Source organism: Humulus lupulus, chromosome 3 (assembly GCF_963169125.1).
Source record: "Humulus lupulus chromosome 3, drHumLupu1.1, whole genome shotgun sequence".
Classification (NCBI taxonomy): Eukaryota; Viridiplantae; Streptophyta; class Magnoliopsida; order Rosales; family Cannabaceae; genus Humulus; species Humulus lupulus.
The window spans coordinates 254,617,503-254,761,681 of record NC_084795.1 but is presented as its reverse complement, the minus strand read 5'-3'; the positions used below and the strand labels follow the sequence as shown (position 1 = coordinate 254,761,681).

The 144,179-nt window shown below is 39.7% G+C and overlaps 1 protein-coding gene across 1 annotated transcript; it reads left to right on the top strand.

Annotated features, from left to right (window-relative positions):
- The first annotated feature begins 115,200 nt into the window (after positions 1–115,200).
- LOC133823680 (uncharacterized) lies at positions 115,201–116,556 on the top strand. Its single transcript, XM_062256529.1, has one exon. It carries the CDS (start codon positions 115,644–115,646, stop codon positions 116,313–116,315), a length of 672 nt encoding a protein of 223 aa, XP_062112513.1. The 5' UTR covers positions 115,201–115,643; the 3' UTR covers positions 116,316–116,556.
- Positions 116,557–144,179: the final 27,623 nt, after the last annotated feature.

Genomic DNA, 144,179 nt, shown 5'->3' with positions numbered 1-144,179 from the left:
TGATCTCAGTTTGAACAAGAGTGATTATTTCTTAGTGAAGTGTACTTGGGGGTTTAGGCCGACCACCCTAGGGGTTGACGTCATGCCGACCACCCCTAAGGGTCCTTGTGCATGCTGGGGTCGACCACCCTAGGGGTTGGGGTCAGGCCGACCACCCTTAGGGCTCCTGGTGCATGCTGGGGCTAACCACCCCCGGGGTAGGGGTCAGGCCGACTACTCCTAGGCCCTTGGGCCTGCTTAGGCCGACCACCACTAGGGGTAGGGGTCAATCCGACAACCCCTAGGTCCTGGACCTGTCTTTTTTTCCTGTCGGACTTTTCTCAATACTTTATCATTTTTCCTTGATTTGTGATGTCATGTGTCACATTCTTATTCATCACGTCATCCTCGTATTTTTGAGTGATAACATTTGCCCCCCCCCCCCCCCCCCCCAAGTTTATTGTAATGTATTCAACATTACGGTAAACTTGATCTAGGCTCAAGAAACATACCGTAGCAGTACTTAGATAGTCAAGTCCCTCGAGACATTGCATAGAACTTTTGTTTTTACTATCGATACTTTGCTCGGTACGAATTTTTTAGGGACAATTAGTAATTCCTAAAAATAATTAGGTTTTTCAAGGAAAATTAATCTCCTAAAAATCTAATATATTTTTCAAGGAAAATTGAAATCCTAAAAATATAACATATTTTTCAAGGAGTTTTAAAGTCCTAAAAATATAATATATTTTTCAAGAATATTAATTCCTAAAAATAAAAAATATTTTTCAAGGAATTTTTATTCCTAAAAATATAAGATAGTTTTTTTAAGGAATTTTATTTCCTAAAGATATAAATATTTTTCAAGGAATTAAATTTTAACCATATCAGATACTTTTCAATGAAGTTTGAATTCCTAAAAATATCTTGTCTGCCTGAGAGGTTATAAGTAGATCCTCTCTTCTCATTCCTGCTCCATGTGCCACTTTCAAACAGGATCCAAGTCTGATTTTTCTAGTTCCTCATCAAACTCAGATCTTTGGTAAGTACTCTCTTCTAATCTTCACATCATTTAATTTAAATGTGCTTAGATTCATAAGAAACACTTTGCATTTTTTAGGAATTTTTGTCTGAATCTTCTTGTTTTGTTGTGTCTTGATCCAAAATAATTGACTTACTCGAATTAAGATTTCTTTATAAACCCCAGACTAGACAATTTCCAGGGATGAAAGACCCTAGGCCGACCACTCAATAGTCTTGGTGATTTCTGGGACTCCATACATAGTGCCTGCGATTTCCAGGGATAGGCCCAGGTTTGGGTCGAGCATCTCCTTGGCACCCAATCATGGGCCGAGTACCTCCTACTTCTCCTTGTTCGATTTTTAGGTATAGGAACTTGGTTGGGCCGACCACCCTAGAGCTTGGTGGGCTGAGCACTTCCTTTCCCTCCCTTAGGCAATTTCCAGGCCTAGAATTAGGGCTAGGCCGACCACCTTAGGGGTTCATGGGCCGAGTACCTCTTTTCCTTCCCTTAGGAAATTTCCAGGCCTAGAATTAGGGCTAAGCCGACCACCATAGGGGTTCATGGGACGAGTACCTCTTTTCCTCCCCTTAGGCAATTTCCATGTCTAGAATTAGGGCTAGGCCGACCACCTTAGGGGTTCATGGGCCGAGTACCTCTTTTCCTTCCCTTAGGAAATTTCTAGAGCCGGCCACCTTATGGTTCATGGGCCGAGTACCTCTTACCTTAGGCGATTTTCAGGGACTTAGGGTGGTCGGCCCAAGGATGAGCCAACCACCTGAGATCAAAAAATAATTTTTTCACCTCAGCTGATTTCCTTGGGGGTCTTCCTTATACTGTAAAAATAATTTTTTCTGGAGACTTGAACAGTCCTCTGGCCCTTTTCTGAAGCTTACTTCCTTGGGGTGGTCGACCTATGCTTAGGCTCACTAGGCCAACCCCCTATATAGAATCTTACTCCTGATTTCTTCATTTTTACTCTTTAGTTCATGAACATGCCCCCAACTGTTGGCATCATTGTGCTCATTTGCTAACTTTAATCTTTAATTTTCTTCTATTGTAGATGTTCAGATCCTCGTCATCAGATAAGTCAGTAAGTGAGCGTACTCCCCAGGAGTTCTTGGAAAGGTTGAAAAGGATTCTCCCTCGTTCCGCTTTATTCTTATTCAGTGAGGAAGATTTCTTAAAGAGGTACTGTACCATGGCGAGAGTGAAACAGACAACTTGGCAACCCTCTGAAGATGATCCTTAGATTGCAGGGAATATCACTCAGGGCTCCTTGTCGGGCTCTTCTCAGATTACTTCTCAGCACAGTACGCCCCCGTAGCTCCCAAGGCACCCAAGGCACACCTCAGCAGCCTCATTCTTCTCATCGGGATAGGTCAGGTCAGCGAGAACCATTGCAATGCCCTTCTCAATACTTTGTCGTTTTTCCCTGATTTGTGATGTCACGTGTCACATTCTCATTCGCCACATCATCCTCATATTTTTGAGGGATAACATGGAGCATAGCCAACAAAAATGCACACTTTTAACCTTGATTCAAGTTTCCCTGATTTAGGTCTAAGAACATGAGCAGGATAGCCCCAAATGCAGAAATGGTGCAAACTAGGTTTGTTTCCATTCCATAGTTCCAATGGAATTTTGCTAATGATCTTAGATGGGACTACATTCAAAATGTACGTCGCCTTTTGAAGTGCATATCCACTGAATGAGAGAGGAAGCGAAGAGTATCTTAACATAGACCTGACCATGTCCAACTAGGTCCTGTTTCTTCTTTCAGAAACACCATTTTTATGTGGTGTTCCTGGTGCTGTGATTTGGGATAGAATACCATGCTCCAACAAGAAATCTTTGAATTCTAAATCCAAATATTCTCCACCTCAATCAGATCGAAGTGCCTTTAGAGTCTTACCTAACTGCTTCTCAGCCTCAGCTTTGAATTCTTACTTAGCAAAGGTTTCAGATTTCCTAAGCATTAAGTAAGTATGACCATGTCTTGAGTAATCATCAATAAAAGTGATGAAAAAATCATACCCACCTCTTGCTTGCACAATGATTGGACCACAGACATCATTGTGTACAAGCTCCAAAGGTTCTTTGGCTCTATTGCCTTTCGCTAAGAAACGACATTTGGTCATTTTTTCTTCTAGCCAAGATTCACAACCTGGAAGAGTCCCAACTTTTAGTTCTCTCAAAGGTCCATCTTTTGTTAACCGGTTTATCCTATCTAGACCTATACGATCAAGTCTAAGATGCCAAAGATATGTGTCATCCTCATTTAAAGGATTTTGTCTTTTGTTACCTTGCAGGTTTGCTACTTTAATTAAATCTGAATTATTTAGTATTCGTTCATTTGGTTTGAGAATATACAGTTCATTATTACGTTCCGCTTGACATATTTTGAAACCATTCTTTGAAATAACAATCGCATTATTACTAAAAGAAATATAAAAAAAATTGTTCATGCAACATAGATAAAGAAACTAAGTTTCTAGAAAATACAAGAATAAAATAAACATTGTTCAAAACTAAATAATTGTTCCCAAAAATTAAACGGACTATTCCCTTTGCTCTTTCCGAGACGAGCGCTCCATTTCCAACTCACATGGTCACCTCGCTATCTACCAGCTCCCTTGATGACTCAATTATCTGCATGGAAGAACAAACATGGTTAGTGGCTTCTGAATCTAAAACCTAGGATGACATATCGTCTTCCACTACACATGCTTCAAGTACAAGAAAATCATATTTACCTTTATTTTTTAGCTCAGAGAGATACTTCTCACAGTTTCTTTTCCATTGACCTTCAACTCCACAGTCGGAACATTTTCCTTTTGGTTCTTTCTTCTTAGAGTTACTGTCATTCTTGTTCTCCCTGACTTTTGGTTCCTTCTTGCCTTTCTTGGACTTCTTGCCCTTTCCTTTGCTTTATCATTGTTCTTCTTTCTCTTCTTGGATTTCTCCTTAGAGTTAAAGGTTTCTCCTCTACCACATTTGCTTCAGTCTCTTTTGTAATGGATTTGTTAGGAGACTCAAACGTCTGCAATTCATTCAACAGCTGGGTCATGTTGAATTCCAACTTATTCATGATATAGTTGAATTCCAGTATGATGGTTACTTGTGTACGCTCATCAATGATATCCCCATGTATTTATGCTTCATGCATCGCGTTAATCATGTTCACGTACAACAACACCTTTCATCATCTTAGTAGTCATGTAGGTTCTTGTAGCCTCATGTATACTTTGATCAGATTGTTGCCCAAACATGGCTTGTAGAGAATCCATTATCTCAAACGCAGTTTCCATGGGTTCATGTTTTTTTCTCATAACATCATTCATGCTCACAAGCATGTAACACTTTGCCTTATTATTGGATTGAATCAAGGCATCATACTTGTCCCGAACATTTTTTGGGGCAGTGGCATCGGGCTCTTTAGGACATTCCTCAGTCAGGACAAATTTTTGGTTCTCACAGATTTACATAAGATGTAGATTTGATTTCCATCTTATAAAATTATCACCATTAAGTTTTTCAAGTGATAGTAAAGCGAATATTGGATTGCCACCGTTAGACATTACTGAAATAAATAAAATACTATAATATTATCATTTGAAAAAATATCAATGTTTTGGAATGTAAACATGATGTATGAATGCAACAATTAAAACACATAAATTAACATTTACTTTTCCACGATAAAACTACCCTACAAATAAAGTGTCGCCTTAGCATCAGTCAAGTTAAATTTAGATAGCTTATAAGACAATCTTATCTTAATAATTTCAAACTTAAAATAACTCTTTATTTCTCTTTTAAATATAAAGTACTGCTAGTTTGGTCAAGATGTAATTATCCACCACAAAAGCTTCATTACATCTTTGTAAGTGTAACCCATTATTTAAGAATTCATGACTTAACATAGAGAGTGTCGCCTTAGGGTCGGTCAAGCCTAAAATACATCACTTCTTCCAATCTTCGTAAGAAGTCAACCATGGTATTAATCTGTCTAGAAACCTTCCTTAGGGGGGCAAAAACAAAGCCGCCTCGAGGCCCTATTCATATCTCACAGTGTTGTACTAATAATGGAGACCATATGTCACATTAGATGTTCACCTTCTCCCACTTACTATTTTAGATTAAATGTGTTTTATTAAACTAATAAATTAATTCTAAATTAATTACTAGTTTATTAATAACCCTATGAACGTAATTAATTACAAAATTCATAATTATAAATGAGTCTGTTTCTATAATTAATGTGATCTAAATAATTACCCATTACATTCATCTAACTTTACTAAAACGCTTTTTACATAAAGTTGGTTATCTTAAATGCCTATAAAATCTATTGCCTTTATTATGGTGTGAGTTGCCAAGTTTTAACTAATTTAATACTTAGTAGTTTACATGCAATTGGTTTCTCCAAAACAATTCATATAAACAAATAGGACAATCCTAGATGCTCATGTTTCTAAATAATGCATTATTAATGAGAAACTGTGCGGGGTTTCATGAATGAAATGTAATTGACTAATGCATGATCATGTTATCAATCAAATATCAATGAACATTTTTTTTAAATAAATACAATAAATAAATAAACAATAAATGATGAACCGAGTACTAATGGGTATTTCTAAGATTTACAACCCGTTGAAAAAATTAGAAATAAAATTGCAATCTAAGCCTATGTAGCTTTCAAGACTCTCCAAGAATGTTCCTCCTCTCCTTTAGGCTTTCAAGACTCTAATTAATTTATTTAATTAAAACTAACTTTTAATTAAATAACTATTTTTGTCATCTTTTTAATTTAGTTGAATTTAAATAATTAAGAAATCAACTTCAAATAAATATTTATACTTAACATATTAAAATATCTCAATCAACTAAAATATTTTTTATTTTCTAATAAAATAAAACCAGATAATTAAACTTTTAATTCAAATAATTTAAAATTAATTAAATAAAAGATATTTGCAAAAAAAATAGGAATTAGGGTTTTTGGGCACCAAGATGGTGCCGTAGGGCCGGCAACACAAGGTGCCAAGCTCGGGATGGGCGGCTAGGCATGTAGGCGCATCAGGCATGACACACAGGGGCACGGGCAGGGTGCCAGGCAGAGGTGCGTAGGTGCACGCGCAGGCAGGCAGTAGGGGCTCGGCTCAGGTGCGCAGGGGTGGGCGCAGGCAAGCGCGGGGGCCAAGTGGGAGTTCGTAGGGGCGTGCACAGGCAGGCGTGGTTGTGTACAGGTGGCCGAGAGGGCTTGGGCTGCTGCCATGGTTGTTGGCTCGGGTCCTTCTCAACTTGTGTACATATTTTTACAATACATATTTCATAAATAGAAATTTACAAAAAAGCCTATGCCCTTTATGGCTTACACAAGATCTAGAAAAACAATAAAATTCCAAACCCAATAGCACCATATAATTAACGATCCATCATTCAACCATACTTTAAAAAAATATCCATCCATTCATTATACATATAACAAATGCAAGAAACCCACACGATATTTAATATATATATATATGTATAGACATCTCTGGTACCAATTGTTGGTATTAAATTATCAAGTCTAAGGTGCGCAACGGAATATATGGACCTATTTTAATAAATATTAATACCAGCCAAGAACATACACATATATAAATATCAAATCACATACAAATAGATCAGGGATTACCCCTTGTAGCCTATCAAGTGTCCTTGAGTCTTTTTGTATAAATTAACGATCTTCCTATCTAGTCTTCTTAGATCTCACACCCTGATCTTCCAGACCAATCCTCAAACACACAAGGACATGCATAACGCCCTACTACCCAGGGACCGTTACGTTGTGCATTTTAAACAGTGCTAAACTTGCTAACCGAGTCATTTGTCCATAATCGTGTAACTAAGTGTGATTAACGGTTTAGGGTTAAAAAATTTGGTCAAAGATACAACATTTCACTAAAACATTTATTGTATACATTGGGATCCCACAATATATTTTAAAGGTTAATTACAATAAAATATTTACAACCAGCCGACCTAAGCGGAAAAATAGGTTTTAACCCTAGTTCCTCTTTAAACCCTCAGCCGTGGTTGTCAAGCAACCACATATGTACACATTGTCACCTAAGCTCTCCAACTCAAGGATGGTCCAGCTTTCTTTTGCCTTTACCTGCACCACATAGCACCCGTGAGCCGAAGCTCAGCAAGAAAACTCAATATGCTCATGAACAGGTAATAACATGTCACTGAATCATAATAGGCATGCCTAGCAATAATAGCCTTATTCATGCATGCAGACAAGTCCAAATAAATGATTATGGGCCTTGCCCCCTGTGTAGATGACTTTCAAGTCAATCTGGGAATAAATGGCTAATGTGTCCATCTTTGAATAGGTGAGTAATGAGTCACACACTTGGGATATGCACCCTAATCAGATAAGTGACTAATTAGTCATGTACTTGGGCTCCGTACCCTAATCAGATAAGTGACAAATGAGTCATGCACTTGAATCAGATAAGTGACTAATGAGTCACGAACTTGATAGGTGACTAATGAGTCTTACACTTGGGGTCTGCTCCCAAATCAGATAAGTGACAAATGAGTCATGAACTTGGGCTTCGTACCCTAAGCCATGTGACATTACAGTCACCTAAGCCTTTTTGGCCCTGGCTGTATGCAACTAGCCTTTAGACTAGACAAGCGCTTTTATTTTCATCGAACTTGAGGTCGATCAAGAATTTAATGCTCATGATGATTCATTTAATGTTCATGTTGATTAGATCTAATCATTTCGGCTCTGCGTTCAATACGCTTATGCCGTTCTTGACTAAAAGGTAAATTCCATACGACTCGTGTCGTTTCTGACTAATGAGTCAGTACCACTCACAAATAAGCAATGCACCTAGGCATATATCATATGTCAAATATCCAAATATAAGACATTTAACATGCTTACTCAACATTCTCTAGCATAATTATGATCATGCACATTTACAGAGAATCAAGCTCTGATCAATCTCATATTCAACATTCATGCCATGCCCTGATCACATGTATCTTATGCATAACATACTGGGTGCATTTTTCTTACCTTTGGTCCAAGCACAGGTTACCAATCCTCAAGCACGATCCTATTCCGAGCCCTAACACTAACCTAGTCACAACCATAAAATAATAACCTCATAAGATTCCATCCTTAAAACACAATCTCTGGAACCATTCTCGTGCTCTCGGGACTTCCAATCCACCCAATGGGGTGGTGGAACCATCCCCCGAGCCCCCAAAGTCCTCCCAAGCCCTAAAAATGGGTCTTGTTGAAACAAGCCTAGCGCTGGGGCGCTCATGGGTAGCGCTGGGGCGCTGCCCCAAGTCAAAGAGCACCCGAGCTCTCCCCTGCCTGGCGTTGGGGAGCCAATTTGACAGACCAGAAATTTCTGGTTTTCTCCCCTGCATTTTCCCCTAAATTCCAAACTTCAAAACCAACCTAAACATCATCCAAACTTATAATTTATCCCCAAAACCTCATCAATACCTCAACCTCATCGAAACCCAAGTCCAAACACAATCAAAACACCATTAAAACTCAAAATCACCACTTGAGTTTTGAGACTCAAGAACAACCCAAGAATGCCACTAGAAAACTCAGAAAACCATGAATCAAAGTGGGGTTAAAGCTTACCTCAGTGATATATAACTTCCTCCTACTAAATTCCAAGCTTGAACCTTCAATTCCTTAGCTTCAACTCTCCCAAAAATCCAAGCATTTAATCAAAGTCTTCAAGAGATAGAGAGAGAGTATAAACCAAGAGAGAGAGAAAAGAATACTCTGTTTTACCCTGTTATTCCACAGCCTTCCCTTGGCTGAAGCATATCCCATGGTCAAAAGACCAAAATTCCCCTAGGGCCTTAACACTCTCCCAAAACCCTCCAAGGGTAGTTTTGTCATATTCCACTTACCCGTTATTCATAATTAACGTCTCACAATTCATGTTAATTTTAATATCCTCAAATAATTCCCAAATAATTTTCCCCATTACCGATCCCGGTAATGTACTAAATTACCAAATAACCCCTAGGCTCGCCCTGAGCCTGGTATTTGACCCCGTTATGACTAAACTGCTACTTTACTCACCAGGATCGTTTCATGCTGAATATCTCAAATATATCCACATAATGATGTGGTCTCACACATATATCACATATATGCCACATGTACCCAAAACAGATCAAATTATGAAAATTACCCAATTAAAAAGAAATGGGTCGCATGCATATTTAATACACATAAACATGCATATCAAGTCTTATTATGATATAACTCACATAAGCACACAATGATACACATAAATATCACATAATCATATAATTCCAAATTTCTCCATCCGGGCCCCGTAATCAAGGCCCTAAGCCTTATTAGGAAACTTGGGACGTTACAACGTGTGTGGGCACGTAGGATTCAAAAGGTTGATTTATGTGACTCTCTAGATGTACTCAACACATGAGATCTAGAGAGTTTTGACAATGAGATGGTTTAGAATAATTTTAGGTTTTTGGGAAAACTATCGTTTTTAGAGAGAGAGAGACTATATTTGTATTTCTAAAAAATAATAATGAAGTCTTTTTCTGAAAGTCACCTACTATCAGACTTATAATTATATTTAATCTAATTAAACAATCTTTATTTAATTAAAATACAATTCAAATTAAAACTGATCAAATAATTTTGTTTAATTAGTTATTTAAATTATATTTCAAAATAATAATTAAATAACTGATTAAACAAAATTATTTGAAACTCAAAATTCAAATCCCAATGATTAAATCCCTGGTATAGGCGGTATAGGTGCCACACACTGTACAATACAATGTGTGTTGCCCAAGCCTGTATCAGGTTTCCCTAATTTTCTCATTTGTTTGTTTAATCAATCTTTAAGACAATATATTCATCCCAACATAAATATCAGTTAATTCAAATTTGACTTTATCTTAAAATACTATTTTTAAATTAAATAAAAAAAATCATATTATAAATAAGATAATTATTATTCTCTCTCTTTATATTAATCCAAACAAGATTAATATTAATTTTAACCTATGGTTTTTTTAAATAAAAATTATATAGTTAAATAATTAATTAATTCACAATTAATAATTTACCCATAATTATCACATAATTATTTTCATGCCCTGGAGAATTAATTCCTTTGCAATTTAGTCATTTCTCTTTACAAATCTTTCTTTTGACATTCTTACCCTTGATAGTGTAGGACAGAGGTGATCTGGGGACCATGGACCTATAAAACGAAGCTCCAATAAACCAGATTATTAATTAAACTCTTTAATATAATAATCTTATTTATTAATTTTATGATTACTCCACTATAAATATGAAATTTCCCTATAAGTATTTATAGGATTATATTTACAGAGTTTTCTCTAGTAGTCCATTGGTATAATCAATATATGTAGTTATGTCCTCCATTATTGGTTCGTTAATTAGGGTTGGTCAAAATTACCGTTTTACCCTTATAATTACCTCTTGATCCTTAAGTACCATTAATTCACTAGCGAATAATCTAATTATTAATTTGAGCTCAATAACTATTCAGTTCCAGAATCAACCTTTAAGGGAACCAATACTTGATTCGTTAGGAAAGCATGGATTCCATTATTGTAATTCATGTTCCTAGCCATCCCTGATATTGAATCTCCAAAACAAAAGTCTTTAGCCTCATTATTCTAAGAGACCTTAACGAGTGAATCAAAAGATCCAATAAACATAAACAGGAGTTTATGAATACTCAGGATTTAGAAAGATAATTAATTCTCACCGGTCCTGTCATATATAATCTTTATTATATACAACACCTTTACTAAGATGTCTATCCACATCAGTAATCTGAATCTAGGTTACTTGCATCTCGTGTGCTTAGTAAACCGTGTTAGTAACCATTCATTATAGATTCCTTACTTTAATATGTTACTGACTATTTTATTCATTATATATGATATTAATTCTCTCATACTAATACAAGATCATACTCATAAATGAATATGGAGTTTTCTTGATATTAATATATAATTAATTCAAACAACAATTATAAGATTAAAATACAATAAAATTGTACTTTTATTTAAAACTAATTAAAATGTGTTATCCCAAAAATCAGACATGGATGACATGGCAGACATTAAATACACGTGGCTGACATCTGGCAAAATTCATGCTCGACTATCGACCAGGAATACATCTATTAACGCGACTATCAATCACTACATACGACCAGTCTGGTCGTATACATGCTATACACGGAGGAAATCTTAGGCAGTTATGATTGAATCCGAAGTTATCTCCCATGATTTCCTGAGTATCCGATTATTTAGGAAAGAATATCTGTAACAAATTAATGTAATTCTTCCCTGAGCTTATAAATAGAAGAAGAGAGCTCAAGGGAAGGGGACTTTTCTTTTGGCTAGCGAATTATTTGAGATAAGGGAGATTACACTAGAATAATTGTATTTTCTTCTTCAAAGGTTAGTGAAACTCATTGAACCCTAGTTCTTTGATCACCCCTTTGAACCTCATATCAATAACAATTCAAGTGGATGTAGGTCATTCCCGTAGTTTGGGGCCGAACCTCTATAAATTATTGTGTTCTTATTATTTTCGTCATCACATTCATTTCAATATTTTTGTCCACATCAAGCGTATTTGACTCCGTGTCAGTTGACCAAAATCAGGGTCAACAAAATGTATTCACATGCTTTTAGGGTATTAATCCTAACAAAAACATGCCATGTAATGTCCTAGGAACCTTATTTTTCAATTCCGTAGGGTTACCCATCGAAAACCCTTAAATACAACCCAAAAATGTGGTTTTTCGCTTGGGCCGGTCGACCGCCTGGCCAAAATGCCCAGGCCTTCCTTAACCACAAGCCGGTCGACCGAATTCCCAAGGTCGTTCAACCGACGCAAGTCAGAGACTAAATCCCTGCATTAATCTGCATTTTTCCCAACTCCAAAATGCACCCTAATTCGATTCAATCAGTTTCAAGTGTGAAATCCAGCTACAAAATAGTTTAATACCTTAGTCCAATCAATCCCCAAATTCAACCCAAAATCAAAATTACTTAGGGTTCCAAAGCCCCAATTTTACCAAATTCGAGAAATCAATCAAATCTCTCATTTTTAATTCAAGTTTAAGGCTTAAAATCATTACTTAACACATATCTAATGCAATGCCCTGAAATCCCTAATGCGGGTTAATGGATGGATTAGTAGGCCGGGAGGGCCATAATTGTTTTATTATGCCATTAAATGATTATATGCATGTTTATGTGAATTATAATATAATATGATGTTAAATGCATGCATGTGGGTCCACATTTGATTATAAGGGCATTTTGGTAATTTGGCTCGTTGAGGGCATATTTGTATATTTTGGTGTATGCTTGTGATTAATTGTTGAGGCCACATTATAATGTGGATTTGTTCGAGCTATTCGGCATGAGATGATCTTTGAATACAAACTATCGGTTTGGTCATAATAGGTTTAAGCTCGGGGCTCGGGGTGAGTCTCAGGGTGTTTTGGTGAATAGAGCGTTGCCGAGAATTAAAGGGTAACGAGATATGAATTTTTGGTATTTGAGGATATTGAGAATAACAGGAATTGGAGACGTTAAGTATGACTAGCGGGTTTAGAGGATAAATGTCATTTTTGCCCTTACTAGCCTTTAGAGGGTTTTATTTAACCTAGGGGTAATATGGTCATTTGGCAAGGGTATATGGGATTCTAGTAGTAGGCTGTAGAAAGAACTGAAGCAAAAACAGAGCAAATTCCCTTCCTCACGTGTGTCATCTTCCTCTTGTTTCCTTTGGAGTTTTTTTATCCCAATTTGAAGAACTAAGCTAAGGAATCAAAGTTTGGAGCTTAGGACTTTAGTTCAACCATTGAAGAGGGCTTAAATCCAGCTTGAGGTAAGAATTTATCCATGAAACCTTAGTTATACTCTATTTTTCTTATGGTTTTCAGTTGTGAAATTTAAGGTGTTAAGTTGAGAATTAATGGAAGTTTTTGGAGGAAATTTACTTGGGTTTTGATGCTTGTATGGTGGGTAAGTTGTGGAAGAAATTGGGGGCTTTGCTTGGTGATTTTGGGGGAGTTTTAATGAGGTTTTAGATTGGGTTTGAAGGGAGGAAAACATGGATTTTGGCTGAGTTCCAGGTGGGGCCACAGCTCTGTTCTAGAGCACCACGACCCAAGTTTGAGAAATGGGAGGAAGAGGCTGAAGGGCCGAAGGGCCACGGCATGGCCAGGGAGGGCCGCGGCCTGTGCTGGGAGCTTAAGGGATGCTGCCTCTGGTTGAGGGACGGACCATGGCATGGCTAGGGAGGGCCAAGACCCTTAGTGGTATTTTGGCCAGAAATAGGTTTTTGGCTTGGGGATTCAAGCGATAGGCCTCGGGATCGATCCTATTACCCAGTTTAGTAGGATTTGATGTCTCGAAGGCTAGGTTTTGGTTTGGGAACCTTTGTTATTCATTTTATTGATGGAATCTCATATTTGGTTATGACCAAGTGACCACTAAGGAACTTAAAGGTTGATCGTTCTCAAGGGTCGTTCTTATACTAATTCTCGCTCGAACCAGAGGTAAGAAAACTGCACCCTGTGTATATGACATGCGTGGTTGTTATTGAGGCATGCTGGTTATTAAATGTGGGCATTGGTTGCATATTAAATGCTTAGAAAATCTTGCTTGCTTGTGTATGGCATTGACCATTCAGAATCGGCACTAGTCGCGTATTACTGACCTAAGAGTCAGGAACGGCATAAGTATCAAGAACGCAGAGCTGATAAAAGATTAGATCTAATCGATATCAGCATTGAATGACTCTAGGAGCATTAATGCTGGACCGACCCTAAGGTCGATGAAAATTATAAGCGCTTGACTAGTATAAGACTAGTTACTCAAAGCCAGGGCCAAAGGCCTAGGTGACTGTTTGTACATGGCTAGGGAGCGGAATCCCATGGTTGTGACTCTATGGTCATGTGGTAGGTTATGTTGGTGACTAGTTCATCAAACACCTATCTTGATAAGCGTGAAAGGATCACTTATTTGTAAAGCCCAGGTGACCCTATCGTCACATGGCTAATGGGAACCGAACCCACCTTAGTGACTGTTACAACTGTCACTCCTTTATTTTGGACTGAAAGTCTTGAATGATTATTATGGTCATTGTTGATATTAAATTCATGCGGTATTGAGTTTTCTTGCTGGGCTTTGGCTCATGGGTGCTATGTGGTGCATGTAAAGGGAAAGAAAAGCTCACCCAGCCTTGAGTGGAGAGCTTAGGTGGTGATGTGTACATATGCGGCCGCTTGACCACCACGGCCAAAGAGTTCTCAGAGGAACTAAGGGGTTTACCTTATTTTTGCTGCTTAGGTCGGCGGGTTGTAAATTTAAACTGTAATGACCAGTTTGAGTTGTAAATAACTTGTAAACATTTTTATGGTCCCATGAACAATTTTATGTTTTAAATTAAATATACCCTTTCCCTTTTGATTGGTTTTCCACCTTAACCTATTAATAACACCTAGAAGAACGTTTTTAACCAAAGAACTCGGTTGGCGTGTTAAATTCATGGTTCAACGTTCACTGTAACGGTCTTGGGGTAACCAGGGCGTTACATCTAACCCCTATATGCCCACACAAATCAACTAGAACCATCAATTACGAAAATTCAACTCAAAACTTCAAAACTCCTCAAGAGCAATGAAAGAGGCAATAAATAAGAGAAAGAGCAGAGTTCTTCCCTCTTGAATTCAAAATTCCTAGGGATTAAGGTTGGTTGGGTGCTACTATTACTTTTCTTGAGGCTCAATTCTTCAAGAAATCCTCAAATCCAAGCTTAATTCAAGCAAAAACCTTGGTGTTTAAGAAAGTTTTCCCAAGAAGAATATGTAGAATAACTTAGAATGTACAACAATCTTCAACGCTTAGTGATCTCTAATTTCATGGTCAAAAGACCGAAATACCCCTCCCATCAATACCATTCTTAATAAGCCTCAAAGGCATTTTAGTCTTTTTGCTTAAAACTCTACTTACACCACTAATCACCAAATTATCAACTAATCCATCAAACACCACTATTTCACCAATTTATTTCACCCCTAATAAATCTTGAATTCTTAAAATTCTCAAAATACCCCTTGGCTCGACCCGAGCCGGACATTTATCCATGTTGTGAATTTTCCACTAAAATGCTCGTAAGGATCCACTTGTGCCGAATATCTCAAATATACCCACATAATAATGTGGTCACAAACATATAGCACACAAATCACAAATATACATTTATCAAGGCGATAGTCTTGTTCCTCAAGACTTTACCCTTTCTATCCAGAATCTGTACTAGGCTCTCCTAATAGGACAAATCTTGATCCATCTCCAAATTCTCATAACTTAGCACGTGTGTTGTATCTGACACACCTATGAAGCATCGATACATGAAATATGTCATGAACTTCTAACAGAGCTAGAGCCATAGCTAGTCTATAAGCTACCTACCCAATCCATTCCAGGATCTCCAGGTCCAACAAACCTTGGGCTCAACTTTCCTTTCTTTTCCAACCTTTTCACCCATCTTAGCGGTGAAACTCTAAGAAAGACATAGTCCCTCACATGGAACTCTACGTTATTGCGCTTAGGAACCGAGTAACTTTTCTGTCTACATTGTGATGCGAGCATTCGAGCTCTAATCTTTTCAATAGCCTTACTAGTCTTCTAAACTGTCTCAGGGCCCACATATTTTCTCCCACCCATTGCATCCCAATGTATGGGTGATCTAAACTTCCTACCGTATAAAATCTCATATAGAGCCCCTTCGATAGTCGACTCGTAATTATTATTGTAGCAAAAATCAATCAAGGGAAGATACCTGCTCCAGGGTCCCCCAAAATCAATTACACATGCTCGTAGCATGTCCTCTAATATTTGAATCATATTCTCAGACTGTCCATCTGTCTGAGGATGATAAGCTGTACTAAACTTCAGATGTGTACCATAGCGTTTTGTAGGCTTCCCTAGAATTTGGAAGTAAAAGTGGGGTCCCAATCTGATACTATAGACTTCGGAGCCCCATGGAGATGTACAATCTCCCTTACATACAACTCATCATACTGATCTAATGTATAATTTGTCCTCACATGCAGAATGTAACATCCCACAAATTCTACCCTGAGAATTTTAAGGAAAACATAATACATAATTAAAAAGAGATATAATTGGAAAATTATGAAAAATTAAATCAATAATGATTTAATTATATATTGGGATAATAAACAGATATTTATGTCCCAAATTATGTTTTATTCTTTGGAATGGCTATTAAATGATATTAAATTTAGAAATTGAAAATAATTTGAATTTAAATAGTTTTCTCTTTTAATTTGAATTATTATTATTTATTGGGAAATATATTATAAGAAATCTTTAAATTGATAAATGGGATTAATCAATGTTTGAAGATTTATATTTTAAATTATGAGATTTAAAATAAAAGAAATTTTGATTACTCAATTATTATGGTATTTATGGAAATAATGTGAGATGTTTTTATTTCAATAAAAAGAGAATTTTAATAACTAATTGTGATAAACTGGTGTAAAATATCATCTAATTATATTTTGGGATTAAAAAATATTCAAAATAAATAATAGTCCAATTTTAAAGTGTTTATATTAGCAATTAATAGTTAAATTAATAAAATAATTAATTGATAAAATAGATAATAATTAAATAAATAAGTTATATATTAAATCCAGATTTTAAATAAAAAGAAAAACCTTAATTTTTAACATAATAGCTCTCTTTCTCTCTCTTTTCTCAGATTCCCTCTCTCTCCCCCATTTCCATCTTTTTCTCTCACGCTTGAAGTTCCGACGTCAGTATTGGCATTTTCTTCGATCCTACCACCTCGAGCCTCCATTGGCCAAGCGAACACCACCATCATGTTCCTTACATCGTAGGCTTCAAAACCCACTAAAGGATCAGACTCAATGGTCATCGGAGTTTAAAGTCGACGTTCGCCAGAATCCATGGTGATTTCCAAACTTTCAAGCTTAGATCCGAGCTTTTCCGAGCCATTCCAAGCAAAACCACCACCACCATGACATTTCCCATGGCTTGGGCTTCAAAACCAAGTAATTATTTTCCTGAACCACCACTGTTGAGGGGTGGCATTGCCATCGTTACCGGAGCTCCGCTGTGAGTCACAGTCGGCGACCACCTCAGGGGCTTCAAAGCCTCTTTTCGAGCTCCACAGAGCAACGCTCAACTCATGTCGAGTCCTGAACGTGTTGGTATAATTTCTAACCCCGATTTTAATTGTTTTTGGTTATAGAAATTAATTGCGATTTAGGAAATTAAATGCAATCATGTATGTTGATAATATGTTATGACTTAATTAGCCTACTGTGATGTTATTGAACTGCTCTGGGACTTTTATATACCTTGTTTGCAGGTTTTTAAAATTTGGGGATGTCTGATTTGCATTCGTTATGCTACCCGTTTTTCTAGAAATTTATGGACTCATGTCGAGTTAATTTTTTATAAAAATCGTTATGAGAGGGTAAATTGTGATTTTTGAAATCCCTGACGGAAATTTAAAGCTAAGACATAATCTTTACAAAAAGGAAATTTGTTAATTGAGAGTTATAAATTGGTAGGCGGTTAATTCTTAAAAGCTAATGGTTTAAAGACTCGAGCACTTTGATAGAAATAATTTAGAACCCGAGAGGCAAATTTTAAAGGCTAATTACATTTTTGAACATAGATTAGCATCTAGATAGGTTTTTTTGTGTAAAAGGATTTTGAAAAGGAAATTCGTTATTTTGAGTATAATTATTGTTATCAATAATTGCTTATGTTTAATTAATGTATTATTATGAATCGGCCAATGTGACGTTCATAATGAAATTGTAATTGTTATATAAAGGAAAATGATTAACTCACAATTTTTGGTGGATTGGAAAGAAAGAAACAAATGGACTTTAAATTGTTTAATTCTAGTATTTTCAAACATAAGGTTTTGGACTATTTTAATGACAATAATTTCTAAAGAGGTAACCAATGAACAATATTATTATCACAACTTAATTGACTACTCAAATTTTTATAATTAAGGTAAGAGTTTCTAAATGAAGGAATAATCTATTTTGATTCATTATGAATTTTTGAAGAATAAATTATTGGTTTCCAAACAAATCAATTCAAGGCTTAGAATTTTAAGATTTAAGCTATCTATTCTAACCACTTGAATTAAGTTAACAGGTTATGGACATAGAGAAATTATCCATAACTAAGGACTCTGTTTTAAATCAGCTATACTGATAAGTACTGAATTTGTCTATTTTTAATTCATTAGTCTTCTATAATTATGCACTTGATTATTTATTTATATATATTGAATTAGTTTATTTTGTATTCTTAGGATTTTCAAGACATTTGAATGAAATTGAATAAATTTTGGATGTTTTACAAGTAATGGTTAAGCTCGGAATTACAAGTTTGAAAATTCACACTTGATTTTTATAATTTTCCAATACTCTTTTGGAAATATTTTAGGAATATAAGTTTTAGATATTTTTCTTAGATTTCCATAGCTTTTTTAATCGTCCAATTCTGAGCTATATCGAGGAAGTTATGCTTAAAATCCTTTCAGTCGCTGCAGCAGAAGAAAAATCGAAAAACGGGAAAAATTTCTATAGTTGCGGCCAGCCTTATTTCAGGCCGTGGCCTGGGGTATAGAACGTAGTGGCCGCGGCCAGCAATGTCCCAAGCAGTGGCTGGAGCCCAATTTTCTGGAAAATACATTTTCTAGTGGTCGCGCCCGGCGATTGATTTTTCCTTAAATTTCAATTTTTAAATGTAATTTTTGGTGGGCTATGAAAGGGATTAGGGTTAACTTTGAATTGTGAATTTTAGAGGTTAGAGCAGCAGATTAGGAGAAAAGACATCAACATAAACATTCTTCAATCTAGTTTTTCTTTCTTCTCAACACTCTTTTATTTTCATTGAATATTTATTTTTATGAATATGAATATGAATATGAATATTAATATGAATATGGAGTAGTTTCCTTTATAGTTGAGGGTTATTTCAAAACCCTAGACATGAGATCTTGAATGCATTGAAGAATTTTTTTTCCTTCTATTCCCTTATGTTAAATCTTCTATTTTTCTATTTGAAAGTTATGAATCTTGTAAAATATTGTTTAGATGGCCACTAATTAAGGTTTTGCATTGTTCTACTATCATCTTAGGATTTCTATTCACCTAATAGTTTAGGATTCTAAGTAGAGTGATAAATTGCAAATAGAGTATTGTGACGGGTATTTTAATTGGGTTGAAGAATAGAACCAAGGTTAAATGAATTGCATGCTTAACGAATTTGTTGCCTAGATTAACTTGTTTCCATTGAATGTAATGATTTTCCTGGGTAAAATAGATCACATGCTTAATGGGTTTATCGCTTGGTAAAAAGGATTGATTCAGAGCGCTTAGCTTTAATTGATTATATTAAGAAAACTGGGATAATTGGCTGCTTAAGTGTTATCTGCGGGGTAATAGTTTAATTATGAGTAGGGAATATTATTAACCATTGTTGATAGATTGATTGTAGAAGGTGGAGAATAATTCTTAACTATTTCTTTAAAATCGTATTATCTATTGTTCTTGTTTATTACTTTATTTGTGTTATTAAATCTTGAAACAAAATCCCCTATTTAATTCTTGTTTTTATTTTGAATGATAAATTGAATAATAGTCATTGTGGGTTCGACCCTTACTAGCACTTTACTAATAATTTAGTGAGTAATAAGGAATAAAAATATTTAAATTTGATACGACATACAACACCCATCAAATTTTTGGCGTCGTTGCCAGGGACTATTTTATTTAATTTGTTATTCATTTTTTTTCCTTTTTACTAACTTGGTTTATTAGTTGTGGTTGATGTTTTCAGGGCTTGCGTAGAACATGATTTGAGACATGGCAATATACTATCAACATTGTTATGATCCTCAAATGAATAGATATGACCCATATTCTAACAATTACAATTCACAATGGGAGGAATATTCTAATACTCTCTATGGTGGAAATCAATAAGTTGAGCCAAATTACTACTCTCAATCATAATATAATGAGTTCATGCTACAATATTCAGACCCATCAATTGGAGATTTCGTCAATGCACTGAATGTCAGCAATCTCCAACTTCAACAGATGTCAAAGTAGGCTTATGGGCATTTTCCTCAACAACCTTATACAGGAATGTCACAAGATCAGGAACCATGAATTTCAGATATGCTAAAAACCTTGGTGGCTTCAACAATGCAGACCCAAGTAATTCTTCAGAGTACAGAAGTGTCCCTCAAGAATTTGGAGAGTACTATGGGACAAATTGTTACATCATTGAATAATCTTGAGGTTGAGATTATTGGAGAATTACCCACAGAATTAGAGAGTAATCCAATAGAGAATGATGGTACCCTAACTCTTCAAAGTAGTACACAACTTGACATGTCACCTCATCTAGACATAACATTTGATCTAATACCAACACAAGAAGTCAACCATTAAGCCCCAGAAGCATCTTCTCCATCGGAGATCAAAACTTTCGCGTCAGTTGGTCCATCATCACAGAACATGCTACACAAACCAACTGTTATATCGTATGTCCCTATTCCTCATTTTCGAGCAGATTGGCAAAATTTAAGAATGAGGAGGTAAATAATGTGATCCTTAATATCAATATTTCACTCCTTACAACCATTAAGCAAGTACCACCATATGCTATGCTTCCTAAACTATTGTCCACAAATAAAAGAAAACGGAAGGGTGATAAAAAGATAAGTGTGGGGGAGAATATTTTTTCTATTCTCCAAAGGAAGTTTATAAATCCATACATGTTTACCGAGTTTTTCGGAAACGAATACAAACAGAATAATAAAAAGATAAGAACTGTAAAAGTGCTGAAATGTAACTAAACAAACAGTGTTTTTACGTGGTTCAGGCGTTAACGAGCCCTAGTTCACGAGTCGATGTTATTATACTTGGAAAGGATTACAGTAAGATGGCTGATGTACAAGAACTTCACACACTCACAATGTTTCTCTCGGGTTCTCTTGAAGAAGAAGAAGCTAGAGAGATTTTAGCAGAGTTCTTGCTATGTGATTTGTTGGCCGTCCCTCTTCTTGTAAAAGGAAAAGGTCTTTATAGCTAGGGTTTCGGATTAGGGTTTTTCTCTACGTACCTGAGTCTTAATTACACCAGCCATAAATAGGGGATACAATTACTGTAGTAGCATGGCTACAAGGCTCTATGTGGGTATATTTACGTGAAAGTATGGGGAACACACAAAGTCAGCCGTCTTTTCCAAGTTGTCAGCGGAACAGTAGGCAAAAAGGTACCCTTAGGCGTGCTGGGATGTGTGCGGCTTTGACCTGACGGGCGTGTCAGGCGGGATCCTGTGTCAGGTGGATATCATTCCAAATACGCCTCCTCCATGACTCGACCGCTTGGTTTTGTTCCGTGCGAGGCACGGAACTGTTTCCGCGGAGACCACTCGAAGAGCTTCTCCTGGAAGGGGCTTCCCCAAAGGATACCCCTTCGGGAGTCCGGGAGAGTTGACGAGTTTTCCGTGTCGTGTTTGCTTGGAAGAGTAATCCGGACACTAAACGGGAGAGGCGAAGCCTTTCTGTCCATCCGCGAGCTCTGGTCACCTACCGTGAAGACATCGATAATAGCCCTTCGCCGAGGACATCAATCTAAACGCCATCCGGAAATCTGGATAACATTTACCCCCCAAGGTCACAGAGCCTTGAGAGATCCGGGAGCTTGTACAGTCCTCCGGGTATTTCGGTCTCTTAGATTAGGCGAGGGGCCACCTTCTGTGTTCCCGGAAGGGTTCCTTTTTCCCGCCTGAGTGTTAGTATGAAAAAGAAAGGGAATTTCTTCTGGTTGAACTCAAGTACTCAAGTGCGGCAAGGACCACGTGTCATCCTGGGAATGGTTCTGCGACCAAGACGTGTGCGTGAGGCGACTGGTTGAGTATGCGTGTGTCAGTCATCTGAGTAATGATTTGACGGTTTTTAATGGTACTCCGGGCCCGAGGTGGTGTAATGATGGGAAATAAATACTTTATTCCCATCCGAGGAGTCATAAATAGGATCGTCGCTTCATCTCCAGCCGTTGGATCTGATGCACACGGAATGGGAAGATCGGGACCGTCCATTTGAGGAATTCGAAACGACTTCTTTCCTGCTATAAAAACGAGGGAACGAACCTTTCTTCCTCTTTACGCTTTCAAATTCTCTACCTTTCGGATTTTCAGATTTCCAAACCTTCAAACTCTCAGGCTTCCAAGCTTCCGTTCCTTCGAACTTGTCACTTCTCTTGGTAAGGGATCTAGAAACTTTTCTTTTGATTTGCCAATGGGTTTATTCGCCGAAGTTCATGGTTTGAATCGCCGTTCTTCTTTGCAGCTTTTACTTCTCGCGATCGTGCTGTGCAGTGATCCGGTTACTCCTTCAACCTCCGACTACCCGAATACCAGTAAGTATTTCTACTTTGCTCTTTCCTCCCAAACCTTAGGTTGTTGGTAGTTGTTAGAGTTGAGGTTTCTGCCATTATCGCCTATGTGCATGCGTGAATAGGGCTTTGGTAGGCATGTGATTGATGTGAGTCGATAAGTAACCTTTTTTGCATGCTTTGACGATTTGCGTTTGGAAAGTCGTTCTTTGTTTTACTGTTTTAGGGCATAAGCATGAACGCCTTTAGGGTGTCTTTCTCTGGAAAAACACTTCTTTTGGTGGGCTTAGGCTTGGAGTCTGAGTCTGGTTCCTTGCTGCCCTTCGGGTGGCATGGTGCCAATCCCTCGGTAAGCTCGGTGGGAGCCTCTCCAAGCAGTTTTCGGGGAGGGTCTCCCCGACGCCTTTGATACCACTAGGGTATGACAAGGGTGCTGACTGCTTAGAGTGTTTTCTTCTTTCTTTCTTTTGTCCAGTGACGAACATCTCAAAGGAACAACTCCTTGCTGTGGGGGAGGCTGATTCTGCCCAGGAGAAGGGTTCCCCTGTCGCTGGTGCAAAGGGGAAAGGAAAGGCGAAAGTGGTCGCGGCTAGCCCACCGACTTCCAATAGTTCCATCTGGGAGATGGACCAAAAGCCGAACCTTTTCAGGAATTATGGCATGCTGGAGCTGTATTCCTCCGAGGCAGGCCTGAAGAACATCCCAGGTCTGATGTGGCACCGTCTGTCGGTGCTGGGCGAGTCGGCTAGCCAGAGTCACGAGGGCTTTGGTGCCTGGAGCTGGGCACACATAGTGTGTGGGGCGCACTTGCCCCTAAGGAGTTATTTTGCCAATTTCTGTGTGAAGGCGGGGATTGCCCCCTTCCAGTTGATTCCTCCCAGCTACAAGCTCCTAGCGGGGTGGTTCATCTTTTGCAAGTCCCGGAAACTGGAAGCTCCTACCCCGGAGGAGGTGTTGTACTTCTACGGGTTGAAGTCTCAGCCTATGAGGGGTCATTCAGACAAGGTGGGGTTTTACAGGCTGGAAAGGCACCCGGACGTGATGTGCCCCACCTGTCATACCGCGAGGGTTCCAGACCTCCGGGAGTACTGGTTCCTGACGACTGGCTTTCCGCTGAAGAGGGTGCCAGCCCTATCTTTGGACTTCAAAATCCCTGGTAAGTGCTCCTTCCTCTCCTTTTCAACTTTGTTTCTTTGCGTTTGATTTTCCTTTTGGTAGGATCTCTAACGCTCGTATTTGAATTTTGCAGAAGTCGTTCCGCGGACACCTCGCTGCGCGGAGATGATAAGGAGGTCCAAGTTCTACGAAGGGCTTTCTGAGGAAGAGTTGAAAGTGGAGGGACTTGTGACCTCCGAATCATTGAGGGAGTATGGGCTACTCGCCTCTTTCCAAAACATCGAGCCAGTGAGTGGCAGAGGGCAAAGTCAGGTGTCAGCTGACATCCGGGAGAAGATTGCCCTGGAGCTGTCCAAGGTGATCACCCAAGCAGCCCGGGACGAAAATACTTTATCTCCTAGTTGGGCGGAGAGGTTCCCCGACCCCCAGCCGGAGGAAGAGGAGATCGAGGCTCGCCACGCCGCGGCTTACCCTAACGAAGGGGCTCCGGGGGCTAGTACCTCCGGGAGAGGTAAGACTAGTTTTCGATTGATCCACACCCCCAGCCTGTCTGAGGTTTCCCGGACCTCTCAGATGAGGTTTGATCCCCGTTTCCTTAGGCTAGATCCGCGTAGGATACCCTTCGACAGATATTGCGATAGGGTAGATGAGCTCCTCGGGTGTCTGAGTGACGGTAGTCTGCCAGAAGGTGTCATCATGGTTGACCCTTCTTCCCTCAGCATGTCATTCCCGGACTTCAAGGAGTACGGGAGCTTCCTGGAGCAGGAAGCGGTGTTTTATTTTGCTCGGGGAAGGCCATCCACGTTTCTCGTGCATGGTCGTCCCTTTCAAACTTTTCTTTTTCTTGTTTCTTGTTCCCTGCTGGCGGGCTTGCTTGTGCTTTTATGTTGTTGATTGTCTTGTCTTCCGCTTATCTTCTTTCTCATTGCTTGTTGGTTCATTAACCTTGCTTTGTACGTTTCTTGCAGAGTATCCAGAAGCCAAGATGTTGGGGAGGGTTACTTTGCTCATTAAGAAGGCTGCCACCAGCCAAGACCCGTCCACGGGAAAAGGACGGAAGACCAAGGCTGGTAGGGGAGGTAAAGCTGCCTCCCCCAAGAAGACAAGTGGCGAGGCGCAAGCGTCTCCGGGGGTAGAGAAGTCTCCTGCTGACGGGCCTTCCGAGACTATGATGGTCTCGAGTAGCAGCAGCGACGGGGAAGGGCTTGTGTTCCCCGTGAAGACAACTGGGGTGAGCAAGCGTGCCGGAGAAGATGCTGAGGGCGCTAAGAAGAAACGCCTTAGACACTCTTCTCCTGGTCGAAGGCAACAACAACAGCAACGACAGCAACCACAACTACAACAACAGCAGCAACAAGAACAACAGAGACAATCACCAACGTCACAGCAGCAGCAACAACAACATCCAAACCAGCAGCAGCAACAAGGGCAATTACTTCTGCTGCCGCAGCAGCAAAAGCAACAGACCGGGGCCTTAATACCCCGTCTGCCTCCTCCTCCAGCCCAAAGGGGGTCCACCCTTCCGGGGTCTCCTTCTTCTCAGACAACCAACCTTCCTCTGCCTGGCCTGAAGTTCCACTTCCCGCGGAAGCCAACCAGTTTCCCCGCTGCCCTCCTGGAGGGTGTAAGACGGGCCGATAGTTTTTTGAAGAGGCGGTTAGAGGCGGAGAAGGCTGTTACTCAGGGAAGGGCAGATAACTTGTCTGCCGTGAAGAGAGCTGAGCTGGCCGAGGGGGTGAGATCCCTCCACCCGGCCGAAGCGGTTTTGGATGGTCCAGCCTTGGAGAAGAGGCTGGTGCCTAGGCTCGGACGTGCATTGGCGCCGTTCGGAGCTGAGATGATGGAGGACATGGCCCTGAGCTTGTGCGAGCTCAATTCTGAGAAATGGGCCATCAGTAGCAGTAAGGATCCGCTGTTGCTGACACACGCTGTGAAGCAGCAACTGTCCGGGGTAAGCCGTCAGTTGTTGTTTTTTGGGATCATCTGTCTTTTGGTCCGGCTTTAGCTCATTCTGTTGTCTTTCCTTGCAGGCCTCTATGATCGCGGAACGCTCATTCCGGGAGGTTGGTGCAGTTCTGGTTCAGCTGGAGGAGAGCCAGCTGGCTCGCCAGAGGCTTCGGAGAAGATTGATCAGGCCCGGCGCACGGCTGAGGAAGAGGCGGACAAGAAATATCTTGCCAAATATCAAGAGTACCGGGCCAAGGCAGAGAATGAGTTTAGACAGCGGTCGGATGGGATGAAGGCCGAAAACTCCAAGCTCCGGGAAGAGCTGTCCCAAGCCAGGGTGGAGAAGGATACCTTGGAAGCTCGCTTGCAATCAAAAAATGATCTCCTCCTTAAGCAGCAAGAGGAATATTCCACTCTTCAGAGTAAGCTGCACGAGGAGGAGCAACTCCATAAGAGGAGCAGGGATCTCGTGTCTATGCTGCAGTTGGGGCTCGCCGAGAAGGATAAAGAGATCGAGGCCTTGCAATTCACTGCCAGGGGGCATGTGACCGAGAAGCAATCCGTGCTGAACCAAAATAGGGAGCAGCGCAAGGAGATTGATTCTCTTAAGGGGGAGCAGGATGCCTCCAAGGCCGAAATGGAAAAATTGAGGGCTCAACTAACTGTCGCGGAGGCACAGCTGGCAACCTCCGAGGCGGAGCGCTTGAAGGAGAAGGAGGATGCTGAGGTGATACTGAACAGGACGATTAATATATCGCATGTGGTCCTCATGCATCAACTCTGGAAAGTGAACCCGGAGGTATTTGGCTATCTGGGAGATGATGCCGAAGCCATGAGGGAGAAGCTACTCGTGTGGGATCAAGGCCCAGAGGCGTACGTCCAAGCTTACAACATTGACGAACGTGCTGGAGCCCCTGAGGTAGGAGATCCCGGAGAGGCGGGGACCTCTAAACCTTCTCATGACAAAGTTCTGCCTTCCAATGAGCCGACTCCGCCAGCCTCAGTTGAAGCCGATGCCCCCGAAGCCGCGGTCGTGGAAGCTGCAGTTACCCCCAATGCTTGAAGGGGTTTTATCTTTAATTATTTTTCATTTTGAGTTTTTCATTGCGGACATATTTGCCATAATTATAGCATTCTCCTTTCTTTTCTGCCGAGTTCTTTATTTATCTTTGCGCTTAGGGTAGACTTTTATACGGTAGAAACTGTTGTAGGGGCGTATGAGGTTTTGGTTCCAACGGCCAAAACCTATGCACTTCCCACTTGAAGCTCTAACGGATGATGTCTTTTCCCACGTAGTTTCTAGGTTACGAAGGTTTCCTGGTTCCAACGGCCAGGCTCCTTTCACCGTATTTTAGCTTTCCTAAGGCAAATAGCTAATCCCAGGACTTGTAGTTATACTGTTCGCTGGGATTGCTAAGGTGAGCCGTTCCATGGTTTGGAACGGGAGTTCTTTTGGTGAGCGTCGCTAGACTTAAGGTTAGATCTTTGCGAAGCAAAACTAACTGTTGTTGCGAACCTCATGGTGGCTGACTTCAGGGACCTGGCATGGAGCCCTGCGAGGCAAGGCTCGCTGCTATCGGGGAAATCGCCACGCCCACCAGGTGTGATCCCGGAGCAGGGACTTTGCGAAGCAAGGCCTGCTGTAAGTGGGGGATCGACCATGTCTGCTCCTGGAGCTGAAACTTGCAATGGTTGAGGAGCTCGCCATGCATTATTTTGTGAGATCCGGAGTTGGAGCCTGCGAAGCAAGGCTTACAACGGTCGCGGATCTTGTCATCTTTCGCCTTGCGGGACCCGGAGCTGGAGCTTGCGAAGCAGAGCTCTACAGTGATCACGGATCTTGCCATTTTTCGCCTTGCGGGACCCGGAGCTGGAGCTTGCGAAGCAAAGCTCTACAGCGATCGCGGATCTTGCCATCTTTCGCCTTGCGGGACCCGGAGCTGGAGCTTGCGAAGCAAAGCTCTACAGCGATCGCGGAGTATTCTGCAAAGGACTTGTCAGGGAGTTGGGGGTGTTTTGGCGTAGCTCTATGAACGTGCCTCAACCCCCAGTCCTGTCCATCGCTGGGCTACACAGGAGATAATTTTCATGATACATACTGGCAGGCATTTCCATGGCAATTTTCACATAAGCACATAATGCACATATGACACGTAATGCAAGCATGTTCATGGCAACAAATAAACCTAAGCTTAACAATTTAAACATTTCAAACAATTTAAAATTTTCAAACACAATGCTAGCACATAAGTGGTGTTCTGGGTACGTTTTGTTCAAGGGGCGTATGGCTATGCCTTAGCCATGTATACCCCCCCAAGTGAGCGTGGGGTCCGGACGTCTCCGGACCGCGTGGTCACTTGTTTAAACGCAGCTTTGAACACAGGGATAAAAAGTGCAGTAAAAGCGGAGTGAATCTCTCCGTGTTTCATTAAATTAGCCTGCTAGGCGTGAGTTTTACAACAGGGAGGATTATTTCCACATTTTTCACTTTTGGTAATTTCACCAAGGACTACCGACTGGATGGTCCGGGGCCTACTGGTAGTAACGGCGGAGGTGCTCCGCGTTCCAGGCGCGCGAGACTTTAGATCCGTCGAGTCTCTTTAAGTGATACGTCCCATGGCCCACTTTTTCTTGGACTTCGTAGGGGCCTTCCCAGTTGGGTCCGAGGACTCCCACTCCCGGATCCTGCGTAGCAGGAAATACTCTCCGTAGGACAAGATCCCCAACTTCGAATGTACGGCTCTTGACTCTCGTGTTAAAGTGTCGGGCTATCTTGCCTTGGTACATTTTTAGTTGGACCTGCGACTGCTCGCGGAGCTCTTCGATCATGTCCAAGGACTCCTGGAGAAGGGCATGGTTCCGGGTAGGGTCGTAGGTATCTTGCCTGTGAGAGGGGATCATAGTTTCTACTGGGATGACGGCCTCGCAACCGAAGGTCATGGAATAAGGCGTGTGCCCCGTCGAAGTTCTCTCTGTTGTGCGATAGGCCCAAAGTACTCGCGGAAGTTCTTCCGGCCAGTGAGCCTTGCAGGCTTGGAGTTTTTTCTTCAACGTGGTCTTTAATATTTTGTTTACAGCTTCCACTTGCCCATTAGCCTGGGGTCTGGCGACTGCGGAAAAGCTTTTGATAATTCCATGCGAGGCACAGAAGTTCGTGAAGTGTTCACTGTCAAATTGCTTTCCGTTGTCGGACACAATTTTTCGTGGAAGCCCAAAACGACACACTATATTCCTGATGACAAAGTCCAGTGCTTTTTTAGATGTGACCATGTTCATAGGTTCAGCTTCAGCCCATTTGGTGAAGTAGTCTACCGCGACTATGGCATACTTCACTCCACCCTTTCCAGTTGGGAGGGAACCTACTAGGTCAATGCCCCAAACGGCGAACGGCCAGGGGCTGGTCATTAGGGTAATTTCTGTAGGCGGCGCTCGCGGAACCTTGGCGTACCTCTGGCACTGCTCACATTTCCTGACATAATCCACACAATCCTTCTTCATGGTGGGCCAGAAGTATCCTTGTCGAAGGATCTTTTTGGAGAGGCTCAGCCCGGAGGTATGATCGCCACAGAAGCCTCCGTGAACCTCATGGATGATGGTGCTGACTTCGGTTCCGGCAACACACCTAAGGAAGGGTATGGACAACCCCCTGCGGTAAAGATTTCCATCCATAACCACGTATCGGGGAGCTTGATATTGGAGCTTCCTTGCGTCAGCTTTATCAGTGGGGAGCTCTCCGGTGGTGAGAAATCTGAGGATGGGTCCTATCCAGGAGTGGGAATGGTCGATGATGGCGTTTATCCTTCGTGTCTCAGTACTGGGGGCTTCTAAGTGCCCGATGGGGACTAAGCCATACTATTCAATCTCCGGGTCCGTTGCAAGCTTGGCCAGCGTGTCCGCGAGTGAGTTCTGGTCCCGGGGGACCTGGCGGATTTGGTAGCCTTTGAAATGCTGCAGTAGGTCGCGGGAGAGAGACACGTTGGCAGCCATCCTTTCGCCTTTCGTCTGGTATTCCCCGGATATTTGGTTTACCACAAGTAGGGAGTCGCTGTATACTTCGATTTTTTGGGCTCCGACTTCTCTGGCCAATCGTAATCGAGCTAACATGGCTTCGTGTTCTGCCTCATTGTTGGATGCTGGGAACGCGAAACGGATGGCGCTCTGGAGCTGATGCCCTTGGGGAGATATTAGGATGACCCCTGCTCCAGCTCCTTTTTCATTTGAGGCTCCGTCTACATAGACCTTCCATGTGGGAAGTTCCGGGACAGGATCTTCCGGGAGGTCATTCATTCCCGAGCATTCCACAATAAAGTCCGCGAGAGCTTGACCTTTTATGGAAACACGTGGTTGGTAGTGGACGTCGAACTGGCTCAGTTCCATGGCCCACTTAAGCAATCTGCCAGAAGACTCGGGCTTCTGCAAGACTTGTCGGAGAGGGTGGTTGGTGAGTACTTTGATGGTGTGCGCCTGGAAATATGGCCTCAGCTTCCGTGAAGCAATTAGCAAGCAGAGGGAGAGTTTCTCGATCATTGAATATCTCGACTCGGCGTCCAATAACCTCTTGCTTACGTAATACACAGGGAGCTGGATACGGCCATCTTCCCGGACGAGAGCGGAACTCACTGCGTGCTCAGTCACAACTAAGTATAAGAACAACGCCTCTCCTTCGATAGGTTTGGACAGAATGGGAGCTCGGGTTAAATGTTCTTTGAGGTGTTGGAAGGCTGCTTCGCATTCGGGGGTCCACTCGAACTTCTTGTTTCCTCGCAACACATTGAAGAAGGGGATACACTTGTCAGTGGCCTTGGATACTAAGCGGCTGAGGGCAGCTATCCTTCCGGTAACGCTCTGGACATCCTTATGTTTCCGGGGGGAAGGCATATCTATGAACGCCTTTATTTTCTCAGGGTTGGCTTCCACTCCGCGGGAGATGACAATGAAACCGAGGAACTTCCCAGACGAGACCCCGAAAGTACATTTCTTTGGATTCAGTTTCATCCCGTACTTTCGGATCACGGCGAAAGCTTCCTCAAGGTCGTCACTGTGGTCCCCGGAGGTCTTGGACTTTACCAACATGTCGTCCACGTACACCTCCATGTTCCTCCCCAGTTGGTCCTTGAACATTCTGTTTACTAGACGCTAGTACGTCGCCCCAGCATTCTTCAAACCAAAAGGCATGACCACGTAACAGTAGACACCCTTGTCCGTGAGGAAGCTGGTGTGTTCCTGGTCCGCGACATGCATCTTGATCTGGTTGTATCCGGAGTACGCATCCATGAAGGATAAGAGTTCGTACCCGGAAGTAGCGTCTACCATCTGATCGATTCGCGGAAGAGGGAAACAATCTTTCGGGCAGGCCTTGTTTAGGTCTGTGAAGTCAATGCACATTCTCCAGGACCCATCGGGTTTCGGGACCAGAACTGGGTTGGCCAACCACACGGGATAGTGCGACTCCTGGAGAAATCCTATGGACATCAACTTGTCCACTTCAGCTTTGACGGCTTTGGCCCTCTCTGGGTCTAACGGCCTCCTCTTTTGGCGAATTGGAGTTGCAGATGGGTCTATGTTGAGTGCGTGGCACGCAACATTGGGATTAATCCCCGTCATATCAGCGTGGCACCATGCCAGGATATCCTGATTATCCTTCACAGTGGCCACGATCTTATCTCGAATGGCCGACGGCAGGTTTTTCCCTACCTGAATGACTTTGGTGGGTTCTCCCGGGTTGAGGATCACCTCTTCGACTTCCTCCATCGGCTCTATTGCTTTCTCGATTCCCACTCTTGGGTCGAGTTCGTTAAAGTATGCCTCCTGAGCACCCCGAGTTTCTGGTAATTCTTCCGCCAAAGGAACGGCAGCAAACGTCTCCTGGACCGTGTAGACGGATCGGACGGAGACGTTATAACAGCTCCGTGCACTTCGTTGGTCTCCTCGGAGGGTGCCAATACGCCCATCGTCGCATGGAAACTTCAAACATAAGTGGCGTATCGAGGTTATGGCCCCACAATCGATTAGGACCGGTCGGCCTAAGATGGCATTATACGCCGTGGGGCAGTCGACCACCACGAATGTGCTATGCTTGAAGGCGCAAGCGTCGCTTTCTCCTCTGAGGGTGACTGGAAGTTGAATTTTGCCTAATGGCATGAGTGCGTCCCCATTGAACCCTTGAAGCTGGATGGGGCATGGGGCCAGGTCTGTCTCGGTTAATCCGATCGCGTGGAAGGCCGCTTTGAAGAGGATGTTTACGGAGCTTCCGTTATCGACCAAGATCCGTGAGACCTTCTTATTGGCAATCTGGGCTTCCACCATGAGGGGATCGTTGTGGGGGAAGTGCACATGTCGAGCATCGTCCTCCGTGAAGGTGATGGGAAGATCCATCATTCGGGGACGTTGAGCAGGTGATTGAACCAAGGCGCACATCTCCTCGGTGTGTTCTAACTCCCTCAAGTACCTCTTCTGGGAGTTGCGGGTGCTTCCGGCAAGGTGCGGTCCTCCGGAAATGGTGGCTACGTGTCCGTCAACGGGTGGCGGAGCAAGGCCGGGCGGATATGGGTTGCCAGGCCCTGGAGCCAACAAGGCAATGGGTGCCGGAGCGGCTGAAGCAGGAAGCGCTGGGAACTGAGACCCGGGAGCTTGGGGGTGACCGGCTCCAGGAGCGCTAGCGGTCCCCCTCTGTCCCGGGGAATATGCAGCTCCGTGAACTACCCCCTGTCCGGGATAGATAATGGGTATCCTCACCCACTGACCGAGGTGTCCCGCTCTTGCCAGGGACTCGATCTCATCCTTCAGCTGAAGGCACTCGTTCGTGGTGTGTCCCACGTCTCCGTGGAACTCACACCTTTTATTGGAGTCTCGCGGACGCCTTCCTCCGTGAGACACTTTCGGGGGCTTCCTGTAGTTGACCATATTACAGGTCGCCCGATAGACATTCTCTCGCGAGTCTATCAAACTGGTATATTCCATGAACTTGGGCTCATAGTCCTTCCGGGGCTTCTTTGAATGGTCTCCCCGGTTGGAGTTTCTTCCGCTTCGTTTGCTCCGCGATTGGCTCAAATTTCGTTCTGGGGCTTCCGCTTGCGGCTGCGGCATGCCAGGAGCAATATTACATCCGGTTTGTACAGCTCCGTACCCAGAGAAATGGGTTTGACTCGGCTTCCGAGCAGACGCGGAAGGCCCATACACACTTGGAGTGAATTGGGCTCCTGGAAGCGTGAGGGCTGGTGCGGGAGCTTGCGAAGCAAAGCTCGGCGCAGTCACGGAAGGCATTGGAGCCGAGGGAACTCCAAAGGCCTGTTGGTAGGCATCCTCAAGGTTGATGATTCCCTGAGCTTTTGACATGAATTCGGACAGCGTTTCTGCCCGTCTCCTCTGCATTTCCCCCCATAGCAGGGAGCCGACAGTAAGGCCCGATTGAAGGGTGATCAGCTTCATGTCATCGCTGACCTTGGTCTTTGCAGCAGCTTCCATCATTCTCTGAATGAAGGCTTTGACGTTCTCATTGGGCTGCTGCTTGATGTTGGTTAAGGAACCAACCTCCATGTCGTGGTCGCGGGCAGCAATGAACTGCCTCCTAAACGCGGACTGTAGCTCCTTCCAACTGTGGATTGATCCGGGAGCTAATCTTTTCCACCAGTCCTCCGCGGACTTGGTAAGGGTGAGTGAGAAGCACATGCATTTGGCGTCCTCACTGACACGCGCCACTTGCATCATTTTGTTGTATTTAGCTAGGTGGGTACGTGGGTCTGTCCTCCCGTCATATAATTCTATGTGAGGCATTTTGAAGTTATCCGGGAGGGACGTTTTCGCGATCCTCCGAATACATGGTTCCGGGTCTTCCTCCTCAGAGTCTGACAGGGCCCCACTTTGCTTCCGGACCAGCTTGGTCAAGGCAGCAATCTGTTCCTCGAGCCTCTTCGTATCACTCTCCGGGAGGTCACATCCCCGGAGCTTGTCATTAATATGATTTCGGAGGTCATCTCCGCGAGGCCGGGCCTTTTCTCCTTTGGCCTTTTCGTACTTGGCCTCCAACCTTCTTCTTAGGTCCACCGTGGACCAGCTATCTTCGGAGTGCGAGTTCGCAGCCCGACCATCCTGGTTGACGGAATCACTGGGGCGGTTGTTCCTTCCCCTAGGCCTGGGTGCCTTAGCACCGGGCCCTTTAGGCACGGAGTGCCCCCTTGGGGCTGAAGGACGTCTGGGCTTAGGAGCGCCAGAGACCTTCTGCGCGCGGGGGGGGGGGGGGGGGGGCAGTCGGCCTGGTGATTCGCGCCTTTAGGAGGTGCAGGGGCGTCAGCGCGTACAGGCTCTCCAACTTTTTCTTTGCCCTTGTTAGGGGTGGCTTTGGATGGTCCAGCAGTGGCTGGATCCGGCATAGCGGCATCAGCACCACCTAAAACAGAGGCGTCCTCGTCCGAGTCGCCTAGGTCTCCGAACTTGCTTTGGAGGCGCTCCATCATGCGCTGCATTTTTTCGGAGAGGCGCTCCTGCTCAGCAAGCTTGGCTTTGGTGACCTCCAGTTCTTCGGCTACTTGGACCAGTTCTGGGTCCTTCTCATAGTAGCAGCCGTCCTTGTAATAACCGTCTTGGACATACTCTTCTTCGTCTTCTAAGTATGTCGTATCTTCGGTACTGACCCGATCCTGGCGGGATGTCGGGTCTTCACCTTGGTAGTCCAAGGGTTCGCTTTGCACCACATCTTCCATCGCAGTATCGGGGTTGACCTTAGCATTTTTGTCAACCGCGGATTTTCTCGTAGTCACCATCTCTTTAGCACGAAGTGAATACAAAAAACGTACACAGAAAAAGAGCTGACTAACAACTTCCTACAGCTCTCAATGAAAGCACCAAAATGTTTACCGAGTTTTTCGGAAACGAATACAAACAGAATAATAAAAAGATAAGAACTGTAAAAGTGCTTAAATGTAACTAAACAAACAGTGTTTTTACGTGGTTCAGGTGTTAACGAGCCCTAGTCCACGAGTCGATGTTATTATACTTGGAAAGGATTACAGTAAGATGGCTGATGTACAAGAACTTCACAATGTTTCTCTCGGGTTCTCTTGAAGAAGAAGAAGCTAGAGAGATTTTAGCAGAGTTCTTGCTATGTGATTTGTTGGCCGTCCCTCTTCTTGTAAAAGGAAGGGGTCTTTATAGCTAGGGTTTCGGATTAGGGTTTTTCTCTACGTACCTGAGTCTTAATTACACCAGCCATAAATAGGGGATACAATTACTGTAGTAGCATGGCTACAAGGCTCTATGTGGGTATATTTACGTGAAAGTATGGGGAACACATAAAGTCAGCCGTCTTTTCCAAGTTGTCAGCGGAACAGTAGGCGAAAAGGTACCCTTAGGCGTGCTGGGATGTGTGTGGCTTTGACCTGACGGGCGTGTCAGGCGGGATCCTGTGTCAGGTGGATATCATTCCAAATACGCCTCCTCCATGACTCGACCGCTTGGTTTTGTTCCGTGCGAGGCACGGAACTGTTTCCGCGGAGACCACTCGAAGAGCTTCTCCTGGAAGGGGCTTCCCCGAAGGATACCCCTTCGGGAGTCCGGGAGAGTTGACGAGTTTTCCGTGTCGTGTTTGCTTGGAAGAGTAATCCGGGCACTAAACGGGAGAGGCGAAGCCTTTCTGTCCATCCGCGAGCTCTGGTCACCTACCGTGAAAGACATCGATAATAGCCCTTCCCCGAGGACATCAATCTAAACGCCATCCGGAAATCTGGATAACAATACACTATCGGTAAAACCAGGTTTGATCATTGTATGATAGATTTAGGAGCACCTATTGATGTTATGTCTTACTTTATCTTTTCTTCTTTAAATCTAGGGCTATTAAAAGAAACTAGTGTGATTATTTGATTAGCTGGTCGCACAAATGCTTTTCCCCTAAGGGTAGTTCAAGATGTTTTGGTCTAGGTTTAATTTGGTAGGCCATTCCTACTGATTACAAGTACAAAGACGGATGTCAAAGCATGGGTACTTACAATGAAATTTGATGGTGAAGTTTTAAAGTTTGATATGTTGAATTCTATTGATAAGTACAAGAGGAAGAATGTTTTGTTAAATGACCCACCATAACAATTATGACCATATCATTCAGTTGAGCTAACGACATTAAACAAAGCAAACTTGCGGGAGTTTTTCTTACCCTTGTCTTTTCATTCTGCATTGACTTTTATTTAGTAAATGCCTTGAGGACAATGCTCAAATTAAGTGTGGGAGAAGAGAAAACTTCCTGTTTTATATGTATTTGTCATTTGTTTAGTTATTTTTTGTTGTTTATTTGTGTTTGTGTTTTTTAGTTGTTTCTTGTTGTTTAGTTGTTCTAGTGTCATTTTTAAAAAAAAATTTAGTTTGTCATAAGCATGGTTATGTTGAAAGTTGTCTGTCAATGATAAAACTTATGATTGAGATAAGAATATGTCTAGGAAATTGATGAATTCTGCATGAATTGTGTGCTTAACTCTTGTGTGGTTGTTACTTAAGCTTGATCTTAGATTTTTAAACATAATATATGTCCAATTTGATTTACCTTTCACTAGTATTTGGAAATATTTATGCATGTTTTTACTTATATATAGTCTCGACCACTCTAGAAACCATTGATTAATTGTTTGAGGCGAAATCCTAAGTACACATGATTAGGAAGATGATTAAGGCATGTTCTTTGGATCGTTTGAGCATTTCAAGCTTACCTATGAAATTGAATATCCTAGTTTCCCATTTTTGAGCCGTAATGACTAATCTTTTTCTTTTATAAGCCAATATCTAAACCTTTGTAGCTTGAAAATTTTATCTTTTTCCATGACCCATTACACCATAGTTTTATATGATTGTTTGATTTGGTGAGTTGAGTTATGTATTTTAAGAAGGGGAAGTTATATTGGTTTGTCAGATTATAATGTGGAAGTATATGATCTACTATTTATTCCAATGAGTTGAATTGAAAAGAAAAAAATATGTACTGAGAAATATGAAAAAAAAAAAGTATTGAAAAAGTATAAGTGTGGGGGAAATAGTAAGGTCAATGTTGAAACAAAAAATGGAAAGATTATGTATTTTTTTTAATTGCATGGGAAATTTGTGGGAAGATCTAGAGATTAGGAAAAAAAATATAGGCTATGGTGTGATTTAAGCTTAAATATTCATTTTTCATCTGTCTTTTACCTTAGCCTTACATTACAAGCTTTTAAAGACCTTTTGATTCTTGATTATGTGTGTTTACATTAGAGAAGAATAACAGGTTAATATCTATGGAGTTGATGATTTTCATGAAAATATTTACAGTACAAGAGACTTTAAAACATACTTTGGCATGTATAAATTGATTGGGATGTTTGTGTTTTGGTAAATTTGATTGTGTATAATCATAAGAGAACAAGTTTAAGTGGTAACTCGCATTGAGTTGAAATTATGAGGAATGTGCAATTAAAATTTTTCGTATAACGTATTTGGTTGATCAATCTTGGAGACAACTAACACTTTTGGCAAAAACATTGTTTATGTTTTTATTTGCTTATATGTTTAGTTTTTATTTTGTTTGCTCGAGGACGAGAAAATGTCAAGTGTGGGGGAAGTTGATAAATACTGAATTTTTCTATTTTTAATTTATTATTCTTCTATAATTATGCATTTTATTATTTATTTATTTATATATGTTGAATTAGTTTATTTTGTGCTTTTAGGATTTTCAAGACATTTGGATGAAAACGAATAAATTTTGGATGTTTTATAAGCAATGGTTAAGCTCAGAATTACAAGTCTGAAACTTCACACTTGATTTTGATAATTTTTCAATACTCTTTTGGAAATATACCTAGAAATATAAGTTTTAGATATTTTTCTTAGCTTTCCATATTTTTTGAATTGTCCAATTTCAAGTTATATCGAGGAAGTTATGCTTAAAATCCTTTCAGTCGCTGCAGCAGAAGAAAACCGAAAAATGAGAAAAATTTCTACAGCCGCGGCCTGGGGGGCAGAACATAGTGGCCGCAACCAGAAATGTTCCAGGCCGCAGCCGCAGCCCAATTTTCTAAAAAATACATTTTCTAGTGGTCGCGGAAGCTAAGAAACACTGGTCGCGGTCGACGATCGATTTTTTCTTAAATTTCAATTTTTAACTATAATTTTTGGTGGGCTATAAAAGGAATTATGGTTAACTTTGAATACAACTTTGGATTGTGAATTTTAGAGGCTAGAGCAGCAGAGGGGGAGAAAAGACATCAGCATAAACATTCTTCAATCTAGTTTTTCTTTATTCTCAAAACTCTTTTATTTTCATTGAATATTTATGTTTATGAATATGATTATGGAGTAGTTTCCTTTATAGTTGAGGATTATTTCAAAACCCTAAATATGAGATCTTGAATGCATTGAAGAATTTTATTCCTTTTATTCCCTTATATTAAATTGCTCCTATTTTTTTATTTGAATGTTATGAATCTTGTAAAATCTAAGTAGAGTAATAAATTGCAATTAAAGTATTGTGATAGATATTTTAATTGTGATGAAGAATAGAACCTAGGATAAATGAATTGCATGCTTAATGAATTTGTTGCCTAGATTAACTTGTTTCCATTGAATGTAATGATTTTCCTGGGTTAAATAGATCACATGCTTAATGGGTTTATCGCTTGGTAAAAAGGATTGATTAAGAGCTCTTAGCTTTAATTGATTATATTAAGAAAACTGGGATAATTGGCTGCTTAAGTGTTATCTGCGGGGTAGTAGTTTAATTAGGAGTAGGGAATATTATTAATCATTGTTGATAGATTGATTGTAGAAGGTGGAGAATAATTCTTAACTATTTCTTTAAAATCGTATTATCTATTGTTCTTTGTTTATTACTTTATTTGTGTTATTAAATCTTGAAACAAAATCCCCTATTTAATTCTTGTTTTTATTTTGAATGATAAATTGAATAATAGTCATTGTGGGTTCGACCCTTACTATCACTTTACTAATGATTTAGTGAGTAATAAGGAATAAATATATTTAAATTTGATGCGGCATACGATACCCATCAAGTTATACCGCTTCGATATTTTACGTGAGTTGTTGTATTATTGTTTTATCAATATGAATATTAGTATAACATGGGTCAATACTAATAATAATAAGGGTTAATGTGATTGTGTTTATTAAATGGTTAGACTTTGAAGTCAGGTCATTATTAGATTATAACTAATATTATCATTTTGTTAATTTCACTACTACAAATATAGGCTTTCTCTGTACTTTTTTTCCACTTTAAAGAAAAAGCGCAGAGAAAAGGTTTGAATGAGTGTAAAATATCACATTTAACACCCGTGTACTATTTTATGGCGGTTTTAAAAAAAATGCAATCTAAAGTTTCAAGTGTGAGGAGGAGGAGACTTGTAGAGTCCAAGAACTTTACTTAGCTAGTTAGATAGTAGTAGTAATAGTAATAGCTAGTAGTAGTTGTAGCATGTTTATTACTGTGGATTTTGGTTCAAGCCGAGACTTAGTTGGACACTCGTAGTCACACTTGTAGATTTTATAAGTTTAACCTATAGTTTAAGAATATTAATTATAACCTAAGGTTTGATTAATATGACTGATTATGAAGATAATATTTATTATACTATAAGGTTTAGATAAACCCAATAAGATATTAAGACTTGTCATGTGTATGTTTAATAAGAAATTAAATATTTTTGAGGAATAAGTTTATTAAGAGTAATATTTGAAATCCTAGAGTCTGCCAGCAGCTTTTGAAATTGTTAAATGATTTAGTCAAGGTTGTTTACTCAATTCAAATTAGGTTGAAAAAGTGTAATTACGTGTATAATATTTCAGCATATGTCGATATATCGCAGCTCTAGGGGGCGATATATCTCCATACGGGGATACGAAAAACATGTACCTTTGCACGACCACCTCGACGAGCCTCGGGAGCATCAGTACAGGCGATATATCACCTAGGCTCATTAGCATTTTCCTTGCTGGGCATTAGGCTCATTCCTTTATGTTTTATATGTGCGAGCAAATAGCAATGGCGGCGAGAAGGTTCTTGGCTGCTTGGGAATGTGTATTGAGGGAGAATGACATCGGTGGACTGTGTGACGTTTCGAGGATGAAGTTACTTTTTAGTCTTTTTATTATGATTTCTATGTATTTCTGCATCTAATTTTGTAACCCATTTATTTAAGTTATATTTTTTTTTTTTTATTTTCAAAACAATGGGATCCCATATCCTACTTTGAATTTTATGTAGTTTAACATTTGTTTTACAAGTTTTAATGAAATAATGTTTATTTCATATGTATGTTTTCTTAAAGATTAGTGTCTATGTATAGTAGTCATTAATGGTCCAAAGTCTAGAGTAGTTGGGTCGTTACAAGACTTTTCTCCGCGGTTTTGTAGAGAAAACTGCAGAGAAAAGTCATTTTCTCTGCAAAAACAAACCCGAGAGCCCTATTCCCTCATTTTCCAGCCACGGGTGAGTTCCATTTTCAGCATTTTACTTTTTTTTTTTTTTCATTTTCTTGCATATTAACGCTTTAAATCATGTAAATTTATCTAATATTGATTTATTTTGAAGTTTTAGGGAAAAATGAAAAAATATTGAGTGAGTTTAATAGGGTCTCAATATATGTTTATAGGGTGGTTTTCAAGCATTTTTCTAACGTTTTTTAAAAGTTTATATAGGATTAGAAGACATGTTCATTGTTCAAAACATGTATTGATTACTAAAACTTGATTTTTTTTTAATATATATTTCAATTTTTAAGTATTTTTTTATATTATTTACCTAATTTATTGGTTTTTAATAAAGTTAATATGAATTATGTTAAATCTTTAGAATATATTGTATTTTACATAATTTTTTTATTATAATATTGTTATTTACATAATATTTTATATTATAATATTATTTCTTACATAATTTTTTATATTATTTACATAATGATTTTTTAAAAAAAGTTTATTTCTGTTAATTATATTATTTTATGATCAATTCAATTACCATATATTTACTAACCAATGTTTAAACTTTTATTGTAGGAAATATTTGTTTGAATTTGAGGTGTGTTGAAATTGTTGAAGATTAATTTTGAAGGTGAGTAATAATTACTACTTAATTTTTTATTTTTTATTTTTGGTATTTACAAACTATTGTTAGAGGAGTTTGAATATATTAGATATTCATCCATAGTGAATTAGCTTTTGAGATAAAATTGTATGCTGCGAAGATAATACAAGGTTGAGAGCAAGTGTATCTTAGTGAAGTAGGTTATGCGATTTATGTGTGCTGCGGTGGCTTATGGTTGAGAACATGCATGTTGTTTGTTGTATGTTTTGTTTCATTTGACTTTATAGGTAGTAATAACTTGGGATATGCTATAAAAACTGAGGAAACTCAGCTCAATTTTTTTAAAAATTAATATATTAATTGAACATGTTTTATAGGTTAATATATGTAATAATTATGTTTGTTTATGTTGAAATTGTAAATACATATGAATTTTGGATATGTTATAGAATTAGAAGAAACTCCTTCCATTTCATTTTAGAATTTATTAATTGAACATATTTTTGTTCAATTACAATATTAATTTTCTTTACATTATTAACTTCGAAATTAGGTAGATATTATCATTATGGATAAATCATAAATACTTGAGAATAGAGAAACACAACAATTTCAAGACGGATTCAACTAATTTTTAGTATTTTTCTAAACAAATTGTAGTGATCTGGAAAGAATTCACTGTACATGTATAGATTGTGGTAATTGATCAAAAAGAAATATTACCATGATAAAGAATCATGTATTTTTTTGGGGATTTGATACAAGTTATCATACATGGTATTGGCATGGGGAATGATTGAAACATAATAATCCATATCCATCCGGGAGGCAAAAGGTTGATGATTTGGGTTATAGTGATTTTGACGATCATCCTATGGAATTGCTCAATGAAGCATAAGAAGAGTTTGTTGATGATCCTTCAAAATTTGATAAATTTGTTAGAGATGCAGATAAACCAATATTCAATGGTTTTCTGAAACAAAGATTACCAACGATGGTAAAATTGTACAACATAAAAGCAGAAAATGGAGTTAGCGATAAAAGTTTTAGTCAATTTCTAGTTGATTTTAAGGAGATTTTGTCGTCAGATAATTGTTTCCCTGAGTCTACGTATGAAATGAAGAAAAAAGCGTAGCTTTAAACGATTGAAGTTTGAAAGCCTCAAAGTTTAAATTGCATAAGGTTGAAGTATGGGAAGATCCATGCATGTTCAAACGATTGTGTGTCACATCGTAAATAGTATGCAGACTCCCAGAATGTGATTTACACCGCTACAAACCTAACAAGAGTAAGGAGATTAGATAACTTATTCTTCATAAAGTGATATGGTACTTTCCTTTGTATTCTGCAGCTTAAGCAGTTATATCAAAGTATAGAACACTCTGAAAACTTAATATGACATGAAACTAGGCGAGTGAAAGATAGTAGACTCCGACATCCTGTAGATTCGCAGGCCTGGAAAAAAGTTAACAACTTAAATACAGAATTTAAAACTGAAGCAAGACATCTTCATCTAGGTCTAGTTTCTAATGGTGTAAATCTACATAAATCTCTAAGTAGTATGCATAGTTTGTGGTCTGTCTTCCTTGTTATGTAAAATCTTCCTCCGTGGTTAGTGATAAGAAGAAAGTTTTTGATGTTCACGTTAATGATTTCAGACCAAAAATATCGGGGCACGATATAGATGTTTGTTTGACACCATTAATTGATGATTTGAAAGATTTGTATGAAAATGGTGTTGAGGCATATGACTGTTTTGAGAAAGAAGTCTTTAACTTAAAAGTTGTTTTGTTGTGGACTAATGATGATTTCCGGGCTTATGGTAATCTATCATGGTTAAGCACAAAAGGTTACCAAAGATGTCCAATATGTTGCACTAACACAAGGGCTCCTTGTTTATTGAATGGGCACAAAATGTGTTATATGGGTCATAGACGATACTTGCCCCTAAATCATCGTTATAGGAAAAAAAAAAAAGCATTTGATGGTGATAAAGAACAAGGTGTTGCTCCTTTGCCACTTTCAGGGCAACATATTATTAAAGAAGTAGAGAAAGTAAATAGATATTTCCAAAGGAAGTCAAATTTTTTTCGTCTCCCTTACTGGAAAGATTTACTTGTTCTACAATGTTTTGTTGGGAATACAAAATCTTGTTTAGTTTCATGTAAATCTTATATTAAACAAATTAATATGAGACAACCCATAACATGTTTCTAAAATTGAATTCATACAAAGTTAATAATAAGATCACTTACATTATTGTGCAGCGGAATGATTGAGTCATTCCTTCAGTTTCTCTAACCGTTGTATCCTTTCTATCATAGGATATCACCAAGACACTGAATTGTTCTTCAAATTTCTTCGAATTCCTTGAGGTAGATGATGGCCCTAGAAATCCCCAAACCCAATCTTCAGTTGCTACTCCATAAATTTGGCTCCAATCTTCACCAAGACTTGGCTTCCACACTTGATCTCTAAGCTCACTCTTCTCAAGCTTCCAAAAGCTCCCAAAACTCAATAGCAAGTCTAGAACTTGAATGAACAAAACTTAGCTGCTGGCTTAGTCAAGTGACTCATGTGGTCAAATGACCACAATGCCCCTTGCCCCATTTTACCTCAATAGTTTCTCTAAGGAAAAGTTGCCATTTCTCATAATTCTCGTTAATCTCAAATTATCTCATATAATCTATCAAACTAATATTTCACCAATTAATTCCTGTTACTCTATAATTCCTAGTAATTTATCAAATTACCAAAATACCCCTATGCTCACCCCGAGCTGGGTATTTTACCCCATTGTGACTTTAACGCTAACTAGCTCCCTAGGATCGCCTCGTGCTGAGTAACTCAAATATATCGACATAATAATGTGGTCGCAATCATTTATCACACATATTTACAATTATATCCTCAACGGGTAAAATTTACTAAAATGCCATTCTAATAAGAAATGGGCCCACATGAGCATTTAATACACTTAAACATGCAAGCATAATCATATCATAATACAATTCACATAATTACATTCTCATAACACATAAGCTTATAATTAATTCAATTATTGCCTCACGGCTCCCTAATCCAGGCACTAAGCCATATTAGGGAAATTGGGCCATTACAGGATCTTATTTATTTTCATGTAAATCATATATTAAAAAAATTAATATATGAAAACCTAGAACATGTTTCTATAATTGAATTCAAACATAAATAATGATAAGAACACTTACATTATATGCAGCAGAATGTATTTGTCCTTCCTTCAGTTTCTCTAACACTTGAATCCTTTCTGTCGTAGGGTATTACCAAGAAACTGAACCGTTCTTCAATTTTTTTCATAGCCTTTCAAGTATCCTTACAATCACCTAGACTAGAGTGGGAAATTCTCAACACATGAGATAGATACAAAGAGAAGAATAATAGAAGAGAAAAATTGAGGCTTAGAAAATGACTTATGCTGTAAAGAGAATCTAAAACCTAGAGCATCAAGACTAGATCTTCTGATCTTCTAAAAAACAAGTGATTTCAACTCTCACTTAGCATTCCTTTTATAGACTCAATTAGGTCATTTATTTTAATTAAAAATCAATAAAATAATAGTCAATTAACAACCCTAGGTCAAAATTCTCTTGGGCTTTAGGCCCGTGAAATTTCTCATTTAATTATAAGCCCGTTGGACTTAAAAACAATGCATGTATTATTTTCTATTAATTAATTAATTAAATAATTATTTAAATCCTTTATCGAATTATTTATTTATAATTTGAACCTTGATTTAAACTTATTTATTAATTTAGACACCATTTTGTCTTAATTAATAACTCTGCCCTAAAATCTCCTTTCTTCTCTAAATTGTATAACTCTGTGAAACTATCCAAAGTTGACTTTGTCAAATTTGATAATTCTAATTGATAATTAAATCAATTAATTGAGACTATCCAGATGATTTTATCCAAGGTACAGTGGGGATCATGGGCCTATGAAATTGAGCTCCAATAAGTTATCATAAATTTACTAACTTATTAATTCCTCGTGACTCCACTAAAGACTCAAAATTTCACTCTTGAATTCATAGAACGCTCTATAAGAAATATGGATACGTTATTGATTATCCATTGTTACAACCATAATTGTCACTCAATCCTCTATAGACGGTCTTCATTGAGATGGGACTAAAATACCATTTTTCCCTTCATTGTATTTTATCCTTAAAGCACTTAGTTCCTTGTAAATGATATTTCAGTAAACTAATATTAATTACTGAAATGAGATCTTTATCATTTAACACCTTGAACCAAACTAAAAGGAAACCATTGTTTCACTTCTTCATCAGAAGCTATAGATGTTCATATCTATGATTAACACTCACACTCAATTATACTACTGAGATCCCAAGATGTCAGTATGGGCTAGTTCGTAGGGTAAGCTGGTATTGAACAAGTCAAAGTACTCAAATAATACAATCAGTTAGAATACTAACCACTCAGAATAGAGATTGAATTGACCTATGATTAACCATATGATATGACTAGAATAGATAATAACAGTATGTTTACTTATCCTATCACCTATCAATATCGGTCAAGTCCGATGTAACACATACATCCGATCTTATCTACTTTGCTAATGTTCTAGAAATAATATAACATTGCGATGTGTAAGTAGATCATATCGTAGATTGGAAAGTCAGTGTAAATCCTGTGCACTGCCTAATCTTAGGACTAACTTATTTTGAACATATAATCGTATTTATATTCCACTATGATTACATCACTATAAATATGATTAGTTATATGCTTGGGATTTAATAAAGGTTTATATTAAACAAATAATCATGAAAATAAAACATGTGAGCAAAGTGATTGACCAAGTCAAAAAATGATTTCTATTCTTGTATTGATAATAATTTAGATTACAAAGAAATTGAGTTTTAATTAGGGCATAAAATCCCAACAGTTTGGATGTCATGCATATAGAAAGAAATGTGTGCGAAAATATTATATGTACATTACTTGATATTCCCTGCAAAATTAAGGAAGGTTTAACTAGTCATTTAGATCTTTGTTGAAATGGGTATACAAACTGATTTAGAACCTAAAGATAACAAGCATGTTGTTTGTCATATGTTTTGTTTAAATTGAATTAATAAGTACTAATAATTTTTTATATGCTATAGAAACAGAGGTAACTCTGCCCATTTTTTATGATATTAATTGAAGATGTAGTATGCATGATTCATTCTACAGATGCATTTGGGAAAGCATGCACCCAAATTCACGACAGCTATACAAATTTTTTGACACCGAACATCTTTTTATTGGCCATGATGAAAGTAAAAATAATACGGTGGATCTTATAGCCAAATGGATGATGACTATGGATAGAGAAAACCAAATATATTCCATTCTTTAGCTTGTTGAGTAAGAACGGACTACTTAAATATTATCACTACTATGTTTGGAATTTAATATTATAATAATTATAATTTATTATTGTTTTAGTCTACATTGGATGTTGGTGCTCGTGATGATGCGGGGGATGACCATAATTTTGGACCTTTTGAAAAATCATAAATCTCCAACAATAATGAAGGAGGATATGGAAAAGGCAAACGCTCAGGGATGGTTATGAGTTAGATATTCATAAGATATTTAATTGTTTTTATATGTAAATATCATTATTTTTGTTACTATTTGGTTATGCTTGTAACACAAATTAAGGATGACCCATAGGCCCATATGTACATCCTTGAGCCTATAAATAGGACTCATGGGATTCATTTACTTCATGCGTAATATTTCGTATTCAGAGAGAACAAGTGCATTTATACAAGATCTTTGTATCCCAATCAGTAATACAATTGATCAGGTGTCGGCGCCCTTTGGCCGAGCCCTCTATTTATTTAGCTAACCCCAGCCGCATACGCGAAGTCTGTAGTGTCCCAGAATATTTACTTAGCTAGCTAGATAGTAGTAGTAGTTAGTATTAATTTGTAGTATGTTAGTTTCTGTGGATTTTGGTTCATGCCGGGATTTAGTTGGACACTCATAGCAACAGTTATGGATTTTATAATTTTAACCTATAGTTTAAGAATATTAATTATAACATAAGGTTTGATTAATATTGTTGGTCCTAGAAATATATCTATTATAACCTAAGGTTTAGATAGAATTATTAAGAGCATGACACTTGTCGTAATCATGTTTATAAAGGGTTTAAGTATGTTTGATTAATAGTTTAATTAAAAGAAAGATCTAGAAGCTCTAGAACCTTCCAGAAACTGTTAGGATTATATTTAGACTTAGTCAAAGCAGTTTTATCAATTCAAAATATGCTAAAAAAGTGCAAATACATGTTTGATATATCAATGTATGCCGATATATCACAGCTATAGGGGCCGATATATCGCCTAAGGAAGATATGGAAAACACGTCGACTTTGCACGAACGATCGAACGGGGCTCGGGAATTGGGGGAGGCAATATATCGCCTATAGGGGGTGATATATCGGCTCCAACTCTCATTTTTTTGAAAGTTTGTGATTTTTATTTTTAAAATAGCCTTAACCACTTAGACCTGCCTTTGAACGATTTTGACCGAGTTCTGGGCGTCTTTTGAACAAAAATTCAAATCTTTTTCATTTTATATTCATTTATTTATTCAAATTAAAAGGGGTTAGTTTCACTCCTTGAACTCTATAAATAAGACCTAGTACTCAGCCATTTTCTTCATTCTTCAAGCAGTCTTCAGAGCCTCCAAGTTCCTAAGGTTACTATAGAGAGAAACACTTGAGTTTTGGGTTGAAAGCTTTATCATTCTAAGCTTTTCTGAACACGTGGGAAGTGATATAGAGTGAGATTTTGGTATTGAGGTTTAGATCAATTCATAAGATCATTCAAGGTATCTTATCCTTAGGTTCAATTCTTTATGGTTCTTTAGTTTTCTTTATTTTCTTTCTTTCAGATCCTAACTCTTATTTATGATTCTTCATTAGGTGTTTTAGTTTCTTGAAACTTAAGGTTCTTTTCGGTAAGTTTCTTCTTGATGGTTTAGTTCTCTTTTCATCTTCATTCTTTAGAAATACTCATGGTTTTGCTGTTGGTTTTTAGGAGTGTTCTAATCCTATTCTTGTCTCCACATCTTGGTTTTTGGTAAGGAAAATAGGATAGTTGTATGTGTTTATATGTTTTGATATGTTATGATATATATATAAATATGTATTGTAGTCATTTGGGGCTTATAGTTGCTTAGATAGCAAACCCCAATATTTTTATGTCACTTGGGGCTTATAGTTGCATAGATAGCAAACCCCAAGAATTTTTATCATTTTCATGGTTTAGAGTTATGATATACCCTACCTCGATTAGTAGATAGAGGACCTAGAAGGGTTATCATACAATATCATGTGATCTAACCTACCTCGATTAGTAGACAGAGGACCTAGATTGTTTTATCACATGCCATGTTAATGAGTTAATGGCCATTAATATTGTAGTCCTATATGATATACGTTTTTATAGTCATATGTTTTATAGTATATGTTTATGTTATAGTCATATGTTTATGATTTATGATATATATGTTGCTAGTAGATTTTCCTTGCTGGGCATTAGGCTCATTCCTTTATTTTTTAGCTTGATGCAGGAAAATGAATATGGAAGGCGAAAAGATTCATGGCAGCTTGACTTGTGTGTTGAGGATGAATGGATTAAATGGACTGCGTGATGATCGAGGATGACATTTTTTTAGTCTTTTAAATTATGTTTTGATGTATATCCGCATTTATTATTTAAAAAATTAAAATTTATGTTTTTTTTTTGTTTTATAAACAATGGGATCCCATACCATATCACATTTTATTTTATATTTTTACCTTATTTCGTATTGGTACAATATTTTGGGTTTTAAAAAAGTTATGTTATTTCTTATGAATGTTTCCCAAAATAGTTGCTATGTCTAGTAGTTTTAATGGTCCAAGGTCTTGGAAATAGTTGGGTCATTACAGAGTCCTCTGATTATTTAGCTGACCCCAGCTCGCTTAGGCCGAGTTACGTCCAGTGCACTTATCATCAGCCCCAGCACCCTTAGGTCGTACTTTCATATGAAGTATAACATCAATACAGTCACACATTGCACATATTCAAATATAGGTAACCATAGTCCCAATCACAACCACTTGGGTGCAGTTTACTTACCTTAGGTCCCGAGCAGCTAGCATGTGACAGCCCCGAGATTGATCCCTAATCCTAGAGCCCTTGCAGTATAACCTAGTCATAATGCAATAATGGATAACCATATAATTCTAGACCATTTAAAAGCTTTGGATTAAAATACTAGTCTTCGAGACCTCGATTTCTACTAAACTGGGTAGTAGAAATCGTCCCAATTGCTTAAGACAAACCTAGGCTAAAACTGTCTAGGCTGGCCGCGACCTGGCCCTGAGGGTCGCGGCGTGCCTAAAGTCAGAGGCGCAGCATCTGCAATTGGAAGGAGGCGGGCCATGACTTGCCCCCCTAGGGTCCCAGCGCGCCTATGAATCAGCAAACCCTCTCAAGGCATCTGGGGCACGCGGGCCGCGGCGCCCATGAACTGGTACGCAGCGCGCCCCTGTGAACCCAGAATCCCCTGGGTTTTTCTAGCATTTTTTCCCAGCCAAATCCTCAAAATTTAGCTTCAATTATACTCCCAAACCCAAACCAAGTCCAAAAACGAGTCTAGGGCTCTTATCCACATAGCTTAGGCATAGAAACACTCAAAATCCTACTAATTTAGCATCCCAAATAAACAATCAATCATCTCTTAAAAACATAAATTCAGAACCTCATAATACTGAAGAAAAACTAAGGATTTACGTAACCATACTTACTTGAATCTTACCTCAATGGGAATTCCGAGCTTAATCTAGATGTCCCACACCCTCACATTGTTCTCCCAAATTTCCAACTTCAAACTCAAGCCTCAACACCAGAATTTTCCAAAGTTTCCTAAGTGGTCAAGAAAGAGGAAAGGGAACCATGAGAGAGAATGTTCAAAGCTTGAGAGAGTTCCTTCCTTTGTTTTTTCCTCAGTTTCTACTTTTTTCTCAAACTACCCAGCTGCCTAGGTCCACCCTTAACCTGAAGAGACCAAAATACTCCTTAATGAACACAGCCTATCCTTTTGCCCACAAGGGAAATATGGTCATTAACCCCAATTCCCGCTAACTCCTCGAGTCATCCTATAAAGTCCCAATTAATCCCGACATGCCCATTTAATCACCAAATACTTACCCATAATCCAATAAATCCCAAATATACATTAACTTCCCAAAATACCCCTAGGCTCGCCCCGAGCCGGGTATTAATCCCCGCTATGACTATTCCGCCAATCCGCTCACTAGGATCGCCTCAAGCCGTATACTACAAATATATCCACATAATAATGTGGTCTCAGTCATTTGACACATATAATCACATTTATGCTCGCTACGGGCTAATATTACAAACATGCCCTTATAAACAATAACGGGCCCACATGCATATTTAATACTCATAAACATGCATATATCCATACTCATATTATCATATATATTATGCATGCCACATAGTCATGCATTTAATCAGTTAATCGCACATATATCCAATTATGCCCTCTCGACACGCTACACAAGGCGTTAAACCCTATTAGCATTTTTGGGACGTTACAGTTTATGTCGATGATATGCTGGTTAAGTCGAGGACAGCTGATGAACACATCAAGGACCTGCAGGAATGCTTCAACATCTTGAACAGATATTAGATGAAGCTTAATCCTCTTAAGTGTTATTTTGGTGTAGGAATCGAATTTTTTTTTTAGATTCATAGTAAACTCGCGAGGATTCAAAGCCAATCCCGAAAAGATTCGAGCACTGATCGAGATGCAGTCACCAACCAAAGTTAAAGATGTACAAAGCTTGACAAGGAGAATCGCGACTCTAAGTAGATTCATATCTAAATCTACGGACAAGTGCGTCCCATTTTTTAATCTACTCAGAGGAAACAAAAAGTTTGAGTGGACAGAAGAGTGTGAACAAGCCTTTCAGGCACTTAAGGCCCATATGTTGTGACTGCCCATTCTGTCCAAGCCGGTCGAAGGAGAAACTTTGTCCATCTACTTAGCGATAACAGAGTATGTCGCCAGTGCTATTTTAATCAGGGAGGAGGACTACATTCAAAAGGCAGTATACTACATAAGTAAAAGGCTAGTGGGAGCAAAATTACACTATCCGGCTATAGAGAAATTTTCTTACTGCTTAATAGTAGCATCAAGAAAACTATAGCTCTACTTTCAGACTTATCCCATAGTTTTTTTTACCAACCAGCCACTATAGCAAGTTTTGCAAAAGCCATAAGCCGCTGGTTGACTACTAAAATGGGCAGTTGAGCTAGGGGAGTTCAAAATTTCCTATGCACCTCGAGCAACCATAAAGGGTAAAGCCTTAGTGTACATCGTAGCTAAATTCACCAAACTCCCAGCCAACGAGCCCATTATAGAACCTGAAGATCAAGACCAAACTCCCGCCTGGAGACTGTTCGTAGACGGGTCATCTAATGAGCACAACTCGGAGCCATGGTTGATTTTAATTACCCCCGAAGGGCATCAATTTCACTACGCAATAAGATTAAACTTTACTGCCTCCAACAATGAGGTCTAGTACGAAGCACTACTCACAGGTTTAAGACTAGCCATGGATATGAATATAAAGTCATTAGAGATAAAAAATGATTCTCAGCTGGTTTTTAATCAAATCATTGCAGTATATCAGGCTAGAGGTCATAAGATTGTTGCGTATCTAAACAAGGCAAAAGACTTGCTAGCATAATTCGAGAAGTGTACTCTCCAGCAAGTCCCTCGCGACCAGAACTCGAACACCGATGCCTTGGCCAAATTAGCTAGAGCCAAAGATGCCGACACTTTGAGTATTTTATGGTCAAACATTTGACAGCTCCCAGCATTCAAGTAGAAGAATCCTCCCTAGTAGTACAAGTGTCTAACATGTGAATGAATCCCATTATTCAATATCTCGAACAAGAACGGCTACCTGCAGATAGGAATAAGTCGAGGACACTAAAAAGGCAATCAACTCGTTTTATCTTGCTCGATGGAATTCTTTATTGATGAGGATATTCAATGCCTTTACTAAGATGTATTTCTAGGGAAAAAGCTAATGAATTGATGCGAGAAGTACATGAAAGGTTCTATGGAGATCATGTTGGGGGGCAAAGTTTGTCAAAAAAGATTCTTCGACAGGGATATTTTTGGCACGATGATCGAGGATTCTATTGAATTTGTTAAGAAGTGTGATAAATGCCAAAGAATCTCCAGGCTACCTCGAGAAGCCCCAAACGAGCTGAAAGAGATGCATAGCCCATGGCCATTCATAGTCTGGGGAATAGATTTGATCAGATCTTTGCCCACAAGAAAGGGAAATGTCAAGTATGCAGTAGTTGATGCGACTACTTTACTAAGCGAGATGAAGCTAAACCGCTCGCAACAATCACGACCAAGAAAGCGCTGGATTTCGTTGTCAAAAACATTGTATGTCGATATGTGTTGCCGAAAAAGATTGTATCAGATAATGGCACACAAGTTGACAACGACCTATTTACCAATTTCTGTGAGCGGCATGGCATAACGAAGAGTTTTTCATCAGTTGCCCATCCACAAGCAAATCAGCAGGTAGAAGCTGTTAACAAAACTCAGACGTACACACTAAAGAAAAGGCTCAAAGAAGAAAAGGGAGTTGTAACGACCCAAAATCACTAATATGGCTTAAGGGCCTTGATTAGTGTGCAGGAGGGCATAATTGGTTTATGTGTGAATTTATTGATTTAATACATGATTATATGTTAAGAATGCATGTGTGATTATATGAATGTTGAATTGTGATTAAATGTTATAAATGTGAGAACCACATTATTATGTGGGTAAGTCTGCAGCGTGCGACCTGAGGCGATCCTAGGAGCTAGATAGCGGGAAAAGTCACAACGGGGCTTAATAGTTGACTTTGGATAAGACAGGGGTATTTTAGGTATCAATTATTTAGACTATTGGGTTATGAAAATAAATATATGGAGATATATTTGAGGTTAGGAAGTCTAGGCGGGAATATTGGGAAATTTTACCGTTTTTCCCTCGAGGACGTTTCTGCCACCCCGAGCCTCGAGATTGACTTAATGGGATAAGAATAGGTTAAAATTAAAGGAAAACAGTAGAACAAATATTAGACCGACCTATCTTCTCAGCTCTTCTCTCTACTCTCTCTTTCAAGGAAAATCACAAGGTTACTAAAAATTTAGTGAATCAAGCTGGGAATTTTTTAGAATTGAGGTGGGGATTTAGAGGCTCAACTAAGGAATTGTCCAAGGAACATTTAATCAAGGCTAAGGTAAGAATTAAATTGTGTTTGAAGTTAGAAACTTTGAGCTTTGACTGAGTAATGAGATGATTGTGATATTGATGTTAAGGTTGAATTGGAGCTGGAAAACTTGGGAATTAACAGGGATTCTGCTTAGAAAAGGAGTTCAGCTGAAGAGGTAAGTTGTAATTCATGATTTAGAGGCTTACATTCGAGTTTGGCATGGCTGGGTTTTGAGTTCTTGGGTTAGAAAGTTTCAGTAATTGAAATGGGTTTTCTATGGGTTTCTAGCCTAGGAGTCAGCTGGGTTGTGTTGTTGGAATCTTTTGGAAAGTTTTGGATGATTGAGATGTAGATTTGGGGTGGTTTTGAGTGAGTTTGCATGAGGTTTGGGAGTTAAAAATGGTGGTTTTTCTGGGTTCGAAGGGGTCGGGCCGCGGCATAGTTCTTGGTGAGCCGCGGCCCTTCGAAGTTGATGGATGCTAAGGAAGGAGGGCGGGCCGCAGCATGGTCTAAGTAGAGCCACGGCCCTTACCTGCTTTTGGGCATTGGGTGGTCTCTAATTGGGGCCATGTCGTGGCATGAATGGCTAATGTCACGGCCCTTAAGGGATTTTTGGATTCTAGGCTTGGGAATTTAACCTAGGGTGCTCGAGATTGAATCTTTTACCATGTTTGGTGAAGTTCAATGTTCCGGAGACTATAACTTTGTCTAGAAGCTCATTTAAGATTGCTGATGGTATCCTTTATCTTGGTTGTGACTAGGTGCTAAGCTAGGGCTTGGGGATCGGATCGCGCTCAAGGAGCATCGCTCGTAACTAGTTCACTCGGAAGCCAAAGGTAATAAAACTGCACCTGGTTGAATATCTGTAACGGGACTAAGGGTTCCCTATTGTGTATGCTTGAAAAGATGGTATTATGCCATGCAAGCTAATTAGTGAACCAACGGCTTAAGGGTGCCAAGGGTTACACTAGCGCACAGGGCGCGGCTTGGCCACTGGTAGCCGAGGACAGCTTAATATGCACTGAGCTCGGTTTAAGTGGGTCGGAGCCAGTGGGATAAACAGAGGGTGTGGCCTAAATTGTCGGCCCTGATTGTTATGTGATATGAATGTTATAAGTGATTGATTGCATCCATGATTCTGAATATATGCTGAATAATTAGTGTGGATTATTTGGTGAAAAGTTCATGCTTAGTGAATTTACTATCTGTTACTATTGTTTGTGTTACATATCCTGTTTTCTTGCTGGGCCTTGACTCACGGGTGCTACATGGTGCAGGTAAAGGCAAGGGCAAGCTTGATCAGCCTTGATTTGGAGAGCTCAGTGAGCGGAATGGACATGGCCAGTTGCTCAGCCGCTACGGTTGAAGTTTAGGCAGGGATGCGTGACCCAGAAATTGTCCATTTTGCTTAGTATAGCTTACAGTTGTTTGTATTATTTTGGGAGTCTATAATCCAACTTTTTAACTCTGTTTCTTTTGGGATCCCGTGTATATAACTGCTTACTTATATAAAATGAAACTTTTGAGACCAAAACCTTTTTAACCCTAGCTCATATATGTTTAGTGACACATTTTTTTTAAATTAATGACTTGATTAGCAAGTCTTGCACCTTTATAAGTACACAGTGTAGCGGTCTTGGCTATCCGGGGCGTTACAGGAGCGTGGCCAGAACAATCCATACGCCATTTTCCTTAGCCTATAGGTATGAGGCCATGTTACCAGTTGAGTTAGATCCACCCTCGCATAGAAGAATAACATACGACTAGAATATGAATAACCAATTATTAATGGAGTCTTTGGACTAGGTGAACGAAAGGCGCGAGTAAGCCCAATTACGAGTTGCAACTTTCCAGCAAAAGGTCGCTCGATATAATTCTAAAGTACGCGAAAGAAATTTGATATAGGAGACTTGGTACTTATAAGAGTTTTTCTCAACAGTCGTGATCAGGCTGCTGGAGTACTTGGACAAAACTGGGAGGGTCCGTATCAAATAAAAGAAATTCTAAAACTAGGCACATACAAGCTTGCTCGCTTAAACAAAGATCTCATTGCTATTGGAATGGAGAACACCTGCGCAAGTATTATCAATGAACATTTCTTTTTAAAGATTTGGCTTGTGTTAATTGAATTTTTACAAGCTTTTGAACAAGGGCTGGCCAGTTGGATGGTCGGTCGCTTATAAGTGTAAGATCAATTATTTATCACTCGTACAGACACAAATTTTTGTCCATTTTTTACAAGAAATAAAAGAAATTGCGTGCAGCCAGTTATTCTTGCCAATTATTATATTTATCACAAGTATTTTCTCATTACGTGTGTTGTTTTGCTATATTATCATTGATTATTTATAAGTATGCGAGCAGTAATGTTCGAACAGGTATTGGTCAATGGCAAGTGACCGAGAACCTTCAATTCCTCGATCACTTGGGGGCATATAAGATACTAAGCGAGCAAAGCCTATTATAAACATATGTAAACACACAAGCAAAATAAGGGAAACCATACTACGACACTTAGAGTCTTTTTCAAATTTTTTAGCTAATTTTGTAAGATAATAAAGTATTATACTAGGTTCGGTCATACGAGCAAATTTTATAATAGCAATCGTAATATCAAAATGAAATATCTTTACACCGCGAGAAATTGCTGCTTGGATGTAATTAAAAATATTAAAAGTAATTGAAATTTCCTTAGGCAGCAAATTGTCTTAACACCGCGAACAGTCTGTTCGGGTGTTCTAGTTACATAAAAAGTTTATAATTATTGTGCAGCTGCAGGGGGTCCTGTTGAGGTTGCTGATCGACGAAGGTCCAACTTCCTCTTTGGCTCCATTGGCGCTTGTTGCCAAGGAAATTTCAGAAGACTCTGGGGGATTTTTCTCCTCTTCCAGGCGAGTTGCACACTTTACAAGTTCGACCTATTTTCCCTACTCAAGAAGGTAATCAAAGTTCGCATCTTGATTATTCTTCCAAAAATGTAAAATCAGTTAAAGGTGGCTCCTCGGAACCTCTCCATGTTTTGGGCGTTCTGCTCTTCGAGAAGCTTGACTCGATCCTCCAAACTATTGGCCTCCTTCATGCTCGCCTCCAGATCTTCTTCCAGCTTGGCTACCTCCTTATAGTTTGTTTCAGAGGCATCCTTGAACTTGTCCTTAGTAGAAACATCCCTGGCCAGATCTTCTTGGTTCTTTTTCAACTCCTAGGTCAAAACAGCAGCTTTATCTTCAATTGTCTTCTTGGCCTCCAATGCTTTGGCATTGGCCTCCCATGCTTTGATCTCCTCAGCATGCTTTGAGTTGACCTCCCCAGTGCGACGCCAACCGTTGTTCACGATCATAAGACCCTTCGAACAATGGAAAGATGAAGTTGTCAAAGCTAATAAAAAGAAATGTTGTTTGAATAAAATAAAATACTAAAGAAACTTACGCTGATGACTTCATTGAACCCACAAGCAAGGGCTTGACTGGGTCTCATCTAAGGGAGAAAAGCAAAGCCCTATTGACTACGCCGATGCTTAACAGCTGAGCTAGAAGCATTTCTAAACAATTTCATCGCCAAAGATCCTCCCTCCTGGTCGGTGGAGGGCATAGTGCGAGGAGGAGGAGGGGTAGTTGTTCTGGAATGAATGGAAGTTGGAGGGTCTTCTGGTCGAGCCTTTTTTCTCGAAGGTTCCCCACTGGCATCTCTCAAATTTTTCTATTTGATTTCTTCGAGCTCGTCGGTTTGTCTCCAGAGGCATAAATGTCGAACGCGTCATCAGTTTTCATGACTACAAGAAAAAAACACAAGAAGGCTTGTCAAGAAATATTTTTACATGATAAGGAAACAAATTAAAAAAATTCTAAGTAGTATACCCGACCTACAATTATTGGTCACTACATTATCTAAGGAACTACTGCTACACTCACTATCTGCCTCGAAGAAGTCCAAGAAAAAACTACTGGTCGAAAAATTGAAGTTGTCGTCTCTATTGAATAGATGATAAAGGATAGGCAATGTATCTAAGAGTGACACATCTATATCGTTCTCGTTGGAGGATTCAAGTATAGGACCAGCATATTCAGGTAAATTTTGTTTTCCCTCGTTGGGGAGGAATATTGGTTGATCGAGTGTTGGGGTTGGGCTCTCGAATTTTCACTCCCATTGGTCGACACCTTTGGGGTGTGACATGTCCTATTTCTGTTTGTGGATTGCTTGTTCTTCAGTGCCATCTCCAGTGGCACTCCCCGCAGTTGATTCCCTCACCTCTTGATGAGGCTCTAGAAGGCCAACCAGCCTCAAATTGTTTTCTGTGACCAGTTCCTTGACTCTTTTTTCTATATGTGTCATGCTGGCCAAGGTTGCATCCCTTGTCTCCATCTCTAGAGTGGGTTATAGTCCATACCATGGACCTGGGCACAATACAAACCGACTAAGTTTTCTATATGCGTCATGCTGGCCAAGGTTGCATCCCTTGTCTCCATCTCTGGAGTGGGTTCTGGTCCATACCATGGACCTGGGCACAATACAAACCGACTAAGAACAAGGAAAAGATTGTATGTGACTAGAAGAATGTCAAACAAAGATTAAAGATTTTACCTCCTCGTGTGAAGGCCATGTTATCCGCGACCAGGTCGGTCGTGAGGAAGTACTTTCCCACATTGGATTTATAAGTAATATCACTCAGGAATGTGCGATCAGATTTCTGGTGATAAAAATGAAAGAACCTCGTATTGCTTTGGTTGTGGTTGGATTTGAGATCGAACAGGTAGTTGATCTCGTGAGGGGTAGGAACAGGACAGTTTTTATGATTTTTCAAGATATAGAGTGTTGAAAGTACTCTATATCAATTGGGACTTATTTGGAATGGGGTGATCTCGAAATAAATGGCTACCCCTCAGAAAAAGTCGTGCAAGAGCGAAATTGCCCATACTTCTATATGGTATCTCGACGAGTCGCTAAAGGCACCTCCAGGCACGTTTGCCCTCTATTCGAGTGTAGGCTTATGTAAAGTAATCCCAGTAAGCCCATACTTCTTGGGATACTTTGCCACCATCCTGGTCAAAATGACGCTTGGAGGGACGATGTACCAGGGTACCTTTGCTTGTGGGCCTTCATGTGGACGAGCCTTAGGTTGGATCTCTGGTGGTGCAACGTTCAAGGGTTGAGGGTCATTTGAAAGACCCTCGGTATTAGCAGATGGTTGGGTGATAGGTGAGTTTGTGATTTTTCTTTTCCTATGAGTAATGTGTTTTACACAACCCATGTTTGATTGCCTCTTTGGAGGTTTTTGAGGAAGGCTGGTCGTAGGAATAGGAGGTTGTGCCAAAGGCTCTGGAAAAGGCAGAGAAGGTTGTTACTGATGCTCGAACAGTAGAGCTAACAGGTCGCTATTTATTGGTCTCTCTCCTCCCCAAGTATCATGCATGAATTTCTGAGAAGAGCAAAGGTGAAGTGAGAATATACGACCAATAGAGAAAGAAGAAAAAGGAAAGTAAGGATAGCGCTGCTCGTGTATAAAAGTTAAGCTTTTATACGACAAGCAGCATACTGATAAAAATACAATAAACATGCGAACAGGTTGGAAAAATATATCAAAAAGTGAATATGAAAATAGGCGGGAAAACCCCAATTTTCCCTAAATATCTAGAATTGAATTTTCACTTCGATTTTGGACCAGAAATCAGTGTAAATAAACCTAATATTTCGTCTAAACATTGTTTTGTGCATTATATTGCCTAAAATCCCTATTCTAGCACATTATTCTATGTGTTTTTTGCCTAAACCCGATCTACCCAAAAACTCGCCAAGAACTGTGTAAAACCAGTTACTATGTTAGGAGGAACTATAGATACACAAGTCATTGAGAAGACACTCACAGCTGAGAGCGCAGAAAAAAAAAAAAAGAGAGATATGGCGTTAGAGTACAGCCATAAGGGATTTTAGGAGGCTGAGACTTCCATTTGTGGGTTTTGTGGAGCCATATGCCATTATGACCTAAAGAGAAGGACTCCAGATATACCTCCAGCTATAGGGCCAGATAGGAGGCCGCAAGACATACTACAAGGCTGCCAAGGTGGCGGTGAGACCCAGAGAGTATTTCTTAGAATGTATTATGAGCAGAAGGTGCCATACTGGGAATATTATGTAATGGGTTTGGAACTTTGTTGCCTGCTAAGGAGTTAGTGGTTATCGGGAGATGGGTCAGGATATTATCAGCGGCAGTGTATGCTAGAGAATTGTCAGTTGACTTGATAAAGTTGGCTATGGCTGACTTGATGGAAACCGTTGGGTCTCAGGGTGAGGAACCCTTCTGTAATTATTGGCACTGTGCATGGACCCTATACCTATGATACATGTACTTAGAGCTAGTGACTGGTTGCAAAGAGGGTGCATAAGAGTCCTAGCTAGTGTGGTGATTGTCACTCAGGTCGTGCCAGTGGGACCATAGCAGACTAGATTGGTCGGTGGATTTTTGGATGTATTTCCAGAGAATTTATCAGAATTACCTCTACTCAAGTAGATAGGGTTTGTTATTGAATCAATGTCAGGGATGAGGCAGTGACTGGGAACCTTATTGAAAAGCTCCAGTAGAGTTAAGGAAATTAAAGATTCAGTTACTGGGTAAGATGGTGTTCTCTAAGGTGGATCCTCGATCTGGTTAATACCAGATAAGGACCAAGGGGAATTTATTCAGATGGCGGCTTCTTGTGAGTTCTAGATTATGAGTTCTAGATTATGTCACTTGGGTGGACTAATTCCTCGATAACACTTATGGATTTGGTGAGCAGAGTGTTCAAGGGATTTTTAAATCGATTTGTGATCATATCTATCGATGATATTTTTGTATACTCTCAATCAGAGACTGTCCAAGGTCAAGGAATGCCCTGAAGACCCGGAGTTTCCTTTGATAGGGCAGGATATTACATGTGTTTGGCGGCAGGATTCTCAAGGATAGTTACTTCACTAATAAACTGACGCGCGAAAATCGGAAGTGTGCATGGTCAGAAAGTGCGAGAACAGCTTCCAAGAATAGAAAAGGTGGTTGCCTATGCATCACGTCAGTTGAAGAGTACAACTAGAGTTGGAATAGAGTTACTGGTAGACGAGTTAGTCAAAGATTATGCTATAGTTTATTCTTTTAGAGAGGATCAAGGAAAAAGGGGTATGAGACCCCCGACTGAAAAAAAATGGAGGGAATGTTCTAGCTGGAATAGCTAAGGACTGTGCGGTAGGAGGGCATCACAACAGGTTTCATGATGGGATCGCCCAGGGTAGTGGGCCAACATGGTTCAGCTTGGGGTCATTATGGGTCGGTATACAGATTTAGCTCACTTTTATCAGTAAGGACGAAAAACATAGTTGGCTAGTATACAGATCTGTGTGTGAGAGAGATAGTACGCCTTCACGAGACTTTGAGGATCATCCTATCAGATAGGGACTCTATTATTACTTCCAAGTTTTGGGGAAGGATATAGAAGGTGATGGAAACACAATTGAAGTGTAGTATAGCTTATCAGACTGATGATAAATCCGAGAGGATTATCTAGATATTGTGGGACCATTCGAAATTCTGGAGAGGATCGACCAGATGACCTATAGATTGGCCTTATCTACGACGAAGTTGGCTATATATAAGGTATGTTATATTTCCGGGATGAGGGAACATGTATTAGATGAGACTCAGGTGTTGAGTTATGAGGAGCTGGGGTTCCAGAAAGATTCCTCCTATGAGGAACAATCAGTTAAGATATTAGATAGATATTAGACAGGAAGAACAAGGTCCTGAGGAATAAAACCATACCTTTAGTTAAGGTATTGTGGAGAAACAGCAAGGTCTAGGAAGTGACCTAGGAGTTGGAATCAATCATGCGGGACCAGTATCTCGAGTTGTGTACGTAAAATTTCGAGAACGAAATTTCTATAAGGAGGGGATAGTTGTAACATCCCAAATTTCCTAATGTGGCTTAGTGCCTGGATTAGGGGGCCGGGAGGCAATAACATTGTTATTATGTGAATTATAATATAATATAATTATGATTGCATGTTAGAAATATTAATTATGTGTATGTGGTCCCGTTTCTTATAAGAAGGGTATTTTAGTAACTTGACCCGTTCAGGGTATAAATGCAAATATGTGTTTGTGTGATTGATACCACATTATTATGTGGATATATTTGGGTTACTCGACTCGAGGCGATCCTGATGAGCAAGTTAGCGGAAAAGTCACAACGGGGTTTTATACCCGGCTTGAGGTGAGCTTTGGGGTATTTTGGTAATTTAGTACATTACCGGGAACTAGTGGGTAATGGAAAATTATTTGGTAATCTGAGAATATTGGAAGTAACGGGAATTATAGGACGTAAATTGTGAATAGCGGGGTATGAGACAAAGGACAAAATTTCCCTTGAGAACATTTGATGAATAGGCTAAGGGCTAAGGGTCAACTTGATCATTTTTGTCCAAGTGTAGGACTTGGTTTGCTGAGAACCCCTTAGATGGCTTAGGAAACTTAAGGAAAAGAAAAGAATCTCAGCAGCTCCTCCTTCTCTCTCTCTCACGTTCTACACTTAACCTCTTGGAGTTTTGGTGGGTTGAATCAATTGATAGATAATTAGCTTAGAAGGGAGGCTTGAAACCAGGGAATTGTTGAGAGCAGATTAAAACTTGGGTCACACAGTTGAGGTAAGGGTTCTAAATTGATGTTCTTATGTTGGTCCTGTTAATTCATTGAGAGTTATGGTGTTTTGCTTGTTTGATAGTTGGGAGGATGGGTTTTGAGATTATTGATGAGTTTTAATATGGTAATTACTTGGGTTTTGTTGCTGGAAAGGGTTGTGTTAATTATGGGAATTGATTTGGAAGATTTGGGGTAAAATTAGGTTGTTTCTGGTTGGGTTCGAAAGGCTGGGCCGCGGCCTTGTTCTTGGTGTGTCGCAGCCTTATGGAGCAAGAAGGAGCCAGGAGGGCTCGGAGGCAGAGGCGGGCCGCGGAACCTCAGGGGAGCACCGCAATGCATGTGTGGTTTTCCAGGGAGGCCGAGCCTCTGATTTTGAGGCAGGCCGCGGCATGGGTCCATAGGACCGCGGCCCTTAAGGGGATTTTTGTCCTTAGGAGTGCTTTTAGGTCGGGAACTTAACCTTTTGGGCTCGGGGTCGATTCTACTTCTGTGTTGGGTGGAATTTGATGTCCCAGAGGCTAGGACTCGGTCTGAAAGCCTTTAATCACTCGATGTTGATGGAATTCTTTATTATGGTTGTGACTAGGTCATCGCTAAGGGCTCGGATCTGGAATCGTACTCAAAAGGCGTCACTAGTAACTTGCGTTTGGATCGAAGGTAAGAAAACTGCACCCCAATGGTTAAATATAGAAATGATTAAGGCTTTGGCCCTGTTAATGAGCATGATTATAATTATGTTGGTTAATGTCTGATTAAGCATACTAAAGCGCACATGATTATGATTATGCCTATGTATGTTGATGAGTGTATTATAATACATTATATTTGTATCTATGTGTGATAAATGAAATAGGTAATTGTCCGTTGTGATTAGTGAGCTCGGTTATAAACCAAGGGATTGTTAGAATGTTAGTTGGGATTGACTTATTAGTCGAGGTTACGTTGGATTTTGAAAGACTCGACTTATAAGTCGAGGGTCCTAAAGCTTGGACTTATAAGTCGAAGGCTTGTAAGACTGGACTTATGAGTCGAGGATCAGTAGGACTCGGCTTATGAGCTGAGATTGGCATTATGTACGTGGAGTGTGGGCCACCATGGCTGGGCCACCCTAGGAGTGCAACATGCACTTGACTGGCTCGGATGCCAAACAAACAGAAAGGGAGTGCGACATGCACTTGACTGGCTTGGATGCCAAACAAATGGAAAAGGAGTGCGACATGCACTTGACTGGCTCGGATGCTATACAAATAAGGAGTGCGATATGCACTTGTGTAATCCTTTGGTTGTTAATCATGTACCTAGTTGGGAAAGTTCAGCTTATAAGCTGAAGATTTGTCCGTGTTATCTGATAAAGGGCCTGGCTTAATAGTCATGATTATAACATGCTCTACAGATTCGACTTATCAGTCAAAGGTTAAAGGATTCGACTTATCAGTCGAAGATTGAAAGACTTGACTTATTAGTCAAAGGATGAAAGTGTAGAGTCCAAAGAACTTTACTTAGCTAGTTAGATAGTAGTATAATAGTAATAGTAGTATTATTGTTATGACTGTGGATTTTTGGTTCAGACCGGGATTTATTTGGACACTCATAGTAATACTTGTAGATTTTCTAAGCTTAACCTATAGTTTAGGAATATTAATTTTAACCTAAGGTTTGATTAATATGACTGATATTGAGGGTAATATTTATTATATTATAAGGTTTAGATGATACCCAATAAGATAATAACACATGTCAAGTGTATGTTTAATAATGATTAAGTATTTTGAGGAATAAATTTATTAAGGTTAAAATTTGAATATCCTAGGGTCAGTCAGCAGCTTTGAAAACGTTAGAGGGCTTAGTCAAGGCTGTTTACTCAATTCAAATTAAGCTAAAAATGTGTAATTTCGTGTTTAAATATTCAGCGTATGCCGATATATCGCAGATATAGGGGGCGATATATCATAGCACGAAGATACGAAAAACACGAAACGTTGCACGATTGCCTCGGGCATACTGGCCCAGGCGATATATCGCCTACAGGGGGCGATATATTGCCTCCTTCAGGGCATTTTGAAACATTTTGAAAATGTTCTCCATTCAAACCTTCAACCTCTTGATAAGTCCAGCATCTTTCTGAACGAGTCTTCAGCCTCTGCTGAACGATAATTCAAATGTTTTTCACTTAAAAAGCCATTATTTTTATTCAAGTTAAATGAAGATCTTTTCATTCCTAACCTCTATAAAAAGGACCTAGTGCCCAGCCATTTATTCATTCTTCAAGCTAAGTTCAGAGGATGCAAGTTGCTAGGTTATTGTGAGAGTGTAAACACTTGGGCTAGGGATCATAAGCTTGATCACTATAAGCTTACCAAACACTTGGGAAGTAAGGTTTATTCACATTTCGGTTCAAGGTTTAGATTGGTCATATAAGTCTTCAAGGTATTTCCAAACTCTAGTTCAATTGGTATTATTTTCTGTAAGTTCTCATAGTCTTCTACTCAGTATTCTAACCTTATTCCTATTCTTGGTTAGGAAATCTAAGTTCTTGAGCACAAGGTTTTTGGTAAGTATATTTTGATAGTATAGTTCCTTCATCACTTTCATCCCTTTTCTTCAATATACTCACCCTATTATAAATGGTTTTTAGGAGTGTTCCAAGGTCCCAAATCAGTTCTCATATCCCGGTTATTTTGGTAAGGAAAATAGAATAGGATTTATGTGTTATATGATTTTATATGTTATCTTATGATTTTATGTTATGTAATATGCTATGTTAAGTATGTTTGTAGACTTGGGCATATGACCTATACAACTAACAAGCCCCAAATAGATTATGGGCATATGACTTGCTTAGCTAGCAAGCCCCACTAATTTAATGGGCATATGACTTGTTTAGTTTATGGGACCCCAAGTAATAATGGCCATTATAGTATGTATGTGACATAAGTGTTATGATATGTTTTATGTTTCTTTATGAAATTTATGTATATGGTCTATGCGTTAGATTTTCCTTGCTGGGCGTTAGACTCACTCCTTTTATGTTTATATGTGCAGGAAAATAGCTTTAGTGGCGGGAAAGGTTCTTGGAAGCTTGGGGAATGTGTATTGAGGCGGAATGGATTCAAAGAGCCGAGAGTTTCGATTCGAGGATGAAGTCTTTACTTATGTTTTTTTTTTATGTGTATTTTTCCGCACTTATTTATGTAATCTCTTTTAATTACAAGTATGTTATGTTTTGATTTTAAAACAATGGGATCCCATATCCTACTTGAGATTTTATGTAAGTTCAACATTTCTTTTTTACAAGTTTTAATAAAGTTATGATCTTTTCACTTGTAAGTTCTATTAAGGATTAGGGTCTATGTGTAGTTTTCATTAATGGTCCAAAGTCTAGAGTAATTAGGTCATTACAGAAAGGTTTCGACTTATCAGTCGAAGGTTTAAGGACTCGTCTTATCAGTCGAAGATTACAGATCTGACTCGTCAGTCTGAGGTTACAAATGCGACTTACCAGTCGAAAAACAAAGACTTGACTTATTAGTCAAAGGTAAAGCACTCGACTTGTCAGTTGAAAGTTAAAGGACTCAGCTTACCAGTTGAACTCTAAAGGAATTGACTTACTAGTCAAAGGGCTGATGTACTCAACTTATTAGTCGAGAGTTTAAAGGATTGACCCAGGAGTTGAGGGTGGCGATAACGTGCCATACGTTGACCGATAGGGTTAAGCCAATCCAGAAGCGAGACTAATGCTTGAATGCTTGTAAGGTCACCGGAAATGTTAACATCACACCCTCTTGGCCAGCTTTAAGGCAGACTGTACGAAAGATGGAGATGGGCTCTAGTGTTGCTCTGTTGCCACTCAGCTGAGTTAATTGCATGTGTTAGTAGGATTATTGATACTAGGCATGTTAGTTGTAAATCTATGATGTGATAATGTACTGCTTACAAGAATGATTATGTTTTCTTGTTGAGCCTTGGCTCACGGGTGCTAGTTGGTGCAGGTAAAGAAAAGGAAAGGTTAGATCAGCCATGAGTTGGAGAGCTTCAAGGGTGGAGTGTACATATGTGGCATGCTCATCCGCCACGGCCGAGGTTGTCAGTTGGAACTAGAATTGAACCCTGATTTTACCGCGTAGGTCGGCTGCTGTATTTGTTTTTGGGTTTGCAACCGTTTTTAATTACAATGAAATTCCATGCATGGAAGTTAAACATTTTTAATAAATCGTTTACTTTGATCGAAGTTTTTAGTACATAAACTTATAGTTAGTTTAATTACACGATTTAAACTCAGATGACTCGTTTAGTGAGTTAAGCACTATTTAAACTACACAGTGTAACTGTCCTTATTAGGAGGGCGTTACATATTAGGTGTCTCAATAATTGAGAAAGAATGATATAGTGATTATGTGTGCATTTTTAGGAAATATAGAATATAATTGATTTTGTATTTGTACTTGCATTATCTGTGTAATTAAGAATGACAAACTTTATGATTATGCTCGCATGGTTTGATTTTATATCTATGGGTATTTTGTTGATGAATGAGTTTGTGTCTCTGCGATGCTGTGTAGTTGGTATGACTAGGGCGAACTCTATGAATTATTTTGCTGGAAGTCGACCTTTTGACTTCTGTGGCCAAGATATGAAACAGTTGTGTTATATACATTAGTATAGGAACACACGCACATGCACATACATACACTTATCGTAGAAGATTTACATAGATATCGTAACCTAGTGGGGCTCGTCATGATACGGTTTGACCCGCTCATAATTATTATCAGTCTGGTTCAAGTCTGTGACATTTACTATCGATCTGATTCAAGTCCGTGACAATTATATTCGGTTCGGTTCAAGTCCATCACAATTATTATTAGTCTGGTTCAAGTTTGTGATAATTACTATTGGTCCAATTCAAGTCCGTGAAAATTATATTCGATTCAGTTCAAGTCTGTGATAATTATTATCAGTTCAGTTCAAGTCCGTGATAATTATATTCAGTCTGATTCAAGTATGTGATAATTATATTCGGTCTGGTTCAAGTCTATGACACTTTGCTTTTATCTAGTTCGGTTCAAGTTCGTGACAATTATTATTGGTCTGGTTCAATTCCATAAAATTTGGCCATTATCTAGTCTAGTTTAAGTCTGTGATAATTACTATTAGGTTTGGTTCAAGTATGCGACAATTCGACTTAGACGAGTAACCCAATTTAAATTAGGAGCTCTTATGGACTTATTCTGTTGTTTTACCCTTTTCAGGTGTGCCTTGATACTTGGACCTCTTCTAGACTCTGGACTCTGTAGCAATGACTTTTATGAATAGTATTTTCAGAAGTCTTGTATTGTAATGTCCCAAATTTGTTATTAAAGTTGAGTGCCTTGATTACAGTGCATGGAGGGCCTAATTGGGATTATATGATCGATTAATTGGTTATACATGTGATATATGTGTATTAGCATGTGATTACGTGGATAAATGATTATATGGCTAGATATGCATGTTTAGGAGAATTAAGTATGCGTGTGGGCCCGTTCTTGTTAATAAGGGCGTACTTTTAATTTTTACCCATTGAGAGCATAAATGTAAATTATATATGTGTTGTGCTTGAAACCACATGATTGTGAAGATTTATTTGTGATGTGTGATCTGAGACGGTCCTAGGGAGTGGAATAGCGAAATAGTCACAACATGGTCGAATACCCGGCTCGGGGTGATCCTAGGGGTATTTTGGGGATATAGTATGTGTTTGGGATTACCGGGTAACGGGTAGTGATTTAGCAATTATTTAAGTATGTCAGGGATTTAATGGGGAATTATAGGAACACTCGAGGAATTAGCGGAATAAGGCAAATGACGGGAATGCACTTGGAGGCATTTAAGTGACTAAGGTTAGCATAGTAAAAATTTAGTCATTTTGAGGCTAAGGGGTAGACTTAAACTAGGCTTGGAACTCGAAACTAACCAGAAAAAAAAAATAACACCCTCAGGCTTATCTCTCTCTCTACTCGGCTCACTCCCTCACTTTGGTGTGCTTTGGACCTTGGTGAAACTTTTGGAGATTTTGGTGAATTCTTTGGGAAATTGGCTAAGGATTTGAGGAAGCTTGAAGCTGGAAGTACTTGGGGCTTAGCTGAGGGTTGAAACTCCCTGATTAAGGTAAGGTTTCATACTTCTTTATGCTAAGTTTTTGTTGTAATTAGAAGTTTCTTTCTTAAGATTTAAGCTTGGTCTGATTTTTGAGTTTTTATGGGTTATAGGCTAAGTATTAGGGTGGTTATGCTGCTTTGATACGAATTGTAGACTGAATTCTGAGTGTAGGGGTTGAATTGGGTGTGAATAGGTAAGTTTGGCTGAGGAAAACGGAGTGAAAATGCATGGAATTTCTGGGTTTTGGGGCTCGAGTCGCGGCCCTGTTCTTCAGGCATCGCGACCCATATGAACAAGGAGGCTTGGGAGCCTATGAAAACGTCCAGGTGTCGCACCTCAAATAGATCGCGCTACGGCCCATATTCCCTAGAAGGCAGCCCCAAGGCTCTCTGACTTGTAGCGCGTTGTGACCCTAATAGGTTGGGCCGCAACTCAAATAGGGAATTGTGGCGAAAACAGGGTTTTAAGCTTGGGAACCCAAATGTAAGGACTCGGGAAGGATTCTACTACCGGGTTTAGTAGAATTCGAGGTCCTGAGTGCCAGAATATTAATCTAAAGTTCTTAATTGGTTAGGGCTTAATGGATGCCTATTTATTGATGCGTTGTGACTAGGTTTTACGTCAAGGCTCGGGATTAGGGACCGTGCTCGGGATCGCCTTGTGTGGTTAGCTCAGGACTCAAGGTAAGAGAACTGTCTATGCCTGTAGAGTTATGCTGTGTTTAGTGTTGTGTATTGTTTATAGAAATGGAATTTTTAATTCTATATCATCTGGATTCTTGAACAACCAACTAAATTTCATTGAACTTCAGTTTGAAACTGGATATTAAAAATGAAGAGGAGAACAGAGGAAAGTACAGACTTTTCAAAGTTAGGTTAATAGCCTAAGGCTATGAATAGAAAGAAGAATTTATTACTTGAATAAATATCTTCTACTGTAAACCAAACTTAAATTTGTTTGCATACTCTTATCCACTGCTTTATGCATGGTTTTTGAGATTAATTTAAATGGATGTCTAAGTAGTCTTTACTGAATGGCTGACATGACAAAATCATTTGAAGATCTCAAGCAGAAACATTCTATTGTGATTCATATTCTTAATATTGACAATGTTCTAATCATTAAGAATGATGTAGAGGAATTTTCAATAGAAAAGAAATTGTTAGCTGAACATTTCTAAATATTGGATATAGAAAAGACAAGAATGTTCTATACATTCAATTCAATAGAGAATGAAAGAACAATCCTTTGGCACTATCTCAAGTGACTTATATAAATAAGAATCTTAAATATTTTAGTTTATGAAATCCAAGAAAATGCCTTTTGCCTTACCGGCTAGGAGGATGTATCATCTAAATAATAAATGTCCATTTATTCTTTTACTAGAAAAGAGGACATGACACAATTATTCCTACAACTTAGTGATAGACTATTTAATGTATCGAATGTTACGCTTTTGAATTGACATTTGTTAAACAGTGGGAATAGTTAGCAGTTGTCAATCCAAATGGTGGATTGAGTCATTGAATAATTATAAGGACTTAATTTTGAGTATCTTGAATATAATAGAGATTATATGTATGTGCATTTAGGCAGAGACCTTAAATCCCAAAGGATGAACTGATTTTAAATCTTCAAAGATTGATCAGCTTCCATAACTGTGGAGGAGAAACTTTAATATGGAAATGTACAAGACATTTTAGATTTGTATGTTTCACACAAAAGTCGATATATATCAGCTACGAGCAATTAAATAGGCTATTTGACTTAGTTAAGTTCTTTGTCTTTCTGGAAAGGTTTTCAGACTAGAATAAACAAGTAGTATCTCATTGCGAAAGCAATGGAGACACAACTATTCTAGAAGAACTAGAAATCTTGAGAAGGTAAAGCATATGAAATGAAGTATCATTTAATACAAGACAATTTTACATAATTGATGTAATGATCTTGAAGATAACTTCAAAACAGTTTCCTACAAAACTTTTACAAAGACTTTGTTAGACAAATTTGGTCAAGAGAATGTAATTGACATATTGGAAGAGATGCCTCAATTTGCTTTAGGGCAAGTGGGAGATTGTTAGGAATAGTGCCCTTAAAGCTATTGTAGTTGACAAATGTTTTAAATGAAATAAATAATTGAATTGAATTATTATATATAGACTATGTCTGATATTATATTGATAATATTAAGTGAATATAAGAAAATTTCAAAGTTTATCTATGTGGTCTTAATCTCATATTGGTATGAGAGTATCGAGATTAAGATAATAAACTTAAAATAGTTCGCAGTAAATAAAGTTATGGAATCTTTAGATTAATTACTGCTAGTACGGTTCGCTAGTATTATGAATACAAGTAACCTAGATCCGGGTCACTAGTGTAGTAGGACACTTTAGTGAATGTGCTTTATATATAGTGATATATAAAACTGCAACAGATGAGATTTGTTAATGCTTGTTTAAACACCGTTTCATAGTATTAATCAAACACATCAAATGATGATCATATACACAATGATCTTAATCATGAGGTTGCAATGAACTCCTATATATGTCATCTGATCCTTTGCTTCATGCGTTAAGGTTTGTCAAAATGATCAGGATAAGAACAATTGTTTTGGGGACTCAATGATGTATGTGGCTGGGGACGTAGTTTAACACACATGGAATCTATTCTTATAGATTGAATAATGGTTCCCTATTGGGTTGACTTTTGGAACTGAAAAGGTTATGAGCGCTCACATCGCAAACTTGTTGTGACACAACTTTCACTAGTAAAGTCAACGGTACTCTAGGAACAAGATATAGCTAAAATGGTAAAACGATAATTTTATTCCTTTTTAATTATGAACCAGTAATAGAGGATTAACGTTGTATGTAATGATTATATCAATAGACACTTGATTATTATATGTCTATAATTATTAAGATTTCAATCTCATATTTATAGTGGAGTAGTCATGAGATTAATAAATATGATTATTTAATCAAAGAGCTTTGATTAATAATCTAATATTTATTAGAGCTTGATATTATAGGTCCATAGGTCCCCAGGGTGGCTCTCTCAACAACATATCAAGGTAAGAGTTGATACAAGAGTAAAACTGTAATTTGGGAATTTGAGAAGAATTTTATTCTTCGGATCAAATATACAATTATATGATAATTGATGTTGAATAATTAATTTAGAATTAAATATTAATTTTCAAAAACATATTTATTAATTTAAATATATAATTTTTGAAATTCATATATATAAATAAATAAATAAAATTTTTGAAATTAATTATTTTGTTTGAGTGGGAAAAAATAAAAATAGTTTTTTATTTATTGAATTTTAAAAGATGATGATAATGATGATCATCAATTTAATTTTTTAATTTTGAATTTAAAATTTAAATTTTGAAATATAGTTGTCATCATTTCCTTAAAAAAGATAAATACATTATTTTGTGGGAGATTGATTTTAGTTAAATAAATAAAGAAAAGAAAAATGCAATATCACAGAAAAGGGATATAGCAGTACACGCATGACATAGTCCAAGGATTATGCCATGCGTGTACCAACTTTACTGATATTATATCAGTGTTGTTTTTATTTTATTTATTTAATTAATTAATAATTTGAAAATAGTTTTTTCAAATTTGGTAAGTTAGATATTTACCTAAATCAAATCCTATCATCGTTATGATATTATTATTATATTACTATTATTATTAGGCATAATAAGATAATAAAATAATCTATATATATATGATATAGAATAATAAGAAGATATAAAAAACAACAACACAATACACAATTCAGAATAGTTCTCACAATTTCTGTCAGACAAAAACTCTTTGTTCTTCCTCTTTATTCTAGCCATTCTCAGACCATAATCCAAGTTCTCATGTGTTAAAGATACTTGTGATTCCTAAAATTGCAACCTATGTTCTCTATGTGCCCACACACATCTTGAGGTGTAGAGAACACTCCGTAAGATCGTGGTTTGAGTACCCAAAGCATTGGATAGGAAGATCGATAAATATACGAAAAGATTCAAGGATAGATGTTAGGCTTCAAGAGGTAATTGTTCATGTTCTTGAATATTCATGTATTTATGTATTTATATGTTATATATAAATATATTGTATATTTATATATATATATGTTGCATGATTAATAATATTATATGTTAATGTTTCTGTCTGGATGTTTTCTTCTTCATATAAACTGTTTAAATGAATAATGAATTTTTTATTATTATTGTACCCAATGGGCCCACCACGCCCATTTCGCTGCGTTCTCTGAATGTTTTTCCAACAGTTACGTCATACATGTGATTGTGACCGATTGGCAAAGGCCAGGAGCAGCCAAGGTTGAGAGCAGCAAAGGTTAGGAGCGGCAGAGGTCGGGAACGGCAAAGTCCGGGATCGGCATTAAGCATGTTGAATGCAGGCCGCTTGGGAGAGACCCTCTAAGGGTGTTGTACACACCTGCTCAATTAAGAATGTGAACCTGGTGCCTTGTAACGCACCCTGATCGGCGTAGGCCGCTATTGTGTATTCCAATAGAAACTTGTAAATTGTTTGTTATCTTTGATTAAGTATGTATTTGTTGATATAAATTATTGTATGATGTGCGGTGAAGTTTTCATATTAGGCCTCAGCTCACGGGTTCTCTATGGTGCAGGTAAGGGCAAGAAAAAGGTCAATCAACCATGAGTTGGAGGGCATGGAATGGTGCGTACATGTTTGGCCTACCTGGCCACCACGGCTAGGGTATTTTGAGGAGTGTATTATAAATTTTTTGATTATGTCACTTAGGTCGACTGTAAAGTAACTTTTGAGTTGTAAATATGTTTCTAAACAAAATTTTGGGATCCCAATGTAACACTTTCATGATTTAAATGAATGTACAACCTTTTATACAAAAATCCTATTTAAATGAGTCTTCAATTTAACTAACCACGCTTTTTGGTCTAATACCTCGATTAGCGAGCTAATGACACATTCTAAAATCACATGGTAACGAATCTATAATAGTAGGGTGTTACAACTTGGTATCAGAGTGTGCCAAGGCTTATGGTTCCTGGAGAGATTGATCGAACATGTACGCTCGTTGCCAGAGACAAGCTCGACTCAGGGCCGGTTGGTATTAAGTGAAATATTTGTCTAGTTGCTTATCTAAATTGCCTTATCTGAATGTTAATATAGGGAGCATGAGCATTATACACTTGTGTCTTGGTATGATTATTGTATGTGGCTATTGTGTTGTCTGGCCCTGCTCGAGGAGTGGTTTCAGATGGGATCACTATATCTAATGGAATGAGTCATTGACTGCAGACGTATTTAAAAGCTATGTATCTGAGGCAGTCAAGTGGAGCAAGAATTGTTAATACTGGGGTCGCGAATAATAGTCGAGGCTAGAATCCTCTATCTGTCCTCTGGGATTGGCAACAGATGTTCGTTGACATGCAGGCTAGACTACAAAAGCAAGAGGAAGAGATTAGGAGGTTGAGACAGCGGGTTCCATCAGGGAACGCCTCTCCATATGTTTTGACGACAATGGTATCAATTTTGGTTCAGCCTAAGGGTGGAAACAGATGAGAACAGTTTTATGAAAGATTCCAGAGGCATTATCCTCCAGTTTTCGAAGGGGGCTTAGATTTGTTCAGAGCTAAACATTGGATGGGCATGGTTAGCTCCATCCTTGACTATATAGGAGCGGAAGGCACTGATAGAGTGGCTCGTGCCACATTCATGCTGCAGGAGGATGCCTGAACGTGGTGGAAAGTGGTATCCCAGACCCGGAATGTTGTTATGATGGGTTGGGTGGAATTCAGACAATTGTTCAACCAGAGGTACTACTGTGATGCAGTTTGAATTGCGAAGACCAATGAGTTTATGAATTGGTTTAAGGCAATAAGACAGTGACAGAGTATGTCAACGAATTTTATGGGTTGGCCAAGTTCGCTTTTGATTTCATACCAACAAATGTAGCCCGAAAGGAATGATTCATTCGAGGGCTGAACCCTGGGGTGGCCCAAAGAGTTAGAATAGCTCCAGTCCATGAGATTTCTACCTACGCTCAGGCAATAGGGATGGCCCTTGCTATAGAGTACGTAGGAGGTGAGATATGGAGCGAGAGTGTCATGGGGCATGAAAATTAGACAATGGTACCCCCATTTGCGGAAGTAGGTAAGGGCAGAGGCCCCAGTAATCAGAAAAGAAAGACCCCAGATAGGTCTACTACTTTTGGTCCTGACAGGAGGGGTCATAGTATTCAGGGCAACCGCCGGGGCGGCAATAAGGTCTGGAGAAGTTATCCAGTGTGCGTCAGGTGCGGGAGACGCCATCTGGAAGAATTCCGAGAGAAGACATGTTTTCTATGTGGAATAGTTGGGCACATCAAGAAGCAACCAAGGAGTAAAGACAGCTCAACCCCAGCTCGAGAGTTTTCCTGGAGGTAGCCAGAGCCTGAGGCTGGTCCCTCGGAAATGACAGGTTTGCCTTCTAGTTCTCGTTCCTTTATATTGTATTGAATAAGTTTGTTACTACGTACCTCTTAGTAGAGATATAGACATGTGGTACCTACCATATGAATATTACGCTAAGGGGCTTGGGATTTTGCGTTTGCTAGCTAAGTTGGTAATTTTCAAGGAATGGGACAGAGTATTACGGGTAGGAAAATAGCAGTAACAATTGGTTGGATTGTTATATGATGATCTTGGTATGATCCTAAGTATGGATTGGTTTGCCAATAAGGGACAACCATGGACTGTAAGAGAGAATGGTGACTTCCGGGTTTAAAAGGAGAGGACATGACTGTAATTACGGCATGCCTAGCCATTGTGGTAGGTACCACTAGGGTTATGTCAGTTAGACTAGAGGGAAACTGGATCGGTCAATGGAATTTCAGATGGGATTACAAGGATTCGCTAGGATTGCTATCGCGACTAAGAAATTGAGTGTGCTATGGGAATAAGGCAAGAATAGAACTAGTATCAGAGACATCATGAAGTATGACGCTAGTTGAGCAGCCAAAATTAAAGGTTCAGTGAAAGGAGTTACTTGGCTTAAAGATGATCAAACTTAGCATCTTACCATGGGGCATGTCAACGCCATAGGTTAAGGAGAAGGCCAAGTTTGCGAGAGTACGTACTGTATATGGAAAACCAAATAAGGTAATTGCCAAGAATGAAGGATTTATTTGGACAAGTCATATCTAGCTCGATCAAGAAAGTTTTGGACTACTTCTGGTTAAGAACATAATATGAGTAATACCTATATTGATATTACTGAGGTTGAGGAAGCATGGATTACAGGTAAGGGTCCAGAAGGAATAAGTTCTGATTTCTCCAGATGATATTCAAGGTCACATTATGGGAAGCGGTGGGATTGCATATGATTCAGTTAAGACAGAAGCCGCAAGGAAATTGTTAAAGGAATGCCTTATGGGGTTGGAAACACGGTGAGACTGGTGAGACACCTCGACTTTTACCTGGAGCATCTTCGATGCCCTTGATTAAAGTAACATAGAAATCTAAAGTTTTTCTGAATGGATAGTTGTGTGATGGATTCTCAGAGATTGAAATAAGGGTTGATTCACACACCATGGTATTAGGATATGCACGGGATGGACTGGTACAAGAGGACAGTGCAGTGGACATTGTCCTTGCTTAGAATATGGAATATTAGTATAGTGTGTCAAGGATTAGGGTACGCATGTATATGCACTGATATAGTGATTGTTTGTACCTCACAATGGATGGAGGGATAAGGACTTAGATGTTCTACATGGGATGTCTAGTTGGCAGTAATATCGGTTAGCCACGGTTATTGTGGAGAAAGGACCGGGATTGGTCCGGAATCTGTGATTCATAAGTAGCAGATATACTTCTATGAATAAATGGTGAAACACCAAAAGACTATCATGTAGGAATGGTTAATAATCCTACCGCTTTGTCATAGATAAGTTAAGATACGTGAATCAGATGAGTGATCTGATGGATGCTGGCGTTGAGGGGAAGATGTGGGACGAGCCTCAAGTTACCCCTTATGATTATTGTATATAGGAAGTTGAATACTGGGAGGCGTACGACCTAATCTTTTAGTAAGTGAGAGATGATAATCAGAAGTCATGAGGGCTATTATGACCCTAGGTTAACCTGGAGTTAGTATGAAAGAATATAATTATGGACCCTAAGGGTGGATCACCTTTTATTGCAGAAGAGGTGAGTGAATGCAAAAATTTGGGACTTGGCCTATTGGGTTAACTCAATATAGTTGGTGTGAGTGAGATATCAAAAGAGGGAGTGTGTACGAAAGGAGACCGTCCGTCCCCACTGGACAACATAATCGACAGTGTTAGATTGAGACCCTTAGGATCCCAGGTTCGAGAAAATGCTCATAGAGGGCGATGAGTATAAGATTGGAATTTAGAATTAATGGTTACTGTGACAGTCAGAATCCTGTGATCCGCAGGGGGAAAGACTGGGAAAAAGCTGTGCAATCCCACACTGCCTGGGGAAGGTCAAGTGTGATGATTCTAAGACTGTGTAGGTATGGGACTACATAGTTGAAGATGACTTAAATGGATTTATGGGTACTACATATGCCAACAAAATGCATCTTCTTTTCGGTAGCCCATCACTTGAGAACTCCAAAGTTAAACGTGCTTAACATGGAGTCGTCTCATGATGGGTGACCTCCTGGGAAGTTTTCCCAGAAGCGTGTGAGTGAGGACAAAGCAAGACTCGTGTTGGTTTGTAGGGCCAGTCGTCATTCCAGGAAGTAGCCATAGTGATGTGGGGGCGTTACAGTTACCTTTAGACAACTGATAACCTGAAGGAATAACTCAGACTTTGAGTGTCTTACTTCGAATATGTGAGATTTGGGACCTTGAGGTAAATACAATCCCTGGAATGGATTGTCACGATGATTAATGTTGGTCGACGGCTAGAGTGGCTCTTAGTAAGATATTATTAGATAGGAAAATGAGAAATAATTATTCGGGAAAAATGAAACCAGGGACAAGAAGTATCCTGGTTCAGATTGGTTTAAAGAGCCAGTGAAATTATTAAGGATTGTTAGGGTAGAGTGTCTTCTTTATTGAAGGATATAAGAGTTCACAAGTTTGAGTATGGGAACGTAGGATTCCAGGATTGGATACTTTGTAATTCTCCGAATATTGTGGACTAAAAAGGGTAAAATAGTTAGGGAAAGGAAGAAGAAATTTTGACCCTAGATTTGGATTGATTTGAAAGATCCTAATAAGGACTAGGCCAGGGGTCTACAGTTTAGCCTTACCCCAACAAGGGTAAAGGCTCATGAGGTGTTACTATTGCCAATGTTAAGGGAAGAATTGTTGAGAACTACCCCTGATCGGGTGAAGAGGCCCTGGAATTTCAGGGGAATTTATTGTGCAAGGAAAAGTCAATGGAACTCTGGACATAAAAGATAAAGTCACACAGATTAAGACTATCCTTCTCGTGAAGGTGTTGCAAGTAGTGGAAAGGTAAAGGACCTGACTCTGGGGTTATAGTTAGTGTAACGCCCTGGATAGCCAAGATCGTTACACTGTGTGTTTATAAAAGTGCTAGACTTGCTAATCAAGTCGTTTAATTAAAATCGTGTTATTGAAACTATAGCGGAACTAGGGTTAAAAGATTTTGGTCACAAAAACTGCATTTCCTATAAATAAACTGTTTTCGTTTACACGGGATCCCAAAAAAACAATGGAATTAAAACCATTTACAAAAGATATAAGGTCTAAATACGATACTAAGCCATATTAAGGCAAAACAGACGGTTAGGCGATCCCTGTCCTGATCCACTCCTCGGCCATGGCGACCGAACAGCTGGCTATGTACATTCAACCCCGCAGCTCTCCATCTCAGGATTGGTCCAGCTTGCCTTTGCCTTTACCTGCACCACGAAGCACCCGTGAGCCAAGGCCCAGCAAGAAAACACAACAATAGTGCATAAACAACCAACATACAATCCAATATCTCATATTGCATAAACATGTTCTCAACCATATAAACATTAAGAAGAACCAAGTATTCAGCATACTACACATATCAACTCATATCATACACCAATTCACAAATGATAACTAGGGTTAACGCCCTCAGGCTGCACCCTCCGTTATCCGACTGACTCCGGCCCGCTTAAACCGAGCTCAATGAATATTACGCTGTCCTCGGCTACCAGTGGCCAAGCCGCGCTCTATGCGCAAATATTGTGTACGACACCCTTAGGTCGCTTTCACATGTCCCATGGCATAATACCATCATTGACATTATACATATATCGGGAGCTCTTAGTCCCATCACAAACATATAACCGGGTGCAGTTTTCTTACCTTTGGATTTGCTAGCTTTGTTCACTGTGATCCTTGAGCACGATCCCCCTTGAGCCCCAGCGCACACCTAGTCACAACCATAGACCAAAGTCATCACCAACCCTCAAGTCCATAACCTAGCCTCGGGATCAATCCCGAGCCCTCAGGAAGTCCTAATTCCACCAAACGGGGTGGTGGAATCGAACTCCGAACCCTTGGTCAAAAACCCTTGAAAATAACCCTAAAATCCCTTTCTGAACACAGGGTAGCGCTACAGCGCTCATTGGAGGGCGCTACAGTGCTACAAACAGAACCAAAATTCCCTCAGCAAGCTTGGCCTAGCGCTACAGTGCCTAAAGGCTAGCGCTAGTCACAGACTGCCAACACCACATTTTCCCTTCCTGCGATTTCCCCGAGCCAAACTTAACCAATACTTCTCCAAACCTTCACCAAACTCAAAATCAAGCTCACCAACATGTCTAACTCATCCTAAGCATCACAATCACATAAAATCTAACCTCGTGCACCTCTAATCCCAAAATTCACCATAGACACTCCTAGACTTCAGAATTCAGCAAAACACAGTCAAAACTTCAAAGTTAAAGTTCAGAATTTATACCTTTGATGGAAATTCGATTTCAAGTTAACTTCTTGACCTCCTTAGATTGTTCTTCCCCAGTTCCTTGGCTTGAATTCCCCTAAAGTTCCCATCAACTCAACTTAGATACCAAAGTTTAAACTAGCCACCAGAAACTGAAAACTCTAAAGGCTTACCTCAAATATTGATGTGTTCTTGCTAATCCTTTGCCAACCCTTCAAGCTTATCTTAGTACTCTTGTTGCTCAGCTTAACCTAGCTCCCTTCTGAGTCTTGCTCCAAGAAAATTGAAGAGAAACGGTGAGAGAACCACAAACCGACCCTTTGGAAAAACTGCTCTGTTTTCTCCCTTTTCTTTTTCTTCCTTTTCCCTCTTTTCTTTCTTTCCTCGGCCTTCTACCTTTTTCTACAATTTCCACTAAGTATAAAGCCTTAGCATACTTATCTCTTGTAATCCCAATGACCATAATGCCCCCCCCCCCCTTTTAATTTTAAACCTTTAAGTGTATCTAGGGCATTTTGGTTATTTCACCCCAATTCCCGCTAATTCCTCGAGTGTCTTTAATATTTTCTTCTTACTTCCAGATACCTAATTAGTTACCAATTATATTCCTTGATATCAAAATATACCCCAATACATTCTCTAAATTCCCATTTATACCCCCAGGCTCACCCCGAGCCGGGTATAAATCCCCGTCGTGACATGTTTCACTAACTCGCTCACTAGGATCGTCTCGAGTCACAGATCACAGATATATCCACATAATAATGTGGTCTCAAAAATTATCACATATATATATACAATTATCCCCTCAACGGGCCAAAGTTACCATCATGCCCTTCTAACCTATTCAGGGCCTACATGTATACTAATACACATAGTCATGCATCTCAAGTATTCATATAGTCATATAACATGCTTTAAATCATTAAAGCACATATATTCCAATTATGCCCTCCCGGCACACTAATCAAGGCCCTTAAGCCTTATTAGTAAATTCGAGTCGTTACAGTTAGGTTTGTGGAATTGGTATCCCAAGATGTTTGAATAAATTTCAAAGACGAAATTTTAATAAGGAGGGGATAGTTGTAACGTCCCGAATTTGTTACTAAGGCTGAGTGCCTTGATTATAGTGCTTGGAAGGCCTAATTGGGATTATATGATCGATTAATGGGTTATACGTGTGATATATGTGTACTAGCATGTGAATACGTGGATAAATTATTATATGGCTAGATATGCATGTTTAGGAGAATTAAGTATGCGTGTGGGCCCGTTCTTCTTAATAAGGGCATACTTTTAAATTTGGTCCGTTAAGGGCATAAATGTAGATTATATGTGTGTTGAGCTTGAGACCACAGGATTGTGGAGATATATTTTTGATGTGTGATCCGAGACGGTCCTAGGGAGTGGTATAGCGAAATAGTCACAACAAGGTCGAATACCCGGCTCGGGGTGAGCCTAGGGGTATTTTGGGGATATAGTACGTGTTTGGGATTACCAGGTAACGGGTAGTGATTTAGCAATTATTTAAGTATGTCGGGGATTTAATCGAGAATTATAGGAACACTCGAGGAATTAGCGGGATGAGGCAAATGACGGGATTGCCCTTGGAGGCATTTAAGTGACTAAGGTTAGCATAGGGGTAATTTAGTCATTTTGAGGCCAAGGGGTAGAATGAGACTAGGCTTGGAACTCCAGAACTAACCAGAAAGAAAAAAACACACCCTCAGCCTTATCTCTCTCTCTCTCTCTCTCTCTACTCGGCTCTCTCCCTCTCTTTGGTGTGCTTGGGACCTTGGTGAAACTTTTGGAGATTTTGATGAATTCTTTGGGAAATTGGTTGAGGATTTGAGGAAGCTTGAAGCTTGAAGTACTTGGGGCTTAGCTGAGGGTAAAAACTCCCTGATTAAGGTAAGGTTCTATATTGATTTATGTTAAGTAATTGCTGTAGTTAGAAATTTTTTTCTTAAGGTTTAAGCTTGGTTTGATTTTTGAGTTTTTATGGGTTATAGGCTAAGTATCGGGGTGGTTATGCTGGTCATGATGCTTTGATACGAACTGTAGACTGAATTCTGGGTGTAGGGGTTGAATTGGGTGTGAATTGGTAAGTCTGGCTAAGGAAAACGTTGTGAAAAGGCATGGAATTTTTGGGTATTGGGGCTCAAGCCACGACCCGTATGAACAAGGAGGCTTGGGAGCCTCTGAAAATGTCCAAGCGTCACGGCCTGTGTTTCTCAGAAGAGAGCCCTAAGGCCCTCTGACTTGTAGCATGTCGTGGCCCTAATGGGTTGGGCCGCGACTCAAATAGGGAATTATGGCCAAGACAGTATTTTAAGCCCGGGAACCCAAATGTAAGGGCTCAGGAAGGATTCTACTACCCGGTTTAATAAAATTCGAGGTCTCGAAGGACAGAATATAAATCTGAAGTTCTTAATTGGTTAGGGCTTGATGGATGTTTATTTATTGATGCGTTGTAACTAGGTTTTATGTCAAGGCTCGGGATTAGGGATTGTGCTCGGGATCTCCTTGTGTGGTTAGCTCGGGACTCAAGGTAAGAGAACTGTCTGTGCCCATAGAGCTATGTTGTGTTTAGTGTTGTGTGTATTGTTTATAACTAGTACGTCATACATGTGATTGTGACCAATCGGCAAAGATCGGGAGCGACAAGGGTCGAGAGCGGTAAAGGCCGAGATCAACATTAAGCATGTTGAATGTAGGCCACCAGGGTGAGACTCTCTAAGGGTGTTGTACACACCCGCTCGGTTAAGAGCATGAACTTAGTGCTTGGTAACACACCCTGATCGGTGTTGGCCACTGTTGTGTATTCCACTGTTGTGCATTAAGTATATATTTGTTGAAATAAATTATTGTATACTGTGTTGTGAAGTTTTCTTGCTTGGCCTCGGCTCACGGGTGCTCTAGGTGCAAGTAAGGGCAAGAAAAAGGTCGATCAACCATGAGTTGGAGGGCATGGAGCGGTGCGTACATGTTTGGCCTACCTGGCCGCGCACAACTGGGGTATTTGGTGGAGCGTGTTATAAATGTTTCATTTTATCGCTTAGGTCGATTGTACAGTAACTTTTGAGTTGTAAAAATGTTTCTAAAAAGTATTTTTGGGATCTCAATGTAACATTTTCATGATTGAAATGAATGACCAACCTTTTATACCAAAATCCTATTTAAATGAGTCTTCATTTTAACTAACCACACTTTTTGGTCTATTACCTCGATTAGCGAGCAAATGACACATTTTAAAATCACATGGTAACAGCTCTAGGGTAGTAGGGCATTACATGTATTATTGTATAAGTTTCGTTTAATTTTACTTTGTAAATAACCAAGTGTTATTAAAGTTCAAAAATTTTAAAATTTTCACATTTTTATAGACCTTGAGTTAGGGTTTTAGTGTTAGATGTCTGACATATTTGTAGGATTTGTCCTATGAGTGTGCAACAGAAGTGCCCGACGTGGTGGGTCATTATACAGAAAATGGGTTCACTTGGTGTATCTATCTATGATCACCCACACCGAGTCATGCTGCCCCACCGTTCTAGGCAAGCCCACCACAAAATCCATAGTGATGTCTTCCCACTTCCACTCAAAAATACCTAAAGGTTGTAACAATCCAGCTGACCTATGGGGTTCAGTCTTCACCTACTAACAGGTTATGCACTTTTCCACATACTCAACTACTTCTATTTTCATCCTTGGCCACCAAAATAAGGATTTCAGATCCTTATACATCTTCGTCGTGTCTGGGTGCAATGAATAAGGATTAGTATGAGACTCATCCAAATTCTCTCGTCTAGTACCAGCATCCATCGGAACACAAATTCGATCCTTGTAACTCAACATGTTCATCTCAGAAATGGTAAAGTCCTTAGCCACTCCAGCTAGGACGTCCTCCCGGTGCCTCTCTAACTGATGATCATTTCTCTAAGCTTCTCTTACCCTCTTAAGGAGTGTAGACTAAAGAGTAATGTTGGCCAATCTACACACAACAAACTCCATCCCAGCTCTGGTAATATCCTCTACCAATTGTCCTGATATCCCAGTTCTTACCTCTTGAATTCGAAATTCCTAGGGATTAAGGTTGGTTGGGTGCTGCTATTACTTCTCTTGAGGCTCAATTCTTCAAGAAATCCTCGAATCCAAACTTAATTTAAGCAAAAACCTTGGCGTTCCTTAGTGTTCAAGAAAGCTTTCCCAAGAAGAAGATGTAGGAATAACTTAGAATGTACAAGAGTCTTCAACTCTTAGTGATGTCTAATTTCATGGTCAAAAGAACAAAATAACCCTCCCATCAATACCTTTCTTAATAAGCCTCAAGGGCATTTTTTTTGGCTTAAAACTCTACTTACACCACTAATCACAAAATTATCAACTAATCCATCAAACACCATTATTTCACCAATTTTTTTCACTACCAATAAATCCCGAAATATTAAAATTCTCAAAAGACCCCTTGGCTCGACTGCAGCCGAGCATTTATCCCTGTTGTGACTTTTTCACTAAAATGCCCAAAAGGATCCACTCGTGCAGAATATCTCAAATATATCTACATAATAATGTGGTCACAAATATATAACATATAAATCACAAATATACCATCAACGTGTCAAAATTAATAAAATATCTCTATTTAATAAAAACAAAATTTTAAACATATTTAATACATATAAACATGCATAAATAGTCATATCATAATATAACTCATATAATTCACATAATCATATATGTAATCAATCAAAATCACACAATAATTCGAATTATGTCCTCTCGACACACTAACCAAGGTATTAAACCTTATTAAGAGTTTTTGGACATTACATCGACGATCAGCTTGATGGTTCTTGATACTGCTCGATACAATTCATTTAAGAGGCATAGTTTTTCACTCGATTATCTGTTTAAGATGATTTTTTTTTAATTTGAATATTTTTTGTAGATCCACATGTTTGAAATATGCATATATATTTTGAAAGTGTAAAGCTTCAAAACATATTAAAATTCAAAGCAATACTCTAATTTTGGTCATAATTTCAAGTTATATACTTCCCAAATATGCATTTGCATTTGGGAAGTGTTCAAGCATGTTTACTAATCATATTACGCCATATCCATAATGACCCTCTAGCTTATGCCTATATTAAAATTATCATAATATAATAATAAAAATAATAAAATGTATACTTATTATGTCCTAAGTTTGATATAAACTTTGCACTAAATTTAGTATAATTTTTAATGTATGGTAAATTTGACATATTTTTCTGGTATTGTATACGTAATAAATAAATAACTAAATAAAAAAATAATTCTGTAGGAAAAAAAAAACATTTTTGTCGCGTGACGTTTCATTGAAAACGAATTGAACCACCTAGTTCTAAATGAGACAACTGAAGTCGAGTACTGTACACATACTGATAATTTAGTCACTGTCTCTTGAATTAACAAAATGGATTTCTAGTTATCCAAATCATGAATCACCATTGACTTTAATTTATATACGTATAATATATATATATATATATATTAATACTTATAAGCATATTATCCTAAACCTTGAACGTTTCCTCGAGTAAAAGCCAAGTACCCATAAAAAACGTAATCCCAGGAAGTTTCTTTGCAGTTCACATAATGATATTGACATTCTATAAGAAAATGGGAGTGGTTAACTTTAATAGAATATTTTAAATATTTAATAAAATATTTCTTTACAACTAATTAAAATAGACATTTATTAATTATATTAATATAAATTTAAATATTATAAAATATAAAATATTATTATTATAATAATATTTAATATAAATTACATATATAATAATTATGTTAATATAAATTTAAATTCAAATGTTATAAAATATAAATATTATAATAATATATAATACAAGACTATATATTTAATAATTATACTAATATAAATTTAAATATTATTTTGATAATAATATATAATTTTAATTTTTTACTAATTATATTAATATGAATTCAAATAGTATAAATTATTATAATAATATTTAATACAAGACTATATATTTAATACTTATATTAATATAAATTTAATAGTATAAAATATTATTATAATAATACATAATCTTAATTTTTATTAAAAAAATTATCATTTATGTTTAAAAAAAAAGTTATCATGTTATACATATATATATATACTAGATACAAGTAACGTGCAATGCACGTTTTCCTAGTTTTATTTATAGAACATATTAATTATTTTTATTAAATTTATATTAATATCATATAAACTTCAAATAAATATTCTATTTTAATTAATTTATTTATTTATTTTTGTTGAAGTTTATGTTTGTTCCAGTTTTTGAATTTGGGAGTGACAACAAGAGATTATATATATTATATGTTTAATGTAATATTATATATTATACGTAGATTTTAAATTTAAGTTTCTTATTAGTTTTTTTTAAAAAGCAGTTTGTTGCTAATTGATAGTAGATTATATTATATATTTAATATGATATTATTCTATAAATAAATATAAATTTAATAAATATAATTGAAAAATCTATAAATAAAACTAAGCATACAATGTACATTGCACGCTGTTTGTATCTAGTATACATATACTAGGTACAAGTAATGTGTATTTACTTAGTTTTATTTATAAAAAAATTATTAAATATATTTATTAACTTTTTATGATTGTCATATAAATTTTAGATAAATAAATAATATTATATATATAAATGACATAAACATATTAAAAGAAAAGGATAATCGTGGAAAAACTATTCAATTAGTTACAATTCTTGTAGTTAAATACCCACGTAAACATTTTGACGGCAAAACTACTTAAGTAGTAGATGTTTTTGCACTTAACTCCCTGCTGTTAAGTCAACTGTTAAAACTAACCTATGAGACACATACAGTTGACTTAACGACAAGGAGTTAAGTGCAAGAAAATTCAATACTTAAGTAGTTTTGTTGTAAAAAAATTTACATAGGTATTTAACTATAAGAATTGTAAGTACTTGAGTAGTTTTGCCGTCAAATTTTTTACATAAATGCTTAACTTCGAGCTTTGTATATACTTGAGTACTTTTTCCGCCATTATCCCTTAAAGAAAAGTTAAATCTAAACATTGTTTATTATTATTTTTTTTTTTTAAAATACATGACAACATTTTAGATCATAAACTATACTATTTAATGTATAAAATATTCATGATATTATTCAAATTACACATTTATGATTGGTGAAAAAGCTTGTTTAGTTTTTATAGAAGATAAATGTTATTCTAATTCCTTATGTAGTTACACAGTCATATTATTTGTACACACATGACACATATATATAAGGAAATTTTACATAAAGTGCCAAAACCATCACAATATAAACTTTTTTGCTACCACGCGGCAAGAACAACTTTTGTACTAGTTACGGTTTTTATGTTTACCTTATGTATTTTTTTTAATTACAAAAATACTACTTTTGCCTCTTTCGTGTAATTTGTATTTATTAAGTTTTTTTTTTTTTGGATTTTTTCTCAGACAATTTCCCACTCTTTCAACTCTTCACAATATACACTCTTCCCACTCTTCTCTCCGTTGCTTTTTTTTCTACTCCACGATCACACTAGTCTCTTTCTGCTCCACGATCACACTATTCTCTTCATTTCTTTTTCCCTAAAAATTGTGTTCTTAACAGTTATTGAAGCATTTAAGCACACGTTCTTTGTTGTTAAATATAGCATTATCTATCATCTATAAGATCGACATCTTCTTCTCCTTCTCCTTCTCCTTCTGTTAAAAAAAAAATCCAAAGTCTCCAAATATTTCTAAACAAGCTTTGGTGATAGGGAAGAAAGCTTATGTGAAGCGGATTGAAGAGAAACCAAGCTCTCATAACTCGCCCAAAGCTAAGACATCGAAATCCCAATCTCAGAAACGGGAGTTGGTTTCTGATGCTGTTGAAAGGAGGAAGGCGAAAAAGGTGAAATCAAACAAAGTTGTGGGAGATGATCCAAAGGAATTTGTGTTAAGGTTTGCATGTTGTTTGTATTGTATTGTATTGTTTTGATGTTGGTTTTTAGGATTTTGCATGTTTTTTTTTATCATTTTGACTGTTGAATGTACCGAATTTTGTTGTTGTAATGTTTGTTTGAATATGTATTGTAAGTTTTAGTAATTTGCCCAATTTAAAGTTTCTTGTATCATCATGTTGTTTGGTTGTGTTATTAGTGTTGTTATGTTTACATTTTTTTTTAATTTTATTGTGTGTTGGATCGTGATTTACAGTTGAATGAAGATAATGTGTTTGTTTGATATTGCATTATAAGTTATTAGGTTAATTTATAGTTTTAATAATTTGTTTTTTGAGCTTATTTTTTATTTTTTATTCTGTTTATTATTGTTGTTTCTAAGTTGACTATTTGTTTTTTTTGTTGTGTGGCTGTTTTAGTGTTATTTTATTATTCTTTTTTGGTTTTGTTTTGATGTCCATTGTTGTTTATATTATGTTTGTTTTGTTGTTTTATGGTTGTTTCATTATTATTTTTGTTAATTTAATTTTTATATTTTTTTTGTAGGATTGGCATTATTTAATCAATCCAAAGCAGTATTTTACCGCCAAGGTTGTATCTTGTTGTACTTATCAGGTTATTAAGGACCTTAATAACTATTTGTCTGATAAACAAAAAGAAATATTTTCTGAAACTTGTTTTGGTAGTTTCTTGAATCTTCCTGCATTTAATCCTCAGCCTCAATTAATGCATGGGCTGTTATTGAGGGAAATTAAGCAACCAAATGAGTATGAGTTATGGGTTATGGCTAGTCGTATTAGGCTGAGGTTTAATATTGAAGCTTTTGCTTTGATTCTGGTTTAGATTGTGAAGGGGAGTGCAATAATTTGAATTTCAAACAAGAGTCAAATAGGTTTTGGGTAAATATTGGCGATGTTGTGATAAGATTTCTAAGCAATCTATTCGTGAGTGTTTTCGGCTAAGAGGTGGGGTGATGATGATGAAGCTGTTGTAAAGTTGGTTGTTCTGTATTTTGTGCAGTGGTTTCTACTTAGTTCTAGGAAGGAAAACAAGTTATTCGTTGTAGAGTCCAAGAACTTTACTTAGCTAGTTAGATAGTAGTAGTAGTAGTAATAATAGCTAGTAGTAGTTATAGTATGTTTATTACTGTGGATTTTGGTTCAAGCCGGGACTTAGTTGAACACTCATAGCAACACTTATAGATTTTATAAGTTTAACCTATAGTTTAAGAATATTAATTATAACATAAGGTTTAATTAATATAGCTGATTATGAAGATGATATTTATTATACAATAAGGTTTAGATAGAACCAATAAGATCATGACACTTGTCGTGTGCATGTTTATCGAGAAATGAAGTATTTTTAAGGAATAGTTTATTAAGAGTAATATTTGAAAACCCCAGAGTCTGCCAACAGCTTTGAAATCATTATAGGACTTAGTCAAAGCTGTTTACTCAATTCAATTAGGCTGAAAAAGTTTAATTACGTGTATAATATTTCAGCGTATGCCGATATATCGCAGCTCTAGGGGGCGATATATCGCCACTCGGGGAATACGAAAAACACGTAACTTCGCACGAACACTTCGACGAGCCTTGGGAATATAAGCCCAGGCGATATATTGCCTACCATGGGCGATATATCGGCTCTAGGGCATTATTTTTGAATAATTTTGAAACCAAGCTCATTTTATTCCATAACCTCTTGATAAACCTCAGAATCTTTTTGACCGAGTCTTAAGCCTCTACTGAACGAATATTCAAATGTTTTTCAATTAAAAAGTCATTATTTTTATTCAAGCTAAAAGAAGATCTTTTCATTCTTGAACTCTATAAATAGGACCTAGTACTAGGGGTGGCAATTTGGGTCACGACACGACACGACACGATTAAGGTAAACACGAACGCAACACGTTTAATAATCGTGTCATGTTCGTGTTTGAGTTTTTGACACGTTTACCTTAATCGTGTCATGTCATAATCGTGTCAGACACGATAACACGAATACTTTACATAGGTTTTATGATTTTTTTTCGTATAGTTATGATTAATCATGTCATAATTGTGTTATCGTGTTCGTGTCATGTTGACCCGTTTAATAATCGTGTCGTGTTCGTGTTCGTATTTTTGACACGTTTAATAATAGTGTCGTGTTCATGTTTACCTTAATCGTGTCGTGTCATAATTGTGTCGACACGAATCTGACACATTTATACGAATTGCCAGCCCTACCTAGTACCCAGCCATTTCTTTCATTCTTCAAGCTGAGTTCAGAGCCTTCAAGCTGCTAGGTTTACTTTAGAGTGTTAAACACTTGGGTTGGGATTATAAGCTTTATCATTTTAAGCTTATTAAACACTTGGGAAGTAAAATTAATAGTGTGTATTTTGATATCGAGATGTAGTTCGGTTATATAGCATTCAAAGGTATTCCTATCCCTAGTTCATTTCTGTTTGTTTCATTAGTTTTTATAGTTTTTCTATACTCAAATCCTAACTCAATATTTTCCATTCTTGGTTAGGCATCTAAGTTCTTTGAACTTGAGGTTTCTTGTCAGTAAGTATCTTCTCGGTGGTTTATATTCATTTCTTTTTCATCTCCTTCTTTTATAAATACTCACCTTCTCATTTATGGTGTTTAGGAGTGTTCCAAAATCCTGTCCTTGTTCTCACATCCCGGTATTTGGTAAGGAAAATAGGATAGTTATTATATGCTTATATGATTATGCTATTATATGTTTTTATATGTTATGATTTATATATGTTTTGGGGCTTATAGTTGCTTAAGTAGCAAACCCCAACCCTTTTATGTTTTTGGGGCTTATAGTTGCTTAGCTAGCAAACCTCATTGTATTTTGAGGCTTATAGTTTCTTAGTTAGCAAACCCCAATGTTTACCATGTAAATGGGTTAGAATTATGATATATGTTTATAGTGTATGTTATATGTTTATAGTTTATGTTTATGTTTATGTTTATGTGTCATGCTTTTAGTAGATTTTCCTTGCTGGGCATTAGGCTCATTCCATTATTTTATATGTGTAGGAAAATAGTTATGGCGGTGGGAAGATTCTTGGCGGCTTGGGATTGTGTATTGAGGGGGAATGGATTCAGTGGACTGCGTGAACGATTTGAGGACAAAGTTGTTTTTAGTCCTTTCAATTATGCTTTATATGTATTTTTCCACACCTAATCTTGTAACGAATTTATTTACAATTTAAGATATGTTTTATTTTCAAAATAATGGGATCCCATATCCTACCCCGAATTTTATGTATTTTAACATTTGCTTTACAATTTTTAATAAAGTTATGAATGTTTCATATGTATGTTTTCTTAAGAATAGTGTTTAGGTATAAGTATTTTTAATAGTCCAAAGTCTAGGATTAGTTGGGTCATTACATTCGTAAAGATTTAGATGTTGTTGATAGTGGTCGTTATAGTGAGTAGTAAGAAATCTTTTGATGAAACCATTATGTCTTTGAAGGGTAAATTAGATAGTTGGTACAATATTGTATAAAATTCAAATGAGGAGAAGAAAGTTAAACCTTATTATACATTGGTTGGTTGCCCACATGTGTTTCAAGTCTAATTTTATGAGTGTTGCCACTATATGGTTGGGAAGTACTGCAAATTAGTTTCTGAAACTATTCCGAGGATTGCCAGGTGGAGTTGTTCTAGTACTCTAGATTTAAGAATGTTGAATGTTACGTTTTTTATATTCTAGCTAAGAAGGTATAGTTTTATGTTGTTTATATGTTAGTTTACTGTTGTTTTAGTATTGTCTGTCTGTTACATTTTAATGTTTTAATGTTTTTATGTTTTTTGGTTGTTGTTTTGTAGTTGATGTTGAGAAATCTGAATCCAAATGATAATGAGGCTATTATCTACAAGTTTGGTGGATTTACTTTCAACACAGATTTTGATGAAGTTGGGGAAGCAAAAGTAGATTCTGTGTCTAATGTTGGTCTTGTTGGTGGTGAAATCCCAACAACCCTCCCTGATGGGTTCACCCAATTTGATTATTTAAATGCTAAGATGGATTCGCCGGTGTCTAAGCATGAAGGAATGGTTGCAGAGTTATTGGATTTGAAGGAGTATGTGAAGTCTCAATTTATTGTTGTTATTGCTCTGTCGTTTGCTATGCAGGAGAAGTTCGGCACTGTTTTTGTGGATGCATTTGATAAGGTAGTGTTGTTTATATGTTGTTATGTTATTGTTTTGGTTATGTTACAACCCTGGTTTATGCATATATGTTTGTTGTTTAATGTTTTGGTTTTTAAATGTAGGGTGAAGAGAATGATTCTGATGATGATGATAAAGGGAGTGACAGGGATTGTGAGAAGAGTAATGAAAATGAAGAAGAGGTTAACGAGGAAGAAGAAGAGGATGCTGGGAAAGATGAAGGTGAGGACAAGGGGGAAGAAGGAAATTCTAATGTAGATATCAAAGAAAAGAAAAATGAGATTAGATGAGAAGATGACGATGAGGTTAACAGTGAAGACACTGAGAGTGACAAAACAGAAGGTATCTACATAGCCGACTTCAGTCAACTCATGGCATCAAAATGAAGATTTATTTATTGTTTTTGTTATTTTGTTAAATGTAGTTTTTTTTAACATTGTTTTTTGTTTTTTTTTTTGGACTAAAAACAGGTTTAGCTATTGTCATGTTCTTGCTTTAATGTATTTATGTTGCTTGATGCATATCCATTTTTTGGATAATTATCATTGTATGGTTGTAATTATTTTATATTTTCAATGGATATTTTCTGTTTTAGTTATTGTTATTATCAACTTTTTTTTTGTTGCATAAAGTTATGTATTCATTGTTATTGTTATTATATATTTGAAGTATGTATAGTTTTCTTTTTATTTTTTCATTATTGTTGTTTTATTAATGTTGTAGTGTTGCAATTGTATTACTAAAATGACCAATTTTATTAAATGTGTTTTTCTGTTGTTGTTTTTATATGTGGATGATGTTGTAGCAATTGTATCTAATGTTGTGAAACCTATAAAGGAGCGTGAACTTGATGCTTCAAATGAATCTATGGATTTTGGAGATGATGTAGTTGTTTTGTCTAAGGGGGACATAGTTGAAAACGATGTTGTCGTGTCTAAGGATGTTATTGATGAAAAATATATTGTTTTGGGCAATGTAGTTTATTTATTTTTATTTTATTTTTTAAAAAATATTTATTTTATTCCATTGTTCACTTTTTTTTTTATTTTTGAAGGCTGCCAGTGAAAAATATTTTGATGCGTTTTTCAATGGGTTAAGTCAGCTTCAAATTGAAGAAACTATGTTTTCTGGACTAGAGGTTGTTTCAAAAATGAAGGTTTGGGTTGTTGTTTATTTGTTGGTGTTTTATTGTTGACTTGTTGTTAAATATGTTTGCTATTATTGCATACATTTTTCAATCCAGTGTTGTTTTATAGATTCCTTCCAGTTCCTCTGCAGTTGTTGAAAGCATGGTCATTGGTGATCAATTAGGTTAGGAGGGACTTGGCGTTGTACCAGCGCAAGAGTCTAATGTTGTTATTTCTAGTAGTTTTGTTGAGGTTAAGGATAGTAATATTATAGAGAAGAGAATTATGAGACCTGAAGTAGCTTTGAAATCTCCATTCCAGCAAGGTTTTGTATCTTCTGGTTCTGGTGAAGTAGGTGAAGCATTTCAGATGGTGACTCATGTAGAAGGGTTTTTTCTGCTCAATGACAACATTGGAGAGGTCCCTAATGAGGAGCATGAGAAGGAATTTGATCTTTGACTTCTTGATGGTCGAAATAAAAAAGCGAAGTATGTTATTAGTATTATTTTTTTTATTTGATTTTGTTCTTTTTATTTTTAATATGTTTTTTCTTTATTTCAAGAAAAATAATGTTTATTTGAAGGGTAAGAATACATTTAAGCATGCCTTTGACTTTGGAGTTGATACAGTGAATGATAAGATATGGTTCCACACACTTTCTCATTGTGGAGAATGTCTAACAAACTCTGTGAGTTTTTTTTGTTCTTATATATAATTTTTGTATTTTTTCTAATGTTGGTACGGTGTTGCGCTTATGTTGTCATGATGTGGTTTATGAGAATTTAATTTTTTTATTCCTTCATGTTGTTTTCAGCATATTGATATCATATTCTATTACTTAAGGAAGAATGGGAAGTATTCAACTTCTCCTAAGGTGAACTTCACTACAACAAATTATTTTTTTAGTGATAGCATGTCTTCTCTTTATGAGAAATTTTTGCAAAAGAATCAGGATGCATTAGTTCTTAACCTTAGGCATTTAGTTGCTCAGTTTATAAAGGGTAAAAAGCTTATTTATTGTAAACCATGGATTGAGTGTGACCATGTTTTGTTTCCAATCAATATGAGGAAGGAGAGCCATTGGATCCTAGGGCGTTTGAATATAAGGGAAAAGATTATTTACATGTATAACTCATTGAAGTCTGAGCGGTATGAAGATGCATCTATGGCAGCTATGGAGCCATATTCTGTCTTGTTGCCATTGTTTTTTAAGTTGCTGAATTTTTATAATATTAGAAAGGACCCTAGTGCAATTTTTTGTTGATTCCAAGGCTCATTTTTCTGTTTTTAGTGTTGATGGATTGCCTCAACAAGAGGACAAGTAAGTAATGACCTATGTTTTTTTTTATTTGTTCTATTTAATATTTTTAATGCTTGTTTACATTTTACCAATCCATTAAATGGTGTCTATTTTACAGTGATTGTGGTATTTTTGTTGCATCATTTGTTGAGTATTTTGCTGATTGCAAGGAAATTCCATCAAGTGATTTTTCAGTTGAAGATCACCGTTCTAGATTGGTTGTTCTTTTTTATTCTTATGGAAAAATGAAGCAGATAGAGAACGTTGCTAGTCAACCTGAACTTCGAAAGAAGTCTCCTAAAAAAGTTAGTAAAAAGTCGGAAGAAAGTGCAAAAAGTTGCATTTGAAGGATTCATGATTGTGTTTTTGTTCTCGGTAGCTTTGTAACAACTCTTTAGCAACAACAGAACAAATTCAAACATTGTGTTTTTTTTTATGTAATTTTAGTTTTCTAAATAATAGTCTAGTTTCTTGGTTTATTTTGGTAATAGTTATCTTATTGGTCCTATTTCCTTTTCAATATATTTCTAGACTTTCATCTTTCTATTCTTTGTCATTTTTGTTTATTTGACTATTACAACTATATAGCAACAAGACAACAACATCCTCATAATATAAGCAATTATGTTTTAAAAATAATGTTTAAAAAGAATACCTGATCATCAATAATTATGACTTAATATTAGTATGATGCATATGTCCCAAAATCTGTAAAGACAATGAAAAAAAAACATTTCATTGTAAAACGAGGGAGCAACAAGAACTAATCAATTTACTTCCAATGTTTAAGTGTTTAAAATAAAAAATTGAAACCAATGTTATTTATTTAGGAGATTTGATAAAATAACATCTTTTTTTGTGTTGCTGTGTTATTATTCTCAACTTCTTGGTGGTTGGGTTTGACATGTCTTCCTATTATGACCTCTTTGTCCACTCTTTCTGCACTTATTCTTCTTTTTAGTTTCCCAAGCAGCTATAATTCTTCTTTTCTTTGGTCTTCCAGCCTTCCCTCTTTCAAATGGAGGCAACACTATGATGACTTTGAAAAAGTCTGGTAATTCCCAATGTTGTTGTTTCCCTGCTGGATACATAGTTGCATCGTATGTTTCTAACCATACTTTGTTGTGTAGTAATGTGAACAATAATTGTAGAGGTCTATGTTCATCTCCTTCATCACAGCAAGAACATGACCATATGGCATTTCATCCTTCTGAAATCTATTGCAAGTGCAAATTCGTTCTTTGAGATTTACATTCCATGACTTATCTTCTTTAAATACCTCAAACAGATATTCACTTGTTGATAACACTAACAGAACATAATAACACCAACACACTTCCAAGAACAACCGAGAAAAGACACACTTACACAAGATCACTAGTCAATTACGTGGTTCAAATAGAGTCTAAGGCAGACCCTATTCTACTCCACGGAGGAAAACCACTCTCTTAGCTTTATTACTCTTATCTGAATGATACGGCTCAATTACAAAGTAATAGTGTTTAGACACTATATATATAGACATAGGAACTTTACAAGTGAGAGTAACTAACTTAACGGCCACTAGGATAATAGCCAATAACAAGTAAGTAAGTATACATAGATGTTACATAATAACAATTCTCCACCTTAACAGCTAATGTAAATTAATAAACTTGGATAACAAGCACTAAGAGATAAAGGAATCCTGTGATCACTGTGAATTAATTGTCAGTGATCCGAAGCAAGTTCAGGTAGTGACTGAACTTGACTGTTAGCAGAGACTTAGTGAGCATGTCTGAAGGGCTGTTTTCTATAGATACTTTCTTCAACTTCACCTTCCTTTCTATAATGATATCACAAATGAAATGTGCCCGAACATCTATGTGTTTGGTTCTCTCATTAAACACTTGATTCTTACTTAAATGTATTGCACTTTGACTTTCACAAGGTACTGTTATGACTTTCTGATCAATGCTGAGTTCCCTAGTAATTCTGTAATGTCCCAAAATCCCTAATGTGGCTTAATGCTTGGATTAGGGGGCAGGAGGGCCATAATTGATTTATTATGCCATTATATGATTAAATGCATTACTATGTGAAATATATGATGATAATTGCATATCTGTATATTTATGTGCATGTCTATGATTTATGGATGAGACCACATTATAATGTGGATTTTTTTTTGAGCTATTCAGCATGAGACGATCTTAGAATGTAAATTAGCGTTTTGGTCATAACAGGATTAATTTTCAGGCTCGAGGTGAGCCTAGAGGTAATTTGATGCTTAGTACATTACCGGGAATGAACGGGTAATGGGATATGTGTAATGCCCCGAATTCTCCAATGTGGTTTAATGGCGGGACTAGTAGGCCGGGAGGGCCATACTTGCTTAATTATGCCATTAATTGATAATATGCATGTATATGTGAATTATATTATGATATGATGTTATATGCGTGCATGTGGGTCCACATTTGAATATTATGCTATTTTGATAATTTGGCCCATTAAGGGTATATTTGTGTATTTGGGTGCATAATGTGATTTGTGAATGAGATTCCATTATTATGGAGATATATTCGAGCTATTCGGCATGAGACGGTCATATATAATGGATTAGCGGTTTTATCATAACGGGGTCAATTATGGGGTAATAGGAATGTTTATTTGATGATAAATTGGGAGTATTTGAGATCAGGATGGAATTCTGGAAGTTTTGACTATAATGTCCCCGGAGGTGTTTTTGGGACCTCGAGCACTAGGTTTTATTTGAGGTTACTTAATCTTGAAGTAGCTTGTCAGATAGAACGTACGTTAGAAAACCTCTCGTTCTCCCTTTCGTCAGTTCGTTTTACCGTTTGAGCCTTTTCGAAGAAATCTCGAGTTCTAGGAGTTGGGATCAAGCGAGGTTCGAGGCATAGCAATCCTAGGAAAGAGTAGAAGCTTCTTAACCGAAGGATTTGACAGAAAATAACCAATCGAAGGTAATCGAAGTTTAAGTTTTGAGTTTTTCGAGTTTCTAAGCTTTAAATTAGATTTTGTAAATTGTTGAGTTTTCGGTTCGTTCGAACCTTGGGTTTTGAGGGTTTTGGAGCATTGGGAAGCTTGGGAACTTTGATTTGATGATTGGGGTATGTTTAGGTATGATTTTGGAGGCTTGGGAGTGTTAAAAACGTGTTTTGGAATGGCCCAGAGTTGGGGGTCGCGGCCCTGTTCTTGGGGTTCCGCGGCCCTATCTTGAAGAAGCAGGTGAGGTCTTTGTGCCTGCTGGGCGCCGCGGCCCTTGCTTCAGGAAGTTTTGGGAGTCACGGCCCAAGGTGCTAGGGCCGCAGCCCTTGCCCAGTTTTCACCCCGTTTGCATGTTTTGACCCCGGGAACTTATTTATAAGCCTCGGGAGTGTTCCTACTACTTGGATTAGTTTGGATTGATGTCCCGGAGGCTAGATATTGGTTTGGAAACCTATGTTGATCATTATTATTTATGATGTCCCGTGTTTGGTTATGATTAGGTGACCGCTAAAGGACTAAAGGTTGATCGCTCTCAAGGGTCGTTCTTTTAATCGTTCTAGCTCGAATCTGAGGTAAGAAAACAGTGTAAGAATACAACTGCACCCTGTATATGTAAATGACATGCGTGATTTTTATTGAGGCATGTTTATTGATAAATGTGGACATGGATTGCCTATTAAATGCTAGCGAATGTGGTATACTTATATATGTACTGACTAGTCAGGGATAATGACCTAAGAGTCAGAAATGGCAGAGCGTCAGGAACGCCGGGCCAAATGAAGATTGGATCTAATCGATATCAACGTTGAATGGCTCTAAGGCATTAACGCTAGACCGACCCTAAGGTCGATGAACTTATAAGCGCTTGGCTAGTCTAAGACTAGTTACTCAGAGTCAGGGCATGAGGCCCCGGTGATTGTTGTCACATGGCTAGGGAACGATGTTCCAGGGTTATGACTCTATGGTCATGAGGAAGGTTATGTTGGTGACTATTCACCATGCACCTATCCTGTTTAAGCTAGTGAAAGGTTCACTTATCTGTCAAGCCCCGGTGACCCTATCGTCACATGGCTAAAGGGAACTGTCCCCATCTTAGTGACTTTTGCGACTGTCACCTATCTGTGTTTGGACTGGTAGTCCTGAATGATTATTATGATCATTGTTGATATTATATCATGCTATATTGTGTTTTCTTGCTGGGCCTTGGCTCATAGGTGCTATGTGGTGCATGTAAAGGGAAAGAAAAGTTCACCCAGCCTTGAGTGGAGAGCTTAGGTGGTGATGTGTACATATGCTGTCGCTTGACCACCACGGCCAAGGAGTTCTCAGAGGAACTAGGGGGTTTACCCTATTTTTCCGCTTAGGTCGGCGGGATTGTAAATTTGAAACAGTAATGACCTTTTTGTACTGAAAACAACTTGTAAATGTTTTGATTAGCTCATGAGCAGTTTATAATAAAATATATCATTTCCTTTTTATTAGTTTTACACCTTAACCTGTTAATTACACTTAGAGCACATTTTTTAACCAAAGGACTCAGGTAGCGGGTCAAATTTCTGGTTCACGTTCACCGTAATTGTTCTGGGATAACCAGGGCGTTACAATATGATTTAATTATTATTTGAGAATATTGGGGAAAACGGAAATTGGAGGACGTTAATTATAATTAGCGGGATAAGTGGGAAATGACTGTTTTGCCCTTGGGTGGCTATTTAGGAGTTAAATGGGCTTAGGGGCATTTTGATCTTTTGACCAAGGGCTATATTTTAAATTAAGTGGCTGGTTGTAGAAGCTTTAGGCAGAAAAAACAGAGACTATTTTCCTTCTCTCTTGATCATATATCTTCCTCTCTTCTCTTTGGATTTTGAAGCTTGCTTTGAGTATTAAAACTTGGGAATCAAAGCTTGAGGAATTAGGCTAGTGATCAGCCATTGAAGGGGATTCAAACCTGTGATTAAGGTACAGTTTCAGCCATGTTTTCTGGTTTCTTGCACTATTTTTAAGTTAGTTCTTGAGCTTGAAGTTTGATCTTTAAGGTGGTTATATGGTGTGGTTTTAAGTGGGTTAAAGCGTGGGTTTTGCTAATAAACTGGTGTATATATTGTGGTAAAGGTTGGTTATGATTTCTGGGTTGATTTGATGAAGATTTGGGCTGGTTTGAATTGAGAAATGGGCAGGGGAGCTGGGTTCGCTGGGTCAAGTCGCGACCTAGTTCGTGCAAGTCACGACTTGGACCCAAGCCAGAGCCTCCCCTGGGCTCTGATAGGCAGGTGCGCCGTGACTTGCTAGGCCAAGTCGGGACCTGCCCCTGGTACCCCAGATAGATTGCCCTCTGTCTTGGGGGCACGCCGCGACTCGCTAGGCCAAGTCACGACCCATCCCTTCCTTTTGTGCCAGGGAGGAGTTTTTCAAGGGTTTAGGCTTGGGGTTTCATTTCCTAAGGCTCGGGATTGAATATACTAACCGTTTTAGTATGATTTGAGGCCCTGGCAGCGAGGATTTTTATTATAAACCTTTTATTATTTATTTTTTATTGATGGGATTTTATATTGGTTATGACTAGGTGACCGCTAAGGAACTTAAGGACTGATCATTCTCAAAGGTCGTTCTTTTATTATTTCTCGCTCAAACCAGAGGTAAGAAAACTGCACCCAGTATGTGACATCCATGGTTATTGATGAGGCATGTTGAGTGCTCTATATGTTGACATTGATTGCATAGTAAATGCATAGCTGCTTTGCTTATCTATGTATGGAAATGACTTATTAGTCAAAGAACGACAATGGTGTTTAGTATTGATCCTGAAGCTGTGACTTATCAGTCAAGTTCAGCGTTGATATGAGCACTGGTCGTATGGTATTGGCTTAAGAGTCAAGAACGGAATTAATGTATTTAACACAGACTGAAATGATTAGATCTAATCATCATAAGCATGAAATTCTTGACTGACCCCAAGTTCGATGAAAACTAAAAGCGCTTGTCTAGTCTAAAGACTAGTTACATAGAGCCAGAGCCAAAAGGCTCAGGTGACTAAATGTCACGTGGCTTAGGGTGCAAAGCCCAAGAGATAGACTTATTAGTCATCTATTCAGAGATAGACTTATTAGTCATCTATCCAGAGATAGATTTATTAGTCATCTATTCAGAGTATGACTTAATAGTCACTTATCTTATTAGGGTGCGGAGCCCAAAGTGTGACTCACTTATCTGATTAGGGCTGCAAGCCCCAGAATGATTACCAGAATCATTTATTGATATTACATACATGCAGCAATAAGTTTTCTTGTTGAGCCTTGGCTCACAGGTGCTATGTGGTGCAGGTAAAGGGAAAGAAAAGCTCACCCAGCCTTGAGTGGAGAGCTTAGGTGACGATGTATACATATGCGGCCGCTTGACCACCACGGCCAAGATGTTTCTCAGAGGAACTTGGGGTTTACCCTATTTTTTCCGCTTAGGTCGGCAGGTTGTAATTTTTACACTGTAATGACCATTTTGGATTGTAAATAACTTTGTAAACACTTTTATGGGCCCATGTACAGTTTTATGTTTTAAATAAAATATATTTATTCCTTTTTATCAAGATTTTTCACCTTAACCTATTAACAACACCTAGATGCACGTTTATAACCAAATGACTTGTTTAGCGAGTTAAGCACTATTTAAAATCCACAGTAATGGTCTTAGAGTAACCAGGGTGTTACAAATTCCCTTTTGCCACAAAGCTTCTTTTACTGATTTTGTACATGCCATATATTCAACTTTAGTTGTATAAAGTGCCACTGTTGACTGAAGGTTGGCTTTCCAACTTATTGTGTTGCCATTTAATTGAAAAACATAGCATGTTTGTGAACTCCTTGAATATATATCCCCTACATAATCAGAATCTACAAACCCCATAACATCTGTTTAGTCTGAACTTGGTCCATAAATTAACCCCACATTTGATGTTCCATTTAGATATCGCATAATCCGTTTCACAGCTCTCCAATGTTCTTGACCTAGGTTACCCATATATCTGCTGACTATACTGACACTACCACACAAATCTTGTCTAGTGCAGACCATAATATACATAATGTTGCCCACAACATTAGTGTAAGGTATCCCCCTCATATAGTCAATGTCTTCTGCAGTGAAGGAGCCTGAGAGCAGGATAATTTGAACTAACGAGCTATCAGAGAAACCAAACTTGCTAAGAATTTTTTAGATATACCCTTCTTGGGATAGCTTAAGTTTTCTCTAGTTTCTGTCCCTTATAACTTCTATGCCCAAAATCTTCTTTACAGACCCGAGATCCTTCATCTCAAATTCCTTGCTCAGTAGTTTCTTAACTTTGTCTATCCCCCTTGTATGTTTACATGCAATTAGCATGTCGTCAAGATATAGAAATAGGTATACCAGCAGTAGCCTTTCTCACATAAACCCATGTTTCATAATCACTTCGTTTGAAACCAGCTTTGATCACAAACTCATCAAATCGTCTATACCACTGCCTTGGTGACTGCTTTAAGCCATAAAGAGACATTTTTAATAGACAAACTTGGTTTTCCTTTCCTTCCACTTCAAAACCTCTAGGTTGTCTCATTAGGATTTCCTCTTCTAAATCTCCATGTAAAAATGTTGTCTTAACATCTAGCTGCTCAAGTTCCAAGTCCTCAGTAGCTACTATACTCAACAATAGTCGAATGGAAGTATGCTTTACTACAGGTGAAAAAATCTCATTATAATCTATGCCTTCCCTTTGAGTAAATCCCCTAGCTATGAGCCTTGCTCTATATCGAGCCTTTTCTACCACTGGGATTCCTTCTTTGAATTTATAGATCCATTTACAATCTACAATTCTTTTTCCTACTTGTTTATCTACCAGTATCCATGTACCATTTTTTATTAAGTGATTCTATCTCCTCTTGCATTGCCTTTTCCCATTCACATTTTTCAGCAGAATGCATAGCTTCTTCATATGAAATTAGTTCATCTCCACTCATTTCTGCCACATTTAGAGCATAGTGGACAACATCTACAAAACCAAACTGATCAGGTGCTTTTATAGCTCTCCTTTTTCTGTCTCTGACTAGTTGATAGTCTTGAGAATCATCAGCTCAATCATCACTGTCTTCATCTTCTTGGGGCTCCTCTTTGGGCTCTTCTTTCACACTGACATGTTCTTTTGATACCTGGTCATTTTCTATCTCTACCTCAAACTGAGAACTCAGTTCTTCTTCATTCATAGTTGGCTGCTTAGTCTTTAAAGTATCTTTGTACATCTTGTCTTCTTCAAATACAACATCTCGGCTAATGAAAATTTCTGATGATTTTATGGCTCAATGCTCCACAACTTATACCCTTTGACCCATTTTGGATATCCAAGGAAAATACACTTCCTTGCTCTTGGTTCCAGCTTGTCCTATCGGATATAAGCATAAGCCACACATCCAAAAATCTTCAAATGATCATACCTTGCAGACTTGTCAGACCAAACTTCCATTGGAGTTTTGAATTCTATTGTAGATGAGGGACATCTATTTATGAGATAGCACGCAGTAACTGTTGCTTCTGCCTAGAAATTCTTCGGTAATCCTGAAAATATGAGCATACATCTCACTCTTTCTAAAATGGTTCGGTTCATCCTCTCAGCCAGGGCCTTTTTGTAATGCCCAAAACTCCGAGACCGTTACGGTGTGCATTTTAAACAGTGCTAAACTCGTTAATCGAGTCATTTGACCATAATCGTGTAACTAAGTATGTTAGCGGTTTAGAGTTAAAATTTTTGGTTAAGATATAATGTTTCACTAAAACGTTTAACGTATACATTGGGATCCCAAAAATATAATTTAAAGGATAATTACAACAAAAGATTTACAACTAGCCGACCTAAGCGGCAAAAAAGGGTTTAACCCTAGTCCCTCTTTTAACCCTCGGCCGTGGCGGTCGAACAGCCGCATATGTACACATCGTCACCTAAGCTCTCCAACTCAAGGATGGTCCAGGTTTCTTTTTCCTTTACCTGCACCACATAGCACTCATGAGCCGAAGCCCAGCAAGAAAATTCAATATGCTCATGAACAGTAATAACATGTTACTAAATCATAATGTGCATGCCTAGCAATAATAGCCTTATTCATGCATGCAAATAAATCCAAACAATGATGGTTGTGGGCGATGCCCTCCTGTATGGATGACTATCAAGTCAATCCTAAATAGATGAGTGATTAACACTGGAGGTTCCGATAACCATGTTGGGGCTTATAGCCCTAACCAGATGAGTGATTTAACACTTGAGGTTCTGTTAACCGTGATAGGGCTTATAGCTCTAATCAGATGAGTGATTTAACACTTGAGGTTCTGTTAACCATGATGGGGCTTATAGCCCTAATCAGATGAGTGATAGAGGAGTAAGTCACTAACATGGGTTCCACACCCTCAGATTAGTGACTGATGAGAAAGTCACTAACTTAAACTAGACGAGTGACTAATGAGCAACTCACTAACATGGGTTCCGCACCCTCAGATGAGTGACTAATGAGGGAGTCACTACGTGGCCTCAGCACCCATAACCATGTGATGATGCAGTCACCTGGACCTTTTGGCCTTGGCTCTAAGTGACTAGCCATAGGCTAGACAAGCGCTTTTAGTTTTCATCAAACTTGAGGTCGGTCCGGCATTGATGCTCATGATGATTCATTCAATGCAATGTCGATTAGATCTAATCTTTTCGGCTCTGCGTTCATGATGCTTATGCCACTCCTGACTCATAGGTCAATAACATATGACCAGTGCTCAGTACTGCTGTCGAACTTGACTAGTATGTCACGACTTCACAGTCAGTTCTGACACCATTGCCGATTCTGACTAATAAGTCAGTGCCATGCACAAGTAAGCAATGCAACCAGGCATACATCATATGTCAAATATCCAAATGTAGGGCATTCAACATGCTTACTTAACAACGGCTAGCATACTTGTGATCATGCACAAATGCAGAGACTCAAGCTCTGATCAAACTCATATTCAACATTCACGACATGCCCTAATCACATGTTTTTCATGCATCACATACTGGGTGCAGTTTTCATACCTCTAGTTCGAGCGAGAAATAACAATTAAACGACCCTTGAGAACGATTGATCCTTTAATCCCTTAGCGACACCTAGTCATAACCAATTACAATCTCCATTAATGAAAATCATCAATAAAAGGGTCTCGACCTAAACCTCACTCCCGGGACCCCAAATTGTACCTAAACAGTGAGTAGATTCGATCCTGAGCCTTAGGAATTGAAACCACGAGCCAAAAACCCTCAGAAGTGCCTAAAATAGGAATCTGGAAAAGCAAGGTAGCGTTGTAGCGCTAGCGCCCTTGGCAGAGCAGAATCACTCCCTGGCTAGTGCTGTAGCGCCCAGTGATGGGCGCTGTAGCGCTACAACCAGGGTTTTCAACCTTGGTTTTCCCATCCTTCGACACCACCATTTCCAACCTGAAAAACCAGCTTCTAAACCTCATTTAAACCCCCAATTGAACCCAAATACCATCTACACATGACCTAGGCATCATAACCCAAGTAACCCTAGCCAAAAACTCCCATAAATTTCCATTATCCAACTCAAAATCCAGCTGAAACTCAAAACAAAAATAGAGCAAGAGCCATAGTTTTAATGGTTAAAAACTCACCTTAATCACAGAATCACACTCTCTTTAATGGTGGAACACAACCTAAAACCCTCAAGGCTTGATTTCCTAGCTTGGTTCCTCAAAAAGAGCTTCAAAAATCAAAGAGAAAAGAGGAGAAAAAGATGATCGGGAGAGGAAGATGAAGATGCTCTGTTTTGCTGCAGCTTAATGGTTTATATCTATCCTTAAGGTCAAAAGACCAAAATGCCCTCATGCCTATTTAAAACTCTTAACAGCTACCAAGGGCAAAATCGTCATTTCCTGCCTATTTTGTTAATCATAAATAACACCTTCCAATTCCCGTTATTTCCAATATTCTCAAATGCTAATAAATCATATCCCATTACCCTTTAATTCTCGGTAATGTTCTAATCACCAAATTACCCTGAGACTCACCCCGAGCCCCGAAACTAACCCCGTTATGACCAGACCGATAACTTGCATTCAAAGATCGTCTCATGCCGAATGGCTCGAACAAATCCACATATAATGTGGTACTACTCATAATTCTCCAACATGCATGAAAATACACAATTACGCCCTCAACGGGCCAAATTACCAAAATGCTCTTATAATTAAAAATGGACCCATATGCATGCATTTATCATCATATTATAATATAATTCACATAAACATGCATATAATCATTTAATAACATAATAAATCAATTATGGCCATCTCGGCCTCCTAATCAAGGCCCTACACCTTATTAGGGATTATGGGGCATTACAATTTTGTTGAGGAGTTCTAGGTGTATTCCAATCCCATTTTCCTGCAAAAAAGATTGAATTCTTCTGCACAAAACTCCAAACCGTAATCAGTTCTAAGTTTTTTAACTTTCTTTCCAGTTTGATTTTCTAGAAAAGTTTTCCATTCTACAAACTTCTTCAAAGCATCATTCTTGTTCTTCAATATGTAAATCCATACATATCTAGAAAAATTATCAATAAGGGATAGAAAATACCTGCCTCCACCTCTGGATGTTGTCCTTGAAGGTCCCCACAAGTCCGAGTTAATATAGTCTAAGATGCCTTTTGAAGTGTGCTTGCCAACTCCAAATTATACCCTGGTGGACTTTCCAAGGATTCATTGCTCACAAAACTCTAGATCATGAATCTTAGACTTTCCAAGTACACCTTTCTTGCCAAGAATTTTGAGTCCAACATTTCCAATATGTCTAAGCCTTTTATGCCAAACCATTGTTGCATCTTTAACTCCTCTTGTTGCCACATTCACTTGTTCTGTTAATGACCTTCCATGTAAAACATATATGCCATTTTCTTTTGTACCTTTCATGTTTACCATTGAGCCCTTAATGACTTTCATAATGCCATTCTCCACCTTAACTGAGTAGCCATCATGATCAAGCATAGCTATTGAGATAAGGTTTCTTTTGATGTCTAGAACATGCCTAACTTGCTTTAGTTCAGTAACATTTCCACCTTCTAGTTGTATCTTCACATTTCCTATACTAGCTATATTGCAGGCTCTATTGTCACCAAGTCTTACTATTCCACCTTCTATTTTCTTATAGTCATAAAAATTCTTCTTGTCTGGGCATACATGAAAAGAGCACCCTGAATCCAACACCCAGCCATGATCAAAATCTGCTTTAGTAACAACCAAGACACCCGAGCTCTCATATCCCTCACTGTATTCATCACCATCTGATACAACATATGCATTTACATTTTTCTGATTATAACTTTTGAAGACTGGATAGTCTTTCTTCAAGTGAGTGGTCTTGTTACAAATGAAGCACCTTCTCTTGAATTTTGAAGATGATTTTCCTCTGCCCTGACTTTTCTGTTCTTTGTTTTCCTTCTTGGAAGCTTTCCCACGAACCATCAATCCATCACCATCAATTTCTTCCTTCAGTTCTGATCTGCACTTCATTTCCTTTGACATAAGAGAATTTTTCACCTCCTCAAGAGTTAAGGATTCTTTACCATACATCATGGTATCCACGAAGTGCTCATAACTTTCCATGGGAAGAGAGTTCAAAACGATGATTGCATGTTCCTCATCACCTATCTTGATATCAATGTTTTCGAGATCAAGAATCGCCTTATTGAAATCATCCAAATGATCTTCAATGCTTCTTCCTGGTGTCATCTTGAAAGAATATAATTTCTGCTTCAGAAATAATTAGTTTGCTAGAGACTTGGTCATGTAGAGATTCTCTAACTTTGTCCACAATCCAGATGTTGTCTTCTCTTTTGAGACTTCTCGAAGAACCTTATCTCCAAGGCATAAGATTATAGCACTGTGAGCCTTTTCCAACATTTCTGTCTTCTCCTTCTCAGTTAGCCCAGCTTGTAAATTTTTTCCCCCAACAAAGCTGCTTGAAGACCATGTTGAACCAGAAGAGCCCGCATCTTCACACACCACAAACCAAAATCATTCTTGCCAGAAAAATTTTCAAGATCAAACTTAGCGTTTCCCATCTTCTTGGATTGTTCACCTCCAATCTTGAACTGAAATCAAGATCCCTGAACAACCCAACTTCTGATACCACTTGTTGAGAACACTAACAGAACACAATAACACCAACACACTTCCAAGAACAACCGAGAAAACACACACACTTACACAAGAACATTAGTCAAGTACATGGTTCAAATATAGTCTAAGGCAGACCCTATTCTACTCCACGGAGGAAAACCACTCTCTTAGCCTTATTACTCTTATCTGAATGATACAGCTCAATTACAAAGTAATAGTGTTGAGACACTATATATATAGACATAGGAACTTTACAAGTGAGAGTAACTAACTTAACGACCACTAGGATAATAGCCAATAGAAAGTAAGTAAGTATACATAGCTATTACATAATAACAATTTGTTGGCTTTACCTGTATTATTTGTTGTATAGGTATGGTGGCAACATTAGGGCAACACAATAGCAACAATAATGATGGGCAGAAAAAATTGAAAAAAAAAAACTAAAAAATTGATCAATCTTACAGTTAATCTCAAAGAGTATACGAAGTTGTTGGCGAGTGCTTGTTCTGCAACTGGTGTCAATCTTGTCATTGTTTTTTGAGCTAGTTTCCTATTAGTGTATGTCCAATCTTGGAGTAATCCATGCAAACACTCCAAAAGTGTTGTGACAGGTACTTCTCTAGCTGCCATAGTGGCTGCATTAAGTGACTCAGCAATATTGGAAGTCATTACCGAGTACCTTTTATTTTTGGAGTAGAATCTTGACCATTTATGATATCCAATTTTCTACAAATAAGGCCTTATTCGCTTATCCAAGTTGTAAAGCTCCATCATAGGATATTCGAATTTCATTTCTGTGTATGCGGTTGCTGCAGCAAAGAAAGATACACTGTATTCATTGGCATGTTTCTTGTAGGATGTTTTCAAGTTGCTTAATAGGTTGTACATGCAGTAGCCATGTGTTATTTCTGGGAAAACTTTGTGTGTTTCTTTGATTATGATTTCTTGCTGATCTGATATTATACACTAGTCTTCTCTAACTCCATATGCTACTCTTAATTTTGTGAAAAACCACTACCATGACTTGTTGTTCTCAGAATCTGTTATACAAAAAGCAAGTGGGAATATTTTACCTCTTGCATCCTATGCACTAGCAGAGAGTGTGAATGCCAAAAATTGACCAGAGCCATAGTCAACACTCAAGAGAAAAATTGAGGGTTACCCTCATTAGCCTCGTGCAAACCAAGCAACCCAATATCTTGCCCCATGGAAGACCCATGTCTCATAGGAGGCCTTAGAGAAAATGCCCAGAAGGACCCAAGGGCCTCGCAATGTGAGGCTGCCCTTCACCCGCACACGCCTGCCAAGGCCACAAAGGCCTCACTATGTGAGGCTGCCCTTTACCCGTGCACGCCTGCCAAGGCAACAAGGGCCTCGCTATGCGAGGTTGCCCTTCACCCGCGCGTGCCTGCCAAGGCCACAAGGGCCTCACTATGCAAGGCTGCCCTCGCTTGCGCACCTCAAAACCCAGCTGTGCGCCAACACCTCACACAGTGAGACATACCTCACCACGCCCGTGTGCGTCTCGCGAGGTACGACCACACTAAGGAGCCTCACGCCACCACCTTCTCGTGGCCCTCATGCAACCCCATCACGCCTTGTGAAACCCATCCTCGAGCCTCATGAATGCCCGGGTCATGCATGGGTACTCACTTAGGCACCAAGGGTCTCGCCTTGTGAAACCCATCGCCGAGCCTTGTGAATGCCCGGGTCATGCATGGGTACTCACTTAGGCACCAAGGGTCTCGCCTTGTGAGACCCATCCCCGAGCCTCGTGAATGCCCAAGTCATGCCTGGATACTCGCTTAGGCACCAAGGCGAGACCCATCCCCAAGCCTCATACATGCCTATTTCCAGGCCTCGTACCTGGAGGTAGGGCCGGGATAAAAGAAGTATGGATCAACACTTACTAAAATATAAAGAAACCTAGAGAAGATATTTAGGTAAGCGGGACCACTAGGCATGAGATAAATGTACAAGCACAGGATGTACAACCCTGAAAAGGGGCAAAGGCATGACTCTAACATATGTGCCCTACAAGTAGTGGAGGTACAGATTTGTACAGAGAGTGGAAGCACTATATGCATACCTCTGACTATGTACCAGGCCGACACCATAACCTTCTGCTCCACCACGACCTGTGCCACTACCCTGACAATGTACCTATGTACAATCTTGTCCCCTGGGACCACAATGTATGAGGAGCCATTAGAGCTCCAGTATAAATAGATCATCACCCCTCCAGAAAAGGGGTTGGAAAATTCCTTGTATGCTGAGGCTATTAAGAAATATACGATCTTACTCCATTGTGGTTCTGCATATTTACTCTTTTAAGTTTTCTCCATCTTCTTCTAAGATATCTCTTGCAATACAGTCTCAGTTTTCTAACCTTATATCGTTGACGAGATTTCACCGTAACTGTTTGGCGCTGTCTGTGGGAAGAACAAGCATCAAGCCAACGTTCTTTCACCACTTCCAACAAAGAAAGATGCTAAGGCGTTCAAAACGCCTACGTCAACTACAAGATGATGAGGTTCGCCGGGACGGAGTAGAGCAGAGGGCTTCCAAGAAAGACCCCCGTCCGCCTAAGCATGGAGGTAGGCCGGAGGAACCTCTTCCCCCAAGGGAAGAGAAGGAAGCATAATTCCCGGCTATCCGGCCCAATGGAGGTCATTCAGAGCCGCCAGTGCATCTACCTCACCGACCCCCGGTGGCACCATGCTCAGCCACCAAGACTCAAGTCCATCGACGCACGGGCCAGGCAAGGGTCCCAAGGTACACTCAGTAAGTTCCAGCTCAAGGACTCACTTCTACAAGGATGAGATTCACGAGTTACATAAAAAGACTCGAAGGTTGGAAACCACAATAGAGAACATGCAGGAGGTCTTAAACGACCTACTGCAAGGAAAGTCGGGCATACCCCTTCCTAAGCGTAAAGAGAAGGAGCGTGAAAAAGGGGAAAACACTGTCCCCATAGACGATGGGAGAACCCGACTTTCCACCATTAAAACTCCCCAGACAAAGCACCATGAGGCACCTAGACTGATGAAATGCCCTCAGGAGCAAAGGCGGAGGGGAGACAATGGTCGTAAAAACGAAGCAGAAGTCACCTCAAAAGAGGCGCCCCCTGGCCTAAGAGAAAAGCTCCATAGGAAGAGGTCAGAAGTAAGAAACGCACCCCCAGCGGCTCCCCTGAGGAGAACAACCAAGGCAAGGGATCAGTCTGAGAACCCGCAAGACTCCTTAAGCAAAAAGATGAGGGAACTAGACATCAAAATGTAGCACCCTCAACGCAAGATTATCACCACACTTGGGGGGCACAGAGAAGATGAAGAATTTGATCATGATTCACCCTTCACAAGGGAGATCCAGGCTGAGAAAATCCCCGCCAACCTCAGAGAGCCTCGCATGACTCCATACGAGGGTACTACAGACCCAAAGTATCACTTAGACTACTTCAATAACTTGATGAGGTTAAGAGGGGTCAACAGCAGAGCAAAATGCCATTTCTTTGTTGTTACACTTAAAGGTGTTGCGTACAAGTTGTTCAAGAGGTTAAGGCCAGGAACAATCAAATCATGGCAGTAATTCTCTGGCGAATTTTTTCAGCAGCACCATGCGGTCTGTGATTACGTTATGCCAATTACCAGCCTTGCTAACGTAAAGCAAGGCGAAAATGAAAGTCTGAAGAACTACATCCATAGGTTCAATATGGAAGCAACAAAGGTAGGAGGTTTAACCAAAGCAGAGCTCAAGATGGCTATTACAGCCAGAGTTCATCCAGGAAGCAAGTTATGGAGTAACATGCTTAAAAGAGAAGTTTCGAATTTAGATGATTTCTTCGAAAGAGCACAGAAGTACATACGTGTGGAAGAGGGCCATAAGAACTCGCATGTTGAAGAAAGTGAACCTTCCTCCAGTCGCACTACTACCAATACATCTGAAGATTCCATATAGAAGGGGACGTCGTGCTAGAGGGGTCGCTAACCAAGGTTAAAATTGGACGAGGACCATCTAGCCATAAAAGTCCCGACCAGAGGGGAGATCACCTCAAAGATCGTAAAAGGGTCTCAAAGTAGATACTTTCAAAAAGGGTCTCAAAGTAGACGCTTGCAAAAAGGGTCTCAAAGAGGATGCTTGTGAAAAGGGTCTTAAAGAAGACACTTGCAAAATGGTCTCAAAGAAGACGCTTGTGAAAAGGGTCTCACAGAAGACGCTTGCAAAAAGGGTCTCACAGAAGATGCTTGCAAAAAGGGTCTCGAAGAAGACGCTTGCAAAAATAGTACTATGCCTAATGACGAGAAGGACGCTTCTCGCAAGAAATAATAAGCACGCGCAAAAATACATAAAAGGATAGCAAGAACCCAAGGGGTCAACATATCCTTATAAGTAATCAAAGTGCACCAACGGACACGAATCACCCAGCAGTACCACCAGAGCATAGTGAGTGTAGCATTATTATGAGTCTACCAGGAAGCCTAAAGAATTCCTAATAGACTAGGGGGCAAGTGTGAATGCCAAAAGTTGACCAGAGCCATAGTCAACACTCAAGAGAAAAATCGAGGGTTACCCTCATTAGCCTCGAGCAAACCAAGCAACCCAATATCTTGCCCCATGCGATACCCATGTCTCATAGGAGGCCTTAGCAAAAATGCTCAGAAGGACCCAAGGGCCTCGCTATGCGAGGCTGCCCTTCACCCGTGCACGCCTGCCAAGGCCACAAGGGCCTCGCTATGCGAGGCTGCCCTTCACCAGCGCACGCCTGCCACGGCCACAAGGGCCTCACTATGCGAGGCTGCCCTCGCTTACGCGCCTCACAACCCAGCTGTACGCCAACACCTCACACAGCGAGAAACACCTCACCACACCCATGTGCGTCTCACGAGGTATGGCCACGCTAAGGAGCCTCGCGCCACCACCGTCTCGTGGCCCTCATGCAACCCCATCACGCCTTGTGAAACCCATCCCCGAGCCTCGTGAATGCCCAGGTCACGCATGGGTACTCACTTAGGCACCAAGGGTCTCGCCTTGTGAAACCCACCCCCGAGCCTCGTGAATGCCCACTTAGGCACCAAGGGTCTCGCCTTGTGAGACCCATCCTCGAGCCTCGTGAATGCCCAAGTCATGCCTGGAGACTCGCTTAGGCACCAAGGCGAGACCCATCCCCAAGCCTCATACATGCCTATTTCCAGGCCTCGTACCTGGAGGTAGGGCCGGGATAAAAGAAGTATGGATCGACACTTACTAAAATATAAAGAAACCTAGAGAAGATATTTAGGTAAGGGGGGCCACTAGGCATGAGATAAATGTACAAGCACGGGATGTACAACCCTAAAAAAAGGGCAAAGGCATGACTCTGACATCTGTGTCCTACATGTAATGGAGGTACGGATTTGTACAGAGAGTGGAAGCACTACATGCATACCTCTAACTATGTACCAGGCCAACACCATAACCTTCTGCTCCACCACGATCTGTGCCACTACCTAACAATGTACCTATGTAAAATCTTGTCCCTTGGGACCACAATGTATGAGGAGCCATTAGAGCTCCAGTATAAATAGATCACCACCCCTCCAGAAAAGGGGTTGGAAAATTCCTTGTATGCTGAGGCTATTAAGCAATATACGATCTTACTCCATTGTGGTTCGGCATATTTACTCTTTTAAGTTTTCTCCATCTTCTTCTAAGATATCTCTTGCAATACAGTCTCAGTTTTCTAACCTTATATCGTTGATGAGATTTCACCATCAACAGAGAGCAACGTTCCTCCGTATGCAGACTTCAAGAAAGTGCCATCAGCAACTATTATAGGTTTGCATTTTTCCCAGCCTCTCAAAGATGCATTCAAGGCCATGAATAGAAACAACAAACTATCATCTTCTCATTTTTCAATGTCTACTATAGTTCCAAGGTTGGTTTTTTGTAGCATGTACAAGTAACTCGATATGAGGTTGTAAGATTCCTTTGCATTTCCTCGTAATTCATTGAGTGCATGTTCTTTACTTCTCCATGCTTTCATATAATTCATCTTTATACCATATCTATCATTCAAGTCACCTCTGATGTCTAGTGGAGTGCATGTTGTTTTCAGGTTGAGGAACTTTGGCTTTATGTAGTTCCCTATTAATTTTGATGCTGCTTCTCGTTGATCACTGAATCTAATTTCCAAATAGCATGTGTGTATTTTGTAATATTTTCTGATGATGAATGGTTGTGTTGTTCCATTCCTTGATGCTCTTATGGACCACTTGCAGCTTTTGTCCAAACAAATATTGATGTATTCTCTAGAGCATGATTTAAACACCTTGTATTAGAAGTGGTTTGTTATTGCAAAGTAGCTGAGAAAGCTTTTTAGTGTTGCCTTGTCTTTGCAGATCTGGCCAATTTCAATTTTGGGATGGCGGGGGTTTGTGATTACAAGTGAATCTATATTGTCAAGCGGCTGGTCCTTATTCTTGTTGTTCTCTAGTTGTTCCAATATTTCCGCAGTGACTAACTTTGCATAGTCAATGAAGTCAAATATTTCATTGATTTCTTCTGTGATTTCACATTCTTGTTGCTCTATTATTGATTCTGCTGTTCATGGTCCATTCTCAATCATCGTCAGTTACGCTGTTATTGTTGGCTCTTTATATGCGTAGAATGGAATTTGATTTGATGTTGTTTCCATGTTGTCTACTGTGTTCACACATAGTGGATATCTTGTGAAGTCAGATTCGTTCATTTTCAGCTGCAAGTAGAAAAGTATACTGGCATCATCCATTATTTTTAGGGGTGGGTAGCCGTCCTTCACTTGATATTGTAGTTGCATTTGTGTTGTTGCAGGGTTGCAACGTAACTGCAACAACAATGTATGCACAAGTTCTTCATATTTGCAATTTCTAGGTATCAATTCTCCACTAGGTTCAAAATCAACGTAATTCTTGTTGTTATCCCATTTTCAGTTGCTCTGAATCAATATTGGTATTGTTTCCATTCCCTGAAAAGTTAAATAGCAGGGTTACCATATGCAACAACTTACAAACATCTGTAAAACAACATAAGAGCAACAAATAATATATACAGTCCAAATTCTTCCGTCAATTTGTTAGCATAAATATCAAATATATTTATTAGCATAATTGGATGAATAATGAAGAGAATCAATATGAAAAATACATACCCGGTTGTAATGTTTTAATGAGATTAATTGTTACAGCAACTATTTTCCAACAATCTCTTATTTGATCTGAATTTTTTTACAAAATTGAAGCAAAGATTATGAGATTATTCAGGCAGTTTTGATGAATTAATTTTTTAGTTTTTTTTTTGGGTTTTTGTTGCTTACCTTATAGTTGACTTGATTTTCCCAAAAATTGAATTTGTCTAGCCATTTTCAACATAGCTGTTGTTGTCTTTTTGTTGTAAACATTTCTGCCCAAAATCAAACAGTGCACCATTGTTGTTGGTGGTTTCTCAGATTGGGATCGGGTTGTAGATGTGGTTTTGTTTTTCAGATCGATATCTGTCGTTGTTGTGGTGTTGTTTTTCAGATCTAAATCGTATGTAGTTGGGTGTTGATCTAAATCGTATGTAGTTGGGTGTTGTTTCAGATCGTAATCATCTCTAGCTTTGTTGTTGTTTTAGGTCGAGCTTCACTGTTGTTTGGATTCGAAATCGTCTTGGGTTTCATGATAGAGTTTTTGGCTGTGGTTTCGTTGTTGTTTGAGGTGGAGATTGGATGTTGTTATAGTCGGAAGTCACCGTGGGTAATCCTTGACAGAGAGTATAGCTTGCCGCCCGTGAGAGAGAGAGAGAGATAAAGTTGTATTTTTGTAATTTTCAATTTTTTCGGTGCGGAAGTAAAAAATTCCATGCTAGAGTAAATATGTTAGTTTTTAATACTTTTTGGTCATTATAGAAAAAATCTCTATATATAATATATAATGTATTTATAATGTTTATTGCTATTTAATATGAATATATATAGTTAAGTTACATTAAGTAGTAAAAAAATATGTTTTATATATATATAAATGATAAAAAATTTAATAAAAATAAAAATTATGTATTATATATTATTATAATAGTAATATTTTATAATATTTGAATTTATATTAATATAATTAATAAATATTTATTTTTAATTAATTTTATAAATATATTCTATTAAAAATTTAGAATATTCAGTTGATGTTAAAAAAAAAATTAAAACAAAAAATTTTCACTATCCATACACTTTTTATATAAAAAGATATATTTGTTTAGATATTTTAATAAATAGCTAATCAGATATTGAATCCAAAATTACACATATGCTCACTCAAATATTAAAATATAAATAGTTTGAGTATGTCACCATGACACCATGCAAAGCAAACTATAGATTTCTAAGTAAAATGTGAAAAGTACCATGCATTCTAATGAGTTTTATTTATTTATTTATTAAGATTACTAAAAACACATTTGATGTATCATTATCAAAATAAATATATATGCACTTTTTATTTAATTTAATAGAAATAATCTTCCTGCTACAATGAGTCATTTTTAATACGTAACCATTTTGTACCTACCAAGATGATTGACAACAAAGGGCAAACTAACCACTTAACTAGATAAGATCCCCACATCCGCCTAATTAAATTCAAATTTTAATTTTTTTTAAAAAAATTCAAATTTTAATAAATGACCATGTCCCTATTAATTTTATTTTCAAAACTGCTTTTTTTTTTTTAATTTTCATTTATTAAATTTTGCAAAATCTTCTAAACTTCCTATCAACATTTTTCTTTTTTTTGTCTTTCCTCATACATAAAATAGCCCTCAACTTTTTCCACTCTCTCCATTTCTGCTACCGGCAACTCACGTGACCCGTGACACCCATCACTCTCAAACTTCTTGCTTTCCCTCACTCTTTCCGGTTACCCACCGGTTGCCCATTTTCCCGTTGAGGAAAATAATAAAGAAAAAAACCAAAGTCTTCTCTTTATACTAGTCTCAATAAAAGAAACATCCTACTACTTCCAATCCTCCAAGCCAAGTTAGCCATGACCGGCCTTAGCAAGCTCGGAGCTACGCTTATAGTAGTTTTCGTAGTCTGTTTTATGGTTCTCATCGCCGACCTCGTTTACGTCATTTGGCGCCGGCGCCGATTTCAACGACGGAGCATCTCAACCGGAGTGTCAGTTACTTCCGGAGACTCCACCTACTCTCTTTCCTCTAAAGAACTTCTCTACTTCTTCTGCTGGACTAATCGGTCCCGGATTGAGCCCAACGAAGCAAATAATAACCGATCCAGCCCGAACAACCAGACCCTGACGGCGCCTGAGATCGACGACTTGTTAAAGCTTCAAGGACTTTACGGGCAGTCGAGGTTGCTTTTCACTATAAAAGAGGAAGATTTCGAAGCTGAGAGACCAGAGGAGAACAAAGAGGGTACTATTACTTCAACTGCTGAAGCTGATCATGATGACCAGGGTTTTGTGGTGTCAACGTTGACCGGGGACGCAGATGCGGTGAGTATTACGGTGGATGAAGTGACGCCGTTTTCGACTCCTTGTGCTTCGCCTCCGTACTTCACTCCTTCGCCTTCTCCAAGTCGTGAGGAACTAAAACAGTTCTACTCCCATGAAAATATTGGCCGAGTCTTTTTATCTGGTGATCAAGGCAGAGAAGAAGAGGTACCCCAGTTTGTTAGCTTAGATATTATTGGAGTTTGAGTGTTGTCTGTTGATCACTCGCCGGAAAATATTTACGCCGGCTGCTTGAAACTTTTCTCACCGGGATAGTCTTAAATCGTTTAGTATTGTAAAGTAAACACCATCAAGGTCGTTCTCTGGCATGGCTGTTTGGGTACGAAAAACATTGATTTTCCCAATCAGACCATGACACGTCAGAGGAGCTATTTTGACGTGGCTAGATATGTATGGTTGTGCAGTTTCTGACTTTCTTTCTTTTTTACTTTTCATTCAAAGTAATTTCGTTTCCTTTTACTTTTATTTTAGTTGGAGACAAAGAAGCTGAAACAGTTGTGGCTTTTTCATTTGTTCGTTTGCTTATTATTTTTTTAGGAACTTTAACTAGTTCTATTGCACACTTTTTTACATTCTTCATCCTTATATAAAAAATGTATTATAAACGTATTATATATAATGTATTTAGCATTTCTGTATTTTTTTCACAAGTATTGTCTTTAACTTAAACGAGGTGGCATATAAATTTGGAAAGTGTAGGTGGAATATTGAATGCTTTTGGTGCCAGATTGAGTGTGAAAAAAGGTAGATTTGCAGCCGTTCGTGGCGTAAATTGTAAGAAAAATCAATGCACTTGTACGATGAACATTTATTCCCAGGTTACTACTTAGTATAGTCTCTTGTTTTGTTTTGTTTTGAGAATCTTTTAAATCTAATAAATCGTTATTAGTACTCAATTACCCATATTTTATTATGCCTTTATGATTATGTGACAAAAGAAATTTAACAGGGAAAAGGCTACAGCTAGTGATATGTTCAATGCTTCTCTCTTTGAAAATATTATTTTGTTGTTTTGTAATTTAAATGTTGGAATATTCAACGTTAATATATGAAACAGGAACATCCACTTATACTATCTCTCAAATATTGGCTCAAACATCCCCTTACCACAAAAATCAACAAATGATATATTTGACGCAACTTTTATTATTACAATTGTGCTCCAGAATACGTAAATATAAAAGTTAGAAGATATAGATATAAAAGTTGATGCAAAATGAAATCTTCAATAAATGGTGATTTAATAGTTATTGAAAATATAAAAAAAATATTATTTTATTTTTTATTTTATTATATAAAAGTGAACTTTTAGACTTGGTGTGTGCTTCGTTAAACAATTAACACAGAAAAAAAACTAACCTAACATTTGCCAAGTAAGTGAATGAATTCTCTTGTGTTGACGCCGTTTTTCGTCAACAGATAAAAGAAGAGAGCACGTAAACAATTAAAGACAATGGCCAAAAGAAACAAACGAATCAAACACACGGTTTTTTACGTGGTTCAGCAGTTAAATCTGCCTAGTCCACGAGTCTCTGTTATTAATCTCAAGATTATCTCTGAACAATTCTTTAGCATGAATTCTACAGAGTTTTCTCTCAAGGATCAGAATTTCGGTCCCTTACAATGGTGCATGGCTTCTCTATTTATAGAGAAGGATGCAGAATATTATCCCACATATTTTGAGTAGTTACTCTTTTGTGAATAAAACTAAATGGCTTTAAATGCCTTTAATCAGATAAAAAAGGAAACGTCCCTGAAGACCAGGGAACGCATAACTGACTAAATAATATCCCACGATTCTTGGGGATTTACATCAATAAATGAGGATTACATCTCATGTTTACAATACTTGTAGATATTCAAGGTGATTATAGCGTATCTCCAAGGCTTTAGCATCTCAGGTATCATGTCATTGTGCGAGCCACTGACATCTCCCGAGCTAACGTTGCTTTCGAGATGGGATATCGAGCTCAAGACCCATGCTCCGAAGTTCCTGAAGATGAGGGTGTTCTCGGATCTACCTTTCGAGATCGAGATCATTTCGAGATCACCGCATTCGAGATCATATATCATACTTTGCAGGCTCGACTTACAATCCTAGAGCATACCCTAACCCTCACGAGACCATTTAATGCGAACTCAGCTTTCGAGGTCATATTTACTATGGCTCGAAACCTGGGTATAACATCTTGCCCCCTCAAAAGTATTTGTTCGAATCCTAAGAGAAGGAAACTTTTGAACTACTTTTTCTGGGAACCGTACCGTCACACTCTTGAAAATGGACACGCGTCAGCCGGGTATTGCTCACTTTAGGTACTTGAGTACCTTGGGAACACGCCCACGATCGTCCGTCTGACAACTTTTCGGCGCCTTCTTGTCATTAATCCCCATCCGTTCGATCTAATGAGCATTTCACTCGACGCTCCCGATTAACTCCATTTTTCCACCTATATATACAAGACCCCCCTCTTCGTCTTCTTCTTCACGTTTGTTCATCATAAACAAGAAAAGAGAAACAACCAGAAAACCAGACTCTCTTAAGAAGCTTCTGTACTGCGCATGTTTTCTCGACCCAAGAAACAAAGAAATCCTGGTCTGTTCGAGTCAGTGAGTTCTTTCTTGCAACCTCTTCTTCAATCGACGATTTCGCTGCAATCACCATCACTGTGTAAGTACGCCATTTTTGTTGTTCTTTTTATACTGTATTTGCTGTGTATGCTAGTTTACGTTCTTAGCATGATGTGATAGGAGGTTTTGAACCGATAGGTTTTTATGCTTTCTGGATTTTCACTCTGGACGTTCGTCTCTGGTTTATACCCAGTTTTGACGTTTGAATGTGGTTCCTATTTTCTGGGTTTTGAAATTCTTAGGCAGCGTTTCTTGTACATTAAGCTTTTGGATAAAAACATGGGCTTTGACAAATGCACAAAACCCAAAAACGCTTTTCCTGGCTAACCGCCACTCTCCTTTCCCTTGAATTTCGGGATTTTCAAAAAACTACCCACACTCCTTTTCTTTTTTCGTGGAATACACGCCCCTGACACTTCAATAAAGGGTCTTAGTATTTAGTCTCGTTCCTAAATCTCCGAGCTCATTCCATCGAGCTCGAGACTCTTGCATGCATGGCCCTCACCATTTTTTCTTTCTCGTTAGATGTCACAAAATCTGGAAAGACGGTGGGGGTCACTGCGAGCCATCCCTTACGAGCCTAAATCTCCGAGCCCAGAAACGTTGTTCGCCCGGAATCAGCGTCGGATAAAAGAATACGAGCTTGCTCGCGAGCAAGAGGACATTCGAGCCCACTATCGCCGTCAGATAGACGAGGTCATCGAAAAGAAGATAAGAGTTCTTCGGGAGGCCATCTATCCGGAGCCCAACCCAGGACCTAGGCCGATCCCCCTCGACCCCGCGTTAAAAGTCACAGTTGCATATCATCCGGGGGAACTCCAATTTTCGTTAATGGTGGAGCCTTCGTCTTCGCAGCCTAGGAGGGAGATGTACGAAGCTGAGTTCTACCAGAGCTCGGTTACCACCACCGACCAAATAACTGACATCTTGGCCCTTCATGGCCTCAGTTCGTTAGACACCCTGAAGTGTCGAGCTCCGGCTAGTCACGAACGGAGCTGCTTCGCCCCTGGTGGCGGCGATGCCAGTGTGAAATACGCGGCCTGGAGCCAGGAACATATAAGGGCGGGAGCTCTGCTGCCTTTGAAATCCTTTTTCAGAGACTTCACTAATTTCGTTGGGTTGGCTCCATTCCAACTCAACACTAATTCGTACAGGGTGTTGTCTGCCCTGAGATCCTTGTTCCACGAGCTGCAGTGGAAAGGACCCTCGCCTCAAGAGATTTTATATCTCTTTTGCTTGAAAAGTAACCCCTCCCGAGCTCGGGGAGGGGATGGTTTTTACTATCTCTCGAGCTACCCTAAGGAGACAAAGATTTTTGAAGATCTTCCAAACCACCCTCCTGACTCCAAGAAGGCTTTTTTCTGGACAGACGGTCTGTTCCCGTCTCGACATCGTTCTTTCAGGCGGATTCGTAAGTACTCTTGTTACTATTATTTTTTTGTGCTCGGAGTTTTAGCCCTTAAGACCATACTTAGCTGAAATGTGCTTCGCCTTTCAGCTCATTTTTCAGCGTCCCACCCCTGACGAAACTATGAAGGAGCACAGAGAGGCCCTGCTCCGACTCCCCTACGGCAGGAGGTCTCTCTCATTTCTATTACATGAGGAAAGCTACGAGCTTGTGGGTTGTTGGGACAGGGCCAGTCAACCTCTGACTGGTCCAGTAAAAAATATGAAAGCTGGGAGGAAGTGCCACTGCCCACAGGCATCCTCCCTCCGAGGAGAGAAAGGAAGGCACCTCTCCCAATTCGCTTGAGAAGTCCACAGTCAGGAAATGAGGCCAATGACGAAGCCTCGAGTTCGGACTCCGGTGGAGGTAAAACCCTTCCTACTTCGCGAATGTGGTCCCCCACTTTATTAAAACACAGGCCCAATAGACTAGTCTCGTGCCCACAGGATAGATACCACTTCTACATATGGAGTTGGGTAGATGACTGTGTCCATAGGTTTGATAGTGGGCTCGGAAAATACGACACTATGACACCACGGACGAGGTGTGGAATGGGATAGCTGTGCAATATGGGACCAATGATTATAGGGACCTTTCGAGGTTATCACCAACTTATAGGGAAGGCACTCCCCCCGCCTCTTCTGAAGACGGGGGAATTTCATGGTCCCCAAGCTCAAGCTCGGGGGAAAGTTCCAGTTAGGTTTTTTCTACCACCACTCTATACGTGATACTGAAGTAACTTGTACACCTCTTTTACTGACTCACCGTGTTGACTTGTGCAGGCGATATGGACTCCGACCTTGACGCCCTTATCGACAATGCGGGAGGCAAGAGGAGCAAACGCCCCAGGGCAGGGGGACTGAAAACCAGCCAGCCTGGGAAAGGCTCCAAGAGATCTAGGAAATCGCCTCATCCTCCCCCGCCGGCTTCGAGCTCTGCTGCTGCGTCGACTGGCCAGACTAACGCCCCCACGACGATGCCATCCTCGCAGGCCGTCGTCTCTGCGGTGGCACCGGCCTCGCAGGCTGGTATCCCTGCCGTGGTCGAATCCCAACCTCCTGCGGCGGGTCAAACGTCTTCTGCTCAGCTCGCCAAGAGACCTTCTGCTTCTCGAGCTCAGAAGCTAACCATTTCCACTCATATGGACTCGTATGTGGTGGACAACGCTGCCGGACCTCATGGATCTACGCTGATTTCGGATGTCATGTCCCGGATCGGCCAGAGCTACGGCAGTTTCGAGGCTCCTCAGTGGCAGTGTCTAACTGGCACCCGAGATCGCACTGTCCTGTACGAGAAGAGTATCGAGCACACTGCCGTGGTAAGTATCCTTCTATATTCCTTTTGCTTACATTCATACTGTCTCGAGGCTAATGGTGGTTTCTTCCTTTTTTCAGGCTCTTGCTTTCATGCCCAGCTCAATTACGAGCTGAACAACGAAATCCATTCGAGCAGGACTCTCGCCCAAGAGGAGAGGGACCTCCACCTTAGAGCGAATGATGATCTGAAGGCGGCGAATACTAAGCTCGAGGCAGTGGTTAAGGAGCGTGAGGAAATGGACAAGGAGCTCGGAAAGCTGAAAACTGAACTCGAGGAGAAAAAGAAAGATAACACCCAGCTTCGGGAGACCAATAAGAAGCTCGAGGAAGACAAGACCGCCACCTTCGACCTTATAGAGGATGTCAAAGCTCGCCTTACTGCCGAGTACAAAGAAAAGAAGGAAACGGCGGTCGACTCAGCCATGTACCGGATGTGGGCTTATAACGAAGAGCTGGACACCAGCTTTTTGGGTCCCCTCAAGGCGCCGTTCCTTGAACGATGGAATGCTCGGCTCGAGAAGGAAGAGGCTGAACGGCTTGAGAAAGAGAAGGCTGAGCAGCTCGAGAAGGAAAAGGCTGCTCCGGGTACCGTTTCGAAGGAAGCTCAGGAGGATAGTCATGCTATTCGTCCTGAGGGGTCCGGTGCCACTGATGCTGAGAAGGCCAACGAGACTCCTCTTCACTGAATCTGACCTCGGGGAGATCAGTTATCGGGGCTGCGTCCCCTTATGTAATTATTGTAATTTATGCCCATGGGGCTGATACAATTTCTTTAACTAATTCTCTTACATGCTTTACATTTCTTGGCTCGAAATATTTTGCACATTTTTATAATTGATGAACCAGTTATGTTTATTTGTGCATACAAACATATTAGGAGAACTGAAGGGCCAAAATTCCTCACTGGTCGGCCAAACCTTCACTGATCGAACAAGGACATAACTGGTCGGACAAGCACTTGACTGGGCGGACAAGCACCTGACCGGGCAGACAAGCACCTGACTGGGCGGACAACCATATGACCGGTCAGACAAAATCTTCACCGGTCTTCCAGACCACTCCTAAGCTGATTACCCAGCCATTCCTTTCCATTTGTCAGTTTTATTGCCATGTCATCATTTTCAAATTTTGTGGATAACATTTTCCCCCCAAGTTTATTATATGATGATCTCACATAATAAAAAATTTTCTCCACTGCTGACGGCACAATAAAAAATCCAACTGTTCATTTTCCCACCTATGCAACAGACCACGACTCCATAGCAGACCACGATCACTGGAACTAACTGCTCACAATCGTGGGGAGAAAATATACTCAAGGAATTCCAAGGGTCTAAGAATAAGTGGAAATTTCCACTTTTTTCCCTTTAAATAGACCCATAGGTGCTCATACTCTCATAAGCACAAAAGAAGAGCAAAAAAGTTCCATCTTCCTCATCTTTTTCCCTCTTGGCCGAATACCCCACAAATCCTCTTCTTGGCCGAAAATTCAAAGCTCCAATCTCTTCAAGAAAATTCAAGAGTTCTTCAAGAAGTCACAAACTCTTCAAGATATATTTGGGTAAGTCCTTCTTCTTCATCTCCACTTATGCTTTTTTTTTTTCTCAAAGCTTTAAGAAAAACTATGTGTAGGCCGAAACCACCATAAGGAATTTTCCCTTGAATTTGTGTATGGATCTTTGATATACAATGTGTATTATGGCTGTTTTGATGTTGTTTAGGCTATGGGTAACTCAATTTTGTCTTCAATTTCATGGAAATTTAAAGAAAAATGAATTTTTCAACCTAAATCACATATATGGGTTTATGGGTAATGGATGATATATAGGGTCTCTAGAACATTTGAAACCTTTCAAATCCCTCATTTTGATCTTGTTGTTGTGTATTTTGGGTGAGGAAATGAGTTTGTGCTATATGGGATTTAGGGCTTTTGTTTTTCGAAATGGGTTTAGGGTTGTGTTGTATGGCCGATCGGCCATGGCCCTTTTCTCTTTTTGTTTGAATACTTGGGCATGCCCCAAAATCACATGCCTCTCACTGCTCAGACATGGCCCCTCGAGTGCCTCAATGCCCCTCGAAACTAGGGTGAAGCCCCTCGGACGAGAGGCTCCTCAGACGCCTAGACACACGGTCCTCAGATGCGCACCAGGTTCCGCTCGGACACTTCGGCACAGCTGCTCGGACACCTCGGCACAGCCCTTGGGAGCCTCGGCAACAACTACTCGGATGCCTCGGCACAATCAATCGGCCTACTCGGACACACACCAGGTTCCGCTTGGACACCGCATGACACCCGCTCGGACACCGCGCGACACCCGCTCGGACACCGCGCTTTAGGCACCAAATTGCTGGGCCTAGCTCCTCGGACACTCCACCAATCCGCTCGGACACCACTCACATTAGGCACCAAATTTTTGCCTATCATTTTTTCCCTCACACATGTTTCTTCTAGGGAATAAAAAATATTTTTAATACCCAATAAAATATTTTTTGAGTAGTAAATAAATATTTTTCCTTTACATTTATCGATTTATGTTTGTTTGGTTACTCACCTCCCCGTATTTATTTTTTGTAGATGAATCGCTTCAACTATAGGGGAGGTGATAACCATACAAATTCTGACACTTCCATTCCGCAATCAAGCGATACTCCTCAAAGCAGCGACTCTTCATCGAAGTCTCCTAGCAGTCGCACCCCCGAGGATCGTCTTCGTCATCTTAAAAAGATCATTCCCCGATGTAGAGTCCAAGAACTTTACTTAGCTAAGTTAGATAGTAGTATAATATTAATAATAGTATTATCTTTATGATTGTGGATTTTTGGTTCAGACCGAGATTTATTTGGACACTCATAGTAGTACTTGTAGATTTTCTAAGTTTAACCTATAGTTTAGGAATATTAATTTTAACCTAAGGTTTGATTAATATGACTGATATTGATGATAATATTTATTATACTATAAGGTTTAGATAAGAACCAATTAGATAATAGCACATGTTATGTATGGGTTTATTAATGATTAAGTATTTTGAGGATTAAATTTATTAAGGGTAAAACTTGAATACCCTAGGGTCAGTCAGCAGCTTTGAAAACGTTAGAGGGCTTAGTCAAGGCTGTTTACTCAATTCAAATTAAGCTAAAAATGTGTAATTTCGTGTTTAAATAATCAGTGTATGCCGATATATCGCAGCTATAGGGGGCGATATATCGCAGCACGAAGATATGAAAAACACGAAACGTTGCACAATTGCCTCGGGCATACTGGCCCAGGCGATATATCGCCTACAGGGGGCGATATATCGCCCCTCTCAGCATAATTTGAAAGTTTTCGAAATCGTTCTCCATTCAAACCTTCAACCTCTTGATAAGTCCAGCATCTTTCTGAACGAGTCTTCAGCCTCTTCTGAACGATAATTCAAATTATTTTTACTTAAAAAGCCATTATTTTTATTCAAGTTAAATGAGATCTTTTCATTTATAAACTCTATAAATAGGACCTAGTACCCAGCCATTTATTCATCTATTACTCTAAGTTCAGAGGCTGCAAGTTGATAGGTGAGTGTGAGAGTGTAAACACTTGGGTTGGGAATTATAAGCTTGATCATCATAAGCTTATCAAACACTTGGGGAAGTAAGGTTTATTCACATTTCGGTTCAAGGTTTAGATTGGTCTTATAAGCCTTCAAGGTATTTCCACACTCTAGTTCAATTGATATTGTTTTATTTAAGTTCTCACAGTCTTCTACTCAGCCTTCTAACCTTATTCTTTATTTTGGTTAGGAAATCTAAGAACTTGCACATAAGTTTTTGGTAAGTATATTCTCAATGGTATAGTCCTTCCATTATTTTCATCCCTTTTCTTCAATTTACTCACCCTGTTATAAATGGTTTTTAGGAGTGTTCCAAAGTCCCAACTCTGTCCTCATATCCCGGTATTTTGGTAAGGAAAATAGGATAGGATTTATGTGTTATATGCTTTTATATGTTATCTTATGATTTTATGTTATGTAATATGTTATGTTAAGTATGATTGTAGACTTGGGCATATGACCTATATGACTAACAAGCCCCAAATAGATTATGGGCATATGACTTGCTTAGCTAGCAAGACCCCACTAATCTAATGGGCATATGACTTGTTTAGTTTATGGGACCCCAAGTAATAATGGCCATTATAGTATGTATGTGACATAAGTGTTATAGTATGTTTTATGTTACCTTATGAATTTTGTGTGTATGGTTATATGTTAGATTTTTCTTGCTGGGCATTAGGCTCACTCCTTTTTGTTTATATGTGCAGGAAAATAGTCTTAGTGGCGGGAAAGATTCTTGGAAGCTTGGGGAATGTGTATTGAGGCAGAATGGATTCAAGGAGTCGAGAGTTTCGGTTTCGAGGATGTAGTTTTTGTTTTCTTATGGTTTTTATATGTATCTTTCCGCATTTTATTATGTAATCTCTTTTTAATTATCATTATGTCATGTTTTGGTTTTAAAACAATGGGATCCCATATCCTAACTTAAATTTTATGTAAGTTTGACCTTTGTTTTTACAAGTTTTAATAAAGTTATGATCTTTTCACTTGTAAGTTCTATTAAGAATTAGTGTTTATGTATAGTTTTCGTTAATGGTCCAAAAGTCTAGAGTAGTTGGGTCATTACACCCGATCAACCTTATATTTCCTCCATGAAGAACAGTTTCTCAATCAACAGGCTGAGCAGTCAGAAACGAGGGTAAAGAAATCTAACAGACTTCCTTAGGACCAGGACCCTCAGGTAGCTCGCAGAGCGGCACAGAAAGTAGCGGAACGCAGTGAGGTCCGAACTGCGGCTTCTTCAAGATCGCCTCGCCAGACACAAAAACCCAGCAAGCCTCGGAGAAAAATCACTCAGAAATTTACTACCGGGATCCAGCGATTAGCCATTTAAAAACCAAGAAAAGAAGGAGAAGAAACACCTTCTTGGTTTACAGCCAAACCCTCCAAACTTAACCCCGCCATGTTCGACAAACACATTCAAGCCTTGGGCTTGAGAGGGGTTAACATGATATGTCTGCACCCTCATCAGAGAGCCAACAAGCCTGGCAAACCTTACTGTGCCTGGTCTAGGCACCACGTATACGCAGGAGCTACCATCCCGCTACATTCTTTCTTCCGGTCAGTAACGGACTACTTCAACATCTCTCCCTTCCAGATTGCTCCCAATGGGATTCAGGCGTTGTCCGCTCTATACATCCTTTACTTCCTACAAGGTTGGGATCCACCCACTCCTCATGAAGTGCATTATCTCCTCGACTTCAGGACTAACCCAAGCCACAAGAATACAGGTTTTTTCTACCTCTTCCACGGGCATAAAGGGATTAAATACCTCCATGGTATTTCTCATAAGTCAAATCCTGGAAAATACTATACAGAGTATTTTCTCACTTCAGATATCAAAGCCAACAACTTAGCCTTTACACACGTGGGTCCATTTCACCAGCCCTTGCCTACCAAAGAAATGTGTTCCCGAGCAGAAGAGTTGGCTAATATGTGCACCGAGGAGAAGAATGTGAAAGAGTTGATTACTGTGGATAATCTTCAGATGGTGGCCCTGTTACCAAGTAACCAGAACATCATAGTAGAGAGTACTATTGAGGAAGCGAATGCAACTGACCAGTCCAACGCGGATACTGAGGTGGTGACCGATCAGTTCTCTCCTGGCCTGTCTCCCTACTCTCGTAGACCAGGTGACCTTATCATTAGGGAACCTCAGCTAGAGGATAAACGCAGACGTGTTATTCCCGCACAGCCTGGGAAAGGAAAGACCATCCAGCTTCATAGAGACTTAAGCTCATCATCTGATGAAGAGGATGACTTCCTTGACCAAATCCTAAACTTAGGTCTAGTAGTCATAGTGAGATGTTTGATTTTAAATAACTTGGTTATATGGGATTTATAGAGTTTTTTGGTAGTTGTAAAGTATTTACCCACATATTGCTTTATTTTTTACTAACAAATCTTATGTTTATTCTTTTGCAGATTCAGAGTTGTTCAGGCAATTCAACACCTCTCTTGCCCAAAAGAGGAAATTTGGGGAAGGAAGTGGCTCCAACCCCCCAAGCAAAGTTCCAAGGACAAACCCGACCAGCCAAGGAAGACAACCCAAGGAGCCGATTACAATCCCGCAGCTGACCCCTTCGTCAATTTCTCCCTCTGCGAGCCTAACCCCCACTTGCTTGACTGGCCTGAACGAGGCCCTTCGCACTGCTGGTAACATTGGGAAGGAACTGATCGACCAAACTCTTCATGATGCTTCAACGATTCAAAGCTTTGAATCCTTGCCTCGGCTTAGTGTTGAAGTCGTCTTACAAAGAGGGCTCGCTCAGCTGATGAATGTAAGTATTTTATCTCAAGACAGTTTGTTAGTAATCATTTTTACTTGTAGTAACTTCCTGTTTTCCATGCAGTCGCTTATCACTATCATCCACGCTCAGCATCGAGCAGTAGACTACAAAGAATTGGTCAAGGCCTTAAATGATCAACTAGTGGACGCCCAAACTAAAGTGGAGACTTTAACTTCCTCGGAAAAAGATCTCAAATCCAAGGTGGAGCAGGCAAAGAAGACAGTGGCTGAGCGGAATGAGTCTCTTAGGGGGCTGGCTGACGAGAACCAAAAGCAAACTCAAATCAACAAGTCGTTGACTGATCAGCTAGAGAAATTGACTCGTGAGAACGAGGAGCTAAAGCGAGAGAAAGAAGCCGATCTCGCTCGCTACGAGGAAATTTGTTTCAATTGCTTTTACCAGGTGTGGAAGCTGAACAAGCCTCTCAACCTCGACTTTCTCACAGAGGAGGCCAAGGCAGAAGAGCTTGCAAAATGTGAGGCAAAGGCTACTGAGGAGGTAGCTAATTTTGCTGGTACCACACCTTTTTCCCCCACGCTATCATTCCGACCGAAAGAAGCAACTGATGCTGAGGAAGGTGTTGATCAACCTAAGTGACAACCTGACTAGGGAGCCCCATAGTTGACCAGTGAGCTTCCATCCGACCAGAGAGCCTCCATCTGACCAGAGAGCCTTCATTTGACCAGCTGAATCCTTAGCATACTAGTAGACCTTTATTTTGTATTTTGCCACTGTACTTTTGCTCGTATGGCCGAGCTACGAACACTTTACTTTTTTAGACAAAAGTTTTACTACATAGATGCCTTATATTTTCATATGAGTACTTAGTTTTCTAACTTAGAAACTTTAAACATTTCGTAAGTTACTACTAAGCATGCTTTCTCACATTCTTATTGCTCTAACATTTTATGAGCATAAAGTTTTATTTACACACGAATAGTTGTTCTTAACTTACAATTTTGAAAAAATTCCAAGTTAATTAAGCTTTGTAAAACAAGTTAGCTTAATGGCCCTTTTGACTTCAAAGATTTACAAGTCAGCCTGAAAACAAATATATTTGCTCGTGTTCTCATTGCTTGTGTTGATGTGTATACCAATACACCCTATGTGCCCCCCAAGTGATTAAGGGTTGAAAAATCCTTGATCACTTGCTACTTGACCGAATTTTTCCAAGCAGTTATTACTCGTGAAACACATTGAATATACAAAGGATATTTCAGCAGTTAACACTGCAAGAACATGCAACTATTTAAACGTTGGTCATTCATCTGATGATACCGACCAGTTGAACACTGCCCGGTATTTCCTTTAGAAAACCTTTTTCGTTTTAAGTGGTAATGACAATTGAACACTGCCAAAGCAAGAATAATCAACACGTATGCAAAATTTGTAGCAAGATTCGACCGCGCTGCCCGTGATCTCTTTTATTACTCATAAAAAAAAGGACAAAGCGTGTCTAATTACGAGTCTCAAACAAAATAAAATTGTTCAAAATAACATGACTGGTTAGAAAATAGCCAGTTCACAAACAAACTTAAATAACAAGTTAAACACTTGAGACAAAGCTACTACTTTGTAAGCAGTATTTATTGATAATATTTCCTCAAGTGCTGGCCATTCCAATAGTTCCTGATCAACTCTCCATTTAATTGAGCAAGTTTGTAAGTGCTGGGTGGCAAGACTTGCTCAATTTGATACGGTCCCTCCCAGTTTGGTCCTAGTACTCCAGCTGCCGGGTCTCTGATGAACACCTTTCTGAGGACCAAATCTCTGACCTGGAACTTTCGATCTCTGACCTTGGAATTAAAATAGCGGGCCACCTTTTGCTGATGAGCAGCAACTCTCAAGCTTGCTTTTCTCGTCTCTCCTCAAGGAAATCTAAAGATTCAGCTAGCAACTGGTGATTCTCCTCCTAGTCGTACATGGTTCTCTGATGAGATGGTGGGTCTACTTCCACAGGTAACATGGCTTCATACCCATATGCCAAGGAAAAGGGGGTATGACCAGTTGTTGTTCGAGCAGTGGTCCTATATGACCAAAGAACTTCTGGTAATTCTTCTGCCCAAGCACCCTTAGCCCGCTCTAGATGCTTTTTTAGAGTGTCTTTCAAAGTTTTATTTACGGCTTCAACTTGCTCATTGGTTTGCGAATGAGCTACAGAGGAGAAACTTTTCATGATGCCATGCTTAGTGCAGAAATCGATAAATAAGTCACTATCGAATTGAGTGCCATTGAGAGAGACTATCTTCTTGGGCAGACCATAGCGACATATTATATTCTTAACCACAAAATCTAACACTTTCTTCAAGGTGATCGTTGCTAGTGGTTCGGCTTCGGTCCACTTGGTGAAGTAGTCCACAGCAACTATTGCAAACTGTACTCCTCCTTTCCCTTTGGGTAGTTTCCCGATTAGATCAATGCCCCATACTGCAAAAGGCCACGGGCTTTGCATTTGCTTCAAGACATTCGGAGGCGCCCTGGGTACTTTAGAAAATCTCTGGCATTTATCACACTTCTTCACATACTCCATGGAATCTTCATTCATTGTGGGCCAGAAAAATCCTCGCCGCAAAATTTTTTTAGATAGACTGTGCCGGTCAGCATGATCTCCGCAGAACCCCTCGTGCACTTCAGCCAATAAGTTTTTTTACTGGTCGGGTGCTGTGCACCTTAGTAGAGGCAAAGAGTACCCTCTTCTATACTGTACTTCATCCATCATAATGTACCTAGCAGCTTGCCTCATAATTTTCTTTGCTTCATTACGATCATCTTGGAGGATTCCTTGCTCAAGGTAAGTAATGATGGGTGTCATCCAAGTGTCAACTATTGTGATGGGCATGGCTTATTGTTCATTAATGCTCGGGTCTGCCAAGTATTCCACCGGTACTATATTCAGAGTTTCAGCATCTTTTGCACTAGCTAATTTTGCTAGAGCATCTGCGTTAGAGTTATGCTCCCGCGCTACCAGCTTAATAGTATACTCCTCGAAGTGTTCTAGCAGATCCTTGGTCTTATTCAAGTACGCCATCATGCGTAGGCCCCTTGCTTGATATTCCCCTAAGACTTGGTAGACCACCAATTGGGAATCACTGTAGTTATCCAAAAAATAGGGATGGATGACATGGGAGACATTTAATACACGTGGCTGACATCTGGCAGAATTCATGCTCGACTATCGACCAGGAAGATATCTATTGGCGCAACGTTCAATCTCTATATGACCAGCTTGGTCGTATACACGCTATACACGGAGAAAATCTTATGCAGTTATGATCGAATCCAAAATTATCTCCCATGATTTCCTGAGTATCTGATTATTTAGGAAAGAATATCTGTAACAAATTAATGTAAATCTTCCTTGAGCCTATAAATAGAGAAAGATAGCTCAAGGAAGGGGGACTTTGGCTTTCTGATAATCTTAGATTAGAGTTATTCTATTTGGTATATTGTTTTGTTCTTCAGAGGTTTGTGAAACTCATTGAACCCTAGTTCTTTGATCACTCCTTTGAATCCTATATCAATAACAGTTCAAGTGGACGTAGGTTGTTACCAGATTCTAGGGCCGAACCACTATAAACTATTGTGTTCTTTATTGTTTTTGTCATCACATTCATTTCAACGCATTTGTCCACATCAAGCATATTTGACTCTGTGTCAGTTGGCCAAAATCAGGGTCAACATTCTGGTGCTTTCAATGAGAGCTTGATACAGTATCGTTGAAAGATCAATGGCAAAAACTACCAAGAAAACTGGACAGGCGGCCGGCGCTGCACCATCCCACCCACCTCCTCCTCCTCCAAACATGACTGAGGATGAGCCACATTTGGAATTTGATGAGGAATAAATGGATTCCGAGACGCTGAGGAATACCCTGAGGGTATTGCAAGATGAACTGGCCAATCTGAGGGCCAGCCAGGAAAGTGCTGCCGAGATTATGGCGCGGCAGCAACAACAGATCGAACGACAACGCCTGGAACTGAGTGAGAGGCAAGCGGAGATGGACCGCCATCAGAGGGAAGCCATGGCAGCCCTCGAAGAATCCTTACAGCTGGCTAGGAGCCAGGCTGTACCTGCATCACAGCCTAACCAACCATCAAATGGGCCGCCAAAAAAGGGTCCTAATCCTAGCCCACCTATCCAGCCCTCGAGCCCCCAAAGGCCCGAGCAGCCACCGGTGCCTCAGGGTGATGTGCCGCTGAGGGAACCTGAGGCATAGCCTTCATCCCAAGTTGGTCGCAGCAATCCCCCGTAACAAAGGCAGAATAGGGGCAGGCAGACGCCTCACAGTCCTAGACGCCATAGGGGTGACGAGCCAAACCCTCCGAGCAGAGGACAGCATCCTCCTGGTAACAGAAGGAACTCAGAGTCAGGCTCTGCGGTCCAAGGCCCCCCACGGCATGATAATGCACGGGGACCTACCGACCAACGCAAGCCACCCTCTAACTCTCGGGAGGTTCTAGCCCGAGAAGGCAACCGAGGGAACAGTCGATCCCATCATTGCCAATCAAGATTCAGAGATGGCCATGGTTATAAAGAGGCCGACTCAGGCAGAGGAAACGCCAGTCGGAGGAATGAAGAAAGAGGTGGAGGCAGAAGCCTGCCACCTAGGGATGACCAACCCGAAAGACGGGACGCTGGGGGGCAGCCCAGACAAAATAGCGTCTTCTACCGGCTCTGAGCTAGCGAGCAGCGGAGGAGGGACGAGGATTTACGAGACGTACTCAACGATCGCCGGGAACGGCACGACGAGTACATTCCCCCAGCACTAGAGGCTCCGGCGATTCCTGGCGACGTGTAGGCCCAGATAGATGCCCTCAACCAGGCAGTGCAGAATTTGGTTGGGGGAAGAACATCATACATCGACCACGATAGGAGAAAGGGCACTCCTTTCGTCTAGAGGATAGCTATGGTAGAAACTCCTAGCAAGTATAAGATGCCTACGCTTCCGAACTTTGATGGGTATGGTGACCCGGTATCTCACGTCAACAAGTTTGAGATACAAATGGACATTCAAAAAGTGTCCAAAGACGCTCAGTGCGGGATCTTCCCTGCAACACTTTCTGATGTCGCACATGAGTGGTTTTTCAAATTCCCTCCTGCAAGTATAGTTTCCTGGGGAAATGTTCGTGAAGGAATTTTACAGACAGTTCTATGCGGGTCGCGTGCACCCGACTGAGGCGAATCAGCTGGTCGAAATACGCCAGCAAGACGGAGAACCACTGAAAGACTACGTCCAGCGCTTCATGCGAGCAGCTGCTGGAGCAAAGACAGTGGGAGACAAAGGAAAAATGATGGCCATAACTGCAGGGGTTAAGAGCCGCACGCCTCTCTGGGAAAGCCTCCGAAAACATGGGGTTAGAACTACCCAGGAATTCTTAGATCGGGCTGATCGCTACATCAAGCTCGAAGATGCCATCGCCGACGAAGAGAAGCCCCCAGGCAAGGGCAAGGGGACTGCCGAGATCGCCAAAGCCACCAATGGGTCCAATCCCAATGGCAACGGCAAAGGTAACAGAAACGGCAATGGAAATGGCAAGAATGGGGGGAAACGGCCACACAATGAGCCTTCCACCTCAGACAATAAACGAGCCAAGGGTAATCGTTATGAACCTCGATTCACTAACTATAATTCCCTCATTGAGTCTCGGGGAGAGGTTTATCAGGCCACGAGTTCCAGTGTGCCTTATAAGAAACCTGCCCCCATTCGAAAGGATATTTCGAGAAGGGACACTACCAAGTTCTGTCGTTATCATAACGACTACGGACATGATACCAATGAATGCAACCAGCTGAAGGATGAGATTGAGTTCCTTATTAGACAAGGACACTTGAGAAGGTATAAATGGGCCTCGGGAAATTCCCAACAAGAAGCTCCAGGTGGCAACGAGCAAGCGCCCACACGCCAACGCTGGCCACCTTTGCAGCCTGATCCCGTAACTGGCACATTGTTAACCATCTGTGGAGGCCCGCACCTCACGGGAAACAGTGGAAAGGCCAGGGAACGATATGCTCAGACTCTGCGCCATGACCAGGACATCGAGATGATGACTATGGAGGACCGCGCATCAAAAAAAGCTCGGTCAGAGGAGGGTGAAATAACCTTCTCTGATGGCGACGCTCAGCATGTCTGGTTCCCACATTCCGATCCACTGGTCGTAGATATCCAAATGGCCAATATGATGGTGAAAAGAGTGCTAGTTGACACAGGAAGTTCAGTGAACATCCTGTATAAATCTTCTCTGGAACGCATGAAGTTGTCCGTTAAAGACTTGGAGCCCTGCAACCAAACAATATACGGCTTCTCTGGTGAGGGACTCGCCCCAGCAGGATCAATCAGACTTCAGTGACAGCAGGTACAGCGCCTGCTACCAGGACATTACTTCGCTACTTTCATAGTAGTCGATTGTCCCTCGGCATACAATGCGGTCATTGGAAGGCCTATACTGGTTGATCTTCAAACCGTCACCTCAGTATGGCACTTAACCATGAAATTCCCAACAGACGCAGGGGTAGGATGCGTGTTGGGAAATCAGAGGGAAGCCAGGGAGTGCTACAACGCCTCAGTCACGAAGGCGAAGAAGGGAACGTCAAAGAGCACTCCCCCAAATAGGTTGCAGATGGCTATTGATACACAAGCCCAATCCGGTGATGGAGTCACCAAATAGGGTGTTGCCCAAAGTGAGGATAGGGATTTAGATCCTCGCTTTGGGGATTTTGAGGAAAATGTTGGACCCATCGAGGACCTGGAAGAGGTCCAACTTGACGAAAAAGACCCAACCAGAGTCGTGAAGGTCGGGAAAAACTTAGAACCAACCACGAAGGATGCACTGGTGGAGTTTTTGTGGAAGAACCAGGAAGTCTTTGCCTGGTCGCACAAAGACATGGCTGGGATAGATCCTGCAGTTATCAGCCATGTCCTGAACATAGACAAGAGTTTTCCATCCGTGAAATAGAAAAGAAGGCTGCTCGATAAGGATCGGTCAAGAGCCTTAAAAGAAGAAGTTGAAAGATTAAAGGAGAATGGGTTGATCAGGGTAGCGTTTTATCCGTCGTGGGTCTCTAATCCAGTGCTGGTTCCCAAGCCTAACGGCAAATGGCGAACCTGTGTGGATTTCACAGACCTCAATAAAGCCTGCCCGAAGGATTGCTTCCCATTCCCAAGGATCGACCAGCTGGTCGATTCGACTGCAGGACATGAGATCCTCTCCTTCATGGATGCATACTTAGGTTACAATCAGATTAGTATGCATCCCCCCGAAGAGGATCACACCAGCTTTCGGACCGATACAAGATTATACTGTTATAAAGTGATGCCCTTCGGACTGAAAAATGCAGGTGCAACTTACCAGCGATTGGTCAACCACATGTTTAAGGAGTTGATCGGAGTAAACATGGAGCTGTACGTAGACGATATGCTGGTAAAGTCGAAAAAAGTAGAAGGACATGTGAAGGATTTGCAAGAGTGTTTCGATGTGTTGAACAAGTACCAGATGAAACTAAATCCTCTTAAATGTTCCTTCGGAGTTGGATCAGGGAAATTTTTGGGGTTCATTGTTAATTCAAGAGGAATCGAGGCCAACCCCGACAAGATAAAAGCCCTGATCGACATGAAATCGCCAGAAAAGATCAAGGATGTACAAAGTTTAACTGGAAGAATTGCCTCCCTAAGCAGATTCATTTCCAAGTCGACGGATAAGTGCGTCCCTTTCTTCAATCTACTTAGGGGCAACAAGAAGTTTGAGTGGACAGGAGACTGCGAGCAGGCTTTTCAGGCCTTAAAGGCCCATATGGAAGAGCCTCCTATTTTGTCAAAGCCTATCGAAGGAGAAACTTTGTTCATCTACCTGGCAATCACCGAAGTTGCTGCTAGCGCGGTACTAGTACGAGAGGAAGAAGGCATACAAAAGGCGGTGTACTATGTAAGCAAGAGGCTAATCAGAGCAGAGCTGAGATACCCTCCGATCGAAAGGTTAGCTTATTGTTTAATCGTGGCCTCAAGGAAGCTACGTCCTTACTTCCAAGCCCATCCTATTACAGTCTTAACTGACCAGCCCCTTTGGCAAGTCCTCCAAAAGCCAGAGGCGGCTGGGCGTTTATTAAAATGGGCAGTCGAACTAGGGTAATTCGATATCACATATTCACCGCGAGCAGCAGTAAAGGGACAAGTCTTGGCTGATCTTATTGCGGAGTTCACTAAGCTCCCAGGCAACAAGCAGTGCGAAAAGCCTAGTGCGCCTGAGCCCCAAGATGAAGCTCCTTCGTGGAAGTTATTCACGGATGGATCGTCCAACGAATCTCACGCGGGAGCGGGAGTGATTTTGATAATGCTAGAAGGGCATCGATTTCACCGCGCCATTAGGTTCGACTTCACAGCGTCGAATAATGAAACCGAATACGAAGCACTCCTTGCTGGACTAAGACTGGCAAAAGACATGAGTATAAAGGTGCTGGATATTTACAGTGATTCTCAGCTGGTAGTGAATCAAGTTCTAGGGGAATATCAAGCACGAGGCCTCAAAATGGTGGCCTACTTGAACAAAACTAGAGATATGTTGGCTCAATTCGAGAAGTATACCCTCCAGAAAATACCTCGGGATCAGAATTCGAACGCAGATGCCTTAGCCAAACTCGCAAGCGCGAAAGATGCTGACACTTTGAATATTGTGTCAGTAGAAAGATTGTGCGAGCCTAGCATATGAGCAGATGAAACCAGTATGGAAATCCGAATGGAGGACACGTGGTTGGCATCTTACTTGGAATACCTCACAAATGGGGTATTACCAGCAGATAGAAGTAAAGCCAGAACCCTTCAAAGGCAGGCTGCTAGGTATATACTGGTCGATGGTGTTCTTTACCAAAGAGGATATGCCATGCCACTGCTCAGATGTATTATACCAGAGAAAGCTAAGGAGCTGATGAGGGAAGTACATGAAGGCTTCTGCGAGGATCACGCTGGGGGGCAAAGTTTGGCGAAAAAGATTCTGAGGCAGGGCTATTTCTGGCCAACTATGAACGAAGACTCAATGGATTTTGTGCGAATGTGCGATAAGTGTCAGAGATTTTCCAAAATCCCATGCGCAGCTCCAAATGAGTTAAAACAGATGCAGAGTCCTTGGCCTTTCGCAGTATGGGGTATAGACTTGATTGGATCCCTGCCAACGGGAAGAGGAGGAGTGAAGTATGCAGTTGTAGCAGTCGACTACTTCACCAAATGGGCCGAAGCTGAGCCATTCGCTACCATAACGACCAAGAAAGTTCTTGAATTTGTCATCAAGAACATTGTTTGCCGATATGGTTTGCCTCAAAAGATTGTCTCAGACAACGACACCCAATTTGACAGTGACTTATTCACAGACTTCTGCAAAAGACATGGAATCGTCAAAAGATTTTCTCCAGTTGCACATCCACAAGCAAATGGGCAAGTTGAAGCGGTGAATAAAACGCTTAAGGACACCCTGAAAAAAAGGCTTGAAGATGCTAAAGGAGCATGGCCAGAATAGTTGCACGAAGTACTCTGGTCGTATAGAACTTCTCATCGAACTGCGACAGGTCATACCCCGTTTTCCTTAGCATACGGATATGAAGCTATGTTACCTGTCGAGTTAGATCCCCCCTCACACTGACGCATTACATACGACTAGGACCAGAACAGCCAACTAATGATGGAGTCCCTAGACTCAATTGAGGAAAGATGAGAAAGTGCTCAACTCTGAGTTGTTGCGTACCAGCAAAAACTCGCCCGGTATTTTAACTCAAAAGTAAAAGAAAGGAAATTCAATGTCGGTTACCTAGTGCTACGACGAGTTTTCTTGAGTACCTGCGACCCCACTGCTGGAGTGCTCGGACCAAACTGGGAAGGACCTTATCAGATTGAAGAAGTCCTTCATCCGGGCACCTACAAGCTTGCACGCTTAAATGGAGATCTCGTCCCACGATATTGGAACGGTGAACACCTGCGCAAGTACTACCAATAAACAGTCCTTTTTAAAGGATTGTCATGTACTAATTTTTACTTTTTACAAGTTCTGAAAAAGGGTTAGCCACGTTGTATGGCTAATCACTTATAAGTATAATATCTTTTTAAGATCACTCGTAAAGACTTGTTTAGTCCATTTTTAATACGAGATTATAAGGGACTGTGCGCAGCCAGTCATTCTTGCCAACCTTTGTAAATTTATTTTTACAAGTATTTGTTCATTACATGTGTTGTTTTGCTGTATTATAAGTTTTACATTTCCTATCGAGCAGTGACGTTCGCACAGGTCGTGGTCAAGGCAAGTGACCAAGGACCTAAAGCTCCTCAATCACTTGGGGGGCATATAAGGTACATCGATAGCAAAGCATACCAATAAGTATGTAAACAAATGAACAAAATAAGTGAAAGCATGCTACGGTACTTAGAGTATTTTTCAAAATATTTTGTTAAATCAAACCAAAGTACTATGCTAAGTTCGGTCATGCGAACAGATGTTATAATAGACAAAAATATTATAATGTCAAGGCATTCTTTTACGCCGTGAGCAGTACTTCTCGGATGTAATTGTTTAATTAAAAGTAAAGCTGCCCTTGCAGCAAAATAAAAAGCTGCCCTCGCAGAAATAAAAAGCAATTGTCTTTACAACATGACCTGTGGGCCATAAAAAAAAATTAAAAAATATATATTATTGGGGAGCAGGAGGGTCCTGAGGGTTGGGAGGAGTGCCTTGGTCAGCCGAAGGACCAACTTCAGCACCAGCGGCAGGCACCTTAACCTTCTCTTCTTCTTCCAGCCGGATGGCGCACTGCTCCATCGGAGTCCTCTTCAACCGCTCAGAGAGATAGTTGAAGTTGGGCTCCCAGTTGTGCTTCCAGAATTCGTAGAAGCAGAGGTGAGTGGCCTCTTATACTTCTTCAAATTCCTGGCCCCAACCTCCTCGAGCTCCTGCATTCGCTTCTCAAGCTCCCTCGTCTCCTGCCTGCTGGCTGTCAGGTCAAACTCAAGCTGCTTGCATTCTTGGGTGACAAGCTTAGCACTCTCCCTGAATTTTTCCCGAGCATCGTTGGCTTTCTTCAAGGCGTCTTGGGTGTCTAGAAGCTCCTTGGTAAGAGTAGCTTGGTCCTCGCATAGTTGTTCATTCAGCTTGGACAACTCCTTGTTCTCCTCGAGCAGCTTATCCTTGTCAGCCCCAAATGCTTCCTTTGTCCGGGCAAGACTGGAGTTGAAGTTTTTTCCCCAAGAAACCAACACCCCAATACGGCGCCAACCAACAGTTAGAGTTAGCAGCCCCCTGAAAGACAAAGTGAGATAAAGTAAGGGAAAGGAATCAAACATAAATGGCAAAGTAGCAGGAGATGACTTACGCTAACTATCTCGTTCAGCCCTCTGTTGACGACCTGATCAGCCTCCATTGAAGCGGTTTCGGTGATGGCGGCCTGACTGCATCTGTTCTTTGAGAGTTTGTATATCCTCTCTTTGGCCGATCCGACCACGACGCTGGGCAGGGAGCCTTCGGGCAAGTTGTCCAATGCCTCCTTGTCAACGGCCTTAGAGGAAGGCTGTGGATTAGCAGGCCTGGGAGTCGTCTGCTCGGTGGGGGGCGGAGGTGTTGTGTTCTCCTTGGAAGGGGCGGTGGCTGGAGCATCGCCTGTTCGAGCCTTCTTCGAGGGGGTCATGCTGCTTTCCCCTCGAGTCCTCTTGCTATCCTTCTTTGGGACAGAAGAGGCGGCGGCAACCTGATAGTGCTCGAAGATGTCCTCGGAGTCCATACCTACGTAAAAGGAAGAAACTCAAGCAATAAGACTAAATGGTCATGCAGGGAACAAGGATTACAAGTAAAGTACCCAGGCTACAACTACTAGTCGTAGCATTATTTACTGAACTACCTAGTTCCTAGAAGAAATCTGAGTTTAAAGAGGGAGCATTCCTAAAGTTGCCATCCCCATCAAATAGATGAGACGGAATTGGCAAATCATTTAAAAGCGAGATTATAGTACCATTTACATCTGACGAATCGTCAAAAAGTTCGGTAGGCTCGGCAGCCTTTTGTTTCCCTTTGCCCTCGGGGACCGAGGTTTTCTCCGCTCGATGAGGGACAACAGGTTCCCTGATCGTAACCCCAGTTGGCCTCCTCCACAGAGGAGGTGCCTGGGGTTGCTGCTCGGGTTCCTGCTCGAGTTCCACTTCGGCTTGGACACCGCCCGCCAAAGGTTCGTACGTTGCGGGTTGGGAACTCCAAAGGCTAACCAGCCTAAGGTTAGCCTCAGTAACTAAGTTTTTGACACTCTTATCAGCATTTGGCATGCTGGCTAAGAGTGTTGCCCTTGACTCCATCCCTGGAGTGGGGATTGGGCGTAACCATGGGCCTGGAACACAGTGGAATGTCAAGACATTATGACAGAAAAACACTAAGTGAAGAAGCTACTGGCGTAAGAATTTTTACCTCCTCGAGTGAAGGCCAGGTTGCCTGCAGCTAGGTCAGGTGTAAGGAAGTATTCGTGGTGATACCTCCCCACGTTAGAGACATGAGTAGTATCGGACAAAAAAGTGCGCCCGGTTTCTTGGTGGCAGAGATGAAAAAACCCCGTGCCATCTTGGTTGGGGTTGGACTTAAGGTCGAAAAGAAAATTGACCTTGTGGGGAGAAGGTACTAGCCATTTTTTTAGTTTATAAAGGATATAAAGTGCGGCCAGCATTCTATATCTGTTTGGGGTGATTTGAAAGGGGGCTATTCCGAAGTAATTGGCCACCCCCTGAAAAAACCAGTGAAAAGGCAGGGTGGCACCTGCCTCAATGTGAAACCTCGACCAGGCGCTGTAAGCTCCGCCTGGTAGGTTGGCCCGCTAGTCGATAGATGGTTTGACTAAGGTCACCCCCGTCAGGTTGTATTTAATTAAATAGTTGGCAATCATCCGCATTGTCACCTTACTCTGAGGAACGACGTGCCACTCAACATCCGACTGATCAGCATGTCGAGGGCGGGCACGCCTTTGGACATTGGTGTTAGGAGCAAATCCACCTCGACCACTGGTCGAGGGAGCATCAGCAGAAGGCTGGCCTGAGGAGTTAGGGGTTTTCCTTTTTGGAGCTTTTGTTTTTGTTCGGGCCATTCTCTGGGTTGAGACTGGAGGACGGTTTGGGCTAGGGCGAGAAAAAGGGATTTCCTGTATCAAAGTAGATGGGTTTTCTTCACCTTCAAGTAGTTGAGCCAAAAGGTCGTCTTCAATGGGTCTTTCTCCTCCCCAAGGGTCTTGCATATGAACTGCAAACAGACAATGGAGGAGATAAGACACATAGTCTACGAAGTAGCGTGGGAGATTGGGATAACGCTGCTCGCGTCAAAAAAACCAGCAGCATCCTACCCCTACGCTAAGTTTGACGCTAGTGGTTTGAAAAACGGATCAAAAAGGAAATAAACTGTTTTCTGAAAGGGAACTTTTTTGACTACTGAAGGCCGAGAAAAAACCCAGTTTTTTCATCTAGCTTAAAGATTGAATTTTTACATCGATCTTACGCCCTAAGCCTATGATCCTTACTATCAAACTAAATCCTAACCTATACAAAGCAGAAAGACAGCCTCTTACCAAGCATTGGAAGGTTTATACAAAAATCCTCATAAAACCCTACTCAAGAACACGAAAATCACAGAGCATAGTAACGGCATGCATGGCATAATGAAAAGTTTAAAAGACAAAGTGATTACCTGGGCAAAGGTAGAGATTCTATAAAAAAGTAGAAATTTTGAGTCGAATATGCTGCCGGCTAGACGTCTGACTGGTTTCGAAGCTCTGTATTCTGGGAGCAAAGTTCTTGAGGTTCTTGACAAAGATGGTGAGTTAAAAATTATAAGGAAGAAAAAGGAGTTACTTATAGGGGCCGAGGTATGGCAAAAAGGTGGCAATCATTACTTTCCATTTTCGAAACGTGGGGAAGTGTATAAGCCCTCAAATTGTTTTCTTGAAAACTGAAAAGGCTTGATTAGACATAATTATGTCACGGCTTTCAAAAACGCACGAGGATCCTGACAGATTTCGTGGGGATATGAACGGTTGTTTCCCTAAAGTTTCTTTATTGCTGGTCGCACTAAACAAACTTGGGGGGCAAATGTTAGCCAAAAAATAGGCATGGATGACATGGCAGACATTTCATACACGTGGCTGACATCTGGCAGAATTCATGCTCGACTATCGACCAGGAAGATATCTATTGGTGCAACGTTCAATCTCTATACGACCAACCTGGTCGTATACACGCTATACACAGAGAAAATCTTATGCAGTTATGATCGAATTCGAAATTATCTCCCATGATTTCCTGAATATCCAATTATTTAGGAAAGAATATCTGTAACAAATTAATGTAAATCTTCCTTGAGCCTATAAATAGAGAAATATAGCTCAAGGAAGGGGGACTTTTGGCTTTTTGATAATCTTAGATTAGAGTTATTCTATTTGGTATATTGTTTTGTTCTTCAGAGGTTTGTGAAACTCATTGAACCCTAGTTCTTTGATCACTCCTTTGAATCCTATATCAATAACAGTTCAAGTGGACGTAGGTTGTTACCAGATTCTGGGGCCGAACCACTATAAACTCTTGTGTTCTTTATTGTTTTTGTCATCACATTCATTTCAACGCATTTGTCCACATCAAGCATATTTGACTCCGTGTCAGTTGGCCAACATCAGGGTCAACAATTGTTTACTTCAACCGACCGGGCACGAACATCTCTAGCCAAGCACAAGCCTGCTAAGAGGGCCTCATACTTTGCCTCATTATTAGAAGAGTTAAATCTGAATCTTAATGCGCAATGAATTCGGTGTTTCTCCGGCGTGACTAATATAATTCCACCTCCCGAATGATGTTCGTTTGACTACCCATCAACAAAAAGTTGCCAAGCAGGAAGATCTTCTCTTTGTCCAGTTACACGCTCTTGCTGGTCGAGCATATCAGCAATCCCAGTACATTCAACAATAAAATCGACCAAAGCCTGTCCCTTAATAGCAGACCGTGGTTGGTATTTGATTTCAAATTGGCCCAACTCAACCGCCCATTTAAGTAGACGACCAGGTGACTCTGGCTTCTGCAAGACTTGACGTAGGGGCTGATTGATAAGAACTTTAATGGGATGTGCCTGGAAGTACGGTCGCAATTTGCGGGATGCAAGTACCAAGCAATAGGCCAACTTCTCGATCACGGGATATCTGGACTCTGCTCCTATCAGTCGCTTGCTAACTCAGTACACCGGGTGCTGTACTTTATCTTATTCTCGTACTAGAGCAGCACTAACAGCATGCTCTGTTACTGCTAGGTAAATAAAGAGGTCTTCCCCATCAACTGGCTTTGAAAGAACAGGAGGTTGAGCCAAGTGCTCCTTTATGGCTTGAAAAGCTTGCTCGCATTCTTCCGTCCATTCAAACTTCTTGCTTCCTCTAAGCAAGTTAAAAGACGGGACACACTTGTCCGTCGATTTAGAGACGAACCTACTTAGAGCAGCAATCCACCCAGTCAAGCTTTGCACATCCTTAATTCTGGCCAGAAACTTCAATTCTGTGAGCACCTTTATCTTCTCTGTATTTGCTTCTATTCCTCGCGAGTTCAAAATAAACCCCAAAAAATTTCCCTAATTTACTCCAAACGAGCATTTGTGGGGATTCAACTTCATGCTGTACTTTCCCAATACTGCAAAGCATTCCTCCAAATCTCGTACATGTCCTTCTTCTTCCTTTGACTTTACCATCATATCGTCTACGTACACCTCCATGTTCTTGCCGATTAAGTCACGGAACATGCCATTCACCAAACACTGGTAGGTGGCTCCCGCGTTCTTCAAGCCGAATGGCATGACCTTATAACAGTATAGCCCTATGTCTGTTCAGAAACTGGTATGCTCTTCATCGGGAGGATGCATACTAATCTGGATATACCTCGAGTAAGCATCCATGAAGGAAAATGTTTCATGACCAGAGGTCGCGTCCACCAACTAGTCTATTCTTGGCAAAGGAAAACAGTCCTTTGAACATGCTTTGTTCAGGTCGGTAAAATCCACACAAGTCCTCCACTTTCCATTGGACTTGGGCACTAACACTGGGTTTGAAACCCAGGCAGGGTAATATGCCTCCCTTATAAATCTTTTTTCCTTTAGCTGCTCCACCTCCTCTTTGAGAGCCTTTGCTCGATCCTTGTCAAGCAACCTTCTCTTCTGCTGCACTGCTGGGTTGCTTTCATCCACGTTGAGCACGTGAGTGATCACAGTTGGTGAGATACCCACCATATCCTTGTGAGACCAGGCAAAGACATCTTG

Coding starts and splice junctions, on each gene's coding strand:
- LOC133823680 (XM_062256529.1), top strand. CDS start 115,644: ATGACCGGCCTTAGCAAGCTCGGAGCTACGCTTATAGTAGTTTTCGTA.